This window comes from Choristoneura fumiferana, chromosome 23 (genome assembly GCF_025370935.1).
Source record: "Choristoneura fumiferana chromosome 23, NRCan_CFum_1, whole genome shotgun sequence".
In the NCBI taxonomy this organism is placed as follows: domain Eukaryota; kingdom Metazoa; phylum Arthropoda; class Insecta; order Lepidoptera; family Tortricidae; genus Choristoneura; species Choristoneura fumiferana.
In genome coordinates, this window is record NC_133494.1 from 1,049,430 (window position 1) to 1,193,608 (window position 144,179).

General features: G+C 38.8%; 10 protein-coding genes and 1 pseudogene across 13 annotated transcripts in view; 7 read left to right on the top strand and 4 right to left on the bottom strand.

Annotated features, from left to right (window-relative positions):
- Positions 1-3,868: 3,868 nt before the first annotated feature.
- LOC141440975 (uncharacterized) lies at positions 3,869-31,715 on the bottom strand. Of its 2 annotated transcripts, none has more exons than XM_074105574.1 (8): positions 31,442-31,715; positions 30,438-30,602; positions 29,877-30,110; positions 29,352-29,415; positions 28,503-28,607; positions 27,813-27,943; positions 26,664-26,762; positions 3,869-5,892 (listed from the first exon to the last, which is right to left on the bottom strand). In XM_074105574.1, the coding sequence occupies exons 1-8, from the start codon at positions 31,573-31,575 to the stop codon at positions 5,817-5,819; spliced, it is 1,008 nt and encodes a 335-aa protein (XP_073961675.1). In that variant the 5' UTR covers positions 31,576-31,715; the 3' UTR covers positions 3,869-5,816. The 2 variants fall into 2 exon arrangements, with proteins under 2 accessions (XP_073961675.1, XP_073961674.1); XM_074105573.1 differs by having other exon boundaries at positions 27,813-27,946.
- Positions 31,716-32,057: 342 nt separating this feature from the next.
- LOC141440977 (uncharacterized) lies at positions 32,058-36,117 on the top strand. The gene is made up of 4 exons (XM_074105575.1): positions 32,058-32,527; positions 32,763-33,398; positions 34,852-35,007; positions 35,524-36,117. Exons 1-4 carry the CDS (start codon positions 32,494-32,496, stop codon positions 35,682-35,684), a joined length of 987 nt encoding a protein of 328 aa, XP_073961676.1. The 5' UTR covers positions 32,058-32,493; the 3' UTR covers positions 35,685-36,117.
- Positions 36,118-37,940: 1,823 nt separating this feature from the next.
- LOC141440978 (nucleoside diphosphate kinase 6-like) lies at positions 37,941-41,500 on the bottom strand. The gene is made up of 3 exons (XM_074105576.1): positions 41,200-41,500; positions 40,123-40,283; positions 37,941-38,473 (listed from the first exon to the last, which is right to left on the bottom strand). The coding sequence occupies exons 1-3, from the start codon at positions 41,406-41,408 to the stop codon at positions 38,328-38,330; spliced, it is 516 nt and encodes a 171-aa protein (XP_073961677.1). The 5' UTR covers positions 41,409-41,500; the 3' UTR covers positions 37,941-38,327.
- Positions 41,501-41,713: 213 nt separating this feature from the next.
- LOC141440973 (U5 small nuclear ribonucleoprotein 40 kDa protein) lies at positions 41,714-45,777 on the top strand. The gene is made up of 6 exons (XM_074105571.1): positions 41,714-41,918; positions 42,105-42,231; positions 43,037-43,240; positions 43,542-43,784; positions 44,258-44,436; positions 44,990-45,777. The coding sequence occupies exons 1-6, from the start codon at positions 41,805-41,807 to the stop codon at positions 45,167-45,169; spliced, it is 1,047 nt and encodes a 348-aa protein (XP_073961672.1). The 5' UTR covers positions 41,714-41,804; the 3' UTR covers positions 45,170-45,777.
- A 1,020-nt stretch (positions 45,778-46,797) lies between these two features.
- Positions 46,798-51,348, bottom strand: LOC141440974 (nucleoporin NUP42-like). Its single transcript, XM_074105572.1, has 4 exons — positions 51,040-51,348; positions 50,219-50,283; positions 49,091-49,255; positions 46,798-48,190 (listed from the first exon to the last, which is right to left on the bottom strand). The coding sequence occupies exons 1-4, from the start codon at positions 51,131-51,133 to the stop codon at positions 47,471-47,473; spliced, it is 1,044 nt and encodes a 347-aa protein (XP_073961673.1). The 5' UTR covers positions 51,134-51,348; the 3' UTR covers positions 46,798-47,470.
- Positions 51,349-55,665: 4,317 nt separating this feature from the next.
- Positions 55,666-61,834, top strand: LOC141440981 (uncharacterized). Its single transcript, XM_074105579.1, has 4 exons — positions 55,666-57,305; positions 60,908-60,958; positions 61,235-61,470; positions 61,744-61,834. Exons 1-4 carry the CDS (start codon positions 57,242-57,244, stop codon positions 61,825-61,827), a joined length of 435 nt encoding a protein of 144 aa, XP_073961680.1. The 5' UTR covers positions 55,666-57,241; the 3' UTR covers positions 61,828-61,834.
- A 24-nt stretch (positions 61,835-61,858) lies between these two features.
- Sting (transmembrane protein sting) lies at positions 61,859-70,237 on the top strand. Of its 3 annotated transcripts, XR_012452766.1 has the most exons (5): positions 61,859-62,020; positions 63,303-63,477; positions 65,606-65,719; positions 68,756-69,098; positions 69,425-70,235. XR_012452766.1 is itself a non-coding variant. In XM_074105577.1 (4 exons), exons 1-4 carry the CDS (start codon positions 61,859-61,861, stop codon positions 68,842-68,844), a joined length of 540 nt encoding a protein of 179 aa, XP_073961678.1. In that variant the 3' UTR covers positions 68,845-70,237. The 3 variants fall into 3 exon arrangements, 2 of the variants coding, with proteins under 2 accessions (XP_073961678.1, XP_073961679.1); XM_074105577.1 differs by having other exon boundaries at positions 68,756-70,237; XM_074105578.1 differs by having other exon boundaries at positions 61,859-62,002; positions 68,756-70,235.
- A 4,157-nt stretch (positions 70,238-74,394) lies between these two features.
- Positions 74,395-81,927, top strand: LOC141440982 (nucleolar pre-ribosomal-associated protein 1). Its single transcript, XM_074105580.1, is given in 4 exon segments — positions 74,395-74,696; positions 75,679-78,243; positions 78,246-80,388; positions 80,806-81,927. Coding segments are annotated over 4 exon segments (5,967 nt in total). The 5' UTR covers positions 74,395-74,479; the 3' UTR covers positions 81,848-81,927.
- Positions 81,928-84,899: 2,972 nt separating this feature from the next.
- Positions 84,900-94,932, bottom strand: LOC141440903 (transmembrane protease serine 9-like). The gene is made up of 9 exons (XM_074105498.1): positions 94,696-94,932; positions 94,281-94,548; positions 94,046-94,135; positions 92,539-92,816; positions 87,512-87,733; positions 87,048-87,315; positions 86,798-86,887; positions 86,421-86,605; positions 84,900-85,004 (listed from the first exon to the last, which is right to left on the bottom strand). The coding sequence occupies exons 1-9, from the start codon at positions 94,900-94,902 to the stop codon at positions 84,900-84,902; spliced, it is 1,713 nt and encodes a 570-aa protein (XP_073961599.1). The 5' UTR covers positions 94,903-94,932.
- Positions 94,933-99,245: 4,313 nt separating this feature from the next.
- On the top strand, positions 99,246-100,423 carry LOC141441280 (uncharacterized; annotated as a pseudogene).
- A 14,596-nt stretch (positions 100,424-115,019) lies between these two features.
- Positions 115,020-144,179, top strand: part of dgo (ankyrin repeat domain containing protein 6 diego) — a gene marked incomplete in the record, with an annotated part of 142,968 nt that continues 113,808 nt past the window's right edge. The window contains 1 exon segment of the mRNA XM_074105938.1: positions 115,020-115,472.

Below are 144,179 nucleotides of genomic sequence, written 5' to 3' on the forward strand. Positions count from 1 at the left end.
TACAAAATGGCGGACGTTGCACAGACTAGGCGTTACAGTGGCTCCGTTCTACGCTGCTACGCGCCGTAAATCGATTTGGCATTTGGCTGATTCGTGAAATTCTAGCTATTTTTTTATTATTTTAGTTGCTACTGAGACAGGATTGAGTTGCTCTTAAATTGCGAGCTGGTAAGTTACAAAGTTCATGTCTTTAAAAAATACGCGAATTGGACGGCAGCGGGACGGGCAGCGGTGGGACGAGCGTTTTCTCTGTTCATTGCGTGGGCTGCCAAGTAAACCACTGTGCGAGCGACCCAGCCGCGCAATGAACACGGTACACGCTCGCCGCTCCGCTGAACCATAGGGATTTTTCTTAATTCCTCATGGGTTATCCCAAAAATCACAACGTGGCCTTTATTAGCGCTGCATGCAGATCACCTGTTTAAAACTTTGTCTTTAGACTTAGCGTTTGAAATTATACGTGCCGTTTGAAATTATGCCATAGATAAACTGTACCATCAGCCAAATATGTGGTCACCACCCTAAGGTTGATAATCGTTTGCAATTTGCATGTCATAAAGCAATAATGCCAATAGACGTGTCTGTCAACTTGAAAGTTCGACTTTAGCGACATATTCATTTGATAGGAACTTGTTTAAAAATTGATAGATCACTTATTTGGCTGATGGTACCAAATTTCACCCAAATCCATCCAGTCGTTGTATCATTAAAGAGTAACAAACACACACACAGACACACTTTTGGACTTAGTAATATTGTAGGGTATTTGCAGTTTGGACTTAGAAGATATTAGCGGTTAAAAGTTAAAATGGTTCAGTGACCCACTGTGTGCCACTGCGCTATATCCCACAAGGGATACCGCATGCCCGGGGCCCTCATATTTCTATGTATGAATGGAATCCCCGAGTTAATGCGCGCGTTAGTACACTAATTACACCGCCAGAGCGCGCTCTTAGGGCGCTCATTATAATTTTACGTGGGCGGAATGTTTGCCCCAAGTTTTTATGGGAATGGACGGAAGTTTGTTTTGTTATGTTGGTTATGCTGGTAATATATTGCAATATACATGTTGTTTCAGGAGAAAGTGAAATCAAGCACATTAGAGTTTGTATGAGATTCAATTCGTTTGTTATTTAGACTCCGTTTCCACCAGAGATGTGCGAGGATGTGTTGCGAGGAATATGTTTTTCATTAGCCAATAGAAACGCTTCATTTCCCTCGCCTCGCTCCGCTCAGCTGTTTCCACCAGAGATGTGCTGTGCGAGGATGGGTAAATAATGCGTTCCTATTGGTTCATAACAAACATACTTATTCCTCGCAACACATCGCACATTTTTGGTGAAAACGCATCCTTATAGTTTTTTACGAGCATATATTTAGTTTACCAACACTAATACCGAATACAAAATTTGTTTCAAACTTACTCTCATCAGAACGGGTTGTGTTGTGTCCCGAGTTCTATCTGTCCTCAGGCTAGTAATAGAGTGATGATAACCCTTTCAGTGAGTTTGCGGAGGCATTAGGCCTGACACAGACGGATGGTGTTTATCCTGCCGTGACTGATGCGAGGACGCGCACCTTCAGATCACGGATACTTATAAGTTCACGTGTGTAGTCTCCGGGGTAATTAGTGCCCGGATGCTGCTTTGAATGGGTTAAGGGAAAATACCATTCGCAAATTATACGAGAAAACAATTTAGAACGGAATAAGGAAACGAAATCAGCGCTGCAGGCGTCTAACCCCTCAGCATAATAATATGCTGGCTGAGTCAGCGACCGTGTTTCGCTTTTGCGGGGCCACACTTACAAAACTGTGTATATTATGTACAGTCGAACCATTTCATTCCTGACCCACTGTAGAACGCTCTCACAGTATTGTCAAGCAATGTCACTATGACTTATCTACGAAAAGGTTCCACAGTGGGTCACGTCAGGATTCAGTTGGTTCGAAAGTACCTACCTCATATTTTAATTTTTGTAATCTTCTGTTAAGGTGACCCGAGGCTATTGTAGCTGGGGGGATATTGTATCTGAGCCGTCTGATGGCGTCCTTACGATGCAATGTTCGCCATGTTCATGTGTGTTGTGCGAAGACAGTCTTCTGGCGAACACAACGTAAAATGGCCGAGAAGAACATGGCGTCATAAGGACTCCATCAGACGGCTCAGATACAATATCCCCCCAGCTACAATAGCCCCGGGTCACCGTATATTGTTGTGTGCGATTGTTTGTGTCTTTATAAGAGTGGATAAATGTCTTCTTTCTTGCTTTCTTATTAGAACGAGAATAATGCGGAAAGATCGAAACTAATCGGACCGTTCCTGACTTATAATCGTGAGTGGAGCCGTTTAAAATAGTAATTTTATCAAATAATACGAGATAATTGACACCATCTCAACTAGCTGTACTAGTACAGTGTCAGGAACCAATTTTTTACAAGCTTTTTATTAACTTGTCTTGTTTGTTGCAGTTGGGTCGAATCTTGCAATTCATCTTCATCATTGAAATTTGGTATAAGTACATAATGTTAGATGACAATGCAAGGACAGTTGGCAAAAAATACAGTCACCAAAAAGTGCTTGTATAAAAAAATAACTTAAATGTTTAACAGAAACTTAATTTGGTGCTTAGTGCGTCGTGTATTATACAAGCCTATTAGACAGTTCATCAAACATAACCGGTTTGAAAATGGTAACGTTAACCGCCGTTTAACAGAGGTAGCGCTAATTAAAAATAACGAACGGTAATTTTAGTAATTTTACGTACTTTTAAATTGCACCGGTTAATTTTCAAAAGTGACATTTATGGTTCGTGCCCCTCGTTAAATCGTGATTAAAACGAGATCTAAAAAGCATACAGATGGTGGAATTAAGTATTTTTATATAGCCTCTTTTTTAACCCACAACGTAATAATAAGCTACGTAAACGTTTCTATCTGTTAAGTATGAGTATGTCCGTGGCATCGTACAGTCAACTACAAAGAGATAGATACAGCTAAAGCTACAAAAATATTTACAACCTTAACATTAAGTGAATAGAGTCGTGTACACAGGTTACACATTTTTTTTGTTTGTTTGTTTGTTTATACTCTTTATTGTACAAAAAGGAAAAACAAAAAGGTTACATAAATAAAAGTTGTGTTAAGTACAAAGGCGGACATTTTTTTGTAACTTTGACCGTACTTCCCATCTCTTTGTAGCTGACTGTACCTTCCAAACTGATGGACCGATTCAGACGCGTTCTTCTAGAATTTTTAATTTTACGCAATCATTTTTAACTCGGTTTTCTCAAAATCATTTATTTTTTGTGAGATATTGGATTTTAAAATCAAAATTTCAGGGAGTAAGTATTCTAGTTTCAATTAAGATTGGTTTTTTGGAATCTTTTTGTATTTTTTATTTCAATTCCAAATTTTTACTTTTACGGTCATCCCGTAAAACCGAAATTGAAAATACAAACTGAAACATAGATGCACAGAAAAACAGAAAAATAAGACCATCACTGGAATCGAACCCAGGTCCTCGGTAATCTGTACCGCGTGCTATACCGCTACACCACTGATGGTCAACGGTACCGACACGAATTTCCCTATGCACCTCAAATCACACAACAAGCTGAGATATGAGGTGCATAGGGAAATTCGTGTCGGTACCGTTGACCATCAGTGTGTAGCGGTATAGCACGCGGTACGGATTACCGAGGACCTGGGTTCGATTCCCAGTGATGGTATTATTTTTCTGTTTTTTCTGTGCATCTATGTTTCAGTTTGTATTTTCAATTTATTCTAGTTTCTTAAATAGTATTAATTATAAAAATAAAGAGGAAAAATTAACATTTATATTCTCAAACTGTACTAATTCTAATTTCACAAACAAAACACAAAGCAACAACAACACAAGTCATCAACTATCAACATAATAAAACATCAAACTAAATAAAATAAAAAACTATTATATTGATACACGGCTTCTCATTTGATGACCAAGACTTAAATATATTATTTGTATCTTATAGTCATATATGTATACGTTTAAAGCCATCGCCAATATAATAAAGTAAAATAAAATCAATTTCTATCACAGTTCCCAACCTTAATAAGTCCACGATGTTGTCAAAACAATAATATAACGTATTTACACTGCCAATTCGATTAATTAAAAGAGCTACCAAATAAATTCACAATATCTAAGAGTATCTTTGGTTTTGCTGCACCTGTTAATGTTATAATTATTTATAAATAAGTACTTGAATGGAGTCGAACACAAAATTCAAACTCAAAATTACGATAAATCCTTAATTGTACCAAGGCAATAAATCATAAATTATCTTCATGATTCACATAGTCAAAATATACCGTGTTTTTTTTTATTCGTTAACTACGGCAGATGGCTCAGTTAATTGGTATGAACTAAGTACCTCACACTTAATTTTTTCGTCAAAATTGAAAAAGACATTAAAATCCAAAAAAAATATCTTTTTTCATACTTACATATAATAACTTCACAGTCATTTTTAATAGGCAAATTCTAAAATAGACAAATTTGACAAGTGACATTGACGTAACTCATGAGAGACATCAAAAAAATCCACATATTTAACTGTTTAACTTTCTTTTGCTGAATATGTGTGAATTAAAAACGGATTAGTTCTGTTATGGACTTTGAAAAAACGTCATAAATTTACGCTTTACCTTTACGCTGTTTTTCTGCTAATGATTAATTATCTCTTCATTATCTTTTAAACAGTAAGAGTTAGACCACTAGTGTCTGTGAGAAGTTTACTTCATTTGACCTGTAGATTGTCCCCTTAAAGTTAACGGGTATCAAAAATAATACGGTGTATAATCATGCTAAATAAAAAAATATTTTGTAATTTTTAACCAATAATTGCAACGCAGCTTTAACGAAATAAGATCAAATCTTTAATTAACTGTAAAATTTGTGTGTCAATTCCGTCAATTCAAATCGACGATTTTCAATTGTCAATTAATGAAAATTACAATCAACCTTTTTATAACAGTTTACTTTACACTTTTAAAAACAATAAGGCCGATGTCAGACTGACTTTATGTGAAAAATGGTCTTTTATGTTTTAAGCTGTAATAATGACATCGAGCCTTAGGGTTTGAGGAAATGGGGAATGGATGGGAATAACCTTTCTAATTAACAGAAAAAAATAACAGATTTTTAAGTAGCAACAATTATTTTTTAAAAATGAAAGAGTTTTCTTTACCGCCAAATTACGACAGTCCGGTCGGTTACGGGTTGTTCCATAGTCCAGAATAAAACACATTAAAAAAGTATTTATTTGTTTTTCACTCGATCGTTTTCACAGGTGACACTCTTTGCCGGCTCGGATAATACCAACATGAAAATACCAACCCTGTTTTTCATCTATACACCCATACAGAAGCTCATGTCAGTTTGTATGGGTGTATGGGCGTGTACATGAAAAACAGGGTCGGGAGTATTATTCGGCCAGGTAAAGAGTGTCACCTGTCAAAACGATCGAGTCAAAGACACTAAAATTCTTTTTTAATGTTTTTTATTCTGGACTATGGAACAACCTGTAACCGTCCGGACTGTCGTAATTTGGCGGTAAAAAAAACTTTTTCATTTTTTTTAATTAATTGATGCTACACAAAAATCCGATATTTTTTTCTGTTAAGTAGAAAGGTTATTCCTATCGATATAAAAAGTTTCAACCGTTTCTAAATTTATCAGACGTTTCCCACTAGTGTCGTTTTTTGTGTACTAAAATCCCAGCGCAATGCAATAACGGTGTTAATCTCGAGTGCCCTTTAATTACTAATTACGCTAAGATTTCCTCTTAACAACCTCTCCAGGAGGCGTGTCCATTTTCTCCGACGATACCTCGTACTGTGTGTCCAGTCTGCAAAAAAAACAGAATATTTTGAGTCTAAATTTGCAATGTTAATTTAAACATGATACGCGAGAGGTACGACATAAATAAAACAGTAGAAAATGCTTAAATGTTTCATCAAAAAGGAATATTTTTATTTGTTGTTGCCATGTGCTCGCATTTTACGTGAAAAATATAAGTAAATATTTTTTTTTTCCCAGCCTATATACGTCCCACTGCTGGGCACAGGCCTCCTCTCAGAATGAGAGGGCTTGGGCCGTAGTTCCCACGCGGGCCCAGTGCGGATTGGGAACTTCACACACACCATAATGCGAAGCAAATAAAAATTACGAAGGAAATATTTTGGCGCAGCTTAAACGCCTCGAAAGTCATTGAAACTGCAGACGTAGATAATAAAGCTCTCTATATTTTCATATTTACAAGTGGTAAATAGTCTTCTTTCTATATTTACAAGTGGTAGGACCTTGTGAAAGGTCCGCCCGGATTGCTACCACCATCTTGCTCGCTAATCCTGCCGTGAAGCAGCAGTGCTTGCACTGTTGTTTCGGCGTGGAGAGTAAGACAGCCGATGAAATTACTGGCACTTGAGGTATTCCATCTTAGGCCTCTAGGTTGGCAACGCATTTGCAATACCCCTGGTGTTGCAGATGTTTATGGGCGGTGGTGATCTCTTACCATCAGGAGCCCCACTTGCTCGTGTGCCATCTAGTCGAACAAAAAAAAATTTACTTAGTTGACATGAAATGAGATCTCTAAAAGGATTAGGTATATTTTGGGAGCGGCAGACGTGAACTTGCCTTCGAAATCCAAAAGCTTAATGGTTACTTGACCTGAAATGTACCTATATTTCAGAACTAAATTATTGTTATTATTAATTATTATTTTAAAATTTATGACGGTGGAAACATTCTACACTTCCACTGAACGTAGATATAGTTTAGATATAGTTAGTGTTTAGTATTGCAGTAACTAAGGGACCCCTTACATCCGTATATTTTTATTATTATTATTTTTGTATTTTTTTTCTTTAATTGTATAATATAGTTTTTAAGTATTTTATTTGTAATTATATTATTATGAAAAAATGATTTTCTGCCAAGTTTCTTGCGGCGCATTCTTCTTGGCAATGATGGTCTTTCCGAAAGTGCTGGTAGTTTAAAAAATGACGTGTAAAAGTGCCCATTGCGGCCTATTTACTGAATAAATCATTTGAATTTTTAAATTTTGAATTTGATTTTTTAACTGGTTATCATAATTTGGTGAGGGAACCTACGACAGTCTGTCTGACTTAGAAAAGTCTTCCCAATCAAGATGCCGCCATCGTCCAGTGTTGTTATATGAGTTGCTAGTCGTTGCCCGCGACTCCGTCCGCCTAGAATCCGTTTATTGCTATCCCGCGGGAACTATTCAATTTTCCGGGATACAATACAATAACTCTTTATTGCACACCAACACATAGCAAGCAGTACAGAAAAACAGGTATATATACACAGAGACTTAAAAACTATCCTATGTCCTTCTCCGGCAATCAAACTACCTAACTGTCTGTATATCGAATTTCATTTAAATCCGTTCAGCCGTTATTGCGTGATTGAGTAACAAACATCCAAACATCTTCACAAACTTTCACATTTATAATATTAGTAGGTTAACTATGTACTTATAAGCAATTGTGTGTGAAATTTACTACGGGTTTTCTTTATTCCACTGTCCCACAAATATTATAAATGCGAAAGTTTGTAAGTGTTTGTTTGTTACCTCTTCACGTCTAAACCGCTGAACCGATTTAGATGGAATTTGATATACAGATATTTTGAGTCCCGGGGAAGGACATGGGATAGTTCTTATCCCGGAAAATTGCAATTCCCGCGTGATAGTAAACGCACGCAGACGGAGTTGCGGGCAATATGCTATCATCATCATCATCATCAGCCCGAAGACGTCCACTGCTGGACAAAGGCCTCCCCCTTAGAACGCCACAATGAACGACAACTCGCCACTTGCATCCACCGGTTTCCCGCTACTCTCACGATGTCGTCAGTCCACCTGGTGGGAGGCCTGCCAACGCTTCGTCTTCCGGTTCGTGGTCGCCACTCGAGGACTTTTCTCCCCCAACGGTTATCTGTTCTTCGAGCGATGTGGCCTGCCCATTGCCACTTCAATTTGCATATTTTTCCAGCTATGTCAGTGACAGTGGGAAATATGCTAGTAAAACATAAATTAATAACACTGTCTAACTTTTGGGAATCCATGGGAATTTTAGTAGAATCCCAGAAGTTTAATCCAGCTCTCAGACTTAAGGATTAAGGCGAGTACCTAAAGCAGGCAGACGCCACAGAGAATAAAAAATCATCCTTCTCACGCCCAACACATCACGGCTCAGGCCTGAAATGTCTGCTTTCCTAAAATGTACAATTCTCAAAACGTCTGCGTTTTCACAATGTTAGCACTTCTATTTTGTCAGCTTTCTCAAAATGTCTGCTATTTAAAATGTGTACAATCTCAGGAAGTCGTATATTCATAATGTTTACATTCCTATAATATTAGCATTACCTTAATTTTTGCTTTACCGTTATGTTCACTTTTTTAAATAGGCTATTATATAGTCTTATTATGTTTGTTTTCCATAATGTCTGCTTTATTTTCAAATCATCATCATCATCCCAGCCTATATACGTCCCACTGCTGGGCACAGGCCTCCTCTCAGAACAAGAGGGCTTGGGCCATAGTTCCCACGCGGGCCCAGTGCGGATTGGGAACTTCACACGCACCATTGAATTGCTTCGCAGGTTTGTGCAGGTTTCCTCACGATGTTTCCCTTCACCGCATAGCTCGTGGTAAATTTCAAATGTAATTCCGCACATGAATTTGGAAAAACTCAGAGGTGCGAGCCGGGGTTATTTTCAAATCAATGTTCTAAATGTAAAAGGTTTACTTGCTTGCATACTTACTCTTTAATAACATAAATACCTAATATAAGATTAAGTACTGCTTTAGAACAAAATATTTTTCGTTCTCAACCGGTTTCGTACCCGAACGAAGGGATTTTCGTAGTTTAGTTTTTTACTAAAATCAATGCTAATAAATGCGAAAGTAACTCAGTCTGTCTGTCTGTTACTCTTTCACGGCTAAACCGCTGAACCGATTTAGATGAAATTTGCAGACCATGATTTGACATTTTGTAAATAAGACATTTCTGGAATGCCAACGTTATAAGAAGGCGGATATTTTGAGGTTGCAAACATTTTGATAATAAGCACTTTCTGAAAAGCGAGCATTATACAAAAACTGTCATTCTTGGAGATAGGCAATTTTAAATAGCTGACATTTTGAGAAGCTGACATTATGCAAAAGACGTGTTGACATTCTGAAAAGCAGACATTTTGCGAAAAATACATTTTAGGAAAACGGTTATTTCAGGCCTGAGCCCAAATCACGGCGACCAAAACACATCACACAGAATCCAATTATCTCACTTTTCCACTAACGCATCTCTCTCCTACACATCCAAGTAGAAAAAGACACATATACAAAGCACGGTAACTCTCGATAACTGTGCAACTCAATTTTCCCCAACTTTTCCCCTCGAATGGTAGTTTATGATTTCTTCAAACTTTTCCTTGGGAAACTTCCGACTTCACCTTCGTTACAAATGTAATACAAAAAGTTTCGTTACCAATTTTATTTCTTTTTACTCTGACATCATATTTCTATACTTAACGGATGTTATATTTGGAGCAACGTCAAATTTAGGGCTATTCAGTGCCTGAGTAAATAGGCTGTTTCTCAAGCAGTGAGCTAATATCGCAGCTCTTACCACCAGGTGAGGCAGAGAACAACCGCTGCTGGTCAGTTTTAAATTTAAAAAATAAACTATTTCATACATACATACTCGTACACTGTTTTTTTAGAGGTTGAGTCTAAAGGGCCAAAGCCACAAGGTTCTTGCTTTTGTTTAAGTACGCAATTTCGCACATGAATCTGGAAAACTCTGTGCGAGCCCGGATTTGAACCCACGGTCCTCTGCTTGAGAGGGCATAGGTTACTTCTTAGCCTCGAAAGTAACTAATTCATACAAAACACTGATTACTTTAAAAAAAACCGTGGCTGTTGGTGCCTTGCCTTGGTCTTAGACAAGTATTTTACTTTACGCCCAAGAGCATAAAAAGTAATTTTATGTCGCCTAGATTCAGCATGCACCGGTGTAAGCAAGTGGCGAAATGTCGTTCATTGTGGCGTTCTAAGGGGGAGGCCTTCGTGATGATGATGATGAGATCCAGCACAAATGTACTAGCATGAGAAGAGATATAAATATATGCGTGCACGTCTACTAGTCTGTGACTAGACCGTGTCGCATATACGGCCAGGGTGTTGACCGAGCGAAGGTGACTTGACAATGAGCTCGCGTCACCATGCGCAGGCGCAGGTACCTACTGTGCGAGACGACAGTTTATGGCAGTTGTCTCACCGCCAGCGAGGAAACGATTGGCTATTGACTATTTTCTCGCTCAAGAAGCGAACAAAAGATATAAGATCCTGTGTGAGTAAAAGAGACACATATATTAATAGTTGATCTCTGGCTGTTCACACTGTCGGCGAGAACTCGCTCTTACATCTTTTGTCGCAGCGACAAGAGCTATAAAACTCGCTGAGCTATAGATACTCGCTCAGCGATGTCAGCTTGGCGGCCGCCCCGCACGAGCGAGTCGAGTGGAGCGAGTAATCGCCCGTCGCACTCGAACACTCGCTTACAGCCAGCGACAAAACTACACTCGCTTCTCGCTGCTCACCCACTCGTTTCTAGTTACTCGCTCTACTCGCTTCTCGCTCATCGTCGGCGGTGGGACAAGTGCCTATTCAAGGAGATACCGTCTTATCCGCTGTTCAGTTAAAATCGCTACGTAATGCAGTAGGATTTTACTTAATTAATTAATTTTATTACATTTCACTAACACCATGTCACATATTCATAAGCAATACTAACAAATAATGGATCCTGGCTATATGAATAAATATATTTCATTATTATTTGTTTTATTCGAGATGTTAAACTGAAAACCTGAAAATAGATTGCTCAAAATTGAGAGGTAGCTTTCTTTTAAAAACAGCGAAGTGTAACTGGCAGATAGATATACAAATTATGAGCCTGCCTAGTTAGATATAAAGGGAGAATTGCTGACTTAATAAAACGTGAGAATATTTTAAATACAATAAGTACTCGTAAATAACCTTAAAATAAAATAAATTACAAATCTAGCTTTAACTAGGTTAGGTAAATCGAGCTAACATTACAAAAAAATTGCAATTGAATATGATGAGACAATTTATTGAATGGCGGAAACAAGGGTAGGCCTTTGCCCAGCAGTGGGACACTTTAACGGGCTAAAAAAAAACATTACATACTTAATTATCAAAAAATATGAGATCGTTGGTTATAAACCCACACAACTGTATCCCGATAAACCAAATCTTCTACTTCTTCCTTTTTTTCTAACGCTGGCCACACTCCACTCCCTTCCCCACCGCGCCCCGCCCCCGCGCAAACACGTTTAGACAAGGCAGACAAACCAGGGTAATGGCTTGTTAATCCAATAACCCGCCGGCTTATTCCGAACTCTGTACGACATGTTGAAACGATGTCATCCTGAGATTTTTCAAACTTTTCCACTCAACAGTTTAGATCTTAGAGGGGGGGGGACGGGGGACGCTCGATTTTAATGAAAATTTGCACTTTAAAGTTGAATATTTCACAAATATATCACTAAATCGAAAAATCGTCGTTTAAAAGACCTATTCAACGATACCCCACACTATAGGGGTTAGTCGAGAAAAAAAAATCACCCCCACTTTACGTATAGTATGTAGGGAGGTAACCTAAAAAATTTTTTTTACCTCTGTAGGCGTGACAGTATATTCATGCCAAATTACAGCTTTCTAGTACAACGGTATCTGAGCTTACCCGCGGACAGACAGACAGACGGACAGACATGATGAAACTATAATCAAAAACACTCTTCTCGCTCGAATCTCAAGCAACATCGTATCATCAAACGACCTCAGGATACTAATCTAGCGATATTGTACTGTCAGAAAATCCTCATTGTAAAACCTGAGTCCGTATTGTCTAACGTGCTGACGTTCACGATCGCATTCACCATCTCTTTCTTATACCGAGTGACAGAACAAGTGTTGAAAACGATTGTGATTCCGAGTGCTAGATAAAAAGACCTCAGAATACGGCCCCGCTGACACTCCTTCCTAAAAAACACTTGCCATTTATCTTTATTCGTGTTTCATGCCATAACGGCAGCTAACACCATTAATGCGTACGTCGTACAACTATCAGTCAGGAATTATGTCGGCACGTTAATGCGTCTGTAACACGTTCTCGTAAATTGTTGTCGTTGTTTTATGAGGGAAACAGCTTTTACGGCCTAAATTGGGATTAAACATGATTTCGGTATGAAATTTTTCATTTTTGCGAAAACCGATTGCAACAGGCTCTATGTGCCACACAAATGCTACAAATTAGAATAGAATACGGTTTTTGACTATTTTTCATATGTATTATAAATTAAAACCTCACAATGCCTGTTATCGAATAGAGAAACAATTTTACGGCTACCTTTACAAATAACAAAGTTATAAAGGTTTGAAATTCAAGACAAGACAGAGAAATACGTAGTTGCATGTGACTACACACACACGCAAGTAGCGCAATACTTGATGCATAGAGAAAAGCGTTTGAGAAAGAGACAAGTACATAGATTTTTCAAAATATCATTATAAATCCAATTTTCAACCGATTTAAGGTTTCTTTTCGCTTGGCAAATTCAGGAGTTGTCAAAGTCAAAGTCAATATATCTTTACCTATTCAATTTAGGCTATAACAAGCACTTATGAATGTCAAAAAAAATCTACCACCGGTTCGGAAAAACCTCTGTTGAGAAGAATCCGGCAAGAAACTCAACAAGGTATATTTTTTTTAAACAGATTTACAATATTATTAAATGATATCACAAGTATACATCACAAGTATTTAACACGACTTTATTTTTAACACAAATACCATATTATGTTTATTCAGCCTACACAAACAAAAAACACATTTACAAAATGATAAAGAACAAAAACAAACAAATAAGGATGTGAAGCGGAAATAGTCTCCACTCAGAGCGGTCAAATTTAATTAACAAAGTTGTTAACTTTCTCATACAAAAAAAAAATAACAAATCGGTTCATACATGACCCCTTTAGGGAAACTTGTTGTATAATATATAAATACCTATTGTATAAATATATATAAATACCTATTGTAACATTCGGTCGTATCCGTATCTTTCTAAGTAGGTACTTACGAGGACTTACGAGGTTACACAGAACAATAAAAAATTGCTTTTCGTGTCAAAAACTTTTCCATACCTTTTTCCTCAAAGCACATAGCAGCTATATTCACATTAACATTAACGTACTTGAAATGTAAATCTCGAGAAGGCATCGATTATGTATTAATACGATATCATATGCATTATCGATCAGTGTATAATGCTGTGCGATTATACGACGCTGCGGGAATCGAACCTGGCGAGTGCGATCACCCTGAATCAGGCGGAATAATCGAGAAACTACTATAGATTTTTTACATGTTTTACTTATATAAGACGCAGAAATCACGGAGAACCCACAAAACCGCTTGAAGATATCTACAGAAAAGATATGAAAAACAATTGAATTTAAAAGGCATATTTTTAGATCATGCCAAGCATAATAGGTAGTATTTGGTTAAGGTACTGTCGAACCAACTGAATTGTGATCCACCATGGAATCTTTACACAGAAAAAGTCATATTGTCATTTTAATTCATACTAAGCAACCTCACGCACCTAGAGTTCCACTTCGCACTTTTTAGCTGCGGAACCCTAAAAAATACACAACAAGAACCAAGCAATAGTAAATGCGCTAGTTCGCACAATACGCAGCACAATACAGTAATTCCGAAGGAAGCACTCGAAAGGGGCGGCCGGGGCCGGAACAAAGCTTCAGGAAATTGAAAAGCTATTCAATTGACGAGGTTTAGTGGGTGCGAGGGTTTGAGTTGATTGATTGGTGATTCACAGGCCTTTGGACACTGAATTCGATGGCAATATACTTATTTATAAAAGAGTAACGTGAACGCCGACAAAGTATGTACAACCTAAACTGAAACAAATTTTCGGCAGATAGATACACGTAGTTAAGGTTCCTTCCTATTTTTTTTTATGTTTAAATGAATATTGAAAATACAAACTGAAACATAGGCACAGAAAAACCATAAAAAGAGACCAACGCTGGGAATCGAACCCAGGTCCTCAGCATTCCGTGCTGCGTGCCATACCCCTACACTACCACTGGACAGGAGTACAGACACGAATTTCTCCAATGCACCTAATGCATCGCATACCTCAGCTTGTTTGTTTCTTATTTAGTCACTTAAGCAGCGACACTAGCTACATCTATGTTTGTAGCCCTCATCGAGAAACTTCTTGAAATAAAAAATACAAAAATACTCCAAAAACCAATTTTAAATTAATATTATCCAAATAGTCGCCCCGAAAGTTGAAAAAATTGTCCCTACCCCCTATTATCTTAAAAAACATTTCTGTTCAATAACCTAACCAACAAAAATTTGTACAACCCCCGACTGGCACTTCAAAGTTCAATAAATTATAAAACATGTCTAAGAACTATCGCTAAAAAACCTGCTTTCAAATAAAAAAACCCCATTCAAATCGGTCTACCCGTTTAAGGCTACGGTGCCACACACAGACACACATAGCGGTCAAACTTATAACACCCCTCTTTTTGCGCCAGGGGTTAAAAAATTTGAAAAAATTACATAACCAAAATTGTTTTCAATTAAATCTGATAGATATAGGTACCGTTTTTGAGTTATTAATTATTACCGAAAAACTGCGCTACTCAACAAAAGGACGTAAGTGCTATGAAGATACTCTTTTTTGCTGGCACACTTTTTCACGTCGTTTTGTAAAAGGTGAGTGTGCCCTACCCTAGATTTCTTTTTAGGGCTCCGTAGCCAAATGGCAAACAACTGAACCCTTATGGATTCGTCATGCCTGTCTGTCTGTCCGTCCGTATGTCAAAGCCACTTTTTTCCGAAACTATAAGAACTATACTGTTGAAACTTGGTAAGTAGATGTATTCTGTCAACCGCATTAAAATTTTCACACAAAAATAGAAAAAAAACAATAAATTTTGGGGGTTCCCCATACTTAGAACTGAAACTCAAAAATGTTTTTTCATCAAACCCATACTTGTGGGGTATCTATGGAAAGGTCTTCAAAAATGATATTGAGGTTTCTAATATCATATTTTCTAAACTGAATAGTTTGCGCGAGAGACGCTTCCAAAGTGGTAAAATGTTCTAAAATAAGAGAATGATAAAACTAAAAAAAATATATGATGTACATTACCATGCAAACTTCCACCGAAAATTGGTTTGAACGAGATCTAGTAAGTAGTTTTTTTAATACGTCATAAATCGTAAACCGCAATTTACCTTTTATTCAATCAACTCAAATATGAAAAAAGTGTACGGAACCCTCGGTGCGCGAGTCCGACTCGCACTTGCCCGTTTTTAGTAACGTCCACGGAACCCTACAATGACCATGTCCGACAATGCTCTTGGTCGGTTTTTACACACCAGCTAATACCCCGTTGCCTTCGCCACATTTACCCCGACATTAGTACAGTTTAAAACCGGACGTGCGTTGTCCCCGTGGTTCATTGGCACGGAGTAAACTCGGTTAGCATAATCCCGGACAGATCCGAGTTGGGAACGGTCAGGTCACACCCGTGACGCGGGAGGGCACTGACCCCGCCCTAGGGGTGCCAAAAATTCAAATTTATATTAAAAAACCTGGCTGTACTTTTTTTGGGTTGAGTCGCCATGATGGTAAAAGACTATAGGTCCTTGCTTTTATTTCCTTGATTTTAGTTTTAATTGTTATAAATATGAGGTGATTTATAACCAAGGAGATGGCGGCGTGCAGCCGGAAAAAAACCATTATTTACTCTCACCGGCTAAAAACCCGACTGCATGCGACTATGCTATTTGTTGATTGGTCAATTGTCATTCAATCTTTATACGTGTTGTTAGAAGACTAGTCTTGAAGACTTTCGAACCTTAAGACTCGCAAACCGTGAAGCTTAGAAGACTAGAGCGTTGAAGGTTTGAGCTTAAAAACGGTTCAGAACCTTAACGGCTCAAGCTTTTTATGAGCTCTCGAGAGTAAACGTGTTAAAATTGCATTTTTTTTTTAGAAAGAAAGAAAGAAAAGTTTATTTTGGCTCCAAAAATGTACCACCTAAAACTAAGACTAGAACTAGCACTAAAACTATGTTACTAGGTGACACGGCAGGATACCAAAAGGGTCTCACTCAGCATGTGTTGCCGCACATTATGTGCAGTAACGCTGGTTTTCTGTGGAGCCCAAACGTTAAATAAACATGTATGCATGAGCCAGTTCCTTTGCCCTAGTCAGACGGAGAAAAAAAATAAAATTAATGGTTTGTTTGTTTTTTTATATATAAATAATATTGCGTATTACTGACTGTGTAAAACGTGCCGCGAGACGGGCGCAGGCTGAAAATCAGCGCCGCCGGTCGTCGGCCGGCAGCATGTGAAATTGTTTTTATTTTTGTCTTTTGTTTTTTATTATTATTATTTTCGAAGGATTGTTTTTTTCAGCTCTAGGCTGGTATTAACTACATTTACGGGTTATCCACCAAGTAAATGTAGCAAGAGTTGTAGAATAAATATTTTTTAAGAAGATTGCTGAGGGCTATTTTCAGGGTCTAGTTGCATGAACTTTCTCACTATTCTGCATGTATTAAGTATTGCGGCTTTTTGTAAAATTGTGTAAACGTGTGATTTTATGCCTAATAATTGTATGCTATGGTGTAGGTGATTTGGGATGACGCCTGTTGTAGATAGGACTATTGGAACTACGTACACTTTCTCCTGTCTCCATAGTCTAGCAACTTCGTCTTTTAGGTCTGCATATTTTGTTATTTTTTCCGTGATGGTCTTTTGTAAATTGTGTGTGTTAGGGATTGAGATGTCTATGAGGTATGTAGTTTTGTTTATTTTATCTATTAATGTGATGTCAGGTCTATTATAGTGGATAGTACGATCTGTGAGTATAGCGCGGTCGTAGTATAATTTGTGTGTTGTATTCTCAAGTACTACCTGCGGTGTGTATTTGTAGTATGGGGTGTGTGTGTCTTGTATAAGTTTATGTTTGTGTGCCAGGTTTTGATGGATGATGTTTGCGATTTGATTGTGTCTGTGTGTGTAGTCTGTTTGTGTTAGCGTTGTGCATGCTCCGGTTATGTGTTGTATGGTTTCCGATTGGTTATGACATCTGCGGCATTTGTCGTTTGTGAGTGTTGGATCTTTTATTATATATTTTCGGTAGTTTTTAGTATTTACGATTTGGTCCTGAATTGCAATAATGAAACCTTCAGTTTCTGGGAACAAACTGCCTATTTTTAGCCATGTGTTTGATGCAGGTGTGTCTATGTGTGTTTGTTCTAAGTCACGTGGATGTCGTCCATGAAGTACCTTTTTCTTCCAGTTATTTATCAGTTGTGCTTGTGGGTCATTTCCGTTAATATTTTGCGTGTCAGGTGGTTCGTGTAGGTTTAGCGGAGTGTAGTTGTGGTCATTTTGGACGATTGTATTGTGTATATTGCTTGTACGTGATTTGGTGTGAAAGAATGTCTGTAAGCTGTGTATTTGTTTTTCCAGAGATAATGAATGTTTATTATGCCCCTACCTCCTTCCTGTCTCTGATAGTCAGTCTTTCTATTGCAGATTTAGGGTGTAAATGGTTATGTTTTGTTAGTGTTGTGCGTGTAGTTCTTTCTATGGCTTCTATATCGGTCTTGGACCATTTTATAACTCCAAATGAGTATGTCAGGATGGGGATGGCGTAAGTGTTTATGGCTTTAATTAAATTTTTGCCAGATAATTGCGATTTGCATATTTTATTTAGGCGGTTTTTGTACTCAGTACTTAATGTTGTTTAGTTATAGTATGGTCCAAGCCCTTTAACTGTTTGTATCCGAGATATTTGTATAGGTCATTTGTTTCCATTGCTGTTATAGTGTTATTGTCGTCTATTGTATAGTTACCTGGTTGGATCTTTCCTTTTACTATGTGTAGTGTTTTACATTTCTCTATGCCAAATCCATGTTGATGTCGTTGCTGAATGTTGCTGTGATTTCTATTAACTTCTTCATGTCTTTGTCTGTCTTGGCGTATAATTTTATGTCGTCCATATAAATGAGGTGTGATATACGTGTATCTGTGGAGTGTTCCTGAAGTTGTATCCAACTCGGCTGTTGTTCAGTAGATGTGATAAGGGGTTGAGGGCGAGACAAAACCACATGGGACTCAGGAATCGCCTTGATAGATACCTTTCTTAATGGAGATGGTGCGCGTTGTTATGTGTTATTACCAGCATTTAATTGAAGAGTAGTTTTCCATTGATTTCATTATATTACGTAGAAAGTGAGTTATTTTTGGGTCTATTTTATAATTTCTAATATTTGTAGCAGCCAGGAATGGGGTACGCTATCAAAAGCTTTTTGTAATCAATATATGTACAGTGTAGGTTTCTATTTTTACTAGTCGCGTGTTTGTGGATGGTGGAGTCAATAATCAGCTGCTCCTTGCATCCCATATGGCTCGCCTGCATCCTTTTTGTTCCTCTGATATGATTTTGTTGTGTTCTATGTGACTATTGATTTTTCTAGTTATTGCTGATGTTAATATTTTATATATGGTGGGTAAGCATGTGATTGGTCTGTATTGTGATGGATGTGAGGAATGAGTTGTTTTGGGCAGCATATATGTTATACCGATGGCTATAAATCTGGTATATTTTGTTTGCCTAATATTATTTCTGTTAAATTTTTTGCTATGTTTTTGTGTATTGATGTTAATTTTTATACCAGTAGTTATGTATTTTATCTATCCCAGGTGATTTCCAATTGTGTAGTTTCACTGTTATATTTGTTATGTCAGTTTCTGTGATCTCCTCAAATGTCATCTCTTCTATTGTATCCCATTTCTTTCTTTCTATTTCTATCAGTCTGCTTGGTCATTATGTTGTTTATTCTTCCCATATGCTACCCCAAAACGTCTCTAGTTGTGTCTGTGTTGGTATGGATGTGTCTGTGTGAATCTCTGTGTGTTGCGTGTGATTGTGTAGGTTCCTGTAAAATCCTTTTCATTTGTTGCAAAATAATATTGTCATTCTTTCGTTTTTGTGCTTTCATATACCTTCTAAGTCTATGTACCTTTAGGGCCAGTTTCTGTTTAATGTATCTAAGTATTTTCTGGTTTTCTGTTGTCTGCTTCATGTCTAGTGTGTGTAATCCTGCTCCTAAATATCTCTTCTACTCTTTTCACTACTTTACGAGACCTATTATTTTATATATTGGTGAGTCTACCACAATCTGCCCTGAGTTGTTCAATATCTCTTTCTAGTCTAGCTTGCCATGGAGGTTTGTTTATGTTGTTTTTCTTACTGTGTGGTGTGTGTTCTGTTATCTTGTAGTTTAGCTCTTCGGAGATGACTACAGCGGTGCAGTAAATAAGGGTATGAATATCTATTAGTTGTGTGTCGTCTGAAAGAAATCTATTCAGTATGTCGCAGTTAAATAGATGCACTAACTGTGAGAGTTTGTTACTGTATTTTAACTTTGGTAATTTCGGTCTACTACATGGGTTAATTCCTGAGTATTTGGCTATTGCAGAGTGAAATTTATCAAGAATTACTTGAGTGTTTGGTTCAGTTATTGTGTCGGGGTTAAGTAACGCTTCTATATCATTTGCTAAAGTTAATGTTATAGTCTCAGTCTGAGTGGACGAGTTGGACATGTGTGACTTGTGTGTATAGTGTATGTGTGTCTTGTGTGTGTTGTTGTGCATCATTTTCGGTATGATCGTGCGATGGTATGAGAGCAGTAACGTTTGAATAATTAATAGATCTACATTATTTAACTCTTTTGTACTTCGTCTTTCAATTGGGTTAATTCTTGGTCACTTAGATATTTATTTCTAATAATGGCCCGTCTTTGATCGGATACACGTTGTTCACTGACTTTAACAGTGGGATATTGTCGTTGGAAAAGTTCATGCAACTGTTTTCTATAGTGGTCATGTCGGTCTCTAATTTAGTGATATTGTAGTAGGTGCGCATGATGAATAGGTTAACATCTTTGGTCCAACTCATGCGCACCCTAGGTTTCCCAGCCTTAGTGGCGCAGGCAAAAAGGCATTCGCCTCCTGCGCAACATCTAAGACGGGCGTGGGTGCTCTGCGAGAGCCTACGGAGGATATTGGTGATGGTATATAAGATGCTGTTGATGGACTGTATGGCTCTACTTTGAGTTTGTACTGATATCGTCACAGTCGGTCAGTCTGTCATCTGTCTGGTCTGGTACTGAATCATATTCTGCAACAGTTCTCAACTGGGCAGAATTTTGCGATACGGTGTCCCCCCAGAATACGTGGGACTGCCTGAGCTAACAAGCTCAGGGCGGTAAATAAACATGTATGCATGAGCCAGTTCCTTTGCCCTAGTCAGACGGAGAAAAAAAATAAAATTAATGGTTTGTTTGTTTTTTTTATTTAAATAATATTGCGTATACTGATTGTGTAAAACGTGCCGCGAAACGGCGCAGCTGAAAATCAGCGCCGCCGTGATCACAGATGTTCGGCCGGACATGGAGTTTATTTTTGTCTTTTGTTATTATTATTATTATTTATTATTATTATTCCAACTTTTTGGACATTGTGTATTTCTAAATTTTCGTTTTATTTGGTGTGTTTCTGTTATTTTCATTGTATTTTTTTTAAGGTAGCAATAAATGTCAATTTATTTATTTATTTTATGTCACTGTAAAGTCATGTACATTAAAGTAGGATGTTATCGTTAGGTACATAAGTCAGTCCATGACGCCCTGCAAGGGCACACAATAATAATTACAACTAAATTAAATTAAATTAAACATTACATTGTATTACATTTACATTGAATTCAGTTAAAATCATGCATTTATATTGATTTGATTATGATTAGATTATGTCACATTGTGGAGTTAGTAGGTACATACATACATATATGTCATCAAGTTTATCAGTTAATACTAGATTTATTTACATTTATAGTGTTTTATACTTTCATCATTAAGGAATTCATTTACAGAGTAATAACATTTTTCGATTAGGAACGTTTTTAATTTATTTTTGAATTTATTGTAGCGAGTTTCTTGCCTAATCGATTCTGGGATTTTATTTGCGACTTGGATACACTTATATTGGGGGCCCTTTTTGAACATTGCTAAGTTTGACTTTGGTAAAAGCAATTTATTTTTATATTGTGTCCTTGTCGTACTTATATCTTTGCTCGCTTTGAAAAGATCAGGGTGTTTGCGGGTAAAAAGTGCCGATTCCAGTATGTATAATGAGGGTAAGGTTAATAGTTTATGATTTATAAAGTGTTGACGGCAGCTTTCCGGAATACGTATGTTGGCTAGAATGCGTATGCACTTTTTTTGCATAATAAATAGTTGTTGTGCATCGGAGCATCCCCCCCACAGTATTACGCCATACCGAAGCCAGGCAAACGCGTACGCATAATAGGCAGTTAAGGCACATTCAAAATCTGTTCTGACTTTTAGAACACTTAGTGCATATACAAATTTGGATAGTTTTGTTTTTATGTTTTGAATATGAGCTCGCCAGTCTATAGCAGAATCTATCGTTACACCTAACAATTTAAATTCGGATACTTCTTCAATGTCTGTGTTGTTTACTTTTAACTTCAATTCCAAAGATGTTTTCTGTTTAGGTTTAAATTGTATAACTTTTGTTTTCTTTAAATTTATGTCTAAATTATTATCTTTAAGCCATTCTGCTACTGTGTTTAGTGTGTAGGTAAGTTTCAGATTACATTCAGCGCTATTTGCGCCATTAAACAATAATGAGACGTCGTCAGCAAAAATTACACATTTTGATTCTGAGTCTAATACCCTTGACAGGTCATTGATGTAGACCAGGAATAGGAGACACGCACAGACACTTCCCTGAGGAATTGAACAAGTAGTACAACGCATTTGTGAGGAGATCATCGTTATTTCATTGGTGTTTTTATTGTAATAGTCGATCTGTACGTATTGTTTCCGATTTTGTAGATAGGATGTGAACCATTTATGAGCTGTTCCGCGTATTCCCATGTTATACAACTTCGTTAGCAGGATATCGTGGGATACTCTGTCGTATGCTTTGGTCATATCTAAGAGTAACCCAACACCATATTTTTTCGTGTTAATATGATCTAAGAGGCTTTGCATGTACGTATAGACCGCGAGGGATGTTGAGTGATATTTTCTGAAACCATATTGATTTTTGTCAAATAAATTATATTTTTCTAAAAATTTATATACTCTGTTCGACATACTTTTTTCGAAAATTTTTGAAATCGACGGTAAAATCGCTATGGGTCGATGTTGGCTTGGGTTTGTCGCGTCCCCACCGGCTTTAATAATGGTTTTATTTTAGATACTTTTAATATTTCCGGGAATGACCCTTCAATGAATGACTGATTGATCATTTTTGTCAATGGTTTTGCTAGCTCTGCCGCACATAGTTTTATTAGCGTTGACGGTATTTCATCATTGCCCAGGCTTTTTTTGTTTTTAGCTGTCTAATGATATTTATTATTTCAGTTTCAGTAACGGGTCGTATGTATATAGAATTTATTGGGGGGGTAGATATTGCGTGGGAGTAGACGCGTCTTGGGCTGGCGCCCGCGCTCGGTGACGATGATTCACCTACGGAGGCAAAATATTCATTTAACACGTTTGCTACTTCTTGAGGTGAATCTATAGGTATAGACATGTCAGCGGTTTTAATAGTCATGTTTTTGTAATTTCTATTATTGTTTTTATTTAGAGTATTGTTTATAATTCCCCATAGCGTTTTTGTTTTATTCGTCGAATTTTTCATTTTCTTCGCATAATTTATTCGTCTTGACATTTTCAAACATTTTTTTAGAATATTTTCATATTGCTTGTAATAATTTCGAATTAATTCATTTTTACTTTTATTTACTATTATTTTTAATTGCCTTTTATGTTTACATGATTGTCTTTATATTTATTTATTTATTTAAGTCTTTAAGACTCGGGCTTAATTGAGAGTTCAAGCTTTAATTAAAAACTAAAAGGAAGAAAATAATTCTAATGGTCTGGCAGGGAACTCTGTCAAGAAGTTCATTTAAGGTTCAACAGTCGGGACCCATTACAAAGATTTTTTGAGCTGGTTACGATTTGAATGGGTCCCGACTCTTGAACCTTAAATGAACTTCTTGACAGAGTTCCAGACCACTAGACTTATTTTCTTCCTTTTAGTTTTTAATTCAGTCGGGTTTTTTGATTTTTTAAATTTAATGTTTTTATTATTTTATACTTTTTTGATATTTCTGTAAAAATAGTAGATTAAAAGTATTATAACCCGTATATATTTAGAATGGGCTAATTACTAGCTTTCATTTGATTCCCATATTGTTACAATACAAAATATTTTTTCACCTCAGCAGCTCAACAAGCAGGTTTTGCTGTGAAAAATCAGTGAGCAAAATCGGATTTTGCTCACTCCGTGAGACAAAGTAGCTTTTTAATTATTTTTTTTAAATGCTGAGGACAGTGCTGGGTCCACTCACTGCCAAATATTTGAACTAACGACGAGCATAAACAAAACGAGCATAAATGAACGAATATCCAGCTCAATTTTACTTTTTTTTTTACTTTTTAATTAAGCAAGAAGCATTTTACCAACCTAATAAAAAAATGTATTGACCTTTAGCATTAAAAATATGTCAATAATTAATTAATTATAATAAGGACAAATTATAGAACAAAACACGAGGTGAAATTAAATAAAAACATAGTGAATTATATGACAGCGAAATATTTCCGAAATGATAAAATTTTCCCACTCTTTTAATAAAGTATGCAACCTCGTTGTACGAAAGCCACTGCTCTTGTTTTTTTTTTTGATAAATTCGTTCCGTATACTTCCTATCTCTTAAAGTTGGATCAAATATTTGTCAAATTGAATAATTTGAAAGTAATCTATTTATATTCATGTTTCAAACAATAGAAATCCAATAAAATCATATTTAAAGGTTTATTTTTATACTGGATACTTTTTCGTTCCATATTCAAAACCTGTCTACTTACCGGAGACTTCTGATCGTTGTCTGGCATTCTTAAGTGACTTTTTAACTGTATGAATAATTTTCGAGAAAAAGTTTTAAATATGATTAAAGTAAGTAAGTACTATATTTATTTCTTAACAATCGAATCGAATTTTGAAGTTTTGTTTAACCTTTAATTTAAATGTTCTCGCTGCTCAGGTGAAAAGTTGTATGTGTCACACGAGACCAAAAGTTTTTTGCATCTCGTGTGTTTGAAATCCCTCGCTGATCTCATGATTCTAACCTAGAATCACTCGCTGTCGCTCGTGATTCAATTGTAGAATCCTTCGCTTACTCGGATTCAAAATCAACACTCGCACCAAAAAACGACTTTGCTCTCTTGTTGCACAAATAACTATTTTTATTCATTCGCCATATTTTTTTTCGCAGACGCCATATTGAAATATTATATACCCTATGTCACTCTGACAGTTATGACGAATCCAAAGATACCTCATATGTTACAATCCGTCCAGCCGTTTAGGCTGCAGCGAGGACCAAAGAAATGGACATACATACCCACATATGTACATACATACATACTTACATACATGCATACATACTCTCGAAAAACATAACCCTCCTTCGGGCAGTAACAGCATACATTTAAAATTTTAAGTTACATAGTTATAAATGACGCTAATAAAAACGTCTTAATAAAAAAATGGTCATATACCACGGAGAAGACATGGCCGTTGGGGCCGAAAGGTTCTCGAATAGACAACCCATCCACCGACGGGATGGCCGGATGACCTGTTTAAAGCTACGGGTTCACTGTGGATGCAGGCCGCGAGGGCACCAACTGGACTTATGCGGGAGGCCTATGTCCAACGGCGGACGTCCCCTGACTGATATGATGATGATGGTGACGAATAAAATAATTAAGTGGCAACCCTACAAAAATGCACGTGTCCACGGCGTGCATACGATTGGGGGAAAATGCGCGCCTCGTGATATTCAGATGACCAGAATCCGCCGCCGTGTAAAAGCTTTATTCATAATTCTTTGTTGGTTTGCACGTGCGCGGGTAATGACGGCCTGGGATCTTGAGGGGGCACGCCGCATGCGGCATTGACGCACGACAACGTCATTTTTAGGGTTCCGGAGCCAAAATGGCAAAACTGAACCCTTATAGTTTCGCCCGCCACGTCTGTCTGTCTGTCTGTCTGTCTGTCCGTTCGCCCGCGGCTTTGCTCAGGGACTATCAATGCTAGAAAGCTGTAATTTTGCACGGATATATATGTAAACTATGCCCGTATGCCGACTAAATGGTATAATTAGGGTACCTCCCGTAGACGTAAAGTGGAGGTGATTTTTTTTCTCATCCAACCCTATAGTGTGGGGTATCGTTGGATAGGTCTTTTAAAACTATTAGGGGTTTGCTGAGACGATTTTTCGATTCAGTGATATGTTTGCGAAATATTCAACTTTAAAGTGCAAATTTTCATTAAAATCGAGCGTCCCCCCGCTCTAAAATCTAAACCTAAAAAATTTAAAAATTCAGGATGGTATACGTATATTAAACTTTCAAGGAAAACTATAACGGCTAAATTTGCTTGAGAATTATTAGTAGTTTAAGAGTAAATAGCAGCCTAAGGTATAAAATATACCTAAACTTGGAAGATTCGGTATAAAATACGAAATCCTTATAAAAATATTATTTAATGTTTTCGTAATGGCTACGAAACCCTATTTCGGGCGTGTCCGACACGTTCTTGGCCGGTTTTTGTGGTTTCTGTCCCTCAAAATAAGTAAAAAGGAGCCAACGCTACTCAACCAAAATAAATCAGAAAAAAAGCACATGCACAAGACTTTAGAAGTATACCTACATACTTCTAAAGTCCTACATATAGGTACATAATTAAATTACTCAATTTACTCAGTGAGTGCCAAGATACAGGCTCAGTCTAGTTTGGTACTTATGGGATATAATACTGATCATTTTTGCACTGTAATTTTTATTTTAATATGCTATTCTATTCTATACGTGGTATGCCGCATGCCACACTGCGGCACCTTAAGAGAAAGGCGCGATTTGTCCGGCCCAGTGGGCAATTCGGATCTCTGGGCATCTAAACGTCCCCCCTCCCCCTCGGTAACCCTCGTCAGGCCTTCGAAGCTGTTGGGAACGTTAACATTTTATGCGTGTAAATAAAGGATCAGAAATGCTTTTTGTGAAATTAGACCGATACATGGGCAGCAAATGTGTACGCGGGCTTTTTTAACCCGGAAAAGGTATTTTAGTCTTTGTATGTTTAGTACAGTTCCGTACGCATAGGGTAAAAACAGGACCCTATTACTAAGACTCCGCTGTCCGTCCGTCCGTCTGTCACCAGGCTGTATCTCATGAACCGTGATAGCTAGACAGTTCAAATTTCCACAGATTTCGTAGAGATTATTACTAACGGACGCAAACACAAAAAGATGTACTATTTAGTACTTAAGTACCTGAGGTTCCGTAGACGGCAGTCTGAGATGGCGCTGATGTGGGAGTGGGAGTCCCCGGTCATGAGCGGTGGAAGCGTCGCGCGGGACCGGCCCTGCACGCTGCAACAGACAGACAGACACAATAGGATAATATTACGAGTTAGCTTCAACTATGCTGGTGTGCTCCCTTAGATCCGGCAGTTGAATCTGAATTCCGGGATTTGGTAAAATTCACAGGGGAAATATCAAAAACAACATCGCAGTCATTTTTAGGGTCCCATAACTACGTAATGCAATGGCAAAAACGGAATCATTATAATTTCGCATTGTCTGTCTGTCCGTCTTTTAGTTTAGACTTATAGTGCTATAAAGCAGTAATTTTGCATGGGTATATTTAGCAATAATGCTGACAAAGTGGTGGTAGAAAACGATGTGGTTTTTTTTAGGATAATTCCCATCGACGTAAAGTGAGTGAGAGCTCCACAGGTTTTGCTGGTTACCTCACTAAATGAAATGTAGTTTCATACATAAATTTCGAAAAACAGACGTGTGAGCCCGGGTTTGTACCCACGATCCTCTGCTTGAGAGGCCATAAGTCAAACCACTAGGCCACCACGGCTCAATATGCTATTATATCAAATGTATCGTGTTCCATATTTTTCATTTCTCATTTATTTCTGGAACAGTATGTATATATTCTTCAGAACTGACATTAAACTAATTTACAACCTAGTTGCTTACCACTTGCTGACTGCAGTACAAATGGGCCGGTAGTACCACACTCCCACAGAATACCGGCGTGAAATAGTAGTTTTGCTACTGTGTTTCGTACGGTGAGTGGGAGATCCGGAGGCCCAACTCCCCTCCCTCCTCTCTCCCCCATGAGCCCCCCATTTAGCCGGCAACGCACCCACAGTCCTAATAATGCTGTAGGTGTCCATGGGCGGCGAAGATTACTTACCACCCGCATGCTCGTTTGCCAACTATATATATATCGTTTGCTAAAAAAATCGTTGTTTTATTCTACAAGATTACATTCAAAAATCTTAAAAACAACCACCCGTATATAAAATAAACTTTATGGCAAACGTTGTTATGGCAAGTGAAATTATGGTAAGCGAAGTGATTCGCCTATTATATCACTGCTATACTGTATCAGCTGGTCCTCACCTGGCGTGGCTGAAGATCTTGCTCTTCTGCAGTGACGCTCGCTTGCGCGGGCGCTGCAGGGTGGAGTCCCCGGCGCCGTGCAGGGACCCCTCCACCGGCGTCGTCGTCTTCAGTGCGCTCAGGGTAGATTCCTGCTGACAGAGCTGGTGTGAGGACCCAACAACTGAACGGCAGCGCGGCGAGTACTGATGAGAACTGGATGAGAGTGGCCGAGGATCGTGCTCAGTGGCGTGCAATTGGGGAGGCCTACGTCCAGCTGTAGACTAACAATAAGATGTGGCGGATGTGCCCTAAGGCCCAGTAGGCCCGGGCCTAGGGCGGCCACATACTGGGGGCGACCAATTGAGACATAATAAGTTCTCAATAAAATAGATAAATATCTTTTAGGGAACAAAACAAAATTGATAAAAATTAAAAGGTTCATTAAGTTTAGACTAGGTGGGAGAAATTGTTGATTAGGATTCGAGGGCCTCCTGAGCATGAGGAGGGGGGCAATGCACGCACCGCCCTATCCTCTGATTAGCTACGACACCAACAGGCTGTTTAACCACCCATTGATTAGTCTTAACTGACGGTTAAATGTGATGCCATCTCTATTTGTTTTGTTTGTAACCGTCAGTTAAGACTAATCAATGGGTGGTGAAACAACCCCTAAGTCTGCGGTACCAAAACAACACGCAGTATAAGTACCTGAGGTGTCATCTGTATAGACAGTTCTTCGGTGCTGTAGTCCACGACCTTCTGGAGCAGTTCGCTGTCAGCCGCCAAGTCAGACGAGGGGGACTCGCTGTCCTCCTGACAAGTGAAGTAAACCCACGATCAGTCATTATAGCAGCTGGAGCATTACACTCAGGGCCTGATTTACCCACAGGCTAATATGGCTAGAGCCAAAGGCGCAAGGACCAGGGGCGGCTGGCGCGAAGCTGAGCTGAGATTTACTTACAACTTAGTAATATTAGAAATATACGTGCGTTTGACACTCAGGTGTGAGTGGGATAGGTGGATTGAGTGAGAAAAAAGAGGGGTCATTAGATCAGTGACGAACTAGACTCAGCAATTTGCAGACTTTTCTATAAACTGTGCTATTTTACCTTTATATAAAATTTCAAGTTTTTAGGACAACCAAAAGCTGCCACGGTTTCTTTCTCGGAATGCAAATACATAATTCCAATACAATACAATGACTCCTTACTGTATTTCAGTATTCAGTATTCATTTATTTGGCAAAAACATAAAACATAACACTTATAAATACTAGTACTTACAGAAATTATGCACCCTGGTAGGGTATAGCCACAATTGTTATGTATGAAATTATAATCTAATTCTATTACACAACTAAAAGTTAGATTCCTACATACCTGCCTAAAAATTACTTAAAAAATACTAGACTTAAAAAAATATATTTCTATTATTGAACACCAGCTTAGAAATACACCAGCTTAGAAATAGTAAGCTATACAGAAAACAGGTACTCACTTACACAGAGTGAAAATTACCAGGCCAATTACCTAATGTTATGATGATTTCAGTACTTACGTAATTAAGAGAATATTCTAACGCTTCGTTAGACATTCCGGGCAGTCGGACTTTACCAGGAAACCTGAAAAAGAGGGAATGTTGCTCATAACATCTAATCACATAATTATCTAATTTTGTTGCTCTTACTAACATAACGTTAATGAAGACCACACAACCATTTTCGGAATTTCCCGCGGGCATTTATGCCAAGCTCACGGTGGATGCAGGATTACAACAGAAGCAACTGGTAGATCTATCGAAGAGGCCTATGTCATATAGTGGGCGTACTACGGCTGATGATAATGAAGGGGCTACCTATATTGCTCGTAGATACCGAAAGTCGAGTGTGCTTTCACTTACGACCGTGAACTGGAGGACGGAGCATGGAAAAGCCCTCAGCAAGAAGGACCCAAGGTCTGATCAAGGTCGCAGGAACTAGTTGGATGCGGCCAGCACAGTGATCATTGTGGAACTCTTTGGGTTAGCCCTTTGTTCAGCAGTGGACGTCTTTCAGCTGAATAATGATGATGAGAAGTTACTTACCTACACTCCACCGGTATCTCCTCCACAACAGGATAATCGATGGAGGACGAGCTCGGGCACTTCTTCAAGTCTTCCTCACATGTTTCTTCCAGGACTGGCAAGTTCTGCTGACCCCAGGTGTCCTTGGGCGAGGGGTCGGGCAACTGGTCCGGCATCCACGACTCCCGTCGCTTCGGGATGTAGCAGGGCGGGTAGGCACTAGGGTCTTCCCCGGGATCATGCCGGTAGAAGTACCTGGGGGGACCATTCATTTTAATAAATAAATGGCTAGTTCTACTAGGTTTAGGTTTTTTTTTAACTGACCCCCGAAAGATTTAGGTACTTACCTACTATTTGCTTAAGAAGGTACTTTTATTTTTTTAATTATGACTCTCACCCTTGCCGTTATAGCAAGACGTGTTGAGCCAATATCGACGTAGACATTTAGAAGTGCTATAACGCCTGATTGAAAAAAATAGCTAAGCTCCTGTTGAGATATTTTGCAGTGTCACGTCACGTAGGCCGCTAGGTTCCAACTTATTCAACATTGTACACGTCAAAAAGTTTTATTCTGTACTGTACCAGTCAATAAGTTTCAGCCACGCTAGCGCTGCGCAGTGCGCGGTGAAGCACGTGGTCTGCCGCTCCATGTAATGCTCGTAGCCAATCCGCATAGCCTGTTCCAATAGCTCTTCTCGCACGTCCAGGACTATCAGCTCGTTCTCTTCCTTCTGCAGAATCTCGGCCCTTTGATATTAATTGCAATATGTAACGTAAGACTGGAGGCTCTGCTAGAGTACCTACCATAACTGTATCGTTTGCATTTTTTTTTTTTTATTTATTGCATACATGTAACATAGCTCTTAAAGTTAACATGAACCTTGGTAGGGTATAGCATTTGTGTTATTATTGTATTCTACACGCTCTAGGATCGCCAATCTTGGCTTTTGAGGCGCGCTAAGTCTTTAGCTCTAGGTCTATGAGGTCTGGAGGCCTTGAGGCACCAAAGGAGTGGAGGCCTCGAAACTCTTTTCCAAATAAAATGAACAGTATAATTATGTTGTTACAAATTCTATAGGTAAAGGTAAAACAGCGAAAAAAATATCAAAGGAAAAATTGTTTACTATTGTTTAATCGTCGGAATTTGAAAAAAAAACCTACGTATTGTGGGGGTCCTCTTTTGTGGAAATCAGGCCCTGAGGGCCTACTCCGAAATTCAAAAATCGAAGTTCGTATCGTACCGTCCCTGTCACTCTCGTATTAAATAGTATAAGTGTCAGAGGGACGGAACGACACGAACTTCGATTTTCGAATTTCGGAGTAGCCTGTAGATGTAGGACTCGGTTGGAGTTTCTATAGTTGCTCACTAGATAGCGTTAGTATGTGCTCTAAATTGCACTGCCCTACCTTCTGTAACTCTTTTCTTCTTTCTGATGTAGAAGGTTGCGTAGAAGAGATCGCTCTCAAGTAATAACGCCGCCTATTGCTTACCTTCTGTATTTTCTCCAATCTGTGGTTCTCCATGTACCTTTATAGTATTGTACTTTATTGTAATAATATGAAAATATTGTGCTTGTAATGTTTACCAAGTCCGTTCAGGGACATCTTTCGGCAGCGCAATCAATGTTCGCTGATCGTCTGAGACCTGCAGCTTGCGCCCGCGCCGTGTGATCCTGTACTTGCTCATGTTCTGCGGTGTAGCACGGCTACTTGACGCCATCTTGGATTGAAATCAGAGTCAGATGCAAGGCACCAACTGGAACTTAGCGGTTTCTTGTAAATGAGTGCAACAAAAATATTGCATCCAAAAATACACAAAAATAAAAGGGATTATTTGACACTGACAGGTAACAAAAAGAGAAAAAAGAGATTTTACAAAGATTTATATTTTATAACATTTTTTTTAAAGGTTGCTATACGATCTTTACGGAAAAAACTTAGGTATTTATTTTATTAATTAGAATACCTACATACTAAGACCTAAATACTACTGTTTGTATTTTATAATAAAATACCTAAACATTTTAGTAGGTACCTCAAATAATTCATACAATAAAAAGTATAGTACAATAAGTACCTACAACTTAATTTGGTACATAAGTACCGTGATAAGTACCTAGATGTTTTTTATCTTTCCGAAATAGTAGTCTCATATTATCTATTTAATTAATTTTGCGTGACCTATCACTCCGGATTATTCACCGTGGTGATCTATTTATACAATAACGGAATTCCCTTTTATCTGATAATCACTTTGAAACTTGGCGGAAATCGATTTTCACAATTTAAGTCGTGTCGCGAGTGTGACCAATACCACAGAATATATAAAAGTACTAACGTACCATTGCAATACTTTAAAACCATAAAGCGTGTACGCAACTGGCCAGAAACCATTTCATAACCATAAAAGTGATTTCAGACCATAAATAACTAACGGTTGACAGTTGTTTGAAAAAGTTAAAAGGTGACAAAAACCGAGCGTAAATTTTCACAAAATCCACGGAATTTATAAACCCATAAATATCAAACAGTACTAAATATGAACATTTACATTAATTAGAATGTGTACTGTGCACAATGGACGTTAAATAATGAGTGTATATTTTGTATTCTCAGCTTTGGTTATCGTTGTGTAATAATGTATACTTTAAAAGGTATATTTCCGGAACCAAGTAAGTATCATTTGATCGACTAGTTTCCAATTTTTCACAAATTCCTTTAGTGGAATACCTATAACGGCTTGTTGACAATGAAATGACAGAACAACAAATCCCAGAGGCCAAACCGATTTGTAGTTATTTGCCATACGCCTCTGTTTTTGAAACGTTGTCCTGTCATTTGGGCCTTGTTGTTGTTGTTGTTACTTGTCTCCAACGCTACGCTCACGTTGCCCGTACGATGTTTCAGAGAAGGAGCAGAAAAAAAATTTCATTAGGGAAAACATGAAACAACTTAAGTTCATACAGGGCAAGTCCCCGAAAGAGCCCAAATACACACTTAAAGCGGTGCACCCACCGCGACTGACCAACCCTGCCTCCGGTGCTGCCCTGGGAAAGGTCAAATCTTCACCCTCCAACAAAAGCGGAAAAGTCTCTCTCGCTGTAGGAAAGACAAGCTCAACTAATGCCCGAAAGAAGCTGGCAGACGTCAGAATAAAAAAAGGTGATATGGCAGAGTTTTTGAAGAGAAAAGAACTGCTACACTCCAAGGAAGTCAAAGATGATAACGAAGAATCGGACGAGGATGCCAAGTCTTCGGTATGTTCAGGCCATTTACGAGACATTGGTTGTCAGACTATTGAGTCAAACTTAGCTCAGAAACTAGCAGAGAGCACTAAGCTTACCATGTTGTACCCTAAGGAGGATGATGACGCTAAAATGAAGGCGAGCGGGGACTCTGGGCGTCACCAACGAGGTCTGAAGTCCCCAACAAAGCCTCCCCGCAGGGCTGGAGATGAGGCTACAATTGAATCTGAACGCAATCAAAGCAGACTCAATGCAATCTTGGAAAGAAAAGATCATAAAGATCCTTACTTACCTTCAGGTATTTATTGTACAATGTTCATTGGTATGTACATGTACAGTTTCACTTTACACTGCTCCACATGCCAGTTCTATGTTGAATATTTTTTTCTAGAAAGACCATGTTTTTCCATTGGTGTAGCTGTCAGAGGGCTACACAGGGGCATGCACTGAGGCCTCACTCACTCAGGGAGCCCTCGGACCCTAACCTTCATATTAACTAAAAAGGAACCAAAGTGGTGCCTTTAAGTGCAATAAACACCAAGAAGGAGACAATAAGAAACCAAAATTTGGGGGCCCAATGTCTTTTTCGCACTAAGGTCCTGGGGTGCCTAGTTATGCTACTTTCTTCCAGTAAAAATTATCTGGTTCAACATAATATCTGCTTTTTATCTCAAGACCTATTTAGTTATTGAATTATTTATATTTTTTTGTGAAAAATATTTGACTATTTTTATTGTTACCCAAATTAAACATCCCTACCAAATGTTAACACAAATCAGATCAAAGAAGTTAGTGAATGCAACTTTGACTCAAACAAACAAACATAGCAAATAAAATAAAAGCATTTACCACTCCTCTCATGAAAATACCAAAAGGTTATATTCCATGAAGAGTTAGTCTTCCTTAGTTATTTTCTTTGCCTTGATAGCAAGTAACCCATCACTAATTGGATAGTTTTCTGTTTTTCAGTTGCCCCCATAAACCCCATATAATATCAGTGCAACATATACAACAAAAGGCATTTGGTACAGTACCGTATAGAACAAGGTCTCCTAAGTTCCCTGGTTTGATTGTGCATATCTTTTCAGGGACTATGTGTGTACGATCTGGTCACATCCCACTCAATTGTTTTTTCTATTTGATGAGGGTCATACACTCACCACTATGTTATCCATTTCCTCCTGGAATGTGACCAACCAGATTTATTTTTGTATTTATTTATTTATATACATTCATGTCATGTTCATTTACTTAATAATATATATAGATGTTACATGATTAGGTTGTAGGTGCATGACACCCTGATAGGGTATATAATGTCAAATAGTTTCTTAATCTATTCTATAATAATTACAATTTTAATAAGTATTTCATAGCATATTAAATCATTCATCATTGACGAGAATAAAGAGATTAAAGAGAATAGGAAAAAATATTTAGATCATGTGAATTTGTGTAATGGAGGTGTGAATATTATCTTTAGACATGCTCTTGTACACAGCGACTCCGTCTCTGGACAGGTTAATTTGGATCTCTGTGGCTTCCCATGAGGCTGACCTAGACACATTTGGTGTACTAAAGCCTCATTAAAATATTATATAAAAAAATAACACGTAGACACTATGTTACCTAGTCGTCATTCAAAACACTTGCAAGTGTTACGAATTACTTATAGACTGTCTGTCTGTGTTAAGGTCGCGGGTGAGCAAGGAAATTCTTTTAGTTCATTTATAGACTGTGTCGACTTCTAGGGTACCAGAAAGGCGTGGTGCCTAAATACCTGCGCGAGCGGCGGGACAGCGTGCCCGACGCGGCGGCCGCGCGCCCGGATGACGCCGCCTGCCCGCCCGGACACGTCACGCTGCCCGACAACGAACGGAAAGAGACGCTACGGATGCTTAGAAATAGTATGTGGACACCACACTTCACTTATTATTATGATCATCCCAGCTTATATACGTATATACGTCCCACTGCTGGGCACAGGCCTCCTCTCAGCTCCTCTCTGCTATACCTAATACAGAGTGGAAAGTTGAGATGGGGCAGCAATACTGGGTTAAGACACTAACTTTAGTTAAAATCGGAATCGCAGATGTCTGGCACTTAATTTACTGCCTGCCAAATTTTATTTGCCACTTGCAAAATTTATGTGCCAGTCAAATTTTATAAATGGGTGTTGCAACAGACCCTGAGGCTTCATTTAAGTTTTTAAGTTGTCTTCATTTATATTGTTACAAGCTGTTGCCCGCAAGTCCCGCGACTCCTGTAAATAGTTTGTTTATCGCTATCCTACGGGAACTAGCCACATGCTCTTCCCAGGACCTCGATATATCTCCATACCAAATTTCATCAAAATCAGTTCAGAGGTTTATGAATGCATCCTTACTGCCAATTATGACTCCAAAATGTCTTAAAATTTTCAGGTTTTGCAGAACTCGTAAGTGAACTGAACAAAATGCCTGTGAAGACTGACACACTGCGGATGCGGAATAGAAAGATTGAGCTGGAAAAGCAGCTTTCCAAGCTCGAGGAGGGCATTAAGGTGTTCTCGAGGCCCAAGGTCTTTGTCAAGATAGGAGAGTGACTTTAACTTTAGGTACCATGCTGGGGGATTCACCACACTCCATGGTCTAGCAAATTCGAGCAGGTATAGATGTTTTGGGAATTGACGGATTGACATGACCCGGAAACTAATATAATTCAGGAGTGATTTCATATAACAGGAACTGGAAGGAATGTTGTTGACAGTTTTTAAGTGTAGTTCCCCAGATAAAATTAATGCCGTCCTTGTTAATTGTAATTATAAAGTAAATTTTAGTGAATTTTATAATTAGTTGCGAAGTAACGCTAAATTCATGTGATCTCTATTATAAAAGTGACTCGGATGTATTGTAGTGTAGTGTATTAATTGTGTTATGTTCTTTTGTTGTAATTAATATAAATGAGATTTCTTTGTATGGTTTACAGTGTTTCTATAACAGTTTTGGTGATTTAAATACATATATTTTCTATCCCTATTTGATTTCTTTGGTTGACAAAAATAGTAGTTAAATTCAACAGCTAGTGCTGAACGGAAAGTGTTTATTTATTCACACTTCATCGATTTTTGGACTAGTTACCGATTCGCCGGATTCTTGTTTCGTCGGATTTTTGCTTGTTTTGTTGTTGCACAATAGGACAGACTTCGATTGTCTAGAAATCGGTTATATTCATATTTTTAAGGAAATAGCATAATTTTCCAAGAAAATTACCACCTTAGTCCTCAATAATATGATTAAAGCCACATTTCCATAGTTTTGTTCGACTGCAAAATTCCGACGAAACAAGAATCCGGCGAATCGGTCTGCAATAATTTGGAGCTGTGAAAAAAGTTTCTCTATAAGTAGGTACAGTCAAGTGTTTTTACACTTTTATATGAAGTTATTCAGTTTCAAAAATAAGTACCGCACTCTTATTCCGACGCAATAAGGCCGTAGTAACATATTTTTGAGTGGTTCGAATACATACTTATTTTTGCATAAATATAAATATCTATAGAGCTGTAGCGTCAAATACACGTAAACATCGACCTTGTGGTTGTTGGCATAAAGGTGTTGATATTTTTGTCCTCTTGGTAACGTACATATATTTATGCCCTTGACTGTACTAAAACTCTTTGAAAAAAGTTTCTAGGTTCACCTAAAACAAGACATTATTTTGAAAGTCTATTTAGATACTAACATCTCAGGCAAAATATAAAATTTGACTAGAAATAAAGACACAAAAAAGTAACCTTATTTTAAAAGCTTGCAATGTATATGCGGGTGAAATCTTGCAGATTAAATTTGACCCACTTCTAGTAGTTGCGATTCTTGAAAGGACCCTGGACCTAAAGTATGGAAAACGTGGTTTTAGTTAAATATCCTGCGATTTTGATATGTTATAGATTTCAAAATCCTGAACAAAAGTGTCTAAAAACTAAAATGAACTCTGAAAGGGACTCTGAAACAGAGGTAGCACCCTTAGGCAGTTGTCTCACCGCCGGCGAGGAAACGATTGGCTATCGACTATTTTCTCGCTCAAGAAACGAACAAAAGATATAAGATCCTGTGTGAGTAAAAGAGACATATATATTAATAGTTGATCGCTGGCGGTTCACACTGCCGGCGAGAACTCGCTCTTACATCTTTTGTCGCAGCGACAAGAGCTATAAAACTCGCTGAGCTATAAACTAGCTCAGCGATACTCGCTCAGCGCTGTTAGCTTGGCGGCCGCCCGGATCGAGCGAGTGGAGCGAGTAATCGCCCGTCGTGCTCGAACACTCGTTTTTAACTGCTCGCCCACTCGTTTCTAGTTACTCGCTCTGCTCGCTTCTCGCTCTGCTCGCTTCTTTCTCATCGTCGGCGGTGGGACAAGTGCCTTAGACTTTTGATCAGGCCTTTGAAATCTATAACATATCAAAATCTCAGGATATTTAACTGAAACCACATTTTCCATACTTTAGGTCTGGGGTCCTTTTTTGGCATACTTATGTAAATTGCGTGACAATACAATCTGGTCAGTGTCGATCTGGTTTGTAGTCCGGCCAGGATAGTCTCCATGGGACGGAACTCTTCAACGGTTAATGGCATAGACTTAAAAGTTTGGTATGCAAATGTAGTTTGGGTGACAATGCAAGTACAATCAACAAAAAGTACAGTCAGCAAAAAAAGCTTGTATTAAAAATGGTTATTTCACTGAAATACTATTGCTATGGCATGCGCATGCGCGAATCAGACTTCCATTTGACCGTTTTTTTCTTTTGATCTTAACCCAGTAGGTATTATTATTTTTTTGGTTCTAGCAAAATAAAATAATTCACTTTACTTATAACAAAATTTATTGAAAACTCAATTTCAACTACTGACTAGGCTATGTTAATGGTAACATAAATCGCATGATAGAATCTACTTAACAGGTACTTTGGTCTCATGCCATATTTATTGCTGTTTTGTATTTGGTTCAATATTCTTATGGCCTAGGATGTTTAGAAGCTATGAGTAATTGTGTATCCAATATTGATAGAATGACTGCAAAATATTCCAATAAAACAAGATGCATTATTTTAATGTTCCCCAAATATCGAGTGCGGTATTGACTTAGACATCGCCAATTTTTGATTTTCTCAATATTTGGTAACAAAATTGAAGACTAATTTTTTCGTCCTGTAGTCAGTAACTACAGTCATAATAATGATTTAGAACTAAAGCTATAGCTTCCTAACATGTTCAAACAGGTGGTCGTTGAATATGATGGGCCCCTTCCTGTATAATACTTCGTCTGTGTTGTGCCAGTTGTAGAAAGAGAAGTCTGGGAAGAAGAATTTTATTTCTCTCTCTGCCGATGGTGGTGAATCTGAAAAAATAACATAAAATATCTTAACACATTCGGCCCCGGCAAAAATCCACTAAGCTCTTACGCTATGCCTACGCATCCCACAGCAGTCACAAATACGTGTCACTGGCCTATGCCAGTCCTATGAGTAAGACCTAAAAAGTCACAGACATAACACATTCGGTGCCAGTAACACAACATTGGTGATCAAAAATTTACTCCTATGCCGGTGACACACATGTGTGTCAACAGAATTCGTACCTCCTAAAGGCTGGCATAGCGTAAGGGCTTAGCGGAACGTTTCCGGAGCCGAATGTGACGATCCACTGAGCTCTTACGCTATGCCTACGGCTTGCCTACGCATATCTCACAGCAGTCACAGATACGTGTCACTGGCATGGGAATGAAGAATCTACTTTCATTTTTATAGTTTTTGATTGTTGTCGAATTACGTTTGATTTGTGCCGTTTTCAAATAGGATATTAACCCTAAGTGAAAAAAACATTATTTCAGACCGGAATTTTTCGTATTCACAGTGTTAGTTTGATTCTCATAAGATTTTTAACTTTTGGCTCTGTGCCTCTGTCCATCAGAGAAATATTTTGGGAGTGGGTCCAGTGGGTCTTACCGTTGTTTAGTATGAAAATCTACAAAACAAAATATAAGAGATAATGGTGGTGGATGAAAAAGAAATAAACAAAAAACTATATTAAAATTTTAAAAATATTTTGGGATAGGCATCAAACTTCATAAACCTTTTGAACGCCACGGTCGGCCACAGACGACAAAAAAAATCTGAAAATCGTTCCATAGGCGCCACGAAATGCCGACTAGGCGCCCATGGAACGATTTTCAGCTGTCGCGTTTTGCCGACTACGACTGTGGCGGTCAAAACAAAAGGTTTTTTTTCTATATTTTTTTGAGGATTAAGTGCACCAGTGTGACTATGCCAGCCTCATTGAAAGACTCAATGTCCACATTCATCAAACACTCCTATTGCGATGTCCAGATTCATCATCATCCCAGCCTATATACATCCCACTGCTGGGCACAGGCCTCCTCTCAGAACAATAAGAGGGCTTGGCCCATAGTTCCCACGCGGGCCCAGTGCGGATTGGGAACTTCACACGCACCATTGAATTGCTTCGCAGGTTTGTGCAGGTTTCCTCACGATGTTTTCCTTCACCGCAAAGCTCGCAATGTCCAGATTATCTGGCTGCAAAGGAGTGCTTGATGAACCTGTAAATTCGTACTGCATCTTCCGATACCGGACAACTCAAAATAATATTCACTGCCCGATTGAACAGGTCCAAATCACTCAAATACCTCTCGCGGCTATCCATAGTAAACAAAAGGTTTTCTTATATTTTAACGAGGCTTCAGTACACTAAATGTGACTATGCCAGCCTCATTGGGGGCCTCAGATACATGTTACACTCTCTTGTGCCGAAACCTAGTCTCTGGACGCAAAGGCCCGTCTGATGAACGTGTAACAACAACAAAAGGTTAATATAATAAAATATACTTTTGTCTGAGCAAAATGTCTGGTTGCTTCACACTGAAACTAAAAATCTAAAAAAAAATCTCATACAGTAACAGAGGTCATAAGAACATTAAACAAATAAAGGTTTGGTCTTTTTTCCATTAATCAAAATTTAAAAGAAATTCACCTGATCCATGTGCAACATTCCTTGTGTCAGAGATGCCAAACATGCCTCGGAGGCAGTAGGGCTCCTGGAACTGGCCCTTGTAGACGCTGGTGGGCCCTAGCAATCGGCGCCACAGGCTTATCGCATCCACATGACCGATTATGTGCAGATCTACGCTGCCACTGGAATGTGAAGTACAGATTGTTTAGGAATAACACACAGACAATATCAGAATCTACCAAAAGTGCATAAAATTATCAAAAATTGGAGAAAATTATGGTGTCAATTATTATTTTTCATCACACTTGCTTGTAAACAGTGTCGTAACATGCAGGCTACCTTGGTTGCACCCCCCCAAATAAAACCCTCTACCTTAATGTGCTTGTCAAGAAGCCCAAGGTCAGTAAATGAGTCAATGCCCTTAAGACACAATGTACTATTGCGATCTTGCATAAGAACAATTTAGACAAGACTCCCATGGATGATAAAATTTCTTGTAAGTATGGACTCTATAATAAACCATCATCATCATCACCTTCCTTCCTAATATTATAAATGTGAAAGTAACTGTCGGTTACCTTTTCACACCTAGGCCACTGAACCAATTTAGGAGAATAAGGATAGTTTTTATACCCCAGAAAATGGCATAGTTCTAGTGGGATCCTTCTAACCAAATTCTTTGCAGGGAGAGTTGCGGGGAAAGGTTATTAATAAAAAAAACATCATCATTTTTCATAATAAACAAACAGCCCTGAAGTGACTGGTTTTGAATTAACATAGCAAGCATTACATCATCTGATACATCATATCATCAGCCAAACAGACTCTTGCATCATATTTATACCACTATTATACATAGTCAAATGTAAGGTTGTCAATCTAAGAAATATTATGCAGACCCTCGCATGCTAACTAATGTACTTAACATAGTTTTTTTGCATTCAAAAAGTTCTGTTCTACAGTAAATTATAAAATAAATAAATTAATGAACTGGCATTTGTTCAAATAAGAGTGCCAAGAATTTCTAGTCCCAGGTCAGTGTTGAGTTTAGGTTTTATATTTATTGGTTATAAATATATATTTCAACAAAACTTCTACCTGGTCATGAATGTCACCAAGCGGTTATAGAAGAACTTCCCAACGTGCTCGTTGTAGAACTTGCCAGCGGCTTCTTTATCCAAGGAAACTCTTTTGGTTTTAACAACAACGAACTTGTTCTTTATTACGTTTCTGATGAATGACAGAGCCACTGGATTCTTCACAGCGTGTGGCTTTATTATGGCCAGAGTTAGCTGTAGTTTCTGCATGGTGGGATGTTATCTGGGTTTCTTTTTCGTCATTTTTTCGTATATTTTCAAATGAATAGTTCAAACATTTTGACAGGACAGTACAGTTTGTCAATGTCTAACTAATGTCTTAATTTTTTTTATTAGTGCTGCGCTGCCATGGATTGAGTGGAACCAAATCGATTCCAAAGTACTTTCTAATAGGAAGGTGATACCGCGTTTGTAACAATGGATTAAACAGTCTTAAAGCTGTCATTACAATTGTCGTGGCTGTGTGATTACACTTTCTTTTGCTTACCGCGCGGGACAAGTTGGTAAAAAAAGAAAACTGTCATTACTGTCAAAACAAGACGCTCGTGTTGGCTATGCGACGCTTTATTTGATATTTTATTAACTAAGAATACTTTGTTAATAAATATGCCTGAATTAGAGAAACGAAAAGCAGACGACTATTCAGTTGTCCCAGCCAAGAAAACTCGACATGAAATTTCAGTGGTGGGCTCAAGAGAAAAGGCTGTGGTAACCTCTTCGGTGAGTTGCCCTTTATTTTGGTATTCTAAAACGAAATAAGTTAATTAAGAACTTATTAAGCTTCCTTAACTTCCTTGCTCTCGATTCTAAACTCGCCTGTTTCATAATTATCTAACAGAAGTAGAGCGAGTTTGAAGGTTTTCCTTGTGTTTGCCTGTTGAATTTATTTTCGGATGTTTTTTGCAGGTACCACGCACATCCAACCTCTATGCCCCAATCATGTTGCTTGAGGGCCACCAAGGAGAGGTATTTAGTGCCAGATTTCACCCTGAAGGCAAACATTTAGCTTCTGCTGGCTTTGATAGACAAATATGTAAGTTAAACTTTATTTTCAGTTTAAACATTATTAGTAAAGTCTACAGATTTAGACTGGGCCATCTGGGCAATAGACTTGGAAAACGTTTTAATTCTAATTAATTAATTGCTTTCACAACATTAAAAATACTTATGATTACATTTAATTACTAATTATTTTATAATGACATTTAAATTTCTGATTTCAATAATAACTTGAAGATTCTTCATTAATTTCTTGTAATACTTCTATACCTTCTGCCGCCTAGTATAAAACAATTAATTCTCACTAGCCTGTATCCATGGCTTCACATGTATAAATGAGTCATGTTACTTGAATAAATTAATTTAATTATTATTATTATAAATGATTAGTTCTGGCAATTATCAAAAACGACATACCTGTCTTAAATTAAAACAGTATATTTTATTACATAGTTTTACTTTGTATCTCACCCTTTTTCTTTTTGTATTTTGATATTAATTTTTGTCTCAAATAAATGTATTTCATTTTATTTTAATTTCAAATTACAATGCTGGAAGAAACCCTTAAAAATGACTGAGAAGAAAAACAAGAAGACATGTATTTCCTTACTGCTTCCTCTTTACTTTTTTTAAAATCTTATATTTTAACAAGGCTTTAGTACACCAAATGTGACGATGTCAGCCTCATGAAGAGCCTCAGATTCATGTTACTCTCTCCTTTATACCGAAATCTCTCTTTACTTGCCTGAGTACTAACAAAAGCAACTGTTAAAACAACATAAAAATATGATTCAGTTTTCCAAAAAGCATAGGTAAATTAAATGCTCCTTATCTTCTAGTTATATGGAATGTTTACGGGCAATGTGAGAACATAATGGTGATGAAGGGTCACACGGGGGCTATAATGGAGCTGAACTTCTCTCCGGACGGCTCCCATCTCTACTCCTGTGCTACAGACAACTCGGTGGCAGTGTGGGACGTGCCCACAGGCACCCGGATCAAGAAGCTGAAAGGGCACGCCAACTTTGTCAATTCTGTCGCAGGTATTGTCAGTATTGTTATTATAATTTGAATCGTATGAGGGAGAAAAACAAAATAGATAGGTATACCATATTGCACAAATACAAAATAACAATACTTGCGCCTCGTGTCTCTATTCCATGTGTTTGAAAATTCTAGATTTTATCCAAATCCTGTGAGAATATCAAAACATTTTGTTTTTATCGTTTCAACGTGAAAGACAGACAAACATACAAACACAAACACACACACTTTCGCATTTATAATATTAGTATGGATGTACACTTAACAAACTCTTGAAGTACTTTTCTAAATGTATTTCAGGAGCGCGGCGAGGACCAGAACTCTTAGTGTCCGCATCAGATGACAACACCATAAAACTATGGGATGCCAGGAAACGGAACCCCATAGCCTCCTTTGATAGCGAGTACCCAGTCACCGCTGTCCTGTTCAATGACACCGCAGAGAAGATCATATCGGGAGGTGTTGATAATGTAGTCAAAGTTTGGGATATTAGAAACAACAAGATATCTTACAAGATTAAAGGACACACGGATACTATTACAGGTATGTGTGTGTAATGTAACACAAATAACGGCATGTGAATTTAATATATCTACTAACTGCTAACACTAAGTCCAAAAGTACCCAATGTTGAAAAAATTATTATTGAATTGCTGGAGTGACCTGCATAACACATTCGTACAAATTTACTAAGACAACAGCGTCACACAAATGTGAAACACACAACTCAACTGTCACATAAGTGTCTTCTGATGCAACCATATCAGTAAGAAGCTTTGCCATACTTGTCTTTAGTGACGTCCAAGGGGCAATCCGATGGGAATCGAGTTGTTACGGCGGCACGCCACTTCGACTTAGTAGGTACTGCTTGCTAGATAGTTTGGGTTGACCACAGACATAGAATTGTGGACGTCCGCCGCATCTGGGACGAGCGGGCGTTCGCGCCCCGGGCTTAATTTAACGATAAAGTTTCCATGAGTGATCTATGCATCCTTTTAATTACTCAATTTTGTCAGGGCTGGCTCTGTCGTATGATGGGTCTTACCTCCTGTCCAACGCGATGGACAGTTCTTTGCGCATCTGGGACGTGCGGCCGTTCGCGCCGGCGGAGCGCTGCGTCAAGCTGCTCGCCGGTCACCACCATAACTTTGAGAGGAATCTGCTGCGCTGCGCCTGGGCACCCGACGGATCCAAGGTATGCGCTAACGTCCATAAACTTTCTGTTATCATAGTTTATTTATTTGACATACAATAAAGAGTCATTGTCTCATTGAAAGATTCATTGAATCAGGCGCAGGCAGATTTATTGAACGAGTTATTTATTGGAATAAAATCATTTTATATTATATACATTTTATATATTCAGTCATTTTATATTTTGAGAAATTCTAATTTAGGTTTGTTCTTTTTCACCATTTTTGAGAAAAGCTTTATATTAGTCTCGGCTGGAATAGCAATTGCTGGCTTCGTATTAAGCACTCGGTTGTTTTATGCAATAAACGCTGCTTTAAACGCAATGCGTTTGACGCACATCAAAACATTGTCTTAGGCTGGTTTTAGTGTCACGCGTACCGTCAGTACGGATCGCTCCGCACAGGCTTTTTATATGAGTTTCCTATCCGCGCGGACGGTCGTCCGTACGGACCCCTCCGTATTACTCTAAAACGCTCCCAGGAAGCTCATATAGATCAGCCTGTGCGGAGCGATCCGTGCAACGAAAATAATCTATTGTAACCCTGTGTCGTCAGGTGACGGCGGGCTCGTCGGACCGTTTCGTGTACGTGTGGGACACGACGTCGCGCCGCGTGCTGTACAAGCTGCCGGGGCACCGCGGCGCCGTCACCGACGCGTGCTTCCACCCGCGGGAGCCCGTGCTGCTCAGCGCCTCCAGCGACAAACTCCTTTATCTCGGCGAGATCGAGCCCTGAGCACCCTTATGCCTCCATATCAGACCCTACAGTGCAAAATTCTTTAACTAGCTTTTTCCCGCGGCTTTGCCCGCGTGGCATTCGGTTATCGCGCGCTGTTCCCTCGGGAACTGTGCATTTTCCCGGGATTAAAAGTAGCCTATGTCACTCTCTGGCCCATAAACTATCTCTTTGCCAAAAATCACGTCGATTCGTCGCACCGTTTCGACTTGAAAAACGTAAAGTAAAGAACATTGGCGTCAAACTTAAATATAACACCCCCCTTTTTGGGTTGGGGGTTAAAAAAGGTGTGTTGAGAATTTGCCTGACTGCCTGAGCATCCTGATGTATTCTGGATAAATTTATTGTTGGTTAAATTATATAATTGTAATTGTAAATAATGAGCGTGGGCTGCCACAGAGTAGAAATGAAACTAGTTTCCAGTATATAAAAAGTACTCTGTGGAAACTAGTTACTAGGGTGCCATTTTATACGTAACTGGCACATTAAAATATTTGAATATGGCAACATTTTTGTAAGGAAAGAAAATGTTTAGTTCCTCTTTCACCCGTTTTCTACATACTGTTGGAAAGTCATATTTTATAAGGAATAAATAAATTTAAGAAATATTCTATGTTTTCTTTGACACTTGCCTTCACCCCGGCTTCACTCGCGTTAATCACTGGCAGTTGAATTGAAATTCTGGGATTTTATTAAATTCGTTCTGGGCCCGCGTGGGAACTACGGCCCAAGCCCACTAATTCTAAGAGGAGGCCTGTGTCCAGCAGTGGGACGCATATAGGCTGGGATGGGATGTGGATTTTGGGCTTATCAATCGTAACCCACACTTCTAGATACTGTCATAGAGCGCTGAGCATTCATTGCGCTTTTGGCATCTCCGCCAGTCGTGGTCATGGTACAAACGGAACATTTTCATAGACTCATATATTCGCAGCAGAATCGGTCAATGAGTGCATCCATCGCCCCAGTGGTTTTTTTTTATTCGACTGGATGGCAAACGAGCAAGTGGGTCTCCTGATTGTAAGAGATCACCACCGCCCATAGATACCTGCAACACCAGGGGGATTGCAGATGCGTTGCCAACCTAGAGGCCTAAGATGGGATACCTCAAGTGCCTGTAATTCCACCGGCTAAAACTGGTTAGGCTCTTTGTCAAACAAATTAAATGTAACTTAGTGTAGGCCGCAGTTAACTACATTTTGAAATCTGATTACGATTACATGTAGTTAACTACAAGTAACCTCAACTACAAGTGTACAAGGTTACATGTAACCTAACTACATTAATCAGGTTACATAAGTTATAACTACTTTAGTTTCAAAAATATTTTGTTTTTTTTTGCGATCACTGAAAGTGGGTCAAATATAACGTTTGCAAGATTTGACCCATACATACACAAATACTACATTGCAAATAAAACCTTGTAAAAAAGTGACACGGTTTTTACTACATTTTAGGGTTATTTTTTATAATCTGTTGCCGAGCTTACTACAAAATGTAACCGCAATCAGTAATCTGTAGTTAGGTTACATATTGCCCATACTGTCACAAAGAGTATACTGTCACTTGATAAGTAAATCGAATGACAAACAAGGATAACAAAAAGTTCAGACAACAACAAAGACTAGTCATTTTTACAAAAACTTATTTTTATTACTATTACATTTTACTCTTACACATAAGCAACAAAACAGCTCAATAAATAATTATGTTTACATTTTATGTCAGACTTGTTTCATATCCTAAGCCTAAGATCCCACAGGAATCAATCAATACGCGGTCATCCACCATTACGTCTCATATTTCGTTTTCTAGTTTTTTTTTACCGTACAACGTCAAAACCTACTAGACACTGGCAAAATTGTCCTCCAATGGACAGCGCCATATTTTCTAAAAAAAAAAAAGATCCCACAGTGAAATTCTGCACCTATATCGTCACTAGGTACCTACTTTGAAAAAATCTCGTATCTCAAATCAATACGTCAACTAAATTGATCTTTGAAATAATGGACATAAAGTTCACTCAGAAAACTTGGCGATTTTGAGTTACGAGCTTTTTTAAAAGTGGTGACGATGTTCTTTCATCGAGATGTGACTTAAATAAAAGACAAGAGAAGGATGTGTTGCGAGAGATATGCGAAGTACTCGGTCACTATTAGCGGCTAGCGGCGCGCCCCGCCTCACCGCACCCCGCTCCTTATTTGAAAAGAGCCCGCTACACATCCTCGCTGCTACCTCGTGTAAATCTCTGGTGGAAACGTCGCCTAATGCAAAGATGCGATCACACCATTATTAGCGTACCTAAATACACAAAGAATGCGGAGGTGGTATCTCCGGTATGAATCCTAATGTAAAACTATCAGCTTTGAACTTCTGCACATCATCCTCAGACAAATCATTCATATTGCTGTATACCCCGGGATCGTCGACAGGAGTCGATTGAAAAGCAGCTTGACCAAATACGCTAGACGGTTCAGACTTTTGAAAAACATTGCCAGTGTTTTGTGCGAACGGAGAAGGTTGCTCGAAAGGGCTTTTGAAGGTTGGAGGAGCACTTTCAAAAGGACTCGTATTCGCTTGTGCGAAAATAGACTTCGCTGCGTCAGGCGCCCCGAAGGGACTTTGGTTCTGTGCAGGTTGAGAGCCAAAGTTTTGACTAGGTTGAGAACCAAACGCGTTTTGACTAGGTTGAGAGCCAAATACGTTTTGACTAGCTTGAGAGAATATTGATTTTGCTGTATCTTGTCCAACTTGATTGAATACACTTTTGTTTGCTTGAGCGAATATTGACTGAGCGTTTTGTGCGAATGGTATATTCTGGTTCTGAATAGCGCCCCTAAATATGGAGGATGGGTTAGATTGTGACGCGAAAGTGTTAGGTGTTTGTCCGTTGAATGGTGAGGAGGATGCTTCACCCTTGTAAAGACTCCGCAGGACCTTTATGATGTCTGGCGAGTTTGTTGTGAGCAGCTGTTCGTATTTGCTTTTTTGCTCTTTCGTTAAGTTGTCCATGTACGCCACCTGGAATCAATCCTGGATTGTCAATAGGCCACATAGGCCGCGGCCTAGGGGCGGCAGATTTCAGAGGATAAAGTCTAACAAGTACATGGGACGGCGGAAATATAAAGTGGCCTACACTCATAAAAAATATAAATCCAGCACTGCCTGGAATAAAAAATAGTTTATTCAATTGATAAATAAATATCATGGGAGACCCAAACTAAGGAAAGCTTGTACTATGGGTATGGTAGGCCACCTATGTCGTCGAGATGCGGAAAGCAGGCAAAACCTATGGGTACTAGGCAACGGATAGATTTACTTATATATATAGATTCATAAATGCATACTTAAATACATATTAAACGTCTAAGACTCGAGGATAAACATTCAAATTATTCAAACAAATATCTGCCCAAGCAAAGCTTCATAGTCAGGTGCTATTTTCATTCATTAATGACACATCCGGGACTTAAACCAGACTTAAATATAACTTAATTATTACTTAAATAAGAAGCTGGCATTTGGATTGAGTCAGGACAAGCCAGAGGGATACACTAGGAGCCAAATGAAACCCGACGTCGGTGGCTACACGTGTCGCGCGATGTTGCCAGACATGCCAAGCGAAGTCCGACAACGTCGCGCCACTTCACCTGTCGTCGCTGGCTACACGTGTCCGTCCGTGGACATTTGTCCCCTAGTGCATCCCTGGCTTTAAGGGTTTTATTTACTAGATTTTAGTTTTAAAAACTAATGAGGAAATGGCGGCGTGCACTCGGGAAACATCGATTATGGACCGACAGGGAAGGCAAGGCCCAGACAGTGCTGCACTCTCATTGGCTAAAAAACCCGTCTGCACGTCCCCAACTCCCGAAAGCTTATTACGGGGAGGGTTCGAGGTATAACTGGCATTTAGTAACTCACAGCCTGCTCGACATTATTGTTAGATTTGGCTTCATAAATAAACAGCCGCGCCTCTTCAGGGGACAGGTCGGGTATGCCAGGAAACACTGGCTTCTCTTTGTAGGGTGCATAGCATGACAGCAGCCATTGCCCACCTTTCAGTGCTGACTGGACATCAGATTGCACCTGGAAATGTATGATCAAAATGATAAACAGCAGAAAGGTACCTCTAATTAACATATTGATAGTTCCTAAGGTGAGTGCCCGGAGGAGTTGTTCAATCTATTGCCAGCTGCTAAGTTCCTCCATCACACCACTTGCACCAACTTTCTTTGTATCCTCACCAGCTCAATAGCTAGCAGTCTGCTACATTTTGTTTCCTGTGGAATTTTGGAAGAGCAAAGAAGAGCATGTTAGCCAGACCTTCATCCTATCCTACTAATATTATAAATGCGAAAGTTTGAGTGAGTGAGTGAGTATGTTTGTCACTCCTTCACGCTGAAACGGCTGGGTTTGGATGACATTTGGTATGTAGATAGCTGGACATCTGAAATAAAACATAGGCTACTTTTTATTCCGATATTCCCACGGGATAGGGATAAAATCTCAAAACAACAACCGCTGGGCGTAGTCATGAAATTTGACATGATTGTTTTTAATGTAACCTCAATGAAAACCACGATTTAATTTTCGGGAATTCTCACGGGAATTTTTCAAAAATCCCAAAAATTCAATTCAGGTGCTGGATTTACGTGTGCGAAGCCGCGGGTAAACGCTAGTTATTGTATAAATTTGTATAAAGGCCGAAAGTAAATAAATAAATAAATTAAAAAATAAATAAAGTTTTTTTAACATGTAAGAATGATCCCCAACTATGAAATTTAGCGGCTTGTCAAAATATAAAATTAAATCTTCATGTATTTTGTTCAGAATGATACAAAAAGGCACTCCTCATTGCCTTACACTTTGTAGGGTTGCATGCAACCCCCTGCCAGACACCCTTGAACTATGTTTGTATAGACACCTGTCAATTGTTACCAAAAAACAATATAATAAAAACACTATGTATACACTGGAACAGCTCTCCAATAAAGTGTCTGATTTGGCAACACATACTGAGACTTGACCGTAATTAAGTGGAAGACTAACCTGTTGCATCAGCTGTTCATCTGTGACGCCGCTGGCTTGCGGTGCAGCCTGTGGAGGTGCATTGGCTGGAAAAAAAAATACAAATTTCTACTGTAAATTGATCATGATCAAAGATTAGAGGCAATGTGAGAATATTATTCAGATGTAATGAATAATGTTTTGCACTTGTATTTTGTTGAAAAAGCTTGTATATTTATCTTATTTTCTCAACTAGTTTACTGAAGCTAACTGAGACAGCAAGATAAATCCAACCGTTTCCAAAAAAATACATTATTCACTAGATCTACACTAGATTTATTTTGCAGCTTTGAACCCGTAGAAAACGATGTTGGCTAGTTCCTATCCTGTGGGAATTTTATAACTTATAACATACTTTCTAATAATAGTGCACCCCTATAGACTTCAGGGAATATCGCCTTTCAAGTCTCTACCTAGTCTCTCTTAAAAAGCTCACTTGTACAGTCACCAGCACCAATATCTGACACAACAAGCATGCATAAATATCTGATACAAGTCTATTTCTAGGGCCAGAAGGACATGTCAGATATTTTTGCAAGCTCTGCTATGGCAGATATTAATGCTGGTGACTGTACATACACAAGTAAGTTAATTATGTTGGTAATCCTACTAATATAATTAATGAGAAAGTATCTGTCTGTCCAACTGATTTACTTACATGAAATTTGGTACGAAGATAATTTGACCCAATCGTCGGGACGTCGATAAACGAATTCTTAGCGGATAAAATCGAGAAAAATCTAGTCAAATAGTTGACAAATAATTTTGAACACTGTTTAAATGTATTAATAAGTTATACTTACCATGGTAACTGTATTTCGAGCCATAGACGTGCTCAAAGCGACAATTCTGACCATAACGGCAATAGCCTTCTTGAAAAAATTTACACACAACCATTGATGCTCAGATTAAATAAAAAAGTACAGGAACAGCGTGAAATTTCTTCAGAACTGCAAAATGCGGTAGAAAAGTAGGTGGAAACAAAATCTTAGAAATACAATTCAATTCAATTCTTTAAAGTATAGCTCCATCGATACTATCGATGATTCCACCAATGTCGAGGTTGGAAAAGACTTAAAGACTTGGGTGGAAATACAAATTTACTCAGCGGACGTCTATCTAACATGAGTGACAGACATGCTTAGCTCAGGGGGGGGGACAGTCGCCTATACCGTACTAATTCATGTCGATAGCGCCGCCATCTCCTTTACCTAACCTAAAATAAAACAGATTGTTGTCGTTTGTTTCAGATAGATGTCACTGAAAGCTTGAGATCAGAAAATTTTATTTATTAAAAAATTTTGTCGTTGATAATTACCGCAAAAATGAACTTTATTTTCGAAATTGACAATCGTATTGTAATTTCTAATATAAAAGTCACATAATTGTATCCGCTCAGTCGTTACAAATATTTTTTGTGTAGCAACCCTCTATGTCAGGCCAGGCGTCTATTCGCGCTCAACAAGGAACAAGATGGCTACGTTGCAATCGAAACTCGTGCACATCGTCCACATAAAAAGTAAAGACAGTGCTGCAAACGGAAAATTGAGGCTGGTTTAAACTTAAGAAGACTGAATTCAAGCGGTCTCACTTCTCTTTGCAGCCCTGTTTTAGTTTTTATGTGGTTTGAGCTGGGAAGCAAATCCAGTAAAGTAAAAGAATACCTGTGACTATTAATAGCTATACGTATGGATGGATATATACATCAATGGTACTAGTTACGAAATGCAGACGGCGCTTCAAAACCGTCTGCATGAATGAGACGAGAGAGGGCTCTCTTTCCCCGTATATTATACTACTCTTTGGCTTAGCTGCTACTATTCTTGTAATCTGTGGACATGCTGAACTTGACAGTGATGACAGTGACAAGAGCACGACACTGACAACCAAGTGCCGACAGATGACGACAAGTTGGCATCGTTCGAAAATTGAATTGAATTGAATTGACGACAAGTTGACGACACTGACAAAGTAACAAATTGACAACTATACTTCATGGCACTCGTGGCTTGTCTTGTCTTTATTGAAGACTCATTCATTCATTCAGTCAGTTTGCGCTCATTCAAGGTGCGGCCACATGCAGTCGCTCGTCGCTCGTTTGCAGAGATAAATCTGGTCACGTGACCCCATCTTGAATGATTTTGAATTGCCGCGACTTAAAAAAGTAGCGTCAATTGCGTCGAACAGCAGCGACAAGATGGCTACTTGCAGGAATGATCTTGGTCTTGGAAGCTGATTTCTTAATCTCATTTAGTAGCAGTCGTGGCTTTGGTACAAATAAAAGACAGTTGCCGAAATTAAGTGTTTTTTTTTCCAGCGATAAAGCTCAACATTTCCAGCTTTATCGCTATATGTCACGTGACCAGTAGGGCTACTACGAAATTCGAAAATCGAAGTTCGTACCGTACCGTCCCACTGACACTAATATTATTTCATACGAGAGCGAGAGGGACGATCCGATACGAACTTCGAGTTTCGATTTTCGTAGTAGCCACGTAGTAGCCCTACAGATTTGACATTGGAAACGAGCGTCGAGCGACTTGCATGTGGCCGCGCCTTCATTCATTCAAAGAATAAAGTATATAGGGAGTAGGTATATATTTTTCATTGTTGTCAATGTTGTCATCTTGTTTGTTTTTCAACGGTTTACCACTTTGGTTTACCAAGATAATGAAACTTTTGTATCATCGTCCTCTATCACAAGGATATGACCGTGCCGCTCACGAAGCCCTAATTAGAGACCGCAACCCCCCTCCTCCGAGGAATGGTGCCGCCCTCCGGCCCCCAGGCTCCCCGCCCTCCTCCCCCTTTCAGTCCCCCCCCAACGATAACCTGCTGGACGTCCTTCTATCCTTGCTGATCAATATGTTCAGCAAAATGGATGATTTCCCCCTACCGCCCAACGTCGCCAACAAACTTTCACAATTTCTCCAAGTTGTAAATGTTCCATCTCATCCAGTGGAACAGTCACAGTCTCCGCCCTAAAAAACACGAAATTTTGCAAATGGTATCCTCGTATGACCCTACTGTCTTTGCCATATCGGAGACCTGGTTGGTTCCGGGAGCCCGGTTCCGGGTGCCTGGCTTCTCGTGCCTCCGACATGACAGAGATGATGGCTACGCAGGAGCCGCCCTTCTCATCAAATCTTCTGTCACGTATAATCGTATAACTCTTCCCCCTATCCCTTACGGCATTAATGCAGTCGCCGCCAAGATCATGGACTTTACCGTTCTTTCGATCTATATTTACGATCCGCTCTCCATTAATATCTCAGACCTCGAGCACATATTTTCCGCCCTTCCGGGCCCATTCCTCATTTTAGGTGACTTTAACTGTCATCATCTCATGTGGGGAAGCGCCGATTACGACGCCTTAGCCTGTGATCTCGTTGACCTGATGGAGGACAAAAACATCTGCCTACTCAATGATGGTTCTCCGACGCGCAGAACGGCACCAGGCCTGAACTCTAGTGCCGTCGATCTTTCCCTGTGCTCTCCACATTTTGGCACCCTTCTCTCGTGGTCTGTGCTCCAGGATTCCCACGGTAGTGATCACCTTCCAATCTTAATATCCTTCCCTACATCCTTTTCCCAACCCAGTACTCCCCCAAATTCTAATAGGTACCTCCTGTCCAAGGCTGATTGGGACCAGTTCGCGGCGGACTTGGACGCAGCAGTCAGCAAGATGCCCATTGTCTTACCAGAAAACGCCTGTATTTGTCATGACAACCTGATCGAGGCCTTCATAGTTGCAGCTGACAAAAATATTCCGCCTAAAAAACGTTATAAGGCTAGGTCCTCCCCACCTTGGTGGGACTCTGAATGTACGGACATGATTCGCCTAAGGAACGAGGCCGAGAAAGCGTATTGTGGAAACATGTCCCTGGATAACTTTCTCGCATTCAAAAAGACCGCGGCTCAGGCGAAACGTTTGTTCAAAAAAAAAAAGAAATTTGGATGGATAAACTTCTGCCAAAGTATCTCGCCCCGCACTCCATCAACTGTTCTATGGAAAGCCATAAAACGTTTTAGAGGTTCATTCATAGCCCGAGATGCGCCTAGTAACGACTCCTCAGTTTGGCTCACGGCATTTATAGACACCCTGTCTCCCCCACTGTCCCCCATGTTAACTCCCTCCCTTCCCCCTATCCTTTGAATTGCCCTCATAATAATCTCGACCAACCGTTTTCGTGGTTAGAACTTTTGGCATCGTTAGACCACCTCAAGAACTCGGCTCCTGGTCCAGATAGTATCCCGTACGCTTTTCTTGCCAAATCTGGCCAGGTTACCAAAAAATACTTTCTAGACCTTTTAAACCATTTCCTCGACCTGGGTTTCGTTCCAGAGGCTTGGAAAAAACAAATTATCATCCCTCTACATAAACAAGGGAAAGATCCCCTCCTTCCTTCCTCCCACCGTCCAATCGCCTTATCATCCTGCCTTCTCAAAATCCTAGAGCACATGATTAAGAAACGCCTGGAGTGGTTCGTAGAATCAAATAAAATACTGTCCAAAAGCCAGTTTGGTTTTCGGAGAGGAATGGGCACCATGGATAGTCTCTCGATTTTAACAACTGACATCAGGATCTCCCTCTCAAGGAACGAGTTCCTTGTTGGCGTATTCTTGGACGTATCATCCGCGTATGATAGTGTCATACTCTCCTTACTCAGAGATAAACTATCTAAGCTGAGTCTGCCGCAGAAGCTGACGCATTTCATATGCAACTTCCTAATGGAACGATCCATCGAGGTGAGACATAATGGTTCCCATTCCACTCCGAGGCTAATCTGGCAAGGTCTTCCACAAGGATCCGTATTAAGTCCCTTGCTCTACAGCTTGTACACCCACGACCTTGACGAGGCTGTTTCACCGTTCTGCAACATACTGCAATACGCAGACGACATAGCTTTGTACGCATCGTCCCATTCCGTCGAAGTAGCCACCTGCAACTTGAACCAAGCCCTATTCTACCTGGGTGAATGGCTTGCTGTCCATGGTCTTTCCCTTTCAGTTTCCAAATGTAGCGTGGTTCCTTTTACTAGGAAAAGGTCGTTCCCCCCTGTGGAAGTCGCCTTCAATAATCAACTAATCCCTGTCAGTAAACAAGTCAAATTTCTAGGCGTTACGCTTGACTCTCGGCTTTCCGGTTGCCCCCATATTGATTCCACAGTTAAAAAGTGCCAATCAAACATCAACATTCTGCGTTGTCTTTCGGGTGTGTGGTGGGGTGCCCACCCCTATTCCCAGAAACTCCTCTATAATGCCATAGTACGCAGCGTCCTTGATTATGGCTCCTTTATCTTAGAACCTTGTAACAAGGTGGCCTTAGGTAAACTGGACAAAATCCAGTACCAGTCCCTCCGGGTTATCCTGGGAGCCATGAAATCCTCCCCGACCAATGCCCTTCAAGTAGAAGCAACTGACCCCCCCTTTACCTCCGACGTCAATACCTGGCTGATCGTTTCTTCCTCAGACTTTCCCTTCTGGACGACCACCCCCTCTTACCTAAGCTGCAAGAACTATCGGATTTAATTACTGACAGTGGATTCTGGTTCAACAAAAACCCGCCATGTCTTATCAATAGCTTCCGCAAATTCAATAACCTCCCAGACCCCTCTTTCACATGCTCCCTTCTCCCCCTTTTTGCTCACAGTTACGATGCTCTAATCTTTCAACCCAACATCATCCTTAACTTCGGAATAACAAAGAACCAGCCCGGAGCTAACAGTTCTTTTCTACACAACATCGAAAACTCCTGGCAAGGCTGGTCTTTGTTATTCACAGATGCCTCCAGGCTTATGGTTGGCGGCGCTGTGGGTTCGGCAGTCTGGATCCCGAAAGATTCAGTTATCCTGAGCTTTAAGTGCCCACCTCACACGTCAGTCTTTACCGGTGAGCTAGTCGCTATTCTGGAAGCCGTTAAATACATTAATGCTCATGGTATTAGCAACTCGATAATTTTTACGGACTCTCTTAGCGGTTTACAATCCATCACGGCCAATCCTTTCTCTGCCAAAATTAACTATCCTTTAGTGCTACTCATCAGGCAATCCCTATTCGAAGCCCATCTCCGCAACCTTGAGATCTCGTTGGCCTGGATTCCCAGTCATTCTGGGATCCGGGGAAACGAGGTCGCTGACGCATATGCTAAGGAGGCCATAGAGATCGGCAGCTTGGATCACTCCCACTGCTATTTCTATGACCTCTTCTCTGCTGCCAAATCCGATCTCACCTCTCTTTGGCTCCGTCATTATGAGTGCTCCTTACTGGTCAAAGGCCGTCATTACGGGGATATTCAACCAAACATCCCCCCTAAGCCTTGGTTTTTCCGGTTTCGTCAAGCGAACAAACAGACAACCTCTGTCATCTGCAGATTACGTATCGGACATACTTGTGCTCCATCCCGCCTGTATAGATGGGGTATTGTTCAATCCCCCCTCTGTCCATGCGGCTTGGAGGAGGGTACCGCCGACCACATTCTGTTAAACTGCCCCATGAGAACTGTTCCCCTTTACAACATCCTTCCCCCTGTATTCCCAAACCCACCAACCTCAAAACCCTCCTACTTCATGCCTCCTCCAACAAGAAAATCCTTAACATGTTAATTAATTATATAACTAAAGAAAAAATAAAACTATAGGTGCTTTTTCGCTTTTGTCGCTCCCTTTGATCCGATCTGTAATGTCTAAATGTTTTGTACTGTCTTCTATGTTTTGTGCTGTCCCTATGTTTTGTGTATGTCTATTGCAGGTACGCAACAAACTCGCTTCCACAACCCCCGTTTAGAAATCTTATCCAACCGGTCTGACACAATATACACTTTGCTGCTGTCAGGTGTCATTGGCAGTAATGGACGCTAACCAAAAGCGACCGATTGCCACTAAACAAAAAAGTTGAAGTTGAACTTTTGTATCGGAGTCGTTTTTGGTTATAATTTTGCTCGTAGATTTAACACTTACATGGGAAGTGGTTAGGTAACTATCGAACTGATTCGTTCACTTCAAAATGAATTTGGAGCACATATTGGGCATTCAAGTTCTATTTCTGGGCGGCGTAACGTTTGGATATCGTAAGTAACCTTTATAAAACTAACACTGATTATCTTAACGATCTGATAACCTATTATACTGGTTGCGACGACCCTACGAAACTAGTTCCCAGCCCCGTATTCTAAATATTCTAATCCCGGTAGGGGCAGATACTAGGATTAATATGAATGATGGTATTGTGTATATTCAAATACACAATCTTTAACGAGTTCCTTGCGTTTCTACCTATTATAGAAAAAACATTAAATTATCATTATTACTATCAATAACAATGCCGACGCACCACGAGTTGTGGTGATAACGTAACAAATAAATTGTTTATATCCCATGAAAACTTTTTATTTTCATGACTCCTGGGAATCCTGGGATAGATCTTAAATTGCTTTAGTATACCTACATATAGCTGCGGTTCTTAACCTTTTAGGCTCGCGACCCAAAGTATAAACATATTTGAAGTCTGCGACTCTAAAATACTGCTAAAATTGATGTTATAATAAAATATTGAAAAAAGACAACAATTTTTTTACGTGCTTTAATCAGAGAATTCCGACATCCCAATACCGCCCGCGACCCGAATTTGGGTGCGACCCGAGGTTAAGAAACGCTGGTATACAGTACAGTCTAATGTTAGCTTAAGGCACACAGGCAAAATAGGCAAAAAAGGGCCACTGGGTTTATTTATGGGGTTGCAATCAAGTTAACCTGCATGTTATGAAACAAAGGTTGTATTATATTATCTAACACTGGCGCTCAATGCGTAAACCATAACTTTCTACTTTCATTACTTACCGTGTGATGGAAAGAATTGTTATTCCAAGTATGTTATACTATAATTATAAGCAAGTGTCAAGCTGCCATGTCAACTTACAGATTATTAATGAGTCAGCTTTGGATATTGAGCATTTTGAACCTTGCTCCAAAGAACTCTCAGTTTATTGTTGCTTTAATATTTAATACAATGAGCCCTTGGAATTTGTAACTTGAGTACTTTTGTACAAAAGTAGCTCTAAACAAGAGCAGCATTATGTTCATATAAAAAAAATTGTTAACATCATTGTTTTTGCGCGTTTTGACATGTATGTATGTAGCAAAGCGTGCATAAATATCTGATATGACTAACTATTTCTAGGATTGCTAGGACTGCTGTAGCAGATGTTGATTCAAAATTCAAAATTCAAATGATTTATTCAGTAAATAGGCCGCAATGGGCACTTTTGCACGTCATTTTTTTAAACTACCAGCGCTTTCGGAAAGACCATCCATTGCCAAGAAGAATGCGCCGCAAGAAACTTGGCAGAAAGTCATTTATGATTGGTTATTTGGAGTCTTTTTGTATTTTTTATTTCAACTCCAAATTTGTTACTTTTACGGGTATCCCGTGAAACCATATCGAAAATACAAACTGAGACATGGATGCACAGAAAAACCAGAAAAAGAGACCAGCGCTGGAATCGAACCCAGGTCCTCAGCAATCCGTGCTGCGTGCTATAACCCCTACACCACCGCTGGACAGGAATTTAGACACGAATTTTTCCTATGCATACATATCTCAGGTTGCTTATTTCTACTACGCTACTTATGCAGCAGCACTAGCGACATCTATGTTTTCGCTCTCATCGAGAGACGTCACATTCTATCGGAACCAACCGCTCACCCAGACAAGAGATGTCGCTACTAAGCAATCAAATTATGATTGGTTATTTGGAGTCTTTTTGTATTTTTATTTCATCTCCAAAATTTGTTACTTTACGGGTATCCCGTGAAACCATATCGAAAAATACAAACTGAGACATGGATGCACAGAAAAACCAGAAAAAAGAGACCAGCGCTGGGAATCGAACCCAGGTCCTCAGCAATCCGTGCTGCGTGCTATAACCCCTACACCACCGCTGGACAGGAATTTAGACACGAATTTTTCCTATGCATAACATATCTCAGGTTGCTTATTTCTACTACGCTACTTATGCAGCAGCACTAGCGACATCTATGTTTTCGCTCTCATCGAGAGACGTCACATTCTATCGGAACCAACCGCTCACCCAGACAAGAGATGTCGCTACTAAGCAATCAAATTATGATTGGTTATTTGGAGTCTTTTTGTATTTTTTATTTCAACTCCAAATTTGTTACTTTTACGGGTATCCCGTGAAACCATATCGAAAATACAAACTGAGACATGGATGCACAGAAAAACCAGAAAAAGAGACCAGCGCTGGGAATCGAACCCAGGTCCTCAGCAATCCGTGCTGCGTGCTATAACCCCTACACCACCGCTGGACAGGAATTTAGACACGAATTTTTCCTATGCATACATATCTCAGGTTGCTTATTTCTACTACGCTACTTATGCAGCAGCACTAGCGACATCTATGTTTTCGCTCTCATCGAGAGACGTCACATTCTATCGGAACCAACCGCTCACCCAGACAAGAGATGTCGCTACTAAGCAATCAAATTATGATTGGTTATTTGGAGTCTTTTGTATTTTTTATTTCAACTCCAAATTTGTTACTTTTACGGGTATCCCGTGAAACCATATCGAAAATACAAACTGAGACATGGATGCACAGAAAAACCAGAAAAGAGACCAGCGCTGGGAATCACGCCGGCACTTTTCACATTCTGCAAAAATCAGAAAACAACAAATACGCCTTCCAAAACTAACTATCCATAATTTTAATTTAAATTCAGTGAAACTCTGCCCAAATTTGGTAAGTCCTTGGCAAATATCAATCTTTACTTGTGTAATTTTAATTTGTGTTTTCTTTCAGTTTTTAATTGTAAATTTAGCCAAAATTCATAGTTTTTTTTCCTCACATTTTTAAATCTGTTTTTAATTAATTAATTCTTTTCGGCCCGTTTATTTCAAAAACTGTATCATCCCAGCCTATATACGTCCCACTGCTGGGCACAGGCCTCCTCTCAAAAATAAAACTGACACAAAACTGTATAATTGTTTCTAAATGCCGTTTTACATTTTATATTATAACCGTTGGGCCTTTACAAATTCAAAAATGTAACGACTTTTTTCCAAATTTAATTTACTTATGTTTTCTTTATTATAATAATATCTTAAATTCTTCGAACGATTTTTCTGCCACCTCCAACATTACGGCTGACCTGATGATGATGATGAAGAGTCTTCACGCCGGTTGGATGGTTGGCAGAATAAAGGCCACCTGAATCTCGTCTAAACGAGCGTTGATTTCAGGGCGGCACAGTACGGTCTGGACTGAACCTTTCACCGTTCCACCAACACCTGCACGGCTGCCTGGAACCGAAGCCCCTGTCCTTCCGCTTTTGAAAGGACTGCTGCTGCTTGCTGGCCCTGGAGCCCCTACTGCCTCCAGCCTTTGTCCAGCACCGGCGACCTGCGCTTCGGACTCTAGTCCAGGGAAGCCTCTCCAAAAGAAACGCATTCCAACTTAACTCTTCCGTATCCGCGACCCTCGAGTTTTTTTATTTTATTTCTTTTATTCTGTCAGAAAAGCCTAGGGGCTAAATAAACGTCTAAAACCTAAATTCGTTTTACTCAATTTGAACCCCTAGGGTCTCACTGCTCTACCCTGACAATATGTATAATCAATTAAACAAATAATAATACTGTTTATTTCTACTACAGATTCATCTAAAATGGATTCTGAGAATCTGTTCAGAATATTGCTGCTAGTTGGTAAGTTCTGTTCTTTTTTGTTACTAAGTTTTTTTTTACTTTATCTGTTAATTTCATGTCGACGGTTGAAAGGCGAAATTGACTAAGCAACATATTTGAGACATAGCTCATACAACATGTATATAACTCACTATCTTAAAAAAATGTTGCCCTTTCATTCTGAGACCTCTGAGACTCTGACACATTCTGAGCCAGTCCAGTGCCCAGCAGTGGGACGTATATAGGCTGGGATGATGATGATGACAGGTGTCACATTTAAATCATTCTCATTTACAGCACGTTTTGTCATCTGCCTGCTGACAAGTCAAGCCTTGGAACTAGCTTGTGCAACCATCTACACTTCTGTAAAAACCCGTCAGCTGCCTGAAATCAGATTCAAGGAGAAATTCAAAGTTTCCCTGTATGTCCTGGTGTCGTCGATTGGTTTGCTGGTGTACCACAACCTCCCGTTAATCGGTGAGGAGTTTGTCTTGCTCCTGATTGCGTCGGCTGGTGTCAGATATTTGGAAGCGGTAAGCAAGCCTTTAGCTTATACTATATACACTAAAAACTTGTCTTTGCTGAATTAACAGTTGCACTGTATAATAAATAACAAACTTTGTTTGTTTTTATGCAGGGAAACGACCACACCAATTTTAATTTTCTTTCCTTTCTCTAATAGAAAGCTACGCTGTTTTAGATTAATGTAGGCTAGTTTTTTTAATAAGGTCACTTGTGTGGTGTTTTAATTAATTCTTAGCTTGTGGGTTATTTTTGTAAATGAAATACTTTTGTATTAATTTCAGAAACGACAATTTGCCACTATAACCTACGGTGAAGGCATGGCATGCAGTTTTGCAGAAGGCTATCTCTACCAAGTGATCCCCTAATGATGGAGCCAAGTTCTTCGGGATAGATGAAATGATGCGGGCATATGAATCAAAACATCGCATCACCTTCCCTGTCCGGAAACTCCTCCTGATCATCACCAAGTCACTGTACTGCCCCCCGAACCTGGAAGACTTCAACAAGAATGGAGATGTGCCGCAGATCGAGGCTTGCCAGGTTACCAATCCTGATGAGGTTATTTTTTTCAGTGACTGTGTCAGTGCCTCATCGAGTCAGTGTTTCATTTATCCGCTTGTGAGCTAGTCCTGAGATAAGATAGTGGCGAAAAATTTGGACTGGGCAACCCACAAACTTTTACGTACCCTGCGAAGTTAACCCCTCGTACGCGGGAACTAAAAACAATACTAGGTTCTACACTCATCTGTTTTAATAAGCAGAAGAATTCGTCTGATTTAAATAAAAAAACAAAAAGATATTCATAACTTTGGCGCGAATTCGCCTCCTAACCACCAGGTATTATGAGTTCCGCACATTAGTGGTTCAGTCAGACCACCAGTGGCAGCACTGGTGGCTGGATGTGACCAGTGGTTGTCACTTGCGGCTTGAATACGACTGTGGCAGTGTGTGCACGCAAGTCAAAAACGAAAAACGCGATACTACGATATAGTGTGGGGTATTGTTAGATAGATAGGTCCTTTAAAACCATCAGGGGGTCGCTAAAACGATTTTTCGATTCAGTGATATGTTTGCAAAATATTCAACTTTAAAGTGCAAATTTTAATTAAAATCGAGCGTCCAGCAGGCGTGAACGTTGCGTCGGCGCTACGCGGGCGTTCACTAGACGACGACGCTCAAAAGACGCAAAGTGGGCCCGGGCCTTTATGGAAATCTACTGCAACCCGCACCCGAGCCCTATCGTCTACTGAAAACGATTCCCCAAATGCGGGCCCTATGGCACGCGTTACATAAATCTACCGCACCCCGCATGCGGTATCGACTAATGAAACTGAGCCAGTATATCGACCGAGTTATCGACCAATAGCCGCGTATCCATTAGAGCAGCCTCAGGCCGAGCACCGCGAGCCGAGCCATATTTTGTCGGTTTTTTGGCCGTGCTCAAAGGAGCCTCAGTCTGAGCCGTGCCTTTGGCAGCGTCTCCACTTGCGCGGCCTCGGAGCGAGGCAGCCGCTCGGCCCGAGGCTGCCTCTAGTGCAGGGTTTCTCAAACTTATGGCTCTACGTACCCCTGTTAAAGTTTCTAGACGATAGTTTCTAGACTGTTGGAGAAACTAAAAATAAAAAATAAAACTCCAAACCCCAATCTTAATCATCCTGCTAGTCTTGCAGCCTGGTGGTTTTTGGAGTCAAGTAAACCTTGTCGCGAACCCCCTATCGTCGAATAGCGAACCCCTAGGGGTTCGCGTATCCCACTTTGAGTAACCCTGCTCTAGTGGATAGGCGGCCAATGAACAGCCGCGCCATCTAGCGACATTTGTTTGAAGCCCTCATTTGTGCAGAGTCTGCCGGACGTGGAACGCAACGTGGCGGGCGTCCAGAACCGCATCTACCGCAACACGGCGTACAAGCTGCGGCGCCGCGCGGCCGACCCGCGCCCCGTGCACGTGCTGGCCGAGTGCGCCACGCCCATACACACGCTGTGCCGGGTGCTGCAGAAGAGATCCGTCTACCAACGTCAGTATTAATGTTGACAGCTCGATTTGTAGCATTCGAACATGGCGGATGTACACAATATCTAATGAGGGCTATCGCGAATGAATTCGCCGCTAGAGGCGCTAGTGTAGCGTGAGGTCTCCGAAATGTCAAATCTCATAGTTTTTGGGTGAGGTACGCAGGTTTATTTATAATTACAATAATTTTATGAATATTTTGCAATATCTGAAATTAATTATGGCAAATATACGTTTCGGGGCAATGAATGTCTGTGTTTTGAGACAGTTTTGTCTTTCGGAAACCTTTGTCCTCCCTTTTTTCCGAACAAAACAGGGACTATGCAACACTGTGGCATGCTCGATATTTATATGGTACGGTTTTAAGGTGTATTAAATATGATTTTTATCTAAACTTTGTTTTCACGCCCGTAATAACAGACTTTCAAAACCATACTTAAAAACCTCACGCAACAGTGCGCCATCTAGTGAGACAAAAAACGATAGCCCTCATTTTGCTGTTTTATACGGCGATTAACCTTAACAGTGAACAGTGATTACGAAATTCTATATTGCTCTCGTGTCTGGCATTTTTTAATGCGCAAGTTGTCTCCACGTGGTTTCTGGAAATTTACTATCAAGTTGCAAAAACTATAATCACCGTACAACGTCCCTCTCAAAGAGAATTTACCTTGACACTGGCGAAATTGTCCTATTACTTAATTAGGACAGAAAAGTCATATCTTAAAAGAGAAGAAGAAGGAGAAGATGTTGACATCAGTGCCCTATTTCACGAAGCTACAAGTTACAATTTACAAGCGGTAGTCTCTTTTCAACGTATACTGTTAAACAAAGACTACGGCTTGTGAATTGTAACTTGTAGTTTCGTGAAATAGGGCACTGGTATTAAGCTGGGTCCACATTCGTATAATTTTGCCGATCACGATCACGCGTATCGTATCGAGCTCCCGTATCACCAGCATCGTCGTGTGAAAAATGCGTCCATACTAACCGTAGCGTAGCAGCGTATCGTACCATAACGCCGTATCACTAAGTGTGGTGTGTGTGTAAATGATCGGGGAAAAACCGCCTCGAGAGCGATCACGGCGTATCGCGTATCAAATCATAACTTCGTATCATGATACAGTATCAAAACACGTCCATACTTACCGATCTTGATACGCGTGTCTGATCGCGAGTGTGCGGGGTATATAATATACGCGTATCAACATCGATCCCGAGCGATCAAAAACGGCGCGCCGCATGATCGCGCTGTTTATGTGTCCACACTAGCGATCTTGATACGCGACGGAGATACGATACGAAAATGATACTAATGTAGACCCAGCTTTATAGGTAGCGCCACGTAAGTTGAGGTGAATGATTACCTATACAGCTACAGTCCCTATCAGATATATCGGAGCGGCCAAGGTGTCCAAATATTTTCTGAGCAAGACTCATTTCAATAAATGCTGCACACTGCAAGTACCATTTATATCATACATAACTACTGCAATGCCATAAACATCTAAACACTCTGTTTTCAATGTCAAACATATCTCAACAGATCTTTGTGAAAGCACTTTTTGCTTAGATACCTACGTTCGAAATTTTGAGTGATCAGATATTTTTGGCTGGAGCTGGACGTATGCATAGAAATTATTCAAAAACAGAGTGCTTCGATATTTATGGAATTGCAATAGGTATGATATAAATGGTATTTACTCAGTTGCTCAAAAATATTTGAACTCATTGGCCGCTCCGATATAAATGATGGCGACTGTACAACATATCGTGTAATGACAGCAGGATTTTGACATTCACTCATTCATTTCATTTCATTCATTCTCCTTTTGTGCAATCAGTTCTTTTCGTAGCTGTGTGTGTAATCACTCAGTTCAACTCTCGCGGCACTATTTTTGACATGGTGAACGGTTGTGTTGCTCTGAAGATGAGCTCTGGTTGAGTTCGAAACGCGTCACAGTGTAGTGTGGTGGTGGTGATTGATCTGTTTCTGTGTTTTGTGTGTGTTTAATTTTGCTTTTTTTAATTAAGGGCCCCTGTCCCTATAATCAAAAATAAACTAAACAAAAATAGGGAGCTCCTTTGGGGTTTACGTAATACTTGAATGACCTCTATGTTGACGATTCCAGGGTTGGCTTCGGCGGACGGCGAGGAGATCCAGCGCGCGTTCTGTGAGACGATCATGCGCATTGTGGATAGCAGTCCCGAGCTGCGCGGCAAAATGGAACTGGTCTATTACGACGGTGAGTGAAAATTGAATTGATAAAGTTTATTCGACACACGTTATGATACATACATATAAATGTTACAAACATAGTTAATACAAAATGATATAAAATAAAATATAAAAGAACAAAATGTTTATTTGGTTAGAACACGTTGTTTACGCTCGCAACGCCATCTAACCACAGCGCAAGAAGATGAAAGTTTGACGGCGCACGTCGCCAGGGAGCGCTGCGAGCGATTCCTCGATTACCGACCTCTGACATCGCTTCACTACTGCCACGTTCCGAGTGCGCACACAACTCATCTTTTCTCTTTTATTTTCACCTTTTAAAACGCGGTATTGTACCAAAATTATTTTCATTTTATGTAAAGGAGCGCAATAAATCCTTTCATCCATACTAATATTATAAATGCGAAAGTAACTCTGTCTGTCTGTCTGTCTGTCTGTCTGACTGTCTGTTACGCTTTCACGTCAAAACCGCTGAACCGATTTGGATGAAATTTCGTACAGAGATAGAATAGACCATGAGAAAGAACATAGGCTATGTTTTATCGCGAAAAAGAGGCTTTAAGGGTTGAAATAGGGGATGAAAGTTTATATGGTGGAAGTTCGTCGCTGTCGAAGATAAAACCATGTAACTTGGCATTTAGGAACTTAATAAAAAATAAGTCGGTATTTGTAAGAGCTTTTTTGAAAATTCGACCTGTGGGGGATGAAATAGGGGATGAAAGTCCATGTGGAAGGTCGTCATTATCGAAGATAAATCGATGAGTCTTTATTAAACTTGCCATTTCGGCACGTGATTAAGAGATAAATAGACATTTTTTCGCGCGTTTTTTTAAATTCTTCCTGTATGGGGGGTGAAATAGGGGATGAAAGTTTATATATAAAGATCGTCATTGTCGAAGATAAATCGATGGTTCTTTGTGAAACTTGGCATTTGGGCACGTGATAAGAGATAAATAGATATTTGTTCGCGCGTTTTTTAAAATTCTTCCTGTGTGGGGGTGAAATAGGGATGAAAGTTTATATGAAGGTCGTCATTGTCGAATATAAATCGATTGTACTTTATGAAACTTTGCATTTGGGCACTTATAAAAAATAAAATAGATATTTGTTCAAGCGTTTTTGAAAATTTTACCTGCGAGGGGATGAAATAGGGGATGAAAACTTATATGGAACGTCGTCATTATCAAAGATAAATCGATGATTCTTTGTGTTTAGGTATTCGATAAGAACAAAAAAAACTGGTTAAATTCGACTCAGACTCGCGCATCAAGGGTTCCGTACGTAGGTATTTATGAATGAATATCCAGTGTTAGGAAAAAAAATTGCTAATAGAGCTACCTTTATACAAAATTCCAAGTTTCTAGGACAGCCGGAAGTACCCTAAACCTTTTTCAGTTAAGGCGATTTGTATGGAAACACTTTTTTAATGACTGTAGCTTTTGATTGCGTTAACTTAGAAGTTCGATTTTTTCACAGCTTCCGGGACTATTGACCTGAGTTTAGGGTTTTAATTTCAACTCGATACATACTCCGCGCGTTTACGGGATATAGGGTCTAAGGGTTCCATTTTTTTCCTTTTGAGGTACGGAACCCTAAAAAACATTTGTTCCGGCTCTTTTCACATTTCGACATTTTTCATACTTGAAAATATGGGGATGAAAGTTTTGAACATGAAACTACCGTGAGACTCACTCATATTAAATATAATGACCCGGATAACTCACGTCTTAAATCGAGTTTAGCTCGACATGTTTCGGGCTAATCCGTAGCCCTTCGTCTTCGGAGCAACGCGACTCAGCGGCTGCTGCAACACGCCGCCGCTCTGCTCGCGCGACTACCGACGAAACTGACACCGGCACACAACTACCCGCGTTTTCATCATCATTACAACTGACGTGAGTTATCCGGGTCATTATATTTAATATGGGATGAAAGTTCTTAAGGAATTCCAAACAAATTTACTATAAGTATACTTATCGAAAAAATGTGTAGCTATGCTTAGTAAGAATGACGTCTTAATTATAATCCTACCCTCCTAACTTACAATAAAGGACGTAAGATGTCAAGAGTTCACTATGAAGAATTAGTCCTTTGTGTTGGCAGGGTAGAATACACGTCGTATTGCTAAAATATGGCTACCCGCAAAATATTTATGTTTTAGAACGAATGGAAGAACAAAAAAAAAATAGTTTAGATATAAAGCATGTATTAAAATAGCTTATTTTCAGTAAACCGTAGAGGTTTCTATGTGCTATTATTGGCAGAATAGGTACCCTAAATAACTTAAACACTTTCCAAAGTTACTATTCCACGCGGACGAAGTCGCGGGCAAAAGCTAGTAATTTAATAAATCTACTCATTGAAGAGGCCTACCTGTCCTGAAGCTTGCAAGACACGCAACCCACAAATACACGTACCTACCTACAGTAAGATGATATTAAAATAAAATTGGTAACAGTACTCAGCCGACAAAATAACAAATAGTATTAAAATTTTGCATTTTCTGTGCACGGATAGGTAGGTCCCGCCTTATTATACATGCGGAGTCCTGGGGTGGAGTCAGCGCTGTTCTTCCGGCGAGACCATGCTTTCGTATGACGTATTTAGTGGAATAGGTTTTATCATGGATGCCAAAGAGCGCGTTCCCAACTGCGGGTCCAGAGGGGGGGGGGGGTCAAAGCCCCTCCCCTGGGCCCTGAGCTGGGTCTAGGACGACATTAAATATTTTTTTAAACACATTGATTATTATAAAATAAATAAGTATCTATATTTGACAAAAGAGGAGTACTTATTGAATTATTTATATTTAGTGAATAACAATAAAACAATTTTTATTTTCATAATCATCGTCATATTATTATTAATTACCAAACTTACTGGACAAACAAAAAGAATGCACCCGAAAAACATATTATTTTCTTCCATTTACTATTTTTGTTATTATATAGAGGCAAACGTGTGTCTCGTGCCTTCAAACCCTCAGACTAATCAGGAATTGTCCAGTCTAGCATAACAAATAAATTGTTCTTTTTTTTTTTTTCAGATACGGACCCCAACTCAAACATAGCAGAAGTGGTGCTCGCAAAAGTCCATGAAATTGAAAACAGGAACTCAATTAGACAGAAAGACTAGCATTTACGTTAGTACAAGGCGATTCACAAAAGCTGGCACGAATGGATTGAATGGGTGAATGAAAGTACTGTGTTATTTGAATATACACTTTTTTTAATGGCTTTCACCCTTGCTGTTTTCGCAAGATGTATTTTGCCAATGTCGGTGTGGAGACATTACACACATGAAGAGACTGTTCGGTTTATATACACTTATACAAATGTGAAATTTATGAACAAAAATGTCTCTAAGTGACATTTATTTGGTTCAATCAGGTTCAAACATAAGCCGTGGTGGCCTAGTGGTTTGACCTATCGCCTCTCAAACAGAGGGTCGTGGGTTCAAACCCCGGCTCGCACCTCTGAGTTTTCGAAATTCATGTGCGGAATTACATTTGAAATTTATCACGAGCTTTGCGGTGAAGGAAAACATCGTGAGGAAACCTGCACAAACCTGCGAAGCAATTCAATGGTGCGTGTGAAGTTCCCAATCCGCACTGGGCCCGCGTGGGAACTATGGCCCAAGCCCTCTTGTTCTGAGAGGAGGCCTGTGCCCAGCAGTGGGACGTATATAGGCTGGGATGATGATGATGATGAATCAGGTTCAATCCATTCTTGCCAGCTCTCGTGAATCGACCGTTATTAGTTTTTGAATTATTTCTTTTAATAAATGTACAAACATGTAGTCAGAGAAGGGAGAAATATTTTTCAATTGACGGGGATTTTTTGACGAGTCCATTGTTTTAATTGTGTAGATACTTAAGTGAAACGGTGTTGTCATTTTAAAATATAACAATGTGAAAAAGGTTTACTAATGCTTCGGCGAATAACGTTTGGCAACCTATTTAATTTCGCAACGTTCATTTCCTAACTGTTTAATATTTCTGAAACTGTAAATATTTCAGGATTGTTATAAAACTAACCTAACCTAAAAGGTTCTACGCGGTGGCCCTGAAATAATCCTGAAATATTTACAGTTTTAGAGTTTGCGAAATGAAACAGGTTGCCAAACGTTACGTTGCGAAAAGGCAGTGCCCGGTGAAAAAGCATTTAAATAATATTTTTGATAAAAAAAATACGTAAGTCAACTACAAAGAGAGAGAAAGAGAGAAGCGAGAGATGCAGCTAAAGTACAAAAATAGATATGCACAACCTTAAAGTTAATCGAGTAAAGTCGTGCAAACATATATTTGTAACTTTGACCCTAACAATCTCTTTGTAGTTGACTGGACATGAGACGATTTTTTACAACTTTATATGAAAAATGTTTCTTAATAATGATAGATAATTAAAAAATATATCATATAATTAATTATTAGATTACCTATAATTATAAGATTATTAATTTGAATATTGATAGTTACTGATTTGATTACGCACTTTGAGTGTCGATTTTTGAGAATCTATCTATTTAATTTAATTTGGTTAGCAATTTAAATATCTATATTTGAGTACAATGACTGGCTACATCGCAAAGTGAACGTGTCGCAAAAGGATCAGTTCTTCCTAACCACTCGCTTCGCTACGCTCGTCGTACGGCGTTTCCACCAGAGTTGTGCGAGGATGTGTGGCGAGGATTGTGTTTTTCATGAACCAATAGAAACGCTTCATTTACCTATCCTCGCTGCGCTCAGATGTTGCTCTCGTGCTCTGCTCTAGTGGAAACAGCTGAGCGGAGCGAGGATAGGTATTTTTTTTTTATTCGACTGGATAGCAAACGAGCAAGTGGGTCTCCTGGTGATAAGAGATCACCACCGCCCATAAACATCTGCAACACCAGGGGTAATGCAGATGCGTTGCCAACCTAGAGGCCTAAGATGGTATACCTCAATTGCCAGTAATTTCACCGGCTGTCTTACTCTCCACGCCGAAACAACAGTGCAAGCACTGCTGCTTCACGGCAGGATTAGCGAGCAAGATGGTGGTAGCAATCCGGGCGGACCTTGCACAAGGTCCTACCACCTGCAAGCGATTCTTATTGGTACATGAAGACACCATTTCTTGCTATCCTCGTACATCTCTGATGGGGACGCAGCCTAACTGAGCTACGCGATGTGGCCATGTTACGATGCAGTCAGAAAATAGTAGTCATTTAGCAATTTCGGTTTTTTGCGATGAAGCACATATGCAATGTGGTCATTTTGCCATTTATTGTACTAGTAAGCTTTATATTTGTACAATGAGGGCTATCGTTTTTTGTCTCACTAGATGGCGCACTGTTGCGTGAGGTTTTTAAGTATGGCTTTTAAAGTCTGTTACCTATTACGGGCGTGAAAACAAAGTTTAGATTAAAATCATATTTAATACACCTTAAAACCGTACCATAAAAATATCGAGCAACCACAGTGTTGCATAGTCCCCGTTTTGTTCGGAAAAAAGGGAGGACAAAGGTTTCCGAAATACAAAACTGTCTCAAAACACAGACATTCATTGCCCCGGAACGCATATTTGCCATAATTAATTTCAGATATTGTAAAATATTCACAAAATATTCTAATTATAAATAAAACCCGCGTAGCTCACCCAAAAACTGAGATTTGACATTTCGGAGACCTCACGCTACACTAGCGCCTCTAGTGGCGAATTCATACGCGATAGCCCTCATTATTTGGTTGTGCCACCGTATTGTACTGAAGGTAAAAATCGGTGTCTCGTTGTACGTTGTCGCGTGAGACATGCCTAAAATTACAAAATTAAACCGTTCAACTCACGATTATGGCTGTTTCCACCAGAGATGGAATGTGTTTTTCTTGAACCAATAGAAACTTCATTTATCTATCCTCGCATAGCACCGCTCGGGTGGAAACAGCTGAGCGGAGCGAGGAGAGGTTAATGGAGCGTTCCTATTGGTTCATGAGAAACACATTTCCCGCACATCATTGATTGCAACGCAGCCTATCTTCAGAAAAGATCGAAACTAGGTGTCGGACTCTCTGACTTAAAAATAGTTTTTTTCCGAAAATATTAAAAACTCAGATTTCATTTGTGCTGACCACACTAGGCATGGCATGGCCTGTCTCGTGGGGCTAGTTAAACCCTTTAATTTTGTATTTTTTTTAACTGAATGATTATTTAAAAAAATTGTTACCAGACTGACTAAGTTTAAATGATTTACCCCCTGTTTCACCATCCATTAATAAAATTTATTTGACGGATAAAATGTGACGCTGTCTCTGCTGTGTCTGTGACGGAGACGGCATCACATCTATTCGTCAAATAAAATTAATCAATGGGTGGTGAAACAGCCCCTAAATCTGTCTAGTCTTTTAACGTTAAGTTGTTATTATAGATTAAACAGGGTGAAATTTTAAATGTGATACAAAGTTAGTGTTTCTAACTTAGTTAATGCTCGACAATGTAATCATCATTTCAGCCTGTATAACATCCCACTCCTGGCCCTGGCATCCTCTCAGAATGACAGGGCTAATGTAATACATTATCTCAATATTATTAAAATTACTGTGGTAAAATTTAGGTGTTCATAGATGTAATAGGTTCATAGGTACAGGTGTAAAGGTAGGTATATAGGTTCATACTTTGTTGAAATTAAATCACAAACTCAATGTATGGACCTCTCAAATTAAATAAGACTAATTAACCCTTTTCCAGGCATAGTGCATATAGTTGACAACATTAATGTTATGATTGGTTTTTTGGAGTCTTTTTTTATTTTTTATTTCAACTCCAAATTTGTTACTTTTACGGGTATCCCGTGAAACCATATCGAAAATACAAACTGAGACATGGATGCATGGAGGCATGGAACATTAATGTTCACAAATATTAGACCTTGCTACCATTGGCGTATCTATCGTTATTTTTCATACTCCACCCCCTCTATATAGGCCTATGCTTGCTTGCTACATTTACAATAATGGTAAGTATGTACAAAATCAATTGAAGTCATTAAAAATTATAATTGTTTTTAAATTAATCCCTCATAGGTAAACATGAACAACATAAAACTTTCATTCATTTTGTAGTAGCTTACCTAAATTAGCGGGGCCTGGAAAAGAAAATGCATTATATTGTCCAGCATTACCTGATCTAGAAACACTAACTTTGTATCTCATTTAAAATTTCACCTTGTATAAATGGAGTAGGTAGGTGTGGTGTACGCCCCGTAATAAAATTACTACGGCTCGCAATGTACGGCGTAATAATGCACGCCCTGATAATTCATATTATCATCATCAGTCGAAGAGTCCATTGTTGAATAAAGGCCTTCTTATAACACCACAATGAACGACAACTCACAATTTGGACTGTAACTCTCGTGATGTCGTCAGTCCACCTAGTGGGAGGCTTGTCAACGCTTCGTCTACCGGTTGGTAGTGGCCACTCGAGAAACTTTCTCCTCCAACTTATCCGTTCTTCGAGCGATTTGGCCCGCCCATTGCCGTTTCTACTTGCATATTCTAATACGCACACCGTGTAAAAACAACGTAAGAGCATGAATTATCTAGGCGTACGTTATTGGTCAAAAATTTAAATAAATGTCATTTTTGTATGTATTAGTATACTAATAAGTCGACGTTTTATATTGTTTTATAACTCTATAGAGTTTCATTTTTCGAATATAAAACGTCGACTTATCTATACGGACAAGTTGCAACGAAATTTAACAGGTCATTTACTTAAGTTTTTCACGTACTTTCGTCGTTTGGACGTACATTAACCCGGTGGAGTGAGTACTTGTAGTCTTACTCATACATGACGGATATGAGCGAGAGGTCACAAGTCCCAGCTGTCGATCGACCAATTTACTGTTAGTTGGTGCTCAAAGCCCAAATTAGTTTTAAAATGGCTGATTTTTGATATTTTTAAAAATAAATGTTTGATTGAATGATTGTTTTTTTTAATACCTGTATTTGTTTTAACAAGTATTTTAAAGCCCAATTTTGACTTACATATAAAGTTTTGTTTATTTCATCTTTTTATGACGAAATGAAAAGTACCAACTTGCAACAAAACAAACTAAACTATGTTTACATACGCTTTAAATTTTAAAAACCTGCGGGTGCGGCCACATGCAGTCGCTCGTTTGCAGCGATAAATCTGGTTACGTGACCCCATTTTGAATGTAATTTTGAATTTCCCGAGCTACATATTAGTAATCTGTGATTTCCCGCGACTCAAAAAAAGTACCGTCAGTCGCCGCGTCTATCAGCAGCGACAAGATGGTTAGCTGCAGGAATGATCTCGGTTCAGTCGTGGCGTGGCAGTGGTACAAATAAAAGAAATTGGAGCGAATGAAAAAAAAAACACTGTTTTTGCCGAAATTGAAGGTTTTTTTCCAGCGGTAAAGCTCAACATTTTCAGCTTTATCGCTAAATATCACGTGACCAGATTTGACATTGGAAACGAGCGTCGAGCGACTGCATGTGGCTCCACCTTTAAATAGATCTGTTTCAGCTGGTTATGTTGGCATGAAGGCAGATGTGCCATTTTGGCAGGTTTTCGATTTTGACACTTAAATTGACGACAAAATGAGCGTTTAAAAAAAGCTCTCAAAGATCTAAGCCAGCTGTCAAAAAAAAAGTAAAAACGAAACGGCTGCTGTCCACTGTCACTTCATTAAAGAAAAGAAAAGTCAAAACAATCGTTCTCTCACGTGTCTTTTTCTGCAAAATTATGTTACTGAACAAATTTTATTAATGAAAATGGGTAAACGAAAATATAAGAACGATAGTGAAGAGTCTGCTAAAAAGAACAGGACTGACGAAGTAGTTCTTGAAGGAGAAAGTGAAAATGCGGCTTCCGAACAACCTCAAATCGAACAAGCTAAAAGCAAAAATGCGACTGAGAAACAACATGGATTCGATATTAAACACTTTCGAAAAGAGCTGGCGTCCAAGACTGGGCAGACCATGGGTGAGTGGGTTTAACACGTTTCTTTTTATTTTACGCTGGTGTTTTAACCTTGGCAAAATGTTTTACACCTGGGGAGGTCTGGTATCCTAAGGGATGTTTTGGCAGACGGTTTGGCCTTCATTAAACTGGATGACTGTATGTGTATCTGAATTTTTATAATCAGTATTATAATTCATAGGATTATTATTAGGGATGGGCCGATTATTCGTTTTATTCGTCCGGCAATGTAGTACTCGAACTTTTTACTGTATTCAGCCATGTATGAGTTGAGTGTTAAATGTGTTATTTTTATGAGGTACAGTGAGGGCAGTGGGGCTTTATGTTTTTGTTGGCACAGTAGCTTTATTTCCAATAACAGTTAAAAAGATGGTTGTTAATTAAAAACAAAATATAAGTACCTAGTATAATAGTTAAGCTACAGTGATCTTTATAATAAAATAATAAGTTAATAATTAAATTAATCAGTTCATTATTGTGAGAAATTAAGCAAGTTTTTTGTTTAAATCAAGAGTTGCATGATTAAAGCTTCTACTTAGGTATCAATTATGCCGAATATTCAGGTCGGTAAAAGTTTTACCGAACATTAGGGCGAATATTTGTATTCGGTAAAACCCATGTTTGGCCCATCTCTATTATTTGTTATTATTTTTTTAGATTGAATCTTGTATTATGCCTCCCCAAGGTGTGTGTGTGTGTGTGTGTGTGTGTGATAAACAGTAAAATTCATGACCATGCAATAATTTTTTTATTGAATTGATTATCACATCTTCAAATCATGCCCAGAAATGAAGAACAGCTTTAAGGTTTTTCAACTGTTTATTACGGGTTTAGTTACAATTATTGAAATATTTCTTAGAACTGTGCTGTTATGATATAAAGCCTGTTTAATACTGTTTAACTGTAATGAGTGCAATACAAAGATTATTCATGTCTTATTTTGATTTAATTGTTTTAATCAAACTATTAATTTGTTCATTTTCAGCACTAACACAGTTCCTGCAAGTATGCTTGAACCCAGATTCAGAAGTTGACTACATTGCGGAGTACTTAAATGCTGGAGGCAACTCCCACGAGATCCTGCGTCAAATCAACCAGGACAGCAAGAAGAATTTGACCCTGGCTACTCCAGCCTTCCACCTGTTTCACCTCATTATCATGAAAGTCCAGTCTTCCCATCCCCAGATGCTAACAATAACAGAAGAAGCCTGTCGCTTCTTTCTGAACACATTCATGTCAACAGTAGAAATCATGATTAGCGAAAACTCTGGGCCTCGCCACAGGAAAATCATCCTTAAGCTTCTAACATCAATAGTGACTTTGAATCCAGATTTGGGTGTGGAAGTCATCAACCAAGCACCTTTAACGCCCAAGCATCTACAGTACATACTTGAAAAGCCAAATTATAAAGAGAAGGACAATGTCAGGACATCCTTTGTGCATTTCATGACTTCATTTCTCATTGAAGGTCATCTGCCTCTTATAAAAGCTTTGCTGGAAAAGCAAGGACTTCTGCCTCTAGTTATCCCTGGGCTTATCCATGATGAGGCTGAATCCGTCTTAATGTTTCTAAACATATTGAAGAAGCATGTCATCGACAACAATTTCATCTCCAAGAGTTTGAAACTACGGACATTCAGTCACCAAGTGTTGCATAATATCTTTAAGCTTTATTCTTGGAAAGGTCCTCCTGAACTAAGTCAAGAGGTACGGAATGAATTACGTCCTGACATCATGATCCTTTTGTCTGAAATTGTTCTAACTTTGTTCACATCTCACAAGCTTGGGTTATACTTTACTGATAATACATTAGGCACAGTTGATGCAAACAAAAATCAGAACTTGTACAAAGCAGTACTTACCCTCAAAAGACCTTGGGAGTTCCAAGAAGAAGGCGATGTGGTCCTTAAAATAGTTAACAAATGCCCTGATCTGCACAGAGCTCTCATAAGTGTTGTGGAACAAAGCTTTGAGCCTCAACACTCTCCTATTTGGGAAAAGACAGTTCAATTTGCAATAAAATTGCTGGATGTGCTTAAGCCGGAGGATATGGTACCAAGAATGGGCAACTTATCGTCTGTTCAAGTAGCAAATTTTGTCAGATTCATCACATTACCTATTCCTCTACTGAAATTTATACAAACTCACTTAGGCAAGGATCAAACTATATCTTTATACTGTGTGAAGATATTAGTGAAAATGTTGGAAACATTAAGAAAGTATCTAAGAATTTTAAGCATGGATGACACTCATATTAATGTGTCTGATTTGAGAAATAAAATGGAGTATTTCTTTCCTAAGCATATGCCTGTGCCTACAATTATCGCTTCTTTGATTCAAGATGTCATCTGTAACAAACAGAGCACTGATAGCACAACAGATTACAGGCTGCCAAAAATAGCAGATACAGACAGTTTGATCTATTTAATAGATCTATTGCTGTTGTATAATGAAATACATCCAGCCTTCTTCGAAATGTTGGAAGGTTGCTTAGATATAAAGAAAATTCTAGATTATTCTATGACACTAACATCAGGACGAGTTTCTCTGTTAAAATTCAAAGTTGTCTCCCTGTGGCTGACCTTAGATAGCTCTGCTATATCACTGAATAATCCTATGTTTAAAGATCTTTTCCATATAATGCTTGATGTTTACACAAATACTGAAGACAGTACTTGGATAGAGGCAAAAGATACTATTTGCAAATTTTTCAAGAATACTGGTATATTTGAAGGGGACGAAGATGAGATTCATCTGATGCTTTACACGCTTCGCACCTCTCGTGCCTGCCCCACTGCGCTCATTGGCGATCTAGTACAGTATGTGCTGGAACATAGCTTGGAGTTAACAGAAACTGTCAGGAACCAGGTAGTTAACTTTGAGATATCAGACCAAAGCAGCGCGGCTACCCTAGATAAATTATTTAACGATCTAATGAAGAACAGAAACACAGATAACACTTCTTTCCTGGAAACAAAAGTACCTTCTCCTTTTGTTGTGGGCTGCATGCAATATATCCACAATAACAAAGAAGCGAGAAAGTCCTTAAAACAATTTCTATCCATTTATGTTGTAAGTTTACTCCACAGTAATTACTCCCCGGAATTGACAGAGGTGTTGATTGGAGACTCTAAGTTAGATGCGAGAAGCTACATTGCTAGCTGGACTGGGGAGCCTGTTGCTTTAACCGAAGCTTTAGTTGGCCGAGATACAACAATCAATAAAATGGCAACTGCCATAATTGGAAATGATGATGTTTCGATAAAAGATATATTCCAATGCCTTGAAGAAGTTTCTAATGATGAAAATGATATAACTATTGATGAAGTGCCATATAAAGTAAATGTAGTCGAAATTGTAGATGAATCAGAGCTGCTTGTCTGGGCTAAGTATCTTATATTCTGTACGGTTCGATTGACTGACATGAACTTGCTGACAGAAAAGCAGCAAAAGAAGATTTCTACCTATTTTGAATGCTTGATCCTGATTGGCAAGAAATGCCATATGAGAGACGTGTGTTGCACAATACTGTTGACTCTTTTCAAAAATCCTGTTACCTTAAAATCTACACATCTTTGGACCTAAGCAAAAGTCCGTGCAACACTATTGCGACCAAATTCCTCCTAGAAGTTATGACTAAATACCCTGACATAATGACATATCTTAACAAAAACCATAAATTATTGAAGCCATATCAGCAAAAGAATTGTTCCGATATTGTAAAGGCATTCATTAAAATTAATAAAAGAAAAAATGTGGACTGTGATCATACTATTAAAGTTCTGGAAATTATTGGGTTGTCGGAAGTAGATGACTTGGTTGTGCTGAAGCACATTTTCAATGCAGATATAAATGCATGTGTCAAAGATGATAGAGAACCGAGTCTTATGCTGGAAATACTTCGAGTGATTGTAGGAAAATACTCAAAAACCATTTCAATTGAATTGCCAAAAGAAGTTTTGAAGAATATCATGAAGGTTTACACAAATCTTTTGACTAACACAGAAGTGGTACCGAATTTGACGAACGTAGAAAACTCTTTGATTGAATATTTCGAAAATAAGCCGCATCAAGTTAAACACGTCGGAGAAGAACAATTCAAGCAATTCTTTAACGCCAATTCTATTCGGAAGACGACATCTCTTCTCGCTGCGACTCTGATGAAACTAAACCAGAAATACTGCAAAGTGTTCAAAGATGAAATCGAAAGGTCTGAAATATTAAGCCAAAGAGAACTCACTCTGCCATTGGGAAATAGTATCATTCACCACGAGGCTTTCCTGATCGCGAATAAAGATTTTCTGCCCAAAATATACGAAGAATACAAATCTAACATTTTGAAAGTGTTAGAGAAGCCCCACAAAGCTGGCCAAGTTTATGTCACCTGCTGGAAATTCATTAAGAAGTTGATTCTAGAATGTATGCCCCAAGCTGATTGCGAAAAGATGTTTTCAAAGATTCATAAGTTTGAAACCGCTGAATTGAGCCATGCAAATCTGTTCCAAGCTTGCTTTTTAAAAATGTGTCTCTCGGAAAAAGGACAAAAGAAAGAATACCTCATCAACTACTTTTCATCATCACTTCATGTAATGACTTTAGCTGTTCAGGGAGGTGACATTGATGTCATAAATAGAATTTCAAATAACATTTACGAAGTCATAAAATTGAGCGAAACATTGACTGTTTTTCAAACAGAACAGAAAGAAGGTTTGGTAAAAATTACAGAGAGTTCCATTTGGCAAAACTTCAGCAAATCCGTTTTAAAAAATTGCTTGAAGGTACGGTCAGTTGACCAAGCTAATACATCCGGACCTGTGCTGTTGGAGATATTTACAACATTCGTTAAACTTTTCTATCCGATTGATCACGCGGATATCGCGACTCTTTTTGACATGGTGACATCGCATTCAGAGTTTCTAAACGTGATGTTGAGTTACCACAGTTTAGAAATCAAATCGCGGTTGCTAGAGCTCCTATACGTCTTAATATCAAGGAAGCAATCGGTGATGAAGGCTCAACAAATCCCTGTTTATTTGAGTGCGTATCACGCTACCAGAAGTCCTTGCGATCGTCTTCTCTTAAAAATACTGAATTTCTACGAGACGCATGGACAGCCAGTCAACGAATACAAGCCGTATTTATGGGGTGATTCTGCGGCCAATTTCTACGCCGTGCGGAAAAACAGATCGGCTTCTCTATGGAGTCACCCAACCCCCAATCAGGTCTTAAATCTCTTGGACAAAGAAATTGTTGAAAGAACAGTGAAAAACTTTCCTGTTACAGCAAAGTTGAGCTATGATTACGAAATACCATCTAGATTTAATTCTTGCTGTAGCATCAAAGGAGTAATACGTTTTATGACTAAAGATATTTTCAAGAGTACTAAAGATGTTGAAGGGGATGTTACTCGAATGATAGTAAAGCAGCAAAACGACAGTGCAATGTCGGAATTGAAAGACGTGGATTTTGTCGGGACTTCTCATTTGGACGTCGATGAGGGGATATACGACCCTGCCTTTTTGTTCCCGTTGCTGAGTCACCTGTTGGCTCCGGGGTCGATGGCCTCGTGCTTCAAGATTCTGCGCAGCAACCTGCTCTCGTTGCCGATTGTGGCACTGAGCTCACACTGCCCTGACATGCGAGCGGCAGCGTATCACGTGTTGCACAGATTTTCCATGTTACTAGAAACAGAAACGTAAGTTGATTGATTATAATACTTTTTATAAGCTTATCGCATATCGGAAGTGAAAAAGCACCTGCGTCCTAGTCTCGACTGTCTCATGTAATTTCAATTTTAGTAATAAAAATAAAATGACATGGTTTGAAGATCCCTTTTTGCAGTCGATTAAAAATATCCGTTCAGTTCTATAAAGTTGACAAATTAGTTAATAAAGGGCGCTAAAATACTATACCAATGCCCTGTTTCACCGTCCATTGATTAATTTTATTTGACAGATAAATGTGATGCCGTCTCTGTTCGTTTTGTGCTATTAGACGGAGACGACATCACATTTATCCGTCAAATAAAATTAATCAATGGGTGGTGAAACAGCCCCTGTGTGTTAGTTGTAACAGATGTCTTAAATTCTCATACATGTATTTTTCTTTTCAGGAGACATAAGAACGACAAGCTACTATTGACAGATTTCATAGAGACCTTGCGCCACAGTTTGTCCACCGCCATTACCAACGCACAGAGCGACCCTGCCAGCGACCTGAAGAACCCTCGGCTTCCCTCTGTCGATGCCATCTACCTCGCCAAAGCTCTCATGGTCTGCACAGCACCCTTCGACCCTTTATACAAACCAGTGAACAACTTCCTCATAGCCAAACAATTCGTAGATCTAACCGTTGTCCCAGACTTTCTAAGTCTCTTCCACGATAGCGACGTTGAATCCTCCGACAGGCGGCTCTGGATCTTGGACATCATCAGGTACGGAACCAAAACAATGACAGACGTCAGCGTTATATTCAAGACCATGTGTCTTAAAATGATTATGGATTTTTATTCTTCTGTTCTGAGCGACAGGAAGACCAAAGAGAAGATTCTTGGCGCTATAAGTGCAATTGTTGCTATACCCAGGGCGTTTGAGATACTAGTTGAAGGTTACGGGTTGGTGTCGTGGCTGCATTTCGTTGTGAGACAGCTTCACAAAGATGAAAAGACTTTAATAAAGGGTGTGTTGAACGTAATAAAGAACATGCTCCACAGCATGTCGATAATATCTTTGCCTAGAAACACGTCTGCCCCAAAAGTGGACGCCGAAGGAAAGCCAGTTGAAAAACTTGGGGAAATAAAAGTGAACAAAGAAGTTGAGAATGAAATATTAGTGATTTTGTATGACCTGTTGTATTTTTGTACGAACTTTGAATTTGAGGAGTTGATTTCCTATGTAGAAGTATATTATCTACTATCAAAAAGAGCTATAAAATTGCTGTCTAAAGAAAAAGTATTGGCTATGGTTGATGAATGTTGTAGCTCTATCACACGTAGCGAGAAGGTCAGATTATTGTCAAAGGCAGTGATTAGGAATAATATTGATATGTTGAAGAGCAACAATCTGAACATTCCTGAAAGTACTGGATACAACGCAGAGTCTAAAAATGAGTTGTTAAAACATTTAACGAGTCTTGTTCAGATTTATATAGCATAAGTGTTAAGTATAATATTGCCTACCCCATAAGCTTTGTGGACATTTGGTAATTATATGAATTATATTATGAATCATGTTCATTTTGATGTTTGATTTCTTACCCAGGTACTTGAGTATCACCCAACTTTTATTTATCTACATAAAAATATTTGTACGTAATCTCGACATTTTTCTTACTTCGAGCACCCCAACCGCTTCTCAACATCGCACACATAACATAGGACCTCCTTTTTTGAAGTATGTTAAAAATACCATATCACTGGAATTCCTCCACGAGAAACAAGTTTCCAGTTTTGCCTAATAAATTACACAGCATCGCCAACAACGGAATTCCTTTTAAAATATTTGCTCACGATGCTGACATTAGCGATTTATGTCTCTATTCTACGGGGCCATAAAAATACTGGTTTTATTATTCGCTGTTTTGGTTTTACGATCCATAACTCACTGGTAATATTACGGTTATCTAGCGTCTGATTGCTGTTTTGCCCGCGTTTTGCTAGGCGTAGGCTACAGTCTACATAGGTAGGTACAGCCACGCGGTAATGAAAAAATCCGTCATCTGATGTGTCGTGACGTGAACCATCACAGGATTCTGCCCTCTTCTCTTCACATTCTGCTTCACATTTATGCCCACGCCAAATTTAAGTCCTAGCTGGCCTAAAATGAGAAATACCTTTACTATTCCTAGTAAGTAATGTGGTAATCAAATCGACGGTTGAAAGGAGAAATTGACTAAGCGACATTTTTGTGAAAATTTGGAGACATAGCTCAAACGACAGAGAAACATACTGATTCCAAACATGTACCTATATAACTAATTATCTTAAAAAATCACTCAGTCAAATTTCTCCTTTCAAGCGTCTAAATAATTACGAGGCACTAAAGTAAAAAAATCGCCAGTGTTTTACACAAAATAATTTAAAAACATGCTTTTTGTTTATGTCGTTTATAACTTGCAAATAAAAAAACTAATCGAAAATACAAACTGAGACGTGGACGCACAGAAAAACCAGAAAACGAGACCAGCGCTGGGAATCGAACCCAGGTCCTCAGCAATCCGTGCTGCGTGCTATAACCCCTACACCACCGCTGGACAGGAATCTAGACACGATTTTTTCCTATGCACACATAATATCTCAGGTTGCTTTTATTCTACTACTTACGCTACTTAAGCAGCAGCACTAGCGACATCTATGTTCCGCTCTCATCGAGAGACGTCACATCAAAGACTACAGTGTGCGTCACATTCTTTCGGAACTTACCGCTCACCTAGACAAGAGATGTCTCTACTAAGCAATCAAATTATGATTGTTTTTTTTTGGAGTCTTTTTGTATTTTTTATTTCAACTCTAAATTTGTTACTTTTACGGGTATCCCGTGAAACCATATCAAAAATACAAACTGAGACATGGATACACAGAAAAACCAGAGAAAGAGACCAGTGCTGGGAATCGAACCCAGGTCCTCAGCAATCCGTGCTGCGTGCTATAACCCCTACACCACCGCTGGACAGGAATCTAGACATGAATTTTTCCTATGCGCACATCTCAGGTTGCTTTTATTCTACTACGCTACTTATGTTCCGCTGTATTATGTTCCGCTCTCATCGAGAGACGTCACATTCTTTCGAAACTAACCGCTCACCCAAACAAGAGATGTCTCTAGGTTTCAGAACAATAAATTTTTTTCCGTAAAAAAAAATATGACGTCATAACTCTTCTCCTTTTTAGGGTTCCGGAGCCAAAATGGCAAAAACGGAACCCTTATAGTTTCGCCATATCTGTCTGTCTGTTTGTCCGTCCGCGGCTTTGCTCAGAGACTATCAATGCTAGAAAGCTGTAATTTTGCACGGATATATAAGTAAACTATGCCGACAAAATAGTACAACTAAAAATTCAATAAAAATTTTTTTAGGGTTACCTCCTATAGACGTAAAGTGGGGGTGATTTTTTTTTTCTCATCCAACCCTATAGTGTGGGCTATCGTTGGATAGGTATTTTAAAACCATTAGGGAGTTGCTAAAACGATTTTTCGATTTAGTGATGTGTTTGCGAAATATTCAACTTTAAAGCGCATATTTTCATTAAAATCGAGCGTCCCCCTCCCTCTAAAATCTAAACCGGTGGGTGGAAAAATTTAAAAAAAATCAGGTTGGTAGTAAGTAAGTATATCAAACTTTCAAGGAAAACTATAACGGCTAAGTTTTCTTGAGAATTATTGGTAGTTTAAGGCTAAATAGCAGCCTAAGGTATAAAATATACCTAAACTTGGAAGATTCCGTATAAAATACGAAATCCTTTGAAAAATATTACTTATTTTTTTTCGTAATGGCTACGGAAGCCTACTTTAGGCGTGTCTGACATGCTCTTGGCCGGTTTTTTCTAAATATCTAATTGAAATAAATAGATAATTGAAAAGTTTGCAATACATATTAATTATGCAATATTCGTTTATTTAAAAACGAAAGTTTCAACTTTGTACTTTGAAGTTAAAGCATTTAAACAGAAGTGCAAAGTTTTTTGGATTTATCTCGAAACTTACTTTTTGTCACTTATGGTTTTTCTCCTTGAGGCGGCAGTACTACGAAACTCGGAAGTTCGTGTCGTAAGGCCCCTCTGACACTTAAGTATACTATTTAATACGAGAGCGACAGGGACGGCACGATACGAACTTCGAGTTCCGAGTTTCGTAGTAGCCCTGCAGTGATGAGACATCAGTACCTATTTATTAAATTTAGTTGGTACCTAATTCGCAAAATTAAATTGGACACTTTAAAACATGTGTCACACAGACTTAGCTGCCTTATACGTGTTTTTGTGGAGGAGCTAGGTGAAATAATTGTAGTGCATTGACATGGACCTACGTAAAATAACGCCTGAATGTCATTAACAAACAGACACAGTAGAAGTACCTAATCAATGAAAGTGATCAGTTATCTTTATTACAAATATAATTTATTTGAGAATTTTGTAGGGAAAAAACCACATTGCATGAGAATAGATAATCATCTACGTATAATTGTAATTTCAGGTGCTGCAGCCGTAAGTATTTAGAGACGGGCCTCGATCCAGGAGGTGAAGGTGGTGACGCGAGCGAAGCCGGCGGGGTGGTTGCGCTGGCAGCCGTCGCGGTGGCCGAAGGAGACAACACCAATCTGGAAAGAGAACGAGGTAAGTAAGTTAGAGGAACAAAATAAAGACAAAGAAAGAGGCAGATGGAAATGAGATAACCGCCAAATACGAGTTAGAGTTACGCACTGAAGGTAGATTTGACGACCAGATGGCCTAGTGGTTAGAGAACCTGACTACGAAGCTTGAGTTTGGTTCGATTCCCGTGTCGGGGCAGATATTTGTATGAAAAATACGAATGTTTGTTCTCGGGTCTTGGGTGTTTAATATGTATTTAAGTATGTATCTATATCTATATAATTATATTTATCCGTTGCTTAGTACCCATAACACAAGCTTTGCTAAGCTTACTTTGGGACTAGGTCAATTGGTGTGAATTGTCCCGTGATATTTATTATTATTTATTTATTATGTGCCGAAACTTATTACGCATAACAACAGGTTTCGCATAATTTATTTACGCCGAATCTTAAACTTGCCGAAATTTTGTTCGGCATAATTCTGTATAGGTAGGTACGCTGAAAAATGGTTTACCCGAATTTATTTTAGCATAATATTGACATGGTGAATTTTATTATGCATAATCTTGTTTAGCATATATGTAATTAGCCGAATTTTAATAGGCCGAAATTCCGTCCAAATCTATGTCCGAAAATAAATTACACACACTGTTAAGTTAAGTTACTCTTATCAAATTTTACAAATATGTCCACGGAAATGACCCTATGGGTTTTGGTTCACGCGGTTTTTATATGAGAACGCACTTTCAATGGCTGTGTATTTTGAAGGTGAATTAAGAAATTAAATTTTAAACGAATGTAGGTAAGCTCGCGGTGCTCATTGCTGTTAATATTTAGATTAGTTTCAACAACGCGTTTTTAGGAAAAAAGTGTCTACTAATGTATCCTTTAAAAGCAAAGGAAGAAGATTGTTGAAATTAGGAAATTAAGGTTGATGACGCTCATGCAGGAAAAACAATAGCGTTTTTATTTACTACTGCTATCAACTGGTACGTGGCTGATATCGTAGGATACTAAGTTAGGAATCAATCTATTAAAACTGTTCTGATTATTAACAACGTTGTAAAACAATAAGCTCTTAAGCAAAATCATTGTTAATCAATGCCATCGATATCAGTTTAATTAATGCTGTAGTATCTAATCTGTTCACAATCACAAACGTATGCTACCTACGGACGTTTTACCTACCTACCAGAACTGTGACGAAATTGTTGATTAAAAGATAATTTGAAATTCAACTGAAGTCGAAAAGCCAAGTGACGCCATGGTATTTTAATTTTCGGTAGACGAGTGATCGCTAATTATCATTTTATCAATGGCGTTCTCGTAGATTGTGGAAGACAATTGCTTATCAACATAGCTCAAGTTGCTTTTATCCTGAGCGTAATATTCCGTACTTCGAATCCCATTTTGAATACTGACCAGCTGCTGGTTGGCAACAAGAGGGCCACCAGAGTCACCACCACAGGTGCTGCGGCCGCCGGTGGTGGCCACGCAGATGGTAGAGTCGACGACGGTGGAGGTGCCGTAAGTGGCGGCGCACACGGCGTTGGTGATGACCTGGAGGTTCACGTGAGACAGGAACTGGTTGGTGGTGATGGATCCACCTGGAAAGAGAACAAAGTTAATCTAAGGCTATCTGTTGTATGATTGCTGTATATATCTAAAGGAGAGGATTGAACAATTGGACAGTAATTTTTACATGAACAGCGAAGGATCATAATGTCCTGTGGTATTTCAAAACACGCTGAAGAAGATCTAGTCAAAGAAGGAGAGGAAATTTAAAAGTAATAGCTTACCGTCGCTGGTCAAACCGTAGCCGGAGGCGGTAGCCCAAGTACCGACAAATTGGTTGGTGCCAGAGGCAAGGGCGATGTTGCGGATGTTGTCTGAAATGGAAATTTTAGTGTCAGTCAATGTAAATAGACGTAAAAACGTATATTTAGACGAACTATTTGCAATAAATGAAACTTTAAGCAAAATAAACGCAGTAACGTTTAAAGAATAATCTTACTTCAGTAAATTAAATAAATATGAAACATTGGTTACTTGTGTATGCGACGTTAGCGTGGGTTATGACAGCGATATCATTGACTAGGGTGATCATGTTGTAGCTGCCGTGCAGCTCAACGTTAGTAGTATCCACTCTGGTACCGCCGGAGAAGAGGAGGGCGGAGCCGTAGACGACGGTGAAAGACCGAGCTTGGCTGAAAAGCGTGCGCCAGCAGTGGGCAGCAGTCAAACCGCGGGTGTTGGTTAACATGGTAGACCCGCAGACAGAGGTGCCTCCTGTGCTCATGGTGATGACGAGACCACCCTGCGAACACGATGAATGAAGTTATAGTGCTGCATTGATGAGGATGAGAGAAAAGAGTGAGATTGAGTGAGTGAGATTTTTACAATAATAATAAGCCAAAACAAAAATTAAACAGTTTGTAATATAATGTGAATCATAAGAAGCAAATATTTTTAGGTACGTTTAGATAGAAAAATATGAAAACATAATGGTTTACCTGGTAGGGGAACTGTCCGAGGGCAGCAGCGGAGCCTCCGACGATCCTGGAGCCATCGAAGTTGATTGCCTCTTCAGCAGCCTTGATGCGAGCGGCAGCCGGAATACCGACTTTGTTGTGGTAGTCAATCTCCACGGGAGACTCGACGGCCTTACCCGCCACCAGACCGACCAGCGCCAGAGCAATAAGGACCTTCATGTTGAGACGGTGAAATGAATGGAACTAACTCATCGCAGTCATCTCCTTTTATAGTCGGAAAATGGACTTATCGAAGCAGATTACGTTAAATATCCTTTTGTAAGTAATTAGAATGAACCAAAAAATTATAGATTGCGTAGATAATCATGCTATTAAATTCATGTACTTAAGTGACGCGTAAATCTTGGATTAACTTTGGGAATACCAGAAATGAAAGATAATTTTGGTTTGTGGGCGTACCGAGACGTTAGTAACAGGGTAACAGGATGGCCTATATTGCGGTAACTGAAAACGTTAGTGTAATTTTCGTTTAAAATAATAGACATTAGTACTATTATATATTCTGTGCATTGGTTACACGCTCACTCTGGTATTAGTTCAGTACATTGTTCTGGTCAGAATGACGACAGAATTACCGAACACCCTCTCCGACAGACGGACTGATGATCCACACTGATGAAAATTAAATGTTTTCGATAATATTCTTCAATCTGATGTGAATGACAGAAACCGCAGGATGGTGGACAGTGATGCCAGAATTAGCGCGTAGCCGAGTTCTATGACTTTGGTTACATGCTGTTCTGGCATTAGTTCAGTCCATGATTCTGGTTTCTGTCATTCACTTCAGATTGACGAATATTATCGAAAACATTTAATTTTCATCAGTCTGGACCATCAGTCCGTCAGTCTGAGAGGGTTACACGATAATATTCTCTCTAGACCAGAAAGATGGACTAAACTGATAACGTCTCTACTTAACCGTTGTCAGAAATCACACATTGCTGTACCTACTTGTTGTAACTTTGGTTTTGTTTTTAGATACATAAATATTTACATAGGTACTAACATTCTCGCCAACAATCTGCCATCACATCAGTTCGGCGGGTGGATTTACACAGTAAGCAAATGTATGTTATACCGATGAGAAATAAATAAAAATAATATCACGGGACAATTCACACCAATTGACCTAGTCCCAAAGTAAGCTTAGCAAAGCTTGTGTTATGGGTACTAAGCAACGGATAAATATAATTATATAGATAGATACATACTTAAATACATATTAAACACCCAAGACCCGAGAACAAACATTCGTATTTGTCATACAAACATCTGCCCCGACACGGGAATCGAACCCGGGACCTCAAACTTCGTAGTCAGGTTCTCTAACCACTAGGCCATCTGGTCGTCAAATAATAATATAAAACAAAATTTATTTACTTATCCTAGTAGGAGTATATACACCAGGGGGCCATATTTTAATTCAAAATTGAAAATTCATATCGTACTGTAAGGACTGAAGGTACTTAATATCTGAAAGAGCCTATATTAAAAAAACCGGCCAAGAGCGTTTCGGACACGCCCAAAATAGAGTTCCGTAGTCATTACGAAAAAATAAGTAATATTTTTCTAAGTATTTCGTATTTTATACGGAATCTTCCAAGTTTAGGTATATTTTATACCTTAGGCTGCTATTTACTCTTAAACTACTTATAATTCTCAAGCAAACTTAGCCGTTATAGTTTTCCTTGAAAGTTTGATATACTTTCTACCATCCTGATTTTTTTTAAATTTTTCCACCCACCGGTTTATATTTTCGAGGGAGGGGGGGGGGACGCTCGATTTTCATGAAAATTTGCACTTTAAAGTAATAAGAATATTTCGCAAAAAATCACTAAATCGAAAAATCGTCTCAGCAAACCCCTAATGGTTTTAAAATACCTATCCAACAATACCCCACACTATAGGGTTAGATGGGAAAAAAAAACACCCCCACTTTACGTCTATGGTAGGTACCTACCATAAAAAGTTTTTTTTCAGAATTTTTTATTGTACAGTCAAGTGCAAAGATATCGACACGGCCAAAGTTACAAAAAAATTTATACACGACCTTAATGTTAAGTGCATAAAGTCGTGTATACATATTTTTGCAACTTTGGCCGTGTCGATATCTTTGCACTTGACTATACCATTTTGTCGGCATAGTTTACATATATATCCGTGCAAAATTACAGCTTTCTAGCATTGATAGTCCCTGAGCAAAGCCGCGGACGGATAGACAGACAGACAGACAGACAGACATGGCGAAACTATAAGGGTTCCGTTTTTGCCATTTTGGCTCCGGAACCCTAAAAAAAACACACTTTCACTTGCACTTTTTTATTTTATTTAAAACTTCAACGAATTCATATCGATCTGAATATATTGATTGCGTTAGATCGACTGCCCAAACTCTGTTTTTAACCCCCGACGCAAAAAGAGGGGTGTTATAAGTTTGACCGCTATGGGTGTCTGTCTGTGGCACCGTAGCTCTTAAACGAATAGACCGATTTGAATGCGGTTTTTTTTTATTTGAAAGCAAGTTTTCTAGTGATGGTTTTGAGACATGTTTCATCAAAATCAGTTCAGCTATTTTTGAGATATTGAACTTTAAAGTGACAAAGTCGGGGGTTTTCCAACTTTTTGTTGGTTAGGGTAGGTTATGTTTCATACGTTAACATCTTGATACATTCGAACATCAAAATATGAACATACTTACATGATGTAGGTAGGCAGCCAGTCTTTTCTACAGTACCATCTCTCTTACTCTCCCATTAAATGCTGCACTATTTTACGAACTTTTCCGATAAAATACGATACCCACTCTTTTGATCTTGAAGAAAGCCGCCGTTTTAATAGCCTACACTACACAATTAGGTAGGCACCGCGCTCAATCTAAATCGCACCAAATCGCCAAGCGCGCGAGTAGTTACTATGTATGTGCTGCCTTTTGTTCCGAACATACCTACGCCGCCAACTCGATTGTAAGGGTTATCACTTGGTCAAAAAGTTAAAATTAAACAATCCAACTAAACGTTTAGAAATATTATTTATTTTACAATGTGTATACAGTTGTTTTACTTTTATGTACAGTCAAGGGCTAAGATGTATACACGGCCTTAACTTAACACATTCGCTGCCGCAATCGCTACGCGGCTACGCTCGCAGCGCGTAGCGTATTTTTCCGCTTTGCAGCGAAAACTGCCTACGAACAGATGACGCGCCTAGCGTGTTCTTGGCACTGAAAATGTGTTAAGTACATAAAGTCGTGTATACATATATTTTTTACCGAAAGTTGAGCGCTTCTCAATGTATAGTAGGTTGTTGCGTGCTGCGAGACTTGCACTCGCAAAGTACACACAGCATGGCACCACTACTTATTACACAGTTTTACCAAAAATCAAAGCTGTAATACCATGTTTTACATAAAAAAAACAAAAAGAAATCCTGGAAAACTCTGACCGATGGTAGTGCTTTTTGACAACCAGTGACAACAAACTAGCACCCGACTAAATTAAATAACATTTTATTTGAATAGCTCCTTAACGACAGATGCCTTTTGAAAATGACTGGTATATTAGCCACAGAAATCGACCAATGAGCAGCGGTGCATTTGATGAGCCTAGAATAAAACTGACACAACTCGAAATATTGTCATTTAAAACTCAACCAGATTCTGTTCAGAACAGAGTTTATTTTGGAAATATGACTATTTCGAATTGTGTCCGTTCATTCTAAACTTGCGAATAAGCGCCAAATGCACCGCAACCTACTGGTCAATTTCTGTTGCCTGTGGGCTGTTTATACACAAAAGTAATAATAGTAATAATCGGGTACGCTTGGCATTTAGCTACCTTCTGTCTATTTTATCTCCTTCTTCTTTGGTACTCCCAAGAGTATGGACTTTCTATAGTCAGCGTGGTTATTATGATTAAGTATGGTGTTGTAGTCCACTATTTAAAACCTCCATGATAATATCTTCTTTAAACATTAACATACCCTTTTGAATATCATATGCCCACCATTATTTACAAACTTTCAACATCATCATCATCATCCCAGCCTATATACGTCCCACTGCTGGGCTCAGGCCTCCTCTCAGAACAAGAGGGCTTGGGCCATAGTTCCCACGCGGGCCCAGTGCGGATTGGGAACTTCGCACGCACCATTGAATCGCTTCGCAGGTTTGTGCAGGTTTCCTCACGATGTTTTCCTTCACCGCAAAGCTCGTGGTAATTTCAAATGTAATTCCGCACATGAATTTCGAAAAACTCAGAGGTGCGAGCCGGGGTTCGAACCCACGACCCTCTGCTTGAGAGGCGATAGGTCAAACCACTAGGCCACCACGGCTTCTCAAAGCACTAGGCCACCACGTCTTCATGACAAACTTTCATCTTAACCATAAAAGATTCTTTAGACACAGTAAAGGTCACAGCTCATTAGAGCAACCCGGCGCCCGACGGGTGGACGTCACGTTAACACCGAGTGGACCTCGCCTGGTCCACGAATTTCCTAGTAGTATGGCGGCGAGCAGCGGGCTGTCACCGAGTGGTCCACTCGCCGTCTGCGCGTGGCCTCGCGAGTGAGGTGATCCGGTGACGCTACGGAGTTGATGTAGTGAGCGCATACCCATACAAATCCATATGAAGAATACTAACCGCTCGAGGCGAGGCGGTGTTGGTCGGGTGCCGGGGGGCTGTAATGAGCTGTGACCTTCATTCTCATAACCTATTGAGAGATGAGAGAATGAGAGGTTTCATCAGCTGAAAGACCGCCGTAAGAGCCGACTGCTGAACAAAGTCCTCTTCCTGAGAACCCCACAATGAACAACAGCTCGCCTCTTGCATCCACTGATATTAATTAAAAAAATATCGATTAAAATTATTTGGCTACAAGTAGGTGTATTAAATGTGTTAGTTTAAGAAGGAAAACAAATAAGTTCTTTATAAAAGAAATTAAATTTATTTGTCATGGTTGCTGATCATTGATGATGGTGTTTAGAAACGGGCCTGGAACCAGGAGGCGAAGGCGGTGACACGGGCGAAACCAGCGGGGAACCCGCGCTGGCAACCGCTAACGTGGCCGAAGGACGTGATACCGATGAGCAGGTTGTTGACAACCAGGGGGCCACCGGAGTCACCACCGCAAGTACCGCGGCCGCCGACGGTGGAAACGCAGATGGTGCTGGCCTGGACGGTGGTGCTACCGTAGGTGTTGGCGCAGACAGCGTTGGTGATCACCTGAACGTTGACATGGGAGAGGAACTGGTTGTTGCCAATACCAGCGGCTGTAAGAAAAAAAAATTTAAGATTGCGACCACGTGTAGGAAGAACAAAAGTGTGCCCCATGATTAATATCTTCAACAGTAGATTGTACAACAAGAGCATAAAACGAGCGTCCAGCGTTTAATGCTCGAGTTCTACATTCTACTTTTCACTTCGATGGCGAGGAAATGAAATAGTACAGTGGAAACAATTGTTCACTTACTACAGTATGTACCTTGTATTGTTCATGCATTAGTATATCATTATAATTTTTTAATTTTATTGATCTAATATTTCGATTGATTTGGTTGATTTTTGGTTTTATAAAAATTTTAAATTATTAAGCAGTAGCAGCAGAAATGGCAGAAACTGCCAAAGCAGGAAAATATAGTGGTCTCGGTGCCGAATATAATTTTCTACCTTTCGGCGTCGAGACCCTTGGTCCGTGGGGCCCTGGTGCTCTGAGTCTCTTCAAAGATATATCAAAGAGACTCAGAGATACCACAGGCGACCGAAGAGCTGGCAGTTTCCTCGCTCAACGCATCAGCGTTACGATCCAGCGGGGAAATGCTGCCAGCATCTTTGGTACCATGCCTCAGGGTCCTTTTTTAAATTTATTATAGTTTTAGCTTATTTAATTTTAATGTAGTTTTAGTTTTTTTTTTATTGTACCTAATGTACCTTTTATTATTTGTCTGTGTCCCGAACAAACATCAATAGTGTAATTAAAAAATACATATATATATTAAAAAATTAGGTACGAACTTCTTTGTTTATGGCTGTTTACCTACACTTGATTTCCTTGGTTTTAGACAAAGATTTTATTTTATGCACTAGATTTTTTTTATGTCGCCTAGATCTAGCATAAATACGAACATTACGCGACATAAAATTACTTTTTTTAATAATTTTTAATTTATATACAACTAAAAATCAACCAAATCAATCGAAATAGACCAATAAAATTAAAAAAAATATAGTTATATACTAATGCATGAACGATAAAAGGTGTAAGTGAACAATTGTTTCCACTGTTGCTATTTCATTTCCACGACATCGAAGTAAAAATGTAGTGTAGAACTCGAGCATTAAACCCGTTTTCGCTTCGACATCTATCCACCCTCGCCGTACCGGTTCGGGTGGCTATATGAACGTCTCCGGTAAAATGGCTCGTTTTATGCTCTTGTTGTATAATCTAATGTCGTATGTTGATTAGTGTCGGACAATAAGGTATGATATATGATTTACTTACTGTCACTGGTCCTGCCGAATCCAGAGGCGACAGCCCAGGTTCCGACGAACTGGTTGGTGCCAGTAGCCAAAGCGACGTTGCCGATGGTGTCTTAAAAGAACACACATGATTAGCGGTGTCGTAAATCATAAGAAAAATAAGAAAGAAGAAGAAAATAATTTAATTAAGCGACATCGCGCATCTCTTGACTCCATATATTGATATGTACAAATTAGAAATGAGGCAGATAACTTACTGCTGTAGTTGATCCATCCGGTTCTGATGATGGCAACGTCGTTGACCAGAGTCCACATGTTGTAGCCGGCGTGCATCTCGACATCGGTGGTGGTCACCCTGGTGCCACCGGAGAAGAGGAGGTGGGAGCCGAGGACAACGACGAACTGGCGAGCAGAGCCGCCGGTGGAGCGCCAACAGTGGGCAGCGGTGGACAGACGGGTGTTGGTCAGGAGGGACGCGCCGCACACGGAGGTGGCACCATTAGTCAGGGTGATGACGAGACCAGCCTATCAAACCGAAATCAGATAGGATCAGAACAAAAAACTGACTTGATAATTCAATTCATATTCAGAGAAAAACAATTTCGAAGATATTTTTTTTCTTTATAGATTTTTGCTCAGAATCAAAGTTATTCTCTATTTCCAAGAACTCACCTGGTATGGGAACTGTCCAAGGGAGGCAGGAGAGCCGCCTACAATCCTGGAGCCATCGAAGTCCAAAGCCTCCTCAGCGGCCTTGATGCGGGCGGCCTCTGGGATACCAATGGCATTGTGGTAGTCGAATTCGATCGGGACGTCGAACTCTTCGGCTACCGCAGAGCCCACCAGAGCCACCAAAGCCAAGGCAACCAAGAATCTCATATTGCTGGATGAATACGAATGTGCCTGTCGTTAGTTTCTCTACAGTTTTATACTCTCGATCCAGTATTTTATCTAAGCAGATTAGAATATAAGTCCTTCAATCGTCACCAACCGTACTTATAACTAAATATCATTAAAAATTATCACAAGATTATTCGATTTATGCGATAAATATTGTATGTTTGAGACTGGTGTTTACAAAAAATATTTTATATTTTGATGTGTGGTTCTGTATTGATGAATCAACATACGTAGTTAGTACTTCGACTACTCCACGACTTTATCGACAGTACCAGAAAATTATGTACCTACTCGAATGTATGCCAATTATTATTATTATTCTCGTTTTCGAGTCCCGGTCTCTTGGGAGGCTTGCGCAGGGACACCAAATAATATGTAAATGATAAAAGCGACATAATAATTAGGGATAGTAAAACAAAAAATATTTCTATCAAAAGTATTACTATACATAATTATGTCGCTTTTATCATTTACTTATTTGAAAAGAGTTTCTTAAATATTCCGTCGTGAAACTTTTAATATTGTTTTTAATTAAGACCTAACGAAATGTAAGTGGCCAGTATTTAGTATGCCGCGTCGCGTGCACGTTTCTCTAAAGAGATTTCAATCATTAATTCGTTTTAGGTCTTGTTGCAGAAAAATGTATGGTTAAGTATTTTATGTAAAGATATCTCCCTGTTCTCTCACAGCTATAGTTTAAAAAAAATACATGTTATAGTTCATTTGTGAGTGTATCACTGGTGAAAAAATTAGAGCGGTCTCTAAAGTGGAAGTAAATAATAAAAAAATATGAAATCTTCAGTCAGCATTTTTTTTTTCTATGACATAATGAAAACGTTATTCATTTCAAATAATCATCTGTAGTGAATGTACAATATTTGTGATTCACGCTAAGATAGGTTGAAAAAAAAAGATACTGAAGAAAAAATATATTTTATTTTTTAATTTTATACAAAAAACTATTAAGTTTGGGGGGGGGGGCTGAAATTTTGCCAATTTTTTATAAATGTAGAGCCATCATCCATAAAAATTACGAGCCCAAACTCGATGGGGCAGAATCACTTAGCTTATCCTGGCACGGCCTTTTTAATCAAGTTCCTATCAAAATTAATATGTCACTAAAGTCGAACTTTCAAATTGACAGACACGGGTACACTACATAAATACGAAAAACGAAATTCCGAAAGTCAGAATCACGAACTTTAAAATACCGATTTTTATAATTCTCAATGTTTAAAACTCCTAATATCACTATTCCGATTCTTCATAAATCCGAATTTCAATGAACCGAACGATAAGAAGTCCGACTCAATCATCATCATCATCATCATCCCAGCCTATATACGTCTCACTGCTGGGCACAGGCCTCCTCTCAGAACAAGAGGGCTTGGCTTGGTCCGACTCAATAATAATCCGAAATTTCAAAAATATGAATTCCGATTTTCAGCACTGTGACGCAAGGTCGACGGAGCTCCGCTCTATTCCACGCAATTGACAAGATTTCATTTTTTTAACACCTGTAAATTATTACTACAGGAATCGAACGAGTTTTGCCTCCTGAACTTGGGAAAATATTTATTATAATTTATTTCTCCATATAAACAAATACAAAAAATTTAAAAAAATTGTCTGAATTTGCCAACACTACCACAGAATAGATATGTCTATATGAACTGGTTTTTTGGCTCTTTTTGTATTTTTGTTTAATTCTAAATGTTTATTTGATTTTTCCACAATAAGGATGGCATAATTTAATTACTGTCACTATGCAACAGTTACAATCAGGTTCCAAAGAACTTTTTGGTGCCATTAGAAGCGATTCCGATGGTGTCTTAAAAGTACAAACACATTTGTGAAAATAAAGAAAATGAAAGGAAGCGTTAATTGCTGAAAAAACAATACATCTCTTGAAATCCATATATAACAACATTTTAGAAATAGCCGTATATGTGTAGCAAATTAGTTGACATGAGAATTACTTGACCAAAGTCCACATCTTTAGCGGGCAAGTGGTTTGGTGCCACCAGAAAGAGGAGATGGGAGCGAGGACAACGAGGAACTGGCGGCAGAGCCGCCGGTGGAGCGCCAACAGTGGGCAGCGGTGGACAGACGGGTGTTGGTCAGGAGGGACGCGCCGCACACGGAGGTGGCACCATTAGTCAGGGTGGACGAGACCATTAAACCGAAATCAGATAGGATCAGAACAAAAAAACTGACTTGACAATTCATATTTTTCGAAAAACAATTTCGAAGATATTTTTTTTATAATTTAAGCTTAAATCAAACTTAAGTTATTTCCAAGAACTCACCTGGTATGGGAACTGTCCAAGGGAGGCAGGAGAGCCGCCTACAATCCTGGAGCCATCGAAGTCCAAAGCCTCCTCAGCGGCCTTGATGCGGGCGGCCTCTGGGATACCAATGGCATTGTGGTAGTCGAATTCGATCGGGACGTCGAACTCTTCGGCTACCGCAGAGCCCACCAGAGCCACCAAAGCCAAGGCAACCAAGAATCTCATATTGCTGGATGAATACGAATGTGCCTGTCGTTAGTTTCTCTACAGTTTTATACTCTCGATCCAGTATTTTATCTAAGCAGATTAGAATATAAGTCCTTCAATCGTCACCAACCGTACTTATAACTAAATATCATTAAAAATTATCACAAGATTATTCGATTTATGCGATAAATATTGTATGTTTGAGACTGGTGTTTACAAAAAATATTTTATATTTTGATGTGTGGTTCTGTATTGATGAATCAACATACGTAGTTAGTACTTCGACTACTCCACGACTTTATCGACAGTACCAGAAAATTATGTACCTACTCGAATGTATGCCAATATTATTATTATTCTCGTTTTCGAGTCCCGGTCTCTTGGGAGGCTTGCGCAGGGACACCAAATAATATGTAAATGATAAAAGCGACATAATAATTAGGGATAGTAAAACAAAAAATATTTCTATCAAAAGTATTACTATACATAATTATGTCGCTTTTATCATTTACTTATTTGAAAAGAGTTTCTTAAATATTCCGTCGTGAAACTTTTAATATTGTTTTTAATTAAGACCTAACGAAATGTAAGTGGCCAGTATTTAGTATGCCGCGTCGCGTGCACGTTTCTCTAAAGAGATTTCAATCATTAATTCGTTTTAGGTCTTGTTGCAGAAAAATGTATGGTTAAGTATTTTATGTAAAGATATCTCCCTGTTCTCTCACAGCTATAGTTTAAAAAAAATACATGTTATAGTTCATTTGTGAGTGTATCACTGGTGAAAAAATTAGAGCGGTCTCTAAAGTGGAAGTAAATAATAAAAAAATATGAAATCTTCAGTCAGCATTTTTTTTTCTATGACATAATGAAAATGTTATTCATTTCAAATAATCATCTGTAGTGAATGTACAATATTTTTGATTCACGCTAAGATAGGTTGAAAAAAAAGATACTGAAAAAAAAATATATTTTTTTTTACAAAAAACTATTAAGTTTGGGGGGGGGGGGGCTGAAATTTTGCCAATTTTTTAAAATGTAGAGCCACAATGTAGAAAAATATCACTGATTGGGCAGAATCACGATGGGCAGAATCACTTAGCTTATCCTGGCACGGCCTTTTTAATCAAGTTCTATCAAAATTAATATGTCACTAAAGTCGAACTTTCAAATTGACAGACACGGGTACACTACATAAATACGAAAAACGAAATTCCGAAAGTCAGAATCACGAACTTTAAATACCGATTTTTATAATTCTCAATGTTTAAACTCCTAATATCACTATTCCGATTCTTCATAAATCCGAATTTCAATGAACCGAACGATAAGAAGTCCGACTCAATCATCATCATCATCATCATCATCCCAGCCTATATACGTCTCACTGCTGGGCACAGGCCTCCTCTCAGAACAAGAGGGCTTGGCTTGGTCCGACTCAATAATAATCCGAAATTTCAAAAATATGAATTCCGATTTTCAGCACTGTGACGCAAGGTCGACGGAGCTCCGCTCTATTCCACGCAATTGACAAGATTTCATTTTTTTAACACCTGTAAATTATTACTACAGGAATCGAACGAGTTTTGCCTCCTGAACTTGGGAAAATATTTATTATAATTTATTTCTCCATATAAACAAATTGACATTAGTGTGAATTGAAAGAAATGTGATCGTTTTTCAATGAAATTTTACAACACACTACTAACAACTTCCACGATGAGCCAAAAAAATTTTTTTTTTTAAGCGAGGCTATTAAATTCGTCCATAATTGAATAAATTTACATAATTATATATCATTGCTTGAAATTGCATTGAATTTTTTCCGCAACCGACCTTCGAAGTGTAAACATCAACGTCCGATCAAAGTCGCGAAAAAAAATAGTTAACAGTGTCATACAATCAAAAGTACTACTGCACAACGTCAAAAAAGAAGCCTTGAAGTGTTGGAGATATTAATTGAAGTGAAATCGGCACATTACATCACAAATAAAGAAGAAAGTTCATCTACAACATTTTAAGGTTAGAGGGTAGACGTTCAGAAGAGATTGAACTTGACAACCTTGACAGTTACTTTGTCAGCTAAAGAACGACTGACATATACGCCAGTGTTGCAAGTGTTGAAGAATATTTCTACTAATTTCTACTATTGGGTTTCGTTCCATCCGGAAAAACAATAAAAATGGAGGCACAATTCCAACTTTTGTTTGATAAAATGAAATTGGAAATGCAACATCAAAATGAGGAACTTACTGAATCTATTATTAATAATATAATGGTACGAATGGATGAGAAGCTAATCCCTATTATAGAAGAAAATAAAAGCTTGAAATTAAAAGTAGAAAACCAGGAAAAAGAGTTAGAATTCTGGAAAAGGGAAAGAAGGAACAACAACATTGTAATATTTGGCATGGAAGAAACAGAAAAATCTACACTAGAAGTAATAAATAACATAAAAGAAACCTTTAAAAGTGATATAAATATTGAAATCGAAGAAAACGGAATAAACAACATATACCGCATAGGGAATAAAAATAGAGAAGGTAATAAACCGAGACCAATCCTCTGTTCTTTCGTAAACGGGTGGAAAAAGAGAGAGATAATGAAAAAGAAGAAGGATCTCAAGAAGATATATGTCACTGAAGACTATCCCAAGGATGTTTTGGCTAAAAGGAAAGCTTTACAAGCGGAGTTGGTAGAAGAAAGGAAGAAAGGAAAAATAGCGTTCTTGAAATATGATAAGCTCGTAGTGAAGGAAAATGAATCAATTAGTGATAAAAGGAAACGAGAAACATCTTATTCCCACATTCTCCGAATAATCAACCTAAAAAACATCAACCTTCCACATCCTTCAAGGGCAATAGAATCAACGCATTTGATGCGATGAGGAATAGATCCAACTCTCTAAGTAACCCCTCTACAAACAAACAACAATAGCAACCAACTCTCGGCAGACGGAAAATACAACAAAGTAAAGAAACAGAAACACATACAAAAAAGCAACATCCTCCCCAAGCCGACTGGTCATCGTGGGGGAAACGACCAACACCCTCTAAGAATAAAAAATCAAAAAATAAATAACAATTGCGACTTACACATAGCGTCATTTAACGCACGATCACTAAGAACCCCAGAAAAACTAATTGAATTAGAGACAGCAATCAACGAAATTAAATGGGATATTATTGGAATAAGCGAAATGAGAAGATTAGGAGAAGGTATAGAAGATTACGGAAAGTACATATTACATTACAAAGGAGAAACACCAGGTCAGTATGGATTGGATTTTTGGTAAAACGGGAATACAGTGACAGAATAGAGGAATTGAGAGGAATATCCGAAAGAATAGCTATTCTAAACATTAAACTTCCCATACAGACTAGCAAAGAGGAATATTGGTCAATAATTCAGGCATATTCACCAACTGAATCAGATAAAAAAGAAGATGTAGACAAAATAGAGCTTTTTTACCAAAACCTCCAAAGAACTGTTGATACTGCGCACAAAAATGTTATATTAATGGGAGATTTTAACGGTCAAATTGGGGAATGCCGAGCAGGAGAAGAGTATGCTATAGGAAGATACGGCCATGGCAAAAGGAGCAAAAATGGAGAAAGATTGGTGAACTTTGGTTTAGAAAACAAACTTAGTATTATGAATAGTTTCTACAAAAAGAAAAAGAATAAGAAATGGACTTGGACTTCCCCAAATGGATTGTATAAAAATGAAATTGACTATATTATGACAAATAAACCAAACTTTTTTAAAGATTTATCAATCATACATAACCTAAATTTTAACTCAGACCATAAAATGATTCGTGCGACATTACAAGGAACTCAGGTAAAGAAAAGTCGGAGGTTGCAAACTAATTCTACACGTTATGTAAACATTAAAATGAATGAAGAGCAAATGAACAACTTACAAGGAACTTTGGATAAAAGGGAAGGAAAGAGTACAATAAATCAACTCAGGATAAATACTGTGATTTTGTAAATAGCCTTAAAACTGAAGTCAGAAAAATAAATACACGTAATAAAACAATACTGTCTACAGAAACAACTCAACTACTGAAGGAAAGAAAATTGCTTCTACAGGGCACGAAAAACAAAGAGGCTCGTAAAAATATTGCAGAAGTAAGTAAAAGGATCAACGAACAAATAAGAAAAGACAGAAAAGAGAATAGGGCAAACTCTTTCCAATATCATATTAAAAAAACAGGCGGAGTAAAGAAAGCGTTTAAAGAGTTAGAATCAAAGAAAGATTGGATGCCAAATATGAAGGATAAACGGGGAAAATGCTCTAGCAAAAGACTTGAAATAGTAAATATTGCTACGGATTACTACAAGGACCTGTATAAAAACAAAACTAGTAAAGCTACAGAGACTGTGATAGATGAAACACAAGATTCAGATCCTATACCACCTATCCTGGAAGAAGAAACCGAAAGAGCTATTATGACGCAGAAGTTAGGGAAAGCACCTGGCCCTGATCAAATCACCAATGAACTTCTTAGAACATTAAGTCCAGTGATCGTTCCCAAACTAACTAAACTATTTAACGAAATAATAAATACAGAAAATATCCCAGATGATTGGACAAAATCAGAGATAGTTTTATTACATAAAAAAGGAGACAAGGGAGACATTGGCAATTATAGGCCAATAAGCCTAATGTCTAATATATATAAGATCTTTTCAAAGATATTACTATCTAGATTAACTAACACCTTCGATGAAAATCAGCCGAAAGAGCAAGCTGGATTTAGGAGCAACTTTTCGACTTTAGACCATATTCACGTCCTCCGGCAGATACTTCAGAAATATAAAGAATACAATAAAATATTCTACTTGGGCTTCGTAGATTTCAACAAAGCGTTCGATTCCTTGGAACACCACTATATATGGGAATCATTAAAGAGACAAGGGGTTCATGGAAAGTATATACGCATACTCAAGAAAATTTACGGGAAAAGCACAGCAAAGATAAAACTGGAAATGAAAGGCGATGAGTTCCCAATTGAAAGAGGAGTCCGTCAAGGAGACCCAATTTCGCCTAAGATATTTGCAGCTGTATTGGAAATGATTTTCGTAAAACTGGATTGGGATAATTTCGGACTTAACGTAAACGGAGAGAAACTAAGTCATTTGAGATTCGCTGACGACTTAATACTTTTTTCTGAGTGCCCCAAGATCTTGGAAAAAATGCTACAACAATTATCAGATGAAGGTGCAAATGCAGGTCTCTCAATGAATATATCAAAAACAAAAATAATGACCAACTCTCCACAAAAGGATGTCATAAAAATTAACAATCAGCAAATAGAATATGTTAACGAATATATTTACTTGGGACAATTAATATCACCAACAGACAATATGCAAAAAGAAATTGATAGAAGAATAGCTAACACCTGGAAGAGATTTTGGTCGTTAAGCGAAATAATGAAAAACAAAGAGATGCCGATGACGGAGAAGCGCAAAGTGTTCAATACCTGTATCCTGCCATGTCTGACATACGCATGCCAAACTTGGGCCTTAACAGAGCAACAGCAAAATAAAATCAATATATGTCAGAATGGAATAGAGAGAAGTGTATTGGGCGTAAGGAGAACAGATAGAATTCAGTTGAAAAAACTAAAGAGAAAAACTAAATTCAAAAAAGTTCAAACAGTATGTAGAAAATTGAAATGGCGCTGGCAAGACATATGTTGAGGGAAAAGAGGGAAAAGTGGACTAGAATAATAACTGAATGGTACCCTAGAGGAAGCAGAAGAAGCAGAGGTAGGCAGTTTAAGAGATGGGAAGATGATTTTAAGAAAGTAGTAGGCCCAGAATGGTTACGCACGGCAAAGGATAGAAGCAAGTGGAAAGCCTTAGAGGAGGCCTTTGTCGAAAGACAAGCTGTTATGAGGAGAGGATCGACCGAATGCCGAGAAGGAGATTTAGTAATAAGTTAATTATTTTCTTACCTCTTTTGCAACTTACACTAATTGTTGTAAAATAAGTTAGAAGCAAACAGCAATAAAGGCTTATTTTATTTTTATAAACAAATACAAAAAATTTAAAAAAATTGTCTGAATTTGCCAACACTACCACAGAATAGATATGTTTCCTTTGAAGATTGGTTTTTTGGAATCTTTTTGTATTTTTTATTTCAATTCCAAATGTTTCCTTTGCTTTTTCCACCAGAAAAAGGAGCTGGCATAATTTTAATTTTGTCTCTATGCAACGTCTACGTCAGATTTACTAAAGATTTACTTTTTTATTTATTAGCAAGTATTCAAACAGCTTTATTAGCAAGTATTCAAACACATTTTGAAAATAAATTTACTGATAGGTAGCGTTATTGCTGAAAAAACAATACCTCTTCTTGTAGTCGGGTAAAAAACAGCATTTTAGGGTATACGCCGTATATGTATAGCAAATTAGCCTTACATAGAATTATTTCCCAAAGAACCGTATCTTTCTCGGGCTAAAGGTGGTTTTCCACCAGCGAGACGAGACGAGAATCGAAATTTGTATGGCGGCGCCCGCGGCGGCTCGCGGCGGGCGCGCGAGAAAGCATACAAATTTCAATTCTCGTCTCGTCTCGTCTCGTCTCGCCTCGCCGGTGGAAAATCATTAAAGAGCAATATAAATTATGTTATCGTGAGTATTTTCTTCTAGCACAAGTCGCCACTTTTTCGCCTATCCAACTGCACACAGTTAGTTATAATATAAGCTTAATATAAACTTAAGCTTAAGCTCCACCTCGTTTATATGTTCATTTCTAATCTTGCACGTTACTTTTGATCCACTTTAAGCCTGGGTTTCCACCAGAGATGTACGAAGATGTATTGCGAGGAGTGTGTTTGCCACGAACCAATAGAAACGCTTCATTTACCCATCCTCGCTCAGTATAGCTCTAGTGGAAGAAGATCGGCGGAGCGAGAATAGGTCGATGAAACGTGTCTATTGGTTCATGACAGCCAGAAGGCAGTGGTGATTTTCCACCGGCGAGGCGAGACGAGAATTGAAATTTGAACTTGCCTTCGAAATCCAAAAGCTTAATGGTTACTTGACCTGAAATGTATATTTCAGAACTAAATTATTATTATTATTTTAAAATTTATGACGGTGGAAGCATTCTACACTTCCACTGAACGTAGATATAATTTAGATATAGTTAGTGTTTAGTATTGTAACTAAGGGACCCCATACATCCCTGTATTTCCTGTATTATTATTTTTCGTATTTTTTTTTCTTTAATTGTATAATATAGTTTTTAAGTATTTTATTTGTAATTATATTTTGATGAAAAAATGACTTTCTGCCAAGTTTCTTGCGGCGCATTCTTCTTGGCGATGATGGTCTTTCCGAAAGCGCTGGTAGTTTAAAAAAATGACGTGTAAAAGTGCCCATTGCGGCCTATTTACTGAATAAATCATTTGAATTTGAATTTTGTATTGCGGCACCCATGGCGGCTCGCGGCGGGCGCGCGAGAATGCATACAAATTTCTATTCTTGTATCGTCTTGTTTCGCCTCGCCGGTGGAAAATCACCAGGATCGGATTGACTTGAAATTTGGTATAAATAATGAATTTTGAATGAATGATTAGAATATTATCAACATAAGTACGTGCATTGGGTCGATTCCAGCGCAGGCAGTTTGGTAGTTTGCCCCTACTGCCTACTCTATGCATACTATACCTAGTAAGGGTAAAGTTGTCCGCCACGCCTGACATTGAAAAAAAAAAAAAACTTTTTTTTACACTTCTTCACTACAAATTGCGGAACCCTAATCACAAGATTAGTTAAGGAAAATCCAAAATGTAGAAAGATAACACTGATTGTGCATTAGGGCCGGGCAAAGCCAGTCAGTGTCTTGGCACGCTGTAGCTGCTAGGTACGTTATAGCCAGCCCTACTCGTTTGTTACTAAATTTAGAGCAAAATTACCGCCATCGTATAAAATTAGTACAGAACCGGGTGTTGAGCACACCACTAAAGAATGGCGAAAATAGGTGCTTTATTTGAAACTAGCTGTTGCCCGCGACTTCGTCCGCGTAGAATTCGTTTATCGCTATCTCGCGGAAAATATGCATTTTTCCGGGATAAAAACTATCCTATGTCTTTCTCCGAGACTCAAACTATCCATATACCAAATTTCATCTAAACCAGCTCAGTGGTTTAAACGTAAACAGGTAACAAACAAACAGACTTACAAACGCTCGCATTTATAATCTTAGTAGGATAGCCTTAGTGCTCTAATTAACTATCTTTACTAGATTAAGATTGGTTTTTTGGAATCTTTTTGTATTTTTTATTTCAATTCCAAATTTTTACTTTTACGGTCACCCGTAGAACCTAAATTGAAAATACAAACTGAAATAAAGATGCACAGAAAAAACAGAAAAATAAGACCATCACTGGGAATCGAACCCAGGTCCTCGGTAATCCGTACCGCGTGCTATACCGCTACACCACTGATGGTCAACGGTACCGACACGAATTTCCCCTATGCACCTCATATCTCAGCTTGTTTGTTTCTTACTTAGTCACTTAAGCAGTGACGCTAGCGACATCTATGCCGTAGCCCTCATCGAGAAACTTTTTTTGACCATCAGTGGTGTAGCGGTATAGCACGCGGTACGGATTACCGAGGACCTGGGTTCGATTCCCAGTGATGGTCTTATTTTTGTGATTTTTCTGTGCATCTTTATTTCAGTTTGTATTTTCAAGTTATCTTTACTAGTACAAAATAAAACCCTGTCATTTTGCAATACTTATTTGGCTATCTGTTTCCACTAGAGCTGTGCTGTGCGAGGATAAATAAATGCGTTTCTATTGGTTAATTAAAAGCACATTCCTCCCAACATATCCACGCGCATCTCTGGTGGTAACTCAGCCTCATTGGTGTGTGTGAAGTTCTCGGCTCACAATCGGCCCGTATCGAAATTCATAGTACATTGTGTCTTAAGGGCGGTAAACAAGGAATTACAAACGAGAGTCTATTAGAAGCCCGAAGTCGAAGACTGAGGACTTTAATGAGTCGATGTTCGTAATTCTAGTACCGCCCGTGCGACATACAATGTTTTTCATCACATTTGCGAGTAAAATTGTATATTTGTAAAAGAAAAACTAAGATTTTTCCAACATTGCCGATACCGCTGACTACGCTCTTGGCAGCGCCAGCCTCCGCGGCACCCCACCCCACGTAGCATGTGCCCAACCTGCGCGCGCCGCGCTGCAGCACGCCATGCAGTATCACACTCATTTACCGACCTTGGGCTTCATGACAAGAAAATTAGTACGGGCAATGACTCATTTACCGACCACGGGTTTCATGACAAATGTTTCATGGTAAATGAGTCATTGCCCGTACCAATTTTGCTGTCATGAAGCCCAAGGTCGTTAAATGAGTCAATGCGGGACTGCGTGCTGCGGGAGGGGGAGGGCGGCGCTATCAAAAGCGCAGCCTAAGGTATCGCCAATATTTGGAACAATTATATTTTATCTTTTAGTTATAAAATTTTACTCGCAAATGTGATGAAAAACATTGTGTGTCGCACGGGCGGTCGTTACTACAATTACGAACATCGACTCATTAATTTCTAATAGACTGTCGTTCGTAATTCCTTATTTACCGCCCTTAAGACACAATGTACTATTTATTTGCATATCCCACTAAAATTATAAATGCGAAAGTTTGTAACTGTTTGTTTGTTACTTCATTACGTCTAAACCGCTGAACCCATTTAGATGAAATCCGGTATACAGATAGTTTGCGTCCCGGGGAAGGACATAGGATAGTTATTATCCCGGAAAATTGCATATTTCCTATGTGGGATAGTGAAAGCTGAATTCTGCGCGGACGACGTCGCGGGTAACAGCAGTAGGGTTAAATTGGGGGAGGGGGGGGTCTTACATAAATGTCATACGAGAGGTCCCATTCCCGTGGAACTAAGTATTACAGTGGGTATATAGGCGAGATGACATATTGAAGTTATTTTTAAACAATTTCCTTGCGTGTAATTAAAAAAATAATAAAATTGCTTTATTTACCTAGTTTGCGGATTTGGCTTTCGTAGAATTAGTCGGTGTATGGTATTGCTTTTATTAGTCCCTCGATAAAAATATACCTACTATTAATTTGGGATTCAGATGGTTTTGTTTCACCTACTTAATAACGAGCAGTAGCTATTAACTAAGTAATTCTGTATCGAAAATACAAACTGAGACATGAGAAAATACAAACTGGACAAAAGAGACCAGCACTGGGAATCCAGCAGTGGTGTAGGGGTAGCACGCAGCTCGGATTGCTGAGGACCTGGGTTCGATTCTCAGTGCTGGTCTCTTTCTCTGGTTTTTCTGTGCATCCATGGCTCAGTTTTTATTTTCGATATGGTTTCACGGGATACCCGTAAAAGTAACAAATTTGGAGTTGAAATAAAAAATACAAAAAGACTCCAAAAAAACAATCATAACTAATTCTTTAGTACTTAACAAATGTTTTGCCATCGTATTTTTTTGGAAAAGTTCGTATTTAACTGCTTTCTCAACTAGCTTACTGAAGTTTACAGAAGTAAGGTATTGATAAATAAATAAATAAATATAACGGGACAATTAACACCAATTAACCTAGTCCCAAAGTAAGCTTAGCAAAGCTTGTGTTATGGGTACTAAGCAACGGATAAATATAATTATTTAGATAGATACATACTTAAATACATATTAAACACCCAAGACCCGAGAACAAACATTCGTATTTTTCATACAAATATCTGCCCCGACACGGGAATCGAACCCGGGACCTCAAGCTTCGTAGCCAGGTTCTCTAACCACTTGGCCATCTAGGGCATCTGGTCTGGTCTGGTGGTTGATAAAACAAGATTAATACTAACTTGTCCGACAAAAAACGATAGAAAAATATTATTCACTAGATATGTAAAGCAGTGTGATTATCATTATTAGTATCTAAAGTGAATTATTCGTGTCTATCTTTATCATTTTCTAGGGCCAATATTGTTTACTTTAGATTTAAATCACAATGAAAGGATAAGATTGCTAATAGATATTAAACATAGGTACATACGTGTTGTACAGTTTAGTACACATAGAGTAAAGGCAGGAAGAAAAAAATGTACTTATACAAAAAGTATACACAAAATAGACTCTTGTAATTTTCTCTCTGTGTACCTGTTTTTTGTATCGCTTAGTATTTCTTTAATTACAATTGTATTTTCGATATGGTTCCATGGGATACCCGTAAAAGTAACAAATTTGGAGTTGAAATAAAAAAATACAAAAAGACTCCAAAAAATCAATCATAATTTGATTGCTTAGTAGCGACATCTCTTGTCTGGGTGAGTGGTTAGTTCCAAAAGAATGTGACGTCTGTCGACGCAACGTAGATGTCGCTAGTGCTGCTGCTTAAGTAGCATAGTAGAAATAAGCAACCTGAGATATGTATGCATAGGAAAAATTCGTGTCTAGATTCCTGTCCAGCAGTGGTGTTGGGATTATAGCACGCAGCACGGATTGCTGAGGACCTGGGTTCGATTCCCAGTGCTGGTCTCTTTTTCTGGTTTTTCTGTGCATCCTTGTCTCAGTTTGTGTTTTCGATACAATAAATAGTCATTGCATTGTATTGTATTGTAGACATAGGTAGGTACATAAAAAACGGTTTTTAAGGAATTTTTTAAAGTCGTCATCGTCATTGCCACCCTAAAACGACGGAGCACCACACGGTGTGGTCCACACCCTCCGGTCAGAACTCGGAGCGCAGGAACATCTAATGGAACTATACTGCATTACGTACCTATACTAAATTTCAAGTCAATCCGATCTTTATTGACTCTGTCCGAATCAATTGCCAATTTTGAATATTTTATTATTGTTAAAACAGTTTTCTTTATCTAATTTCTATCTTTAATTATTTTTTATTTTTAAGATAAAATTGCTTCAAGAATTCCTAAATTGTAGCTCTAAAAACCAAACTGAAAACTTTTTCCACTGATTTCTAGAACCTTCGTTTGCAGTGCAGGTTAGTAAAATATTTGCACGTAAGTTAATTCCTTTTAATCATACCTACAGATTAATCACGTTAAGAACTTAATATTTTAATAATCACAAAATACTCTGAATCATTAGTAAATCGATTAAAAGATAGCGCGTGAGTAATTAACATTCCGATAAGGAGTTTGGGAAAATCACTTCTGACACCCCAAAAGCGAGGGGGAAAACCATTATTAATACCACTTAACTCCTCTGAACTAAAGATATGACGAATTAGGACTACGTAATTGCCGATAAAAAGGTTGAAAACATGTTTACTGCATCGGTTGTATTTATTCGTGCCTACTTGATGCTCGTCACTGGGTGCTCGTAAATGTCTCATGTCGTAGTAGAATATACGCATGATACGGTAGTACTATTACTTAGTTATTCAAAGTCGAACTCAAACTCACAACATTTATTTACAACAAAAACACACTACATCACAACAAAAACTCAGTAAAAACATAAATAGAAGAAGAGAGAAAAATAAGAGACATTGTGCTGTAGAGTGATGCCAAAAGGACTCAGCTCAGCATGTGCCGTAGCCCTGTAACCAGAGCTGCAGCGCTGGTTTTCAGCTGAACCCCGGTGAGTGTGCACCCACGTAACTGAACGCGTAATTATTGCGTGAAAAGAAAAAACTATATATTATCATGACAAATATAAGAATTATAAAATACCTATAAACATATATATGCGTGGAAATTTGTACAAGATGATGATGATAATGATGTATTCTGTGGCATGATTTAAAGAAATACCAAATTACCGAACAAGTGCAAGTCTCGGTATGTAAAAATACAAGAAAAAGTACAAAATTCTTTATTTTGTAGAAAACTCGTTTTAAATGAAACCAAATATCGTAAAAAACATCGTGAGGCAACTGCACAGAGCTGAGAAGTAATTCGATGGTAGGTATGTGTGAAGTTCCCAATCCGCACTGGACCCGCGTGGGAACTACGGCCCAAGCTCTCACATTGTGAGAGGAGGCCTGTGCCCAGCAATGGGACGTAAATAGGATGGGATGGGTTGATGACATTTTAAATGGTGTAAGGAATGGAGCCGCCCAGTAAGCAAAAGTTGCTTGTGTTGGACGACACCGCAATTCCTTAAGTTAATTTTAAAGCAATTAAAAAAAAATAGAAGAGTAAAATTTAAGTAGTAAAAAGTAAAATATTAACGGCTGTATCCTTAAAAATTCAGTGTCGCTCTTTTAAACATATTGCGCATATTTTATATGATACGAGACAAAACGAGCAAGCGGGTCACCTGATGGAAAGAAATCACCGCTGCCCATGGACACCCATAACATAAGTTGAGTTACAGTTGCGTTGCCGGCCCTTTGAGAAAAGAGTAGGGTGGTGTGGGAACCTTCCATAATTTTTCATCAAATACATTTTTATTCGTCACGATCTTTCATTTCTCCATTCATTGCTGTAGCGAATATTAACCTAAAAAACCGGCCAAAGCGAGTCATTTCTTCCCTGACAGTATACAGGGTGGCCCATTTATATCGGTCAGTATGGGAAAGTCTGAAACTATACGACATACGAAAATTTCTTCTTAGGAACCATGACATCGATTTTAATAACAAGAAAAACTGCATTCATGCATTAAAAAAAAAACCTGTACTCAGCTCGGGAATTGGACCCGGTTGCTTTGAAAAAAAAAAACTTACACTATTTCTATTTAGATATCGATTGTGTACGTCTTAAGAAATAAATGTGTCCATGAAACATTATGTCTAAAATGAATAAAATGCATTGTTTTCACATACTTTAATTTATTTTAGTAGGTGTTCGAAGTTTTTTTTCAAAACAACCGGGTTCGATTCCCGAGCTGAGTACAGGTTTTTTTTTAAATGCATGAATGCAGTTTTTCTTGTTATTAAAATCGATGTCATGGTTCCTAAGAATAAATTTTCGTATGTCGTATAGTTTCAGACTTTCCCATACTGACCGATATAAATGGGCCACCCTGTATATTATTAAAATTCATAAACTATGAGCACACCAAACACGGTTTTATCTAGATCTAGAGAAACCTTTAGAGCCATTTCCGAGAACCCTTAAAACAGACAAGGAATAAAAATAAACAAGAATTAAAAGGTATTGATTAAATAGAAACAATTTCACTTGTACTTACAACTGAACTAAGTATAAGATGAACAAACATCTGCTCCGTAGCTTTTAATAAATGAAATACTGTCGGACATTCTGACATCGTGTTTTTTTTGCCGCCAAAAGGATCTTTCTTTTTGGGCATGCAAATCTGAGATGTACACGATAGTGCGCGCGCGTCGACGTTAACATGGGTATGGCACGAATCAAGGAAAATACGGGAGGTTATAAAAGCATCCCAGGGCCGATAAACTTTTTCTTGTACTTTGTTACATCCCCTGCCCTGGGCAACCACAACATTTTTGTCGTAACTAACTAGATATTTGTAATCCCATTATTTTATGGCCTATCTTTTTTATGGACAGTAAACGTCATAGTTTGGCGAAATTAGTGATGTAACTGAAATTATGTACCCTTTTTGAGAATAAATAAATAATATTTTTTTATGGAATAGGGGGAAAACGAGCAAACGGATCGCCTGATGGTAAGCGATTACCATCGTCCATGGACACCTGCAACACCAGAAGAGTTAGAATATAGAATATATTTATTTGCAAAGAATAAGTAGTTACATAAAATATCATTATAGGTGGTGTTGAGACAATAGGCAGATTATTCTGCTATTTCTAATTATAGCATGCAAAAATAAATTTATTTTTTTAGTGTTAAGTTTAAGGGTAACTGAGAAACTCCTTTACACTATAGTATGTTTTTTCTGACAGTATCTGTACTAACTTATTTTTAAATTTATTTAGAGGACGCACAAAATCCGCCCCCCGAACTAATCAATTATTTGAAACTAAGTCTAGCGTAAAATAATTAAATGATGATTTAATAACCGTTTATTGATAAGGTTTTGTCGGTGTTTGTCGAAAACCACACATCTTAGACCCTTGTCGACTGCATCAAAATTATTACAAATTAGCTCTAGTATATACTTCCTTCAATAACCTAACCTAACCAACATAAAGTTGGAAAACCCACGACTTTGTCACTTCAAAGTTCAATATCTCAAAAACGGCTGAACCGGTTTTGATGAAACATGTCTAAGAACCATCGCTAGAAAACCTGATTTCAAATAAAAAAAACACATTCAAATCGGTCCACCCGTTTAAGAGCTACGGTGCCACATACAGACAGACAGAGACACACACAGACACACAGGCACACATAGCGGTCAAACTTATAACACCCCTTTTTGCGTTGGGGGTTAAAAATAAGTTGAATTGGCTGTCAATCTGGGCCCGATTGCACAACAAAGTACAGTAAGCTGTTTTGTGTTCAAATTCACTAATATTATTACTTAGCTTATATTTTATTATGCAATTGGGCCCGGGAGATATATATTATCTCCTCCCCCAACTTCTCACCTACATGGCCGTCACTGTGAGATGGCGGGAAATAAGAGGGTCGGCCATTTTGAATGGCGCAGGAGCACAATGGCTTACGAATGGCGATGCAGATGTGCAGTGCTTCGATGTAGTGGGAAAATCTACATGCGAATATCCCTTCGCGGTTTATTATTCTACTTCCATAAGTAAGTACTACTTATTATAAATTATAAATGCGAAAGTATTTTTTCTGACTCACTGATTGAGATAAAGTTCGCAGATGAAGTCGCGAGCAACAGATAGTATAGGAATAATAATAAATAAGTATGTATTTGAAATTTGAATCGAAAATACAAACTGAGACATGGATGCACAGAAAAACCAGAAAAAGAGACCAGCGCTGGGAATCGAACCCAGGTCCTCAGCAATCCGTGCTGCGTGCTATAACCCCTACACCACCGCTGGACAGGAATCAAGACACGATTTTTTCCTATGCATACATATCTCAGGTTGCTTATTTCTACTACGCTACTTATGCAGCAGCACTAGCGACATCTATGTTCCGCTCTCATCGAGAGACGTCACATTCTTTCGGAACCAACCGCTCACCCAGACAAGAGATGTCGCTACTAAGCAATCAAATTATGATTGGTTTATTGGAGTCTTTTTGTATTTTTTATTTCAACTCCAAATTTTGTTACTTTTACGGGTATCCCGTGAAACCATATCGAAAATACAAACTGAGACATGGATGCACAGAAAAACCAGAAAAAGAGACCAGCGCTGGGAATCGAACCCAGGTCCTCAACAATCCGTGCTGCGTGCTATAACCCCTACACCACCGCTGGACAGGAATCTAGACACGAATTTTTCCTATGCATACATATCTCAGGTTGCTTATTTCTACTACGCTACTTATGCAGCAGCACTAGCGACATCTATGTTCCGACTTTGAATGCTTGCTTGCGTGTTTGAGTGTGTATATGTGCACGCGTGTGTGCGTGTGTGTCTGTAGCTGTGTATCTGCTTGTTAGTTACTCTTTCACGTTCTAACGGCCGACGAGATTTTGATGTGGCTTGTGTAGACAACTTATTTCTTATTTATACAACGCGGGAATGCTGCCAGCCTTCTGGGCACAATGAACAGCGACAGTGACCTAGGAGGGATTTTAGGTTAGGCTAGGTTATATATTTTTTGTACATAGCCATATTTTTAAATGTTTCATGTATTGTGTTTTATTGCTTTTTGTTATAAATACTTATTTCTAAAATCAGTAACACATTGTCTACTTTAGCCCGCTTTCCACTGCCGAGTGGACTCCGCACGGACTCACAGGAGGTCGGGTCTGACTTTCCGGCTCTGATCTGATTAATTCTGATATAAGTATGTTAGAGCGGAGTCTAAAATAATAGACACGTAAGTATTTTATTTTTTGTAGTTGCCTAACAGATTACTGAAAGTGACTAATCCCTTTAACTTCTGTCACAGAATAAGTAATCTTCTGTACAGTTTGGCTCAAGCAAATTGCTAGTTGATAACTGTTTTAATTATATATATTTGAGAACACGAAAAATAATTTGATTCAGATTAGTACTACGATTACTAGCTGCATTATAGGCGTGACTACACTATGAGTGACTATAAGGCAAAAATTCCAAAAAAAAACCTTACACGGGCTTTCAGTCAATCTAACCCTTCACCTTCATACTTAAATATAATATATTTCTTTTATATGATAGGGCGCAAACGAAAAAAATGAATGGAAGAGTAAAATATAGCTTGGGACTAACCTAAGCAACAAAATTTGGAAAACCCCCGACTTTGTCACTTCAAAGTTCAATATCGCAAAAACGGCTGAACCGATTTTGATAAAACATGTCTAAAAACCATCGCTAAGAAACCTGCTATCAAATAAAATAACCCGCATTGAAATAGGTCCATCGGTTTAAGAGCTACGGTGAGACAGACATTACCCCCATAGACCCTCTTTTTGCGTTGGGGGTTAAAAAGTAAAATATTAACGGCTGTGTCCTTAAAAATTTAGTGTCGCCCTGCTTTTAAGCATATTGGGATTTTTTAATATGATACGAGACAAAATAAGCAAGCGGGTACCTAATGGGAAGCAATCACCGCCGCCCATGGATACCTACAACATAAGTTGAGTTACGGATGCGTTGCCGGCCCTTTGAGAAAAGAATAGGCTCGTTTTTTGAAGAGCCCAAATTGCACTTCCCAGTAACTCAATATTATGTCATTCGCAAGGCTTCATGGAAAGCGCACAAGCTTTTTGCTCTTCGATCAAGCTTTCACACTCCGTCTCCCTCTTCTCCATACAAAACCGGGTGTCGAACAAGGACAGCCAATCTCCGGTTTCCAGACACTCGGCAGTCGCCGGCAATGCACGAGCGCTCACGAACGAATCCAAAATAGTTCGTTTTTTAAAAAATACGCGAACGTGACAAGTTTTTTTTAATGTGTTTTTGCGACTACTAAATAGCTGTACTTATTTGTGTTTTTGTGCTGTTGTGGTGTATTGTATGGTTTTTATGTGAACTGTCTAAGGTATGTACATACCTACATTTATTATTTTTATAAGAATAGTAATATTACATTGATAGCTCTTTAGTTATTTATTAAACAATGTGTATCTCGAAAATACACGGGATGACCGTAAAAGTAACAAAAAATTTGGAATTGAAATAAAAAATACAAAAAGATTCCAAAAAACCAATCTTAATGTGTATCTGACACATTAAATGGCCTCTTTACCACTCAATGATATAATTCCTGATATTTTACGTGACAGCTTAAAACTGGGTCCATATTGTTATCGGCTCACATACTTATTGGAAGTCCGAATGTAATGTTTGTCAGAATTATCGTTTGTCATAACTCTTTTTTCTCTGAATCCAATAATTGTTCAGAATTGTTATAAAACAAACCTAACCTAACTTATAGTTTTCTATAGGATGACCATTTAAAAATTTCAGAAACCTGTAAGGTTTCGGTGGGAAATAAATTATGACAAACGTTGATTCGGACATAAATTACGCTATGACTAGCGAAGAGTATGCGAACTTTGGCGCTCCCCTTAAAACGGAATAATCCTACTTAGTTCTTCCTAGCAATGTACCTAATGGTATGTGTAAAGTTCCCAATCCGCATTGGGCCCGCGGGGGAACTAGTGATGAAAAATACTACACCAAACAATGTGTTTATGTTAATTTAACCTTACCAACAAAAAGTCGGAAAACCCCCGACTTTGTCACTTCAAAGTTCAATATCTCAAAAACGGCCGAACCGATTTTGATAAAACATGTCTAAGAACCATTGCTAGAAAACCTGCTTTCAAAATAAAAAAACCGCATTCTAATAGGTCTACCCTTTTAAGAGCTACGGTGCCATACAGACCGACACACAGACACACATAGCGGTCAAACTTATAACACCCCTCTTTTTCCGTCGGGGGTAAAAAAATACACCCTTTTTGGCGGGTACTTGTAGTTTCAATACATGTTTTATATTTATACGTAATGTACTCGTATTGATTATAATACTTCAGTTGTCCTTGACATTATTTTGTATAACGAAGTCACCTGCCCCCAGCCGGTTGCACGATCGTTATCAAAACTGTAATGTTTAAAAACTTTTGTCCACCTATGGGCCTCATAAGGATGATTAGGAGGGTTTAGGACATTGAGCCTAAATTTAGGACATACCTATGTACCATCAGCCAAATATATGGTCTACCACCCTAAAGTTGATAATCGTTTGCATGTCATAAAACAATAATGCCAATAGACGTGTCTGTTAACTTGTAAGTTCGACTTTAGCGACATATTCATTTGATAGGAACTTGTTTAAAAATTTATAGACCACTTTTTTGGTTGATGGTACCTACTAAGATTGGTTTCCTGGGTTCGATTCCCAGCACTGGTCTTATTTTTCTGGTTTTTCTATGCATCTATATTTCAGTTTGTATTTTCGTAATGGTATCTACGTCAAAGCGAATGTCAACTTTTGGCTACTTTTGGGCATTTTTACTTTAAATCTAGCTTTTTTTCAGAATTAAGTAGGTACCTAAATCTGGGTTCTTCTTAGTAAGAATTATGAGCGCCATTGATTTTAAGTAATAACAAAAACCCCATTTTTCCAAAAAAAAGTGAAAACCAAAGCAGCGTTTCCACCAGAGATGTGCGAGGATGTATTGCTAGGAATGTGTTTTACATGAACCAATAGCCCTTTCGAGCCCAGCTGATACAATTGTTGTACATAAAGTCCATTTTCGTAACTCTTTTCACACTCGGCTGGGTTCGAAAGGGATAGAAACGCTTCATATACCTCGCCTTGCTCCGCTCAGCTGTTTCCACTGGAGATGTATGTAGTACGAGGATGTGTAAAGGTGTGCAACTTTTTCGTCTTCACCCAAATTTTAAGTGAAAATGCTCTCTTACTGATTAATATTGTTTCAATTTCTAATACATAATTGAAATTTGACGCGGATCTTACGACAATTAGTAATTCACCACCCCCAAGACTTAACAAAAGGACTTCTCGTGAACATGAAAAACCCAAGGTTTAGAACCCACGATCCTCTGCTTATAGATTAAACCACGTGCTACGACGGCAATTATTGGACTACGGAACCGTAAACTGGCAATGCCTCCATGTTTCTTGAAACACACTCCTAGATCAACAGAGATTCAGCTCAAAACAATGCGCGATATTAATTTAGACAAAACTATTTTCTGAAAGTTCTAAATTAAAATGGTGTATTTGGAGTTGATGCTGTTGATCTGGGAGTACGATATATCCAGAGTGGGCACGCTTAAAAGTCAGCTGTTTTCGTAGACGACAGCGCCTCTGAAGTCTGAATCATGAAACACAACCGTCAAAAATGTGTCAAACGACTTTGAGAAATTTACCTGTCTTTCATCTGTCTACATATAGCCTGCGCGGAAGTTGATGCGTAGGGATTTTGCCTTTTCTCAGTTTATTGCTGATTTCGTTACATAAAGTATTGTTGTTTTGTTTAGTCGACTGTTACAGGCATGATGAAAGAAATAAAGAAAAGAAAATATAAATGTCAACCTGTATAAGTTTGTTGTGTGCGTGCGTGTGCGTGTCTGTCATGGTAGATTTTGTTCATCCTCCGGCCACCAGTTAGCGCTTGTTACTACAGATGCAAATTTGGCCACAGAGTTGCCACTCTATTTCTCTATGGTAACAATATTCTTTGGATGTATCTTTAGGTAAAGTAGGATATCCACAAAGATCGTGAGGCAATATTAGAGAGCACATGCTCGCCTCGCGCCGGCGCAGTGGGCAGCACGAGCGGCGGTCACGACTGGGACCTACGGCTTCATTGGACTAGGGAATTCACTGGTTAAACTTCTGTGACATATTTATTTTACACAAAATTGGGATTGTCTAGAAAAAATAAAATGCAACACTGACTTTTGACTTTTTTTTTATTACCGACCTGACTACGACGCTTGAGGTCCCGGGTTCAGTCGGGGTGATATTTGTGCGAAAAAAAACGAATGTTTGTTCTCGAATCGTGGTATTTACCTACCCACAAGTTCACAACACAAGCACACACAAGCTTTGCTACATTGGACCAGGTCTTTTTTTTAATTTAATGTATAAAATTAAATCCCGCCGAAGCCGTGGAAGCCGTGGTGGCCTAGTGGTTTGACCTATCGCCTCTCAAGCAGAGGGTCGTGGGTTCGAACCCCGGCTCGCACCTCTGAGTTTTTCGAAATTCATGTGCGGAATTACATTTGAAATTTACCACGAGCTTTGCGGTGAAGGAAAACATCGTGAGGAAACCTGCACAAACCTGCGAAGCGATTCAATGGTGCGTGCGAAGTTCCCAATCCGCACTGGGCCCGCGTGGGAGCTATGGTCCAAGCCCTCTTATTCTGAGAGGAGGCCTGTGCCCAGTAGTGGGACGTATGTAGGCTGGGATGATGATAAAATCAAATTAACAAAGTACTTACCAAATATTTAACCTTTCTCTATATATCTAAATCTAAAATAACAGTATGATTGCAAGGTCGTACGCTGACACTAAAAAAATTTAAACCTCGTCTTACGTCTTAAGACAGTTACATTTAATTTAAATTACTTATTTACCAATAAAAAAAAATCAGCATTACGTTATGAAACCAATGCAAAAATACAATATTCAATTATTCATACCTATAAGAAACACAAAAGAGACATAAAAAAATTGCAATTATTAAAACTGCATGGATTTTTGAACGTCGTCTTCGACGCTGCCCTAAAACGACGGAACACCACACCCTCCGGCCAGAAGCCGGAGCGCAGGAACATCTGCTGGTGCTTGGAGGCACTTGGAGTCTAAATGAGCTGAAATTGTTTACACAAAGCGCAAAGCGTAAGCGATTTGCTTCATCTTTCATAATGCGAACTGCTAAGGAATGGAATTCGCTCCCGTCGTCTGTTTTTCCGCATAAATACAATCTAGGGTTCTTCAAGGCTAGAGTGAATAGGCTGTTACTGAACCAGTGAGATACACCTTTGGCCTCATCTGCACTTAACATCAGGTGAGATAGGGGTCAATCACGGTCAGATATAAGTAAAAAAAAACAAGCTACAGAGCTTGTAAATCCTACTTATATTACAAGTATAAATGCGAAAGTTAGTGAGTGAGTGAGTATGTTTGTTACTCCTTCTCGCTGAAACAGCTGGACGGATTCGGATGAAATTTGGTAGGTGGATAGCTGGACATCTGGAATAAAACATAGGCTACTTTTTATTCCGATATTCCCACGGAATAGGGATAAAATCTCGAAACAACAACCGCTGGGCTTAGAGTCATGGAATTGGAAATGAAAACCACGATTTAATTTTGGGGAATTCTCACGGGAATTTTTCAAAAATTCCAAAATTTCAATTCAGCTGCTGGATCTAATGATTTACGTGTGCGAAACCGCGGGTAAACACTAGTGATTAAATAAATAAACGGGTTGTTCCGAGCAGATCGCTTTACATTTTTTCATTTCAATTAATTAAATCGATTAGAGTATCTGTCAAACGATCAATCCTTATTACCGGATATAAACCAAAGGAATATCACGAAACAGATATTTTTATCACACATAATACCTTGAAGCGATACAGACAAATTTAAATGCAATATCTTATCTCATTGACGTCGATATTAATTGTCGTGTACGTCTATGTTTAGTATGTAGCGGTGGAGAGAGTGATAAACAGACGCCCACACGTTGTGACACGTTTACGACTATATCAAAGAGGGAATTAAATGTTAGAAGGGATAATGGAGGGGATCATGAACTATGTGTTTTGGCGGCTTTACATTGACGTTAGAGATTATACCTATCTACCATTAGGTATATGCTGAGCGAAGGCCCTTTGTGTATTTATCAAATAAACACTATGCAAAATTACATTTGAAATTTACCACGAGCGTAAACGTTAAATGAAAACATCGTGATGTCACCGGTACAAACCTGCGAAATATATAATTCAATGGAGTGTGTGAAGTTCCCGACCCGCACTGGGCTGCGTGGAAACTACGGTCCAAGCCCTTTCATTCTAAGAGGAGGCATGTGCCCTGTGTTGGGACATAATATGTAGGCTGAAATGTGAAGTATGTGTGCGTAGTACCGATACATAGTTGTAAAAACCTTGCTTAGTTTACTAGTAGGTCAATTGTCTCACTATTTTTAACCCCTGGCGCAAAAAGAGGGATGTTATAAGTTTGAACGCTATGTGTGTCTGTGTGTCTGTCTGTGGCATCGTAGCTCTTAAACGGACGGGTGGACCGATTAGAATGCGTTTTTTTGTTTAAAAGCAGGTTTTCTAGCGATAGTTCTTAGACATGTTTTATATATATCAGTTCAGCCGTTTTTGAGATATTGAACTTTGAAGTGACAAAGTCAGGGGTTTTCCAGCTTTTTGCTGGTTAGGTTATAACTAAGAATGAAAATTTTAACAAAACTTTCTTTAAAATCTGATTTAGAATCTTATTGAATTGACCTACGTATGTATGTCAAGCTACATTGGCCTTAAGGTGGGTACTGACCAACGTTACGAGGTGTAATGTAACATGTTGCACAGCGAGCATTCGTGCAGTCAGTACTTAGTGCTACGGGGAAACCAGCGAGCAACGAGCCGCTCGTTGCTCGCTTTGAGTGCTCCACCCGGCTGTCGGTTTTTTGGCGAATCCTTTGACTGTTACGCGGTTCAGTCAGTACGCTGTAACAAGTCAGCCATCTTTACTGAGAGTGGCTGGCGAATATGGAGCACAAGTTTTGACGAGCAACATTACGCAGATTTTGAGAACACAGCGAACATGCTCGATGCGAATGTACATTTCACCTCGTAACGTTGGTCAGTACCCAGCTTTAGGTAACAGCGGGCCTCAGCATTCCCACAATTCTTTAGATATTATCAATTGCACGAAGAAATAATTGCCTTACCGAAACCGCGAAAGCGTAGCTAACTGCCACACTACGGCAGTAAAAAGTTTTAAATACAAGTTGATTGTGTGTGACGACAGGATGGCTAAGTGGTTTAGAGCACCTGATACGATAGCTTGAGGTCCTGGGTTCGAATACCGGCCGGGGCAGATATTTGTGTGAATAACAGAATGTTTGTTCTCGGGTCTTGGATGTTTAATATGTATTTAAGTATGTATTTATCTACATAAGTATGTTTATCCGTTGCCTAGTAGCCATAGTACAAGCTTTGCTTAGTTTGGGACTAGATCATTGGTGTCAAGTGTCGCATGATATTTATTTATTTAAAAAAACCTTACTAACTCCGCTTACGGCTTATCATCATCCATCATCATAGACGACCGGATAACCCTGTGGTTAGGGAACCTGACGAAGCTTAAGGCCCCGGGTTTGATCCCTGGCCGGGGCAGATAATTTGCATGAATAATACGAGTGTTTACTCTCTAGTCTTGGGTGTTTAATATGAATCCATACTAATATTATAAATGTGAAAGTGTGTGTGTTTGTATGTTTGTCCATTACGTCGAAATGGAGCGACGGATCGACGTGATTTTTGGCATAGAGATAGTTTATGGGCCAGAGAGTGACATAGGTTACTTTTTATCACGGAAAAATGTACAGTTCCCGAGGGAACAGCGCGCGATAACCGAATTCCACGCGGGCGGAGCCGCGGGCAAAAGCTAGTTTATCTATAAAGTATGTTTATCCCTTCTCTAGTACCTTCTAGTACCTACCCATAGAACAATTTTTGCATAGTTTGGGACTAGGTCAATTGGTGTAAATTGTCCCATGATATTTATTTATTTATATCATTCAGATCAGATTTCAGAGGCGTCTTTCAGAAGGCGCCTACTGCAGGCCAAAGGCTTCTTTGCGTGCATGTGTATAAGTATGTTTATGTTTTCTTTTTTTAGCGGTCTTATTGTACTCGTAGTTGTTCAAAAATAAATATTTTCTATTCTGTTCTATTCTATTCTACTCACTCAGTCAATTTGATAACAGTCATTAGATGTATTTTTATAAAAAAAAGCGTAGATATTAAAAAATATGTCGCCATGTCTGCCATTAACTCGTATTTCATCATAAGAATGAGTTATCGACACGTCCATAAAAAAGATATTTTATAGTTTCGCCTTTTGTTAACAACCGTAAATCCGTGGAGGTTCATTACGTCCCAAACTGGTTCTTGTTTTCCACATAAATAACCTCGATGATGGTTTTATTGGGAATCATTAAAATATTAACTAGCCTTTACCCACGGCTTCGCTCGCGATAACCTTTACATATGACATTTGTTGAATTGAAATTCCGAAATTTGGCAAAATTCCCGTGGAAATCTCTCTAAATTACATATTGGTCTTCATTAACGTTGCATAGAAAATATCTGTGCAAAATTTTATGCCTCGGGGCTGTTTCACTATCCATTGATTAGTGTTAACTGGCGGTTAGGTGTGATGCCGTCTCTATTTGTTTTGTTCGAATAGACGGTGACGGCATCACATTTAACCGTCGGTTAACGCTAATCAATGGATGGTGAAACAGCCCCTAAATGTAGCGGTTGAGATTTGATCGAAACATCGGAATATCGAGATAAAAGATGCCTTTCGTTCAATCGGGTCGGACGACCCATACCTACACACTCACAAACATACACACACGCATACACACACTCCCGCACGCATGCACGCACACTCATAAATATTAAGTACTATATCTATAATAATTATCGTAGGACTTTTTTGGGAAGACGATTGAGTTATTGTGAGCCTGGGGCTAAGTTTTATTGTTATAGATATTTTTCATTCCTCATGCTCTTAAGCTGTTACTTTAATCTCTGCATATCGGGACTAAAGCTCCTTATTAATCTCTAGAGATTAAAGTAACTTTTTTCATTTACCTACTCTGGAAACTCCTAAACAGCCAATCACGGCGCTTGTGATTATTGCCATTTTGATTGATTGAGACTATTTGAGACAAGTTCTAGGACGTGGAAGTAACCCTAAAAGGACAACTGTGCAAAAAAAACTATTTAATTTCGTGAAACACGATTAATAATAACAAAACATAATATATTTAATTATATTAAGGATGAATTCATTTTATTATGCATAGTCCAATTAGTTTTAAAATAGTTTTCAAGTTTGAAGCATGAATCTGTTGGCTAAATATGCAAGCATTTAAAGCGTCAGTTTACAAAAAAAATAAAAGAAAAAAAAACGATTTAGATGAAATCCGGTTTACATATATAGTTTGAGTCCCGGAGAAGGACATAGCATAGTTTTTATCCCGGTAAATTGCATAGTTCCTGCGGGATAGCGACCGGAGTTGATGTTAATGGCATGAACTTATACCAGTGCTTCGTCACGCACTCACTTTCAATAGGTATATATTTTTAAAAATGTTGTCTCTGTGTACTAATACAATAAAAAGTACAATCAGCAAAAAACTGATGTTAAAAAATTCTTTTTGACGAAAAATTAATTTTAATTTTTTTCCGCTCTATCGAATTCTTTCATGATTCAGGTACAATACAAGTACAACAATGAATAGCGAATTAACAATAAACTATATATATATAAACCTCGAACAGAGTAACAGTACAGCCTAATACCCTTTATTTACTCTACAATTGTCAACGGTAAATGTCTTTAAATGACCCCAAGGCGCCATTTAGCCGAGATGGGTTCTGCTAAAATGGCTTTTAGCTCTGAGATGCGTTCTACTCTATTGAACTCGAAAATGATGAATAAGGTATCGATCTATGAAAGGTGGATTAATTCCATCACGTACTGTGGAACTATGGAGAAAGCGGAACAAAGTTATTCATCAGAAAAAGAAAATCCTAGGATAGAGCTCTGGTTGAGTTCGAAACGCGTCAGTGTAGTGTGGTGGTGGTGATAGATGTGTTTGTGTGTTCTTACACTGTGGAGGTGGAGGAACTGCATGAACACGCGTATCTTGCATAAACTTAATAATCATATTAAGGTTGCGGGTGAGCAAAGAAGTTCTTTTAGTTCATTGACAGTCCACCTCCGCAAAGTAACGCCTGATTCAATAAATTGGGCGAGAATTCTACCTGAAAAATAATGCGAATCGTCTCCATCCCCCACTGCGCTCCGTGTTCTTGACGCTTGAAGAGCGAAATAATTTGCTTCAGTCGGATTTGACCGACAATCGCGAGCGCAGCGTCGGCACAGCGTCAGCGGGGGGCGGTGTCGGGACTGAGACGAATGATCTCGGAGCTGGAACCACAGAAAAGGAGGAAAACGAAGGTGCTTTAACGGTTTTTAATAAGTCCTGGTTAATAGGCTCGTGTCATAAAAAAATCTTATTTATCCTTCAGTTGATTATCTATCACAAAATATTGGACACGTATCTTGTTAAGATTGGTTTTTGGAGTCTTTTTGTAGTTTTTATTTCAATTTCAAATTTTGTTATTTTTTTGTTTTTTTTAAAGGCCAAAAACCAATCTTAATCTGATTGCTTAATAGCGACATCTCTTGTCCGGGTGAGCGGTTAGTTCCAATGGAGTGCTGAAAGTTTCTCGATGAGGGCTAAATCATAGATGTCGCTATTGTCGCTGCTTAAGTGACTAAATAAGAAACAAACAAGCTGAGATATGTGGTGAATAGGAGAAATTTGTGTCTGAACTCCTGTCCAGTGGTGGTGTAGTGGTATAGCACGCAGCACGGAGTGCTGAGGACCTGGGTTCAATTCCCAGCGCTGGTCTCTTTTTCTGATTTTTCTGTGCATCTATGTTTCAGTTTGTATTTTCGACACGTATCTTGTGTCAATTAAACAACCCGTGTGGTATCGGGTTAGAATTACACCTCTCCATTTCTTCCGTGGATATCGTAAGAGGCGACTGAGGATATAGGTTAAGGTATATCGTAGGCGACAGGCGCCAGGCAGGCAGCAACCAGTCACTATTGTACCGTTTTTGTCAAACTTATAACCTAAATTGCTAAAAGTGGCTCCGAAGCCGTAACGTTTCGTGTGCTCTCTGCCTATACCCCATTTGGGAATACAGGCGTGGTGTTTGTTTGTGTGTGTGTGTGTGTGTCCATTTAACAAAATATGGCGAAGATATTGACAGTTAAAGTTCAATGTGACGTCCCGCCGTGCGACACTTTTCGCTTGTTTTGGTTTGTCGCTTTCCGAAAACATTAAAGTACCTTAGTTTTCAAAATGTCGTGTTAACTTTCGTTTGCAATAAGTAAAAGTTTGCAGCGAATGACCTTTGACATGCCGAACAATGTTGACCACTGGGTTATTATTTCGAGAGATTCAATAGTGTTCAGACTCAAATTTTCAGTTATAAAATTAGAAATATATCGTTTATTGTTTTTAAGTTGCTTAGGATATTATCACTGAAACTTGCGGTAAATACATTTTATTCTATTTTATCTTTTTTCCACAATAACTTAAATTTTCTGCACAAAAGTCAGTTACGTGGTCAGGTTCGGATTATCCCTGATTACTTTGTAGTATTGTAAAAAATACAAGGTATAGAAAAACTTGCTGTTTAAAACATGGATTGAATGTTCATAATATGATATACCAAGCATGCAAACATAAAAAAATTAGGACATTGATAAGACTATTTTTTTCTACATTTCCCGTTGTTCCAAAATACACATCATTTTCGTGGTCACACTTATTAAGTATATTTTAAACAAAAAAAGAGGTCAAACTCCTGTAAATCCTTTTTTAACTATAAGCAACTTTGAAAATAAGACTGCGTCAATATAACGTATAATGTTTATCGCAAGTCATAATTATTTATCTATAATTAATGTAATAAAGGTTCAGTTAGATTTGCGTCAAAGATCGAGCGTCATTTTCGTTACGGTTGCGACTTGGTAAGTATTGGGTAAATAAATATAATGTTTTACTGGTGCTGTGTCATTTGCAGTTAAGTTATTCAATATTGATTTCATTTGCTTCAAATCTATAGGATATTTACTGCAGAGCCGCGAAAGTAAGAGCTTTTCAATTTCGTGGTCATCATTTTCGTGGTCCTATGGGCCACGAAACTCCACCACGACCACGAAAAGATGATTTTCCCTACAAGTAGAAAAATACAGAACACTTTTTATAGAATTTTCTGCTTTTTACAGTGTAATCGTTAATGCCGTTATTGATTTAATTGATTTAAACGAAGAATGGTTGACCGTCAACAACATTTGCTCCAGGTGTGGTTATAGGAATTATGACCAGTGCGTCGCCAATTTTGTTAACTGGCGAGAGGTTCAAGAATTATTTTGCCCTGAATGTACGTGTGAAATGTATATATATCTAAATATTAAAAGAAAACTTCGTCATTTACAGGAGCATTTTGTTGTAACATAATTTCGTTCTGGTTTACCGTAGACCTGCACGGGGGGAAGGTATTGAAAACTGTTTTGGTTTGTGAGTTGAAGTTATTAATCTTACTTTAATTAAGTAATTTCTACATAGTATTTAAAAGGTTACAAAAATGACAATTTGAAGTCGTCATTTTCGTGGTCAAGTTTTAATTTTTTTTTATATAGATATCGATTGTCTATTTCTGTTGATACCTGATTAATTAAATAATGCTTATTCGTTTTCTCATTATGATCGGATTTTCATTCAAATAGTACAATTATAAGATTTTAAAATAAACAAAATGTTCTTTTTCGTGGTCTCGATGCTCATTTTCGTTACCGTTAAAATTGGATTTTTGCTTTTTTTAACCAAAATAAACTTTATCGATCTCTTATAATATAAAGCATCTTATCGGTACATATCCTTATGTTCAAAATAAAACAGACCACATCAAAATGTGTGTTTTTATTTCTGTAACATTTATCTTACACCTCAAATAATTACCCCACTGAGCCATGGCCCTTTGCACTACCTACTGCAGTGCACACACACAGTATGAAATGTTTACTTTTAAGTCTGGACTGATGTTTTGTATACCTGTCTCTAAGCTTGATTATAGATAATAGTTAGTGTTTAGTTTTTTAACTAAGGGACCCCATACATCCCTGTATTATTATTATTATTATTTTTGTATTTTTTTTATTTAATTGTATACTGTAGTTTTTAAGTATTTTATTTGTAATTATTTTATATTGAAAAAATGACTTTCTGCCAAGTTTCTTGCGGCGCATTCTTCTTGGCAATGATGGTCTTTCCGAAAGCGCTGGTAGTTTAAAAAATGACGTCTAAAAGTGCCCATTGCGGCCTATTTACTGAATAAATGATTTGAATTTGAATTTGAATTGTGTGTGTTTGCAGTACCAAATAAACATTTCTATCTATCTATCTTCTATCCAACAATAACAGTCGAAATGTTACTGCGTAATCAATATCGCGTGACGAGCCGTAACGTCGCTCTTTTGGTACGGTTGAGGCACATGACACAGATACGAGTATCGGATTCGTGGAAAACGTAAAACCCGGCCAGCGTTGAATTGGAACATGATAAAAATACTACAAAGACAAAAAGTCCATGAGCTTCTCATCACCCTGTTAAGCAACTTAAACTTAACTTCAACAGCCGGGACCTAGGAATTTTCGAGCTGGTCATAATCTTGGATAGGACCCGACTGTTGAACTTTAAGTTAGCAGGTGGTAGGACCTTGTGCAAGGTCCGCCCGGATTGCTACCACCGTCTTGCTCGCTAATCCTGCCGTGAAGCAGCAGTGCTTGCACTGTTGTGTTTCGGCGTGGAGAGTAAGACAGCCAGTGAAATTACTGGCACTTGAGGTATCCATCTCAGCCCTCTAGGTTGGCAACGCATCTGCAAAACCCCTGGTGTTGTAGATGTTTATGGGCGGTGGTGATCTCTTACCATCAGGAGACCCACTTGCTCGCTTGCCATCCAGTCGAATAAAAAAAAAAACTATGTACTTAACAGTTTTAGACTATTATTATTATTAGGTCTTATTAGTCTATTCCGAAGCGGAGGCCTAGTGGATTGACCTATCGCCTCTCAAGCAGAGATGGTCGTGGATTCGAACCCCGGCTCGCACCTCTGAGTTTTTCGAAATTCATGTGCGGAGTTACATTTGAAATTTACCACGAGCTTTGCGGTGAAGGATAACATCGTGAGGAAACATGCGGAGCGATTCAATGGTGCGTGCGAAGTTCCCAATCCGCACTGGGCCCGCGTGGGAACTATGGCCCAAGCCCTCTTGTTCTGAGAGGAGGCCTGTGCCCAGCAGTGGGTCGTATATAGGCTGGGATGATGATTAGCCTATTCAGTCCCATTGCTGAGCAAAGGCCTCCCCCCAATACTTCCACTGCTCTCTGTCCCCTGCATACAAGGGCCAGTCCTTCAAGAAGAACCTAGGTCAGTTCATCCCGCCATCGCCATCTAGATCTACCAGTTCGCTTTTCGAGTTGGTTGTTTCTAGAGTGTTGGCAACACCAAACAGAACGTATTATTATGGTCAGTATTAGACTTTGCTCTGTCTCTACTAAGTAAGACTGCTATTTTTGATATCAAATAAATTGAGTTTTTGCTACGTAAAATAAATTCAGTTGTTTCTTCGTACCAGTGCATTTCCCACCAGCTCGCTACATATGGTTCTTCGAAGAATATCAATCTTGTTTCATTTAAAGTTTTTGGCAGTCCGGTATTATGATTTTTTATTTAATTAATGTCAGTTATCTTGATTAAAATCTAAATTTTCATCTAGCAAGGCAGTTGATTGGCCTTCGTATAGATAACCTTAATCGTATGTTTACGTACGACTTGTGATACCGAGAAGCGTCATAAATAACAAAATGCACGATCGGATAAGTAAAGATAATAAAAGTAATTTAGTATGTTTTGCAGTGCTTTTAATAAATATAAATAAATATCACGGGACAATTCACACCAATTGACCTAGTCCCAAAGTAAACGTAGCAAAGCTTGTGTTATGGGTATGTACTAAGCTACGGATAAATATAATTATATAGATATAGATACATACTTAAATACATATTAAACACCCAAGATCCGAGAACAAACATTCGTATTTTTCATACAAATATCTGCCCTGACACGGGAATCGAACCCGGGACCTCAAGCTTCGTAGGCAGGTTCTCTAACCACTAGGCCATCTGGTCGTCTAAATGCTTTTGAATGCAACAATGTCATATTATGTAGGTAAGGACACCGACAATGAAGGTTTTTTTCAAACTTAAATCTTCAGAAACGAGACTTTTTGGAATAAATAAAAAATAATAATTTAGCAGGGAAGACTTGTCACAATTCATGCGGTATATCTATCAGACAGACCGCAAAATAGGCTGAGCTGAGATCTTGGTAGCCTTCGTGTGATTAACGTGATTAACTAAGTAACCGAAATTATTGTATGTTCTAAGTGAAAGAAATTATTGTTACATATTTAATGGAACAAATGGAAAAATCTAGATTGAGTTGTTAAACCTGGTGTATGCATGACAGGTTAATACGTTTTGAAACTATTAAACTGAGCTGAACACTGAATTGAGTTACATTTTTCCTTTTTCTCTACCAAGGGGTTATTGAGGTGTAAATTACACCTCGAACAACAATAAATTAACAAAACTGCTAACAACCTCCGAGCCACCTGTTTTATTTCCTTCCAGCGCCATTAATCGGTACTTTACCGATTCTTATCAGTAAATAAATATCGTTTAACAGTTAATCGGTAACAGTATCCAGTTGTGACAGTCGTGGCTGTCCTTAAAGGGGTTGAAGCCATACAAGGCGAGGCTTTTGTTGGTAATTGAAACTGACTTTGGAATAAATTGGACGTTTTTTACGTACCTACTTCTATTAAGGAATTATCTTAGATGCTCAAATTACATTTTGTAAGAACGTGGTTACAGCATTTTGAAAGATTTTGTGTATTTTAAGGGTTCCGTTACTAAAAAGAAAAACATGCATCTTTTATAGGATCACATGGTTGTCCGTCTATCCGTCTAACAAGACCCTTTTTAACCCCCGAGAGAGAGGGGTTTTATAAGTTTGACCGCTATCTGTGTCTGTCTGTCTGTGTCTCTGTCTGTGGCACCGTATCTAGCTCTTAAACGGGTGGATTTGCATGCGGTTTTTTTTTATTTGGAATCAGGTTTTCTAGCGATGGTTCTTAGATATGTTTCATCAAAAGTAGCGGAGCTGTTTAGCCGTTTTCGAGATATTGATCTTTGTAGTGACAGTCGGGGGTTTTCCAACTATTTTTTGGTTAGGTAGGTTAGGTTATTTCTTAGGAACGCGTGGATGTACCAAGTCGAAAGCCTAAAATTACAGACATAGTGAAGAGGATTTTCCGAACCGGTCGTAGTTTTTTTTGACATTCATATGTTTCACCATTCACTGATTAGTATTAACTGACGGTTAAATGTGATGCCGTCTCTATTTGTTTTGTTCAAATAGACGGAGACGGCATCACGTTTAACCGTCAGTTAACACTAATCAATGGATGGTGAAACAGCCCCTTAATGTTTTGTCCTGCTATCCTGCATTCTCAACTAGCTTACTAAAGTTTACTGAAGCTAATTGACAAGATTTCATATTTCTAAGACTATAATTTGATTCGTTCTCTGTATTCTGTTTGGAAAGAGAAAAACGCTGATATTTTTAAAATTTCGCTACAACTTTTAATTAATGTAAAATTCTTTTAAGATGTGCTTATTTTAAAAGGGCATAACTCCAAAACTACCACACAATAGATCCATTACTTTTGTCTAGTCTCTTAAAAAAAGATCACGTAAATCTGACGTAGACGTTGCATAGAGACGTTGTCAAAATTATGACAACTCCTTTTTCTGGTGAAAAAGGCAAATGAAACATATCTATTCTGTGGTAGTGTTGGCAAATTCAGACATATTATTAATTTTTATTGTGTTTTTTTAAATATGGAGAAATCAATTATAATAAATATTTTCCCATGTTCAGGAGGCAAAACTCTTTCGATTCCTGTAGTAATTTACAGGTGTTAAAAAAATGAAATCTTGTCAATTGAGACAGCGAGATAAATACATTATTCACAAAAGCATTATTCACAAGATCTGTATACTCACCAGCAGTGGTGTAGCGGTATAGCACGCGGTACGGAATACCGAGGACCTGGGTTCGATTCCCAGTGCTGGTCTTATTTTTCTGGTTTTTCTGTGCATCTATATTTCAGTTTGTATTTTCAATCTGTATACTCGTTTATCATAGCGCATGCTGTGCCGAAATATGGAGCTTCTCTAAAATCAAGGTACGCGGAACAAAACCCAAATTTCAATCATAAATTTTACAAAGTAAGCAATAGGCGGCCTTATTGCTTCAGAGCGATCTCTTCCAGACAACCTTTTTAGGGTTCCGTAGCCAAAATGGCAAAAACGGAACCCTTATAGTTTCGCCATGTCTGTCTGTCTGTCCGTCCGCGGCTTTGCTCAGGGACTATCAATGCTAGAAAGCTGTTATTTTGCACGGATATATATGTAAACTATGCCGACAAAATAGTACAATTAAAAATTCATAAAAAAAATTTTTAGGGTACCTCCCATAGACGTAAAGTGGGGGTGATTTTTTTTCTCATCCAACCCTATAGTGTGGGGTATCGTTGGATAGGTCTTATAAAACCATTAGGGGTTTGCTAAGACGATTTTTCGATTCAGTGCTTTGCTTGCGAAATATTCTACTTTAAAATGCAAATTTTCATTAAAATCGAGCGTCCCCCCCCCTCTAAAATCTAAACCGGTGGGTGGAAAAATTTGAAAAAATTCAGGATGGTAGTAAGTATATCAAACTTTCAAGGAAAACTATAACGGCTAAGTTTTCTTGAGAACTATTAGTAGTTTATGAGTAAATAGCAGCCTAAGGTATAAAATATACCTAAACTTGGAAGATTCCGTATAAAATACGAAATCCTTAGAAAAATATTACTTATTTTTTTCGTAATGGCTACGGAACCCTATTTTGGGCGTGTCCGACAACTCTTGGCCGGTTTTTCATAACTCTCTTCCACTTCGACTTTTTTTTTCATAAACTAAACCTTTTTTTCTTTTTTTTTTTTTATTCTACTGGATGGCAAACGAGCGAGTGGGTCTCCTGATGGTAAGAGATTACCACCGCCCATAGACACCTGCAACACCAGGGGATTGCAGATGCGTTGCCAACCTAGAGGCCTAAGATGGGATACCTCAAGTGCCAGTAACTACGGCCCTGCCACCAAAACAGTTTGCTATCTCTGTCCTAGATGGTTGGAACTTGATCGGTTTAAGTTACAGTATCTATTAGGTAAAGGGTTAAAAAGGCTTCAGTTAGTATTGATTTTATAAGCGTTGAGTCATTAACCCCCGACTCAAAAAAAGGGGTGTTATATTATTATTTGACGCCAATGTCTTTATATATCTGTCTGTCTGTGGCATCGTAATTCTCAAACCTGACTATGAAACGGGTCCCGGGTTCGATCCCCGGCCGGGCCAGATATTTGTATGAAAAATACGAATGTTTGTTCTGCGGGTCTTGGATGTTTAATATGTACAAGCTTTGCTTAGTTTGGGACTAGATCAATTGGTGTCAAGTGTCCCGTGATATTTAGGTATTTATTATTATTTATTTGTTTATTAAATGGACGATTTCGGTGTAGTTTTTTAGATCTTAGCTATGTTTCATTTTCGGTAAAAGGTATCTCTTCCAGTTAATCTTTGAACGACTTGAATAGACACTACAATGGAAAGATAAAATGACCGAAGGAGGGAGGAGGAAAGAGGATGGAATGATATATCTTCAGGTCAGTGCTGTACTACCCGGTATCGTCGGTTCTATTTGGCAACCAGGCTGCGAAAATCTTTGTCTTTGTTTTTGCTTGTATTAGGTACCTATATTCAAAGAATATCTGTTATGTTTGTTTGTTATTTGAACCTATTATACATTATAGTAACTTTGAGTAAAATTGTATGTGACTGAGTGCGTCAACTCCTACTGGTTCCGGCAGAATATCAGCGCTGTGACAGCAATGTCGCAGCACATGCTGAGTCGGCGCCTTTTCGCGGCTGTGCCGTGACAACTTAATTTAAATATGTAACAATTTGAATCGTTTGTTTATGTAGAATTGTCATGGCATGTTTGTGAATAAAGTTTTTTATCTATCTATCTATCTTACGGAATCGTCGGTACACTAGTCCGACTTGCCTTTGTCGGTTTATTTACCAAAAAAAAACAAATTGCCTTTTAAATAGAGCTTCACAAAAATTCTTTGTCCAGTAGACCTTGAGATTGCGTCGCTACGCATGAGGAACAGGTTCGGTTCTCGCTGTAACGCATTAGGAGATGCCGAGATAAGGTTAGTGGGCGGTTGATGAATAACTACAAAACTGGATAGTTATTGGAACCGGCGAATTATTTGCTCCGTGGCTTAACTCGCTTGTAAAAATAACCAAAAATGTACAGATGTATACCACCTGAATGGACTATAGTTACTGTAAATTGCACCACTTGCTAAAATTTATTCCTTACTTCTGTCCATTGTACAGGTTGCCTGGAAGAGATCGCTCTGAAACGATTAGGCCGCCTATGGCTTACCTTAGAAAATCTCTATGTATATACCTGTGTTTTCTGTACCCTTAGTGTAAGTTTTCGGTTACAAAATACGTCTCGATCGCGTTCGCGTTAAAATCTCAATTTGTATGGAAACACGAACATCGCAAACGTTCCGCTAGAGGCGCTGTTCGTGTTTCCATATAAATTGAGATTTTAACGCGAACGCGATCGAGACGTATTTTGTATCCGAAAACGTTCCGCTAGAGGCGCTGTTCGTGTTTCCATATAAATTGAGATTTTAACGCGAACGCGATCGAGACGTATTTTGTAACCGAAAACTTACACTAAGGGCACAGTAAGTACTGCTTCTGTGTTTGGTGTGCAATAACGAGTTTGTATTGTTACCTATTTTAGGTAGGTTATAGAAGTCATATTTCAAGACAGTCGACTGTCGCGGGCCGCAAGGAGGGCCTGGGTCGCACGCGGCCCGCGGGCCGCGCGTTGCCGACCCCTGGTCTAGAGAGTAGAGACACCTGTAATCTAAGGTGTACAGTAAGCAGCAGAAGTAAATGAGCAATTGTGGTGCTCAAAATAATCTTAATACTTTCTTATGACCTTGACAGTAGAGTCATGTGTAGATCATTTTGAGCACCGTAATCGCTCATACAATTCTGCGTTGACGTACAACTGATAGCCGAGAAGCTAGATGAAAAATCCTACTAATATTATAAATGGAAAAATTTGTGTCTGTGTGTGTTTGTGTGTGAATGTTTGTTACTCCTTCACGCTAAAACGGCAGAACGGATTTAGCTGGAATTTGGTATGTAGATAGTTAAACATCTGAAATGACATATTCCTCGATATTTTCACGGGATTGGGATAAAATCTCGAAATAACAACTGTTGGGCTTAAAAAGTGCTGAAATTTGACATGGTTGTTTTTAATGCAACGTCAATGAAAACCACGATGCAACTAATTTTCGCGAATTCTCGCGGGAACTTTGTAAAATCCCGGGATTTCAATTCAACTGCTGTATCCTCCGCTGTAGGTATCAAATGATTTACGCGTGCGAAGCCATGCCGTGGTAAGCCGTGGTGGCCTAATGGTTTGACCTATCGCCTCTCAAGCAGAGGGTCGTGGGTTCGAACCCCGGCTCGCACCTCTGAGTTTTTCGAAATTCATGTGCGGAATTACATTTGAAATTTACCACGAGCTTTGCGGTGAAGGAAAAACATCGTGAGGAAACCTGCACAAACCAGCGAAGCGATTCAATGGTGCGTGCGAAGTTCCCAATCCGCACTGGGCCCGCGTGGGAACTATGGCCCAAGCCCTCTTGTTCTGAGAGGAGGCCTGTGCCCAGCAGTGGGACGTATATAGGCTGGGATGATGATGATGGGATGTGCGAAGCCAAGGGTATACGCAGTACCCTATAGTTCAGCAGTTAAGTACCAAAGCAATACAATGTTAGAGAAACATGGGTAACATTGTCTCATGGGCCCCTCAAGCCAGTTCAGACTCGCGAAGCTTGAATGGAGCGTGTGCGCAGGTCGATGAACTCATGCAATTCGTCAGAGGGGCTACGAAATTCGAAAACTGAAGTCCGTATCGTACCGTCCCTCTCGCTCTCGTATTAAATAATATTAGCATCAGCGAGACGGCAATACGAAGTAATTTTTGCACTTCGTAGTAAGGGCCAGCGGTCTCTTTCAGCTTCGAAGGCACGAACGGCGCGACGGATTTGAATGAAATTTGGTGCGCAGATAGTTGGATCTCGGGGTCCTACTAACATTAATAAAGGTGCAAGTTCGCCCGGATTGCTACCACCATCTTGCTCGCTAATCCTGCCGTGAAGCAGCAGTGCTTGCACTGTTGTGTTTCGGCGTGGAGAGTAAGACAACCGGTGAAATTACTGGCACTTGAGGTATCCCATCTTAGGCATCTAGGTTGGCAACGCATCTGCAATCCCTCTGGTGTTGCAGGTGTCTATGGGCGGTGGCGATCACTTACCGTCAGGAGACCCACGTGCTCGTTTGCCATCCAGTCGAATAAAAAAAAAGTTTGTGAGTGTGTTCATGTGAATTTCAGTATATAGATGTTCCCACAGGATTAGGATAGTATCCCAAAATTCCCTTTATTCTTAAAGGGTTCGCCCTTAGTCATATGAAACAACTGGCTGAAAAACCTTCCGATGTGACATAAAAATTGCCCATACATTACTATGGTTAAAATTGCCCATAAAATAGTATGGTTAATTTCCGTGTCACAACGGAAAACTTTCACATTAATTTTAACTAACAGCGTTATACCTAATTACATTTAAAATGGGTAACTTTTAATGTCCGATTTTTTTTTAATAATGTGTCTAACTTTCTGAACTCTACCCTACCCTAGATATTTTGTTATGTACAGTCAAGTTAACTGAATCACGTACCAGGGTGGAACCTTTTCATAATCAATTTCGCTATGATTTCCTTAGCAAATGTAAGGGTTCTATCCTGGTACGTGATTAAGTTTCCTTTATTGTACCGGAATGACTGAAACTTTAGCAATTAATGATACTGATCTCGTTGAATTATCCTCTAGTATGTTAAGCGAATTTATTGCTCCAATTTGTAAGCTATATTCCATTAATTAGTAAACCCGTTTAACGACAATGTCCATGCATACAATGTCGGACATACAGTTCATCAACCTGCATGGAAGTATTTAATTAAGTAATAATATGTTTAAAATTTCTGTACGTCCATGCGTTCCTGTCACTAGAGTTGCCATCAGTTCAAATTTATGTGGACATATCTCTGATTTTTTAAATCAAAACTATAGGCGAACTTTATTTTGCAAAGGGGCCGTAGAAGACACTTTCCTTCATTTTTTTACAGTTCTGGACCTCAGTTGGCAAAAACAGAACCCCTATAGTGTCACTTTGCTGTCCTTCGGTCAATCTGTGCGTCTGTTGGTCTGTCAAAACCCTTTAACTCGGGAACGCGTAGAAGTGACAAGCTGAAATGAATATTAAGCTATCAGAAAGAAAGTTCAGTTTTCTTTTTCCTTCTCATTTGAACCTTCAGGAAAACGATGAAAACCTATGAGCCCTGAGCCTGAGCGACATTAACATTCTGGTTTTACTGTAAGTATGTTTCTCCGTAGTCTGGTATCCCACTATTATATGCGAAAGTTTGTAAGTCTATTTGTTTGTTTGTTACCTCATCACGTCTAAACCGCTAAACCGATTTAGATGAAATTCGGTACATTGATAGCTTGAGTCCCAGAGAAGGACGGGATAGTTCTTATTCCGAAAAAATGCTTAGTTCCCGCGGGATAGCGATTAACGAATTCTACGCGGACGAAGTCGTGGGTAACAGCTGGGCCAAAATAACACAGGCTTTGCTAATGTTTATTTATTTTTATTTCTCTTCTGTCACCATATTTTTAAATTAAATGGTAACCCTACCAGCGACAACTCCCTGGAACCAGTTTGGGCCCTATTGTCTCATTTCTCCTCGAATGCTGTAACTTTACTCGTTATTTTGAAATGTCACAGTTTCCGTTGCGCGTTTTGTGTGATTGTTGAATTTCAATGCCGTTGGGAAGACGTAGTGGATGGAGTTTCGCAGCTGCTTGCTGGTTGTTGGGATGAAGTAGTGGGAGGGTCGCCTAAGGGTGCGTTAGCTGGTTGTGTCGAAGGCCAGTGCTGTTGTGGTGTAAGTTATAAACTTACAAATGTATTTTACTAGTCCTTACCCTTGGCTTCGCTCGTGTAAACCTGAACCAAGCAGTCGAACTGAAATTCTTAAGTTCCTATGGGAATTGTGGAGGGCTTTGTCCGAATAACCGGATATTATCAGCATACACGTACGTGGGATGGTTGGGTATTGTGGGTCGTTACAGCCGGACTGCATTATAACTGCAACAGACTGCCTTTACATTTTAATCGAAGCTAGCATGCACTTGCGTGCAGTTTTACCGACTGCGATATATCGTAACAAAAACCTTTGTAAGTACATCTCTATTCACTTAATCATTGATTTTATGGGTACATAGGATCTTAAACTAACTCTCTCTCTCTCTCTTTCTCTTGTTGTCTATTATTTTCACGTGTTTTATTAACCCCCGACGCAAGAAGAGAGGTGTTATAAGTTTGACTGCTATGTGTCTGTCTGTGGCACGTAGCTCATAAACGGGTGAATCGATTTGAATGCGATTTTTTTTATCTGAAAGCAGGATTTTTAGCGATTATTCTTACATTTGTTTTATCAAAATCGGTTAAGCCGTTTTTGAGATATTGAGCTTTGAAGTGAAAATGTTGGGGGTTTTCCAACTTATTGTTGGTAAGGTTATGTACAATAAAGAATTAGGAGTATACAATAAATAGGTACAATGTACGGGCATCGGCAATTGGCAGTAACGTTGCAGTCAGAAAACAGTCCGTCTGTAATGACCCTTAGCCAAAGCCCGCTTCAGCCCATGCTTTGCTCCACCCATTGCGGTATTACGAGCGTTCCAGAGATACTCCGATGGCCGCTGACCGTACCTGGAATGTATTAATTTGCCCGGGCAGAAATAACTCCACAATTTACATAATAACTTACGAATAAAGGTTTTAAGCGCTTCTTGAAGTTTAATATAGCTCATTATTTCTGGCGTTAACTCAAAACACAAGTAAGCGCTTATGTACCTGTGTGAAGCTATAAAAAAAATTACTTCAGCTCTTGTTACACATGATTATGAAATTATAGAATTAACCTACAAGTTCAAGTTTTCACGTACTCTGTTCCCTTTGTGAGGCAGGTGTCCTTGGGCGACGGTAATCGCTTATCATCAGGCGATCCGCGTGCTCGTTTTCCCCATATACCATAAAAAAAACCGGTTCAACTCGCCCTGTTCCCTGTTGCCTTCGTGAGGTAGTGCAGAGGGCGCCACTTCCTTGAAAAGGATCTTTTTGAAAAGATCCAAGATATTTATAGTCGACCTATTCCTGACTTATTTTCGTGAGTTGCATTGCTTAATTCTGTAACTTTCTAATTCTAAGAATATCGTGTACAGATCGAGTCTCCTGTCAACCTTTTCATTAGATTTGTTGTTACCCTACTCTGTAAAGTTCTTGGTAAATTACATATGTAATTTTGCAGAGAAACGGGAACCCAGAGTTGCCCACATGCTCGAACCCACTACCCTCTTCTTGAGAGACCATGTGTGGGCTAAAACACTAGGTTTATCATAATCATCATCCCAAGCTATGTACGTGTCCCATTGCTGGGCACAGGCCTCCTCTCAGAATGAGAGGGCTTGGGCCGCAGTTCCCACGCGGAAACAGTGTGGACTGGGAACTTCACACACACCATTGAATTGCTTTGCAAGTAAATCTAGGTTTCTTCTCAATGTTTTCCATCACCATAAACCTTGCGGTAAATTTCTAATGTAATTTCGCACAAGAATTACGAAAAACTCAGAGACGCAAGCGATGATCCTCTGATAGAGGCCATAATAGGCTTACTAAATTACAACGGCTTTTTGTTACAATTACCACGACATTTCGCCCACATTGTACCGGCGTTACGAATAAACTTTATTACTTTGTTAAATAAATCTTTATTTTATTACGCTACATTGAATTGAGTTCTCACTACTCGTAAATGTTAAGAGCCGACACGAACGACCGAGAACCATTTAATTTAATGACAATTAAATTTGAAACACGCCGTTAAACTATTTCGACGCTTGACGGCGTTAATCTTGGGCCAAGACGTGCTACTGTTTAGCCCTTATCGCCATTATGGGCAGAACCACAGACTTGTCCATATAAATCGGTGGGCAGAACTGACAGAAATAGTACAACAAACTTAAAGCTTTGGGCAATCTTTCGCAGCGACAAAACTTGGGCGAAATGTATAATTTATTGAATCAGGCGTTACTTTGCGGAGGTCCATATCAATGAACTAAAATAATTTCCTTGCTCACCCTCTAACAACTGGTAGCATGGTGTACGGTTGTGTCACTCTGAAGATGAGCTCTGTTTGAGTTCGAAACGCGTCAGTGTAGTGTGGTGGTGGTGATAGATGGATTTGTGTGATTTGTGTGTGTTCTTACAGTGTGGAGGTGGAGGAACTGCATGAACACGCATATTTGCATAAGCTTAGCTATCGTAAGGTCGCGGGTGAGCAAGGAAATTATTTTAGTTCATCGCTTCAATTGTACCATCAGAATAATGCGTTTGTTTAAATTAGGTAATTACTTTGACTACAGAAGCGTATGAAATGAAATTGGAAATCTTTTCAACATTAGGTAGGTTAGGTATTGTAGATCATTATTCGACCTTTATTTTATTGAATTTAGGGATGGGTTATACTTGCTAAATCGCGTACTTACCAGGGCTTAAAAGTACGTCCACCTTCTCATACCAGGTGCAGAAACCAGGTATCAAAATAATTTCAAAGTATTTTCTGTCCAACGCAACGAGTCGAATACTTGCTTCCTTGCAAGTTTAAATTAAACCTTGTTTGTTATACAGATAAGATTCAAAATATTTCAATCAAGACGTAAAATACTTTAAAAGTATTTTATTTCACGTATACGCACAATCTGAACCTTATGTATATGAATATAAGATATAATTTAGCATTTTGGAATTTTGACGTAGTAGTACTTACTTTGAAGGGACAGTATACTTTAATGGAAAAATACTTTCAAGTCTTGCAACCTGGTCAAGACCAGGTCGCAAGACTTGAGGTTTGGTCGGTACCTGGTTGGTATACTTGCAAGGAAATACCTGGTATCAAAACCTGGCACCATCTCTAATTGAATTTATTGCGCGGGCAAATTTTTGTTGACATGGCAGAAGGTTCTGATACAGTTTCCAGGTTAGGTATCTGGTAGAAGTCCAGGAGGTCTAAAAATATGTGAACAAGAGGTTAGTTTTAAAATTCACTGTTTTAAAATAGAAGCCTTGTGTAGGTACATAAGAGCAAAGGAAAATCGTCGTACCCTGTAGGTATACAGTGTGGAAAAATAAGTCGGGCCCTGCAGGGCTACTACGAAACTCGAAACTCGAAGCTCGTATCGTACCGTCTCTCTCGCTCTCGTATTAAATAGTATCAGTGTCAGAGGGCCCGCACGACACGAACTTCGAGTTAGTAGCCCTGCTGGAGGGAAACTACATTTAATCCTTAAGTTGGCTCATTTTACTTAAAGGAGACATTCCTTTATTTTTAAAAATAAACAAAAACTGCAAAATTCGCTTGCCTTACTCTCATCTGTCGTACAATATACGTATATCCATTAAGAATACCTATTTAGTACACAAGTTCTTTATTGAACATTTCCTAGTACTTACTGTTCACTTTCAACAAGTAAAAGACACGTAACAGGTCTCTTATCTCTCCAACATTCAAAGACTTCGTATGAAGTACACGCTTGCTTTATTTCTAAGTATCTTAAAGCGAATTTTAGAAAATCTTTGAATGCCAGTTTTGTATCTTTTTAAAAATAAAGGAATGTCTCCTTTAAGTAAAATGAGCCAACTTAAGGATTTAAGGTAGTTTCCCTCCAGGGCCCGACTTATTTTTCCACACTGTATAACTATGTATACACCTTATGGACCTCCTTGAATGCGGAAAAAGTCGACACATTAATTTTTTATACCATATCCCCCAGAGTTATAGCTCAACTTTTACTTTGTCAGGAAATATACTACTTGATTTTCCCGGCAGCACATTCAAGACATAGAAGTGGGAAATAATACCGGTTATAATAAATATTTTCATGTGCAGTCGTGGAAAACGAATCACGTACCAGGGTGGAATCTTTGTGCTACTAATGTCATGTTAACATCCCATACATCTGTTAAAGAAATTGTAGCGGAATTTATTATGAAAGGCTTCCATCCTGGTCCGCGATTCAGTTTCATTGACTTTACATATGACAGTGGCGAACCTTGGTTATTGAGTCGCTTGCTACAAGTTCGAAATTTAGCCGTGTCTGTGGCCGTGTTCAAAGTCAAAGTCAAATTCAAAATATCTTTATTCAATATAGGCTATAACAAGCACGTATCAATGTCAAAAAAAAACTACCACCGGTTCGGAAAAACCTCTCTTGAGAGGAATCCGGCAAGAAACTCAACGAGGTATATTTTTTTAAAACAGATATACAATGTTATTAAATTTACAGATTTAAAATTTTTATCACAGTAAATTCGCTATTGTTCTGATTTTATTGGTGACAATATTTAGTACGAATACTATATTTATTTATTACTATTTATTGATTATTTATTGGTGGTATTTTGTTTAACGTTCGCAAATGCGCGAATACCACCTGCGGACCAGCCAGGAGGGCTACTAGTAGGTACAAGAGCAGTACCCTTAGTGTAAGTTTTCGGTTACAAAATACGTCTCGATCGCGTTCGCGTAAAATCTCAATTTGTCTGGAAACACGAACATCGCAAACGTTCCGCTAGAGGCGCTGTTCGTGTTTCCATACAAATTGAGATTTTAACGCGAACGCGATCGAGACGTATTTTCTAACCGAAAACTCACACTAAGGGCACAGGGCCAAGCTCTGTACTCTCTCACTCAACAGTAAAGGGCGTTTCAGACGGTTGTAAACCAGTGTCCCAACAGGGGTGACCCTGCTTGTTGCCATCCATGTAGACAGCAGTTGAAAACCAAATTATAAACCTGACCTTTAACGTCTTTGGCAGACGGGTGCGTGTTTCCAATCGACTCGCTACTGACTCGCTAGCGTGTTTGCGAGTGGTAAACCGTGGGGCCGAAACATAATCCGTGGTTGTAAGCCAAGTTCCAACCAAGGACACAAGTGACTCTGGTTTACAACCGTCTGGAGCTGGCTTCATTTTGAAAAATGGCCGCAGCACCTGACGGGTAGTTTTATAGTTGGCGCTGATAACCGAAAGCACATCACGAAATATTGTAAATTAATGTACTACTACATACTTAATATAAACAAAACAAACTTTCGCTGACTCTACCCACATCGAAAAAAGGTTGACCCGACAGTTCCGTTCATTTTGACACTACTAAACTAAACTTAGAGCCGTGATGGCCGAGTGGCTTGACCTATGGCCTCTCAAGCAGAGGATCGTGTGCTCAAACCCCGGCTCGCAACTCTGAGTTTTTCGAAATTCATGTGCGAAATTACATTTGAAATTTACCACGAGCTTTACGGTGAAGGAAAACATCGTGTGGAAACCTGCACACAAACCTGCGAAGCAATTCAACGGTGTGTGTGAAGTTCCCAATCCGCACTGGGCCTGCGTGGGAACTACTGCCCAAGCCCTCTCATTACGAGAGGAGGCCTGTGCCCTGCAGTGGGACGTATATAGGCTGGGATGATGAAACTAAGCATAAATAAATAATTTTCACATTTTATTTTCTTATAGTTTCGCCATGTCTGTCTGTCTGTCTGTCCGTCCGCGGCTTTGCTCAGGGACTATCAATGCTAGAAAGCTGTAATTTTGCGAGGATATATAAGTAAACTATGCCGACAAAATGGTACAATTAAAAATTCAAAAAAATCTAGCGCCCGAAATAGGGTTCCGTAGCCATTACGAAAAAATTAAATAATATTTTTCTAAGGATTTCGTATTTTATACGGAATCTTCCATAGTTTAGGTATATTTTATACCTTAGGCTGCTATTTACTCTTAAACTACTAATAATTCTCAAGCAAACTTAGCCGTTATAGTTTTCCTTGAAAGTTTGATATACTTACTACCATCCTGATTATTTTCAAATTTTTAACGATTAACGATTTAACGATTTGCCTAGTGACGTTTAGGCAGATCATTAAATTCCTAGGCATATCATGAAACGCCGCCCGTGTCGCTCACTCGGCTCGTACGTTGTGGTCACAATTCATACTAACCACTACGCTTCGCACGTCGTACCAATTTTTGTGCCAGGTATAGAGCTAGAATATCGACAAATGCGTTGCTCTAGTCGATCAGCCGTATTGTTTCTCAGGCACATCGTGATATGCCTGGCCAACTTTTAGGCATATCATGAAATGGCGCCATTTCACGATATGCCTTGGAATTTCGTGATCTGGAGGATATTACGATCGGCCGCCGGCACACATAAACACCGGGCGTCTCATGGCTGTGCCACATGGATGGACAGTATCTTAAATATTCGGAGCGGAGGATTGTGCTAGTGAGTGGGACGTAATAGACTGATATGAGTAACAATATAAGACGACCAGATGGCCTAGTGGTTAGAGAACCTGACTACGAAGCTTGAGGTCCCGGGTTCGATTCCCGTG

What these genes read in the sequence shown, in the direction of transcription:
- Sting (XM_074105577.1), top strand. Translation starts at nt 61,859, where the DNA reads ATGATGCGGGCATATGAATCAAAACATCGCATCACCTTCCCTGTCCGG. An exon ending in AGGTTACCAATCCTGATGAG is followed by an intron (nt 62,021 to 63,302) that starts GTTATTTTTTTC and finishes TCATTTGTGCAG; the next exon opens with AGTCTGCCGGACGTGGAACG. An exon ending in GAAGAGATCCGTCTACCAAC is followed by an intron (nt 63,478 to 65,605) that starts GTCAGTATTAAT and finishes TGACGATTCCAG; the next exon opens with GGTTGGCTTCGGCGGACGGC.
- LOC141440974 (XM_074105572.1), bottom strand. Translation starts at nt 51,133, where the DNA reads ATGGTTGTGTGTAAATTTTTTCAAGAAGGCTATTGCCGTTATGGTCAG. An exon ending in CTCGAAATACAGTTACCATG is followed by an intron (nt 50,284 to 51,039) that starts GTAAGTATAACT and finishes TTTTTTTTCCAG; the next exon opens with CCAATGCACCTCCACAGGCT. An exon ending in ACAATAATGTCGAGCAGGCT is followed by an intron (nt 48,191 to 49,090) that starts GTGAGTTACTAA and finishes GATTGATTCCAG; the next exon opens with GTGGCGTACATGGACAACTT.
- LOC141440978 (XM_074105576.1), bottom strand. Translation starts at nt 41,408, where the DNA reads ATGCAGAAACTACAGCTAACTCTGGCCATAATAAAGCCACACGCTGTG. An exon ending in TTGGTGACATTCATGACCAG is followed by an intron (nt 40,284 to 41,199) that starts GTAGAAGTTTTG and finishes TTCACATTCCAG; the next exon opens with TGGCAGCGTAGATCTGCACA. An exon ending in GAATGTTGCACATGGATCAG is followed by an intron (nt 38,474 to 40,122) that starts GTGAATTTCTTT and finishes TTATTTTTTCAG; the next exon opens with ATTCACCACCATCGGCAGAG.
- LOC141440981 (XM_074105579.1), top strand. Translation starts at nt 57,242, where the DNA reads ATGAATTTGGAGCACATATTGGGCATTCAAGTTCTATTTCTGGGCGGC. An exon ending in CGGCGTAACGTTTGGATATC is followed by an intron (nt 57,306 to 60,907) that starts GTAAGTAACCTT and finishes TTTCTACTACAG; the next exon opens with ATTCATCTAAAATGGATTCT. An exon ending in GTGTCAGATATTTGGAAGCG is followed by an intron (nt 61,471 to 61,743) that starts GTAAGCAAGCCT and finishes TATTAATTTCAG; the next exon opens with AAACGACAATTTGCCACTAT.
- LOC141440975 (XM_074105573.1), bottom strand. Translation starts at nt 31,575, where the DNA reads ATGGCGTCAAGTAGCCGTGCTACACCGCAGAACATGAGCAAGTACAGG. An exon ending in GAGATACCGGTGGAGTGTAG is followed by an intron (nt 29,416 to 29,876) that starts GTAAGTAACTTC and finishes CCTCTTTTTCAG; the next exon opens with GTTTCCTGGTAAAGTCCGAC. An exon ending in CTATACAGATGACACCTCAG is followed by an intron (nt 27,947 to 28,502) that starts GTACTTATACTG and finishes CAGCTCTGTCAG; the next exon opens with CAGGAATCTACCCTGAGCGC.
- LOC141440903 (XM_074105498.1), bottom strand. Translation starts at nt 94,902, where the DNA reads ATGAGATTCTTGGTTGCCTTGGCTTTGGTGGCTCTGGTGGGCTCTGCG. An exon ending in TTGGACAGTTCCCATACCAG is followed by an intron (nt 94,549 to 94,695) that starts GTGAGTTCTTGG and finishes TCGGTTTGATAG; the next exon opens with GCTGGTCTCGTCATCACCCT. An exon ending in CCTTCGCCTCCTGGTTCCAG is followed by an intron (nt 87,734 to 92,538) that starts GCCCGTTTCTAA and finishes GCGATGAGTTAG; the next exon opens with TTCCATTCATTTCACCGTCT.
- LOC141440973 (XM_074105571.1), top strand. Translation starts at nt 41,805, where the DNA reads ATGCCTGAATTAGAGAAACGAAAAGCAGACGACTATTCAGTTGTCCCA. An exon ending in ACACACGGATACTATTACAG is followed by an intron (nt 43,785 to 44,257) that starts GTATGTGTGTGT and finishes CAATTTTGTCAG; the next exon opens with GGCTGGCTCTGTCGTATGAT. An exon ending in GGGCACCCGACGGATCCAAG is followed by an intron (nt 44,437 to 44,989) that starts GTATGCGCTAAC and finishes CTGTGTCGTCAG; the next exon opens with GTGACGGCGGGCTCGTCGGA.
- LOC141440977 (XM_074105575.1), top strand. Translation starts at nt 32,494, where the DNA reads ATGTATACTTTAAAAGGTATATTTCCGGAACCAA. An exon ending in AGATCCTTACTTACCTTCAG is followed by an intron (nt 33,399 to 34,851) that starts GTATTTATTGTA and finishes GTCGACTTCTAG; the next exon opens with GGTACCAGAAAGGCGTGGTG. An exon ending in GCTACGGATGCTTAGAAATA is followed by an intron (nt 35,008 to 35,523) that starts GTATGTGGACAC and finishes TAAAATTTTCAG; the next exon opens with GTTTTGCAGAACTCGTAAGT.